The following is a 144179-nucleotide window of genomic DNA, read 5'->3' on the forward strand; positions in this document are numbered from 1 at the left end:
TGACATTGTACAGGAGACAGGGATCAAGACCATCCCCGTGGAAAAGAAATGCAAAAAAGCAAAATGGCTGTCTGAGGAGCGCTTACGAATAGCTGTGAAAAGAAGAGAAGCGAAAAACAAAGGACAAAAGGAAAGATATAAACATCTGAATGCACAGTTCCAAAGAATAGCAAGGACAGATAAGAAAACCTTCCTTGGCAATCAATGCAAAGAAATAGAGGAAAACAATGGAATGGGAAAGACTAGAGATCTCTTTAATAAAATGAGAGAAACCAAAGGAACATTTCATGCAAAGATGGGCTCCATAGAGGACAGAAATGATATGGACCTAACAGAATCAGAAGATATTAAGAAGAGGTGGCAAGAATACACAGAAGAACTGTACAAAAAAGATCTTCATGACCCAGATAATCACGATGCTGTGATCACTCATCTAGAGCCAGACATCCTGGAATGTGAAGGCAAGTGGGCCTTAGAAAGCATCACTACGAACAAAGCTAGTGGAGGTGATGGAATTCCAGTTGCACTATTTCAAATCCTGAAAGATGATGCTGTGAAAGAGCTGCACTCAATATGCCAGCAAATTTGGAAAACTCAGCAGTGGCCACAGGACTGGAAAAGTTCAGTTTTCATTCCAATCCCAAAGGAAGGCAATGCCAAAGAATGCTCAAACTACCGCACAATTGCACTCATCTCACATGCTAGTAAAGTAATACTCAAAATTCTCCAAGCCAGGCTTCAGCAGTACGTGAACTGTGAACTTCCAGATGTTAAAGCTGATTTTAGAAAAGGCAGAGGAACCAGAGATCAAATTGCCAACATCCGCTGGATCATGGAAAAAGCAAGAGAGTTCCAGAAAAACATCTATTTCTGCTTTATTGACTATGCCAAAGCCTTTGACTGTGTGGATCACAATCAACTGTGGAAAATTCTGAAAGAGATGGGAATACCAGACCCCCTGACCTGCCTCTTGAAGAAACCTATATGCAGGTCAGGAAGCAACAGTTAGAACTGGACATGGAACAACAGACTGGTTCCAAGTAGGAAAAGCAGTACGTCAAGGCTGTATATTGTCACCCTGCTTATTTAACTTATATGCAGATTACATCATGAGAAACTCTGGGGTGGAAGAAACAGAAGCTGGAATCAAGATTGCTGGGAGAAATATCAATAACCTCAGATATGCAGATGACACCACCCTTATGGCAGATAGTGAAGAGGAGCTCAAAAGCCTCTTGATGAAAGTGAAAGAGGAGAATGAAAAAGTTGGCTTAAAGCTCAACATTCAGAAAACGAATATCATGGCATCTGGTCCCATCACTTCATGGGAAATAGATGGGGAAACAATGGAAACAGTGGTTGACTTTATTTTTTGGGGCTCCAAAATCACTGCAGATGGTGATTACAGCCATGAAATTAAAAGATGCTTACCTCTTGGAATGAAAGTTATGAACCACCTAGATAGCATATTAAAAAGCAGAGATATACTTTGCCATCAAAGGTCTGTCTAGTCAAGGCTATGATTTTTCCAGTGGTCATGTATGTATGTGAGAGTTGGACTGTGAAGAAAGCTGAGTGCTGAAGAATTGATGCTTTGAACTGTGGTGTTGGAGAAGACTCTTGAGAGTCCCTTGGACTGCAAGGAGATCCAACCTGTCCATCCTAAAGGAGATCAGTCCTGGGTGTTCTTTGGAAGGACTGATGCTAAAGCTGAAACTCCAATACTCCACCTCATGCGAAGAGCTGACTCATTGGAAAAGACCCTGATGCTGTGAGGGATTGGGGGCAGGAGGAGAAGGGGATGACAGAGAATGAGATGGTTGGATGGCATCACCAACTCGATAGACATGAGCCTGGGTGAACTTTCGGAGTTGGTGATGGACAGGGAGGCCTGGCGTGCTGCAATTCATGGGGTCCCAAAGAGTCAGACATGACTGAGGGACTGAACTGAATTGAACTGAAGTGAATTGGGAGGTTGTTAGAAATGCGAGTGCTCAAGTTTAAACACAGATCTGAATTGTAACCTACATTTTAACAAGATTCTCTAGGTAGTATGTACTCACACTGAAGTTTAAGAAGTGCCAGTGTGCTGCAATATTCACAAACTTGAAAGTGTGTAAGAATTAACTGAGTGAGCTCAAGTATCCTGTGATTTGTATCCAACCCATCTTGCCTCAAAAACCTCCTGGATTTTCTTTGGGTTTACATATAGGTATTGAAGTCACTGTTAATATTATTCTTTTTCCTTATTCAAATTTACCAAACACTCTCCTTCCCAACATACATCATGGTCACATAGATTAACTTCTTTCCATGCCAATGGGCAAATTTATTCCCCACTTTATTAATAGAAAACTGAAAAGAGAAATTACATGATTTTCTCAGAGTTACCCAGTTAGCTAGTCACAAGTTTTAATAGAATGAAAACAAGTACTCAAAATCCTTAACCCTTGGCTTAAAATTTGTACCATTATCATGCTGTTGTTTGTTTAATGTACAATGTTATTAATGTTTTCCCCCATTTACCTCAATGTTTTTAATATAAAGATACAAATGTTAGATTATTGTTAAAGACACATTTGGAGAAATAATCATATCTGTAACATTCTGTTCAAGTATACCTGGAAAGAAAGTAATCAAATGTAATTGAAGCTTTAGAAATTATATGCAAGAAAAGATGCAGTATTCCCTTAGAAATGCACAGAGGTTGGTGGTCAAATTTCACAAGGAAAAATATATTAAGCTCATATGTCTTTTGGAGATTACTAGAACTGCTCTGTGGTACGTGCCATCCTTTTAAACTGTCCGCTCATCCAGTTTGTCTTGATACACTTCCTCAATCCCCATAACACATCCATTAGCTTGCTACCTTTATCTTCAAAACAGTTCAAATGTTACTATTTTGTCTCTTCTTTATGTATTGTAAATGTCTCTAATATTGATATTGGAAATGGAGGCACAATGAGGGACATTAAATCTTTTTGAACATTCACAAAAAATTATTAAGAACTACTATTTTCACAGTGAAAGTGGAATGAGAGTCTAATTTGAGAGTGTCAACAAGTCCATAAATAATTAGATATAATTTTATAATGTAGCAGCATGCAAAATAAATCTATTAGCTAGTAATTTTGGCAAGTAATTAGAAGATGAACATCTGTAGCTGAAATCAAAGTATGCTAATACTACATAATTTAAAATTCTGTTAAAATACCTCACTAGAATTTTTTCATTTCTCTATTGCTCTTGAAAACTTTAATTATTGACACCATATGATTTTCAGTGTGGAAATAAATATTATGGATGAGGTCCAAACAGCAGCATGTAAATGGATATGAAATTTGGGAATATGAAATTTGGGAGCATGTGAAGGACTGAATTTGAATTTTGTATCTACAACTTATTGTATGACCTTGAATAAATGACAGAGTGAACTACTCCTGATTTACTTGGGAGTTTCCTGGTTTTAAAATTGAAAGCCCAGTGTCCAAAGAATACTCTTTATCTTGAGTCAGTTAGGATGGATCTTCACACTAATAAGTGACTTAGGCTTCCTAAGTCTCGGGTCCTTTATCTGAAACGTAGACATGTGCTGTGTGTGCTCAGTTACATCTAAATCTTTGTGACCCCATGGACTGTAGCCCACCAGCTTCCTCTGTCCATGGCATTTTGCAGGCAAGAATCAGTTCAGTTTGGTTCAGTTGCTCAGTCGTGTCTGACTCTTTGTGACCCCATGAATCGCAGCACGCCAGGCCTCCCTGTCCATCACCAACTCCTGGAGTTCACTCAGACTCATGTCCATCGAGTCCGTGATGCCATCCAGCCATCTCATCCTATGTCGTCCCCTTCTCCTCCTGCCACCAATCCCTCCCAGCATCAGAGTCTTTTCCAATGAGTCAACTCTTCGCATGAGGTGTCCAACGTACTGGAGCTTCAGCTTTAGCATCATTCCTTCCAAAGAAATCCCAGGGCTGATCTCCTTCAGAATGGACTGGTTGGATCTCCTTGCAGTCCAAGGGACTCTCAGGAGTCTTCTCCAACACCACAGTTCAAAAGCATTAATTCTTCGGTGCTCAGCCTTCTTCACAGTCCAACTCTCACATCCATACATGACCACAGGAAAAACCATAGCCTTGACTAGACGGACCTTAGTCGGAAAAGTAATGTCTCTGCTTTTGAATATGCTATCTAGGTTGGTCATAACTTTCCTTCCAAGGAGTAAGTATCTGTTAATTTCATGGCCGCAGTCACCATCTGCAGTGATTTTGGAGCCCCCCAAAATAAAGTCTGACACTGTTTCCACTGTTTCCCCATCTATTTGCCATGAAGTGATGGGACCAGATGCCATGATCTTCATTTTATGAATGTTGAGCTTTAAGCCAACCTTTTCACTCTCCTCTTTCACTTTCATCAAGAGGCTTTTTAGTTCCTCTTCACTTTCTGTCATAAGGGTGGTGTCATCTGCATATCTGAGGTTATTGAAATTTCTCCCAGCAATCTTGATTACAGCTTGTGTTTCTTCCAGCCCAGCGTTTCTCATGATGTACTCTGCATATAAGTTAAATAAGCAGGGTGACAATATACAGCCTTGACGTACTGCTTTTCCTACTTGGAACCAGTCTGTTGTTCCATGTCCAGTTCTAACTGTTGCTTCCTGACCTGCATACAGATTTCTCAAGAGGCAGGTCAGGTGGTCTGGTATTCCCTAGAACTGATTGTCATTTCCTCCTCCAGGGGATCTTCCACACCCAGGGACTGAACCTGAGTCTTTGCATTTCCTGCATTGGCAGGCCAATTTTTTTTTACCACTAGTGCAATATCTATACATATGAGATTTAAATCTTTTTTCTCTTTTCAGATATACCTATATTCTACCACGGTGCCTAAAAAAATTCATTCTTTAGCAGGTTATATACTATGATTATGACAGCTAAATCATAGTTATGATGAAGGAGAAAAATATCACAAATTGATCAGCAGGATTTGCACTTTAAATACAAATTCACTAACATGAGTGGTTTCTCTAAGAACCTGCAGTAAAATCAAATGTTGAGTGGAAAACAAAATGCAGCCTTGATTTATTAATAGTGAAAGGAGACAAGGGTTTGAGACATTTTGCAGTCTGGAAACCAAATCTTCAGTTTTTAAGAGTAGATGTTTTAGTAATATTATTTAGTCCACAATTGAAATGATGGAAATTCATGTCATTTTCCACTGAATCTCAACAGAAGTTTATGGGAGGATGTTCTTTAAACAAAATAACAGAGACGTCTTCCTGATTCATTTCCTGATCTTAGTCAAGTTTTAACAAGAGTCTGTGGAATACTGAGACACCTGATTTCTGTGAAAGAACTCTGTTTATTCCATCATTCCTGTAATCCTCCAATAACCACACACTGGACGCCTTCCCCATATTAGGAACTGAACCCGATATTGTGGGTATAAGGTTATCATTCCTGCCCTTGAGGAGCTCATGATTTAAGGAGGGAGTCAGGTGAGGTATAGAGTCAGATGGTTAAAGTACAATTTGATATATACTAGAAGAGAATTCTGAATAGTACTATGGAGACAAAACTAAAGAACAGGTATTTGCCCAAAGGAGTTTGGAAGGCTTCAGGGCTTGTGACACTTGAGTAGAGTCTGTAAAGATGAATTAGACACCACCAAGTATAAGAGGGTCAGAAAAACACCCCATAAAGGAAAGAGCATATCCAAATGCAAGAAGGCTTGACAAAGCCTCTCATCTTTGACAGAAAGCAATGATGGCAGAATATATGCATCAAGAGCAGAAGGATGGGCAGAAATGAATTTTCAAAGAGACTTTAATAACATATTGAGGCCTTTCAGTCTTTTTCTTTTAGGTATTAGAGAAACATGGAAATTCTTTAGGGAGGGAGTCAAAAGTCTGGGTTCTTATCTTTGAAAAAAGTAACTTTGACAGACATATATTATAGGATTTAGTATGATAGGGAAGATTAGCAGTAAGAAGCTCAGGGAGAAGACTACTATATTGGTCAGGAGACACTTGAAAAAAAATCCAGGCAAGCTAGCGGTCATTGAACTGGGTCGGGTAGAGAGCAGGGTTTAGATTGGATATTTTCTATCAGACCCTTGGACCATTGAATGTTGAGGAGGAAGTGATATGAGGCAAATTTGTTTAGACAACAGGCTGGATTGAGCTTTCTAGATGGGATTTTACTGGGTTAAGCTATCTCTGTAGCATGTGGAGAGTCGTATGTAGCACGTGCAGAGTCATAAAAAGAGTCTGTTTTTGAGCATGAGGATGGTTGGGGCTGCTGTGACTTTGAAGACGTGGAATTAAAAAGAAGAATAAAGCTTATTTTAAACAATGAGGGAAAACCGAATAATCTTAGTCTATGAATTCCCAGAGGAAAGAAACTGATCCAGAAAGAATAGGATTCAGGTTGTCAAGGTGAGCCCAGGGTACAGAAATCTTATGGTGACAGCGTACACTGGCACAGAATGTGCATTTGAAACTACAAACAGGCTGCTTTTAACTTAGAGATAGGGCCACTCCTTCACAGAGTGTCTAATGCTTTCCAGGACCCCAAGCAATATTCAACATTTATCTTGGGTTAAATCTAAGAGTCTTTGAATTCAGTAAAAGGATTGTGTCTTAGAGAATCAAGCCAGCAAACAGTACTATGACAACTGGAATGCATGAAGAGAAAAGTGTGCCTTTGGGTGCTGGCAAAGCTTAAAGAACCTAGATGAAATCTTTAAGTAAACAAAAGTAGAGCAATGAACTACAGCAAATTAATAGATAAAAGTGTTGTAAGTGGAAGAGGTTTACCAGAATCCCCTTTTAAACCAGGCCACAGAGCCATCTTAACAAGCTATAAATACTTGTAAAATGTAAATAACTATTATAATAAAAGAGAAGCTGGCACAGTTAGACCAATTTCAAGGGAAGTAGATGAAAATGGGCAAGAAACAACTGGTACTGGGAGCTCTCGGTGGGTGAAGCTGAAAGGATGAGGTTACATGGAAAAGAAAGAAAAGCGCCATGTTGATCAGTGAGGGAAACATTTTTCTTTATAAAATCCTGATTTGAAAAAGTACAAATACATGTTCATTATCACAAATGAAACAATAAAAGAAGAATATAAGCAAGAAAAAAATATTTCCAGTTCACTACCCGCCACTACTTCCATACTTCTGGAACTAGAAGATTAACTATGTCTTTTACAAATCCTTATATGGATAAGTGGGTATGTGTGGCAATGTTTTTACAGAACCAAGATATGACCACATTTGTTTGCAACTGTCTTTTTTCATTTTGCAGTGGATTATGGCAGCTCTTTAGTTGAGTAGGCAAAGATTTATTCAGGCAAAGATTTATTCCATCCACGATGAGTACTCTAATTGTTTCCAGTGTTGCCATTATAAGCAGTGGTGCAAACAAACAAAAACACTGTAGGTAGTTTTACACATGGCGCTATCATTTTGGTAGAGCAAAACAAACGGCTTATAAAATTTTAATAATAACAGATATTGCCAAACTATTTTCAAGAAAAGTTTCAGCTAACACCCTCTTACTAGCAATATGACTAAGAAAGTTTGTTTTCTCACATTATTAGACTTGAAAATTATAGGTCTTTTATTATTGTTGCAACTTGCATTTTCCTGAGTTTTCCTTTGACCTCTCGTTGACACCTTTGAAATAAATTTTTTTAGTCTTTGAATTGTCTCTCCTGTGAATTACCTGTCCATCTCTTTTACCAATTGATGCTTTCCATTTTGATTGTTTTGTATCAATTTGTAGGAAGTTTTTATATATTCTGGAACGTAGGTCAGCTCCTAATTTATTCAGGTTTTCTTTTATAGTTTATTTCATATAGGCAACTTACCTATATTACTAATTTTGTCACTAGGTATTTATAGTTCTTTTGTATTTAGATCTTTTGTCTTTTTATTAAGAAGTAGAGCACATCTGTACAAAAGTGCAAGAAAATATAAATGTGCAATTCAGTGAATCAATACCAAGCATGCATCTAAGTAACCATTTTTAGTGCTTTTAAGTCAGAAAATAGGTTATCACAGCTACCCAAAATGCTCTCTGATATGCCGCCTCCAAATTGCTAACTCTTCCTTCTCCCAAAAGGTCACTTCTTTCTTAACTTTGAACACTATATACTTTTGCTTTTTGTGTATTATTTCAATTAAACTATATCCACAAGGAATAATATGACGTCTGTTCTTTTCTGTCTGACTATTTGGGGGCAGTATTACGTATTTCAGGCTTCCCTTGTGCTCAGCTGGTAAAGAATCCACCTGCAATGCGGGAGACCTGGGTTTTACCCTTGGGTTAGAAGGATCCCCTGGAGAAGGGAAAGGCTACCCACTCCAGTATTCCAGCCTGGAGAATTCCATGGACTACAGTTCATGGGGTAACAAAAACTCGGACATGACTGAGTGACTTTCACTTATGTATTTCAGATCCATAGTACGTGTACTTAGATACTTTATTTTCACTATTCTATATATCCACTCTGTTGTTAATGGGCATAAAGATTGTTGTCAGTTTTGGATTACTTTATATGCAATTGTTGATTTTTATCTGTGTTTACCTAATGATTAGTGGTGTTGAACATTTTTTGTGTGTGCTTATCGGCCATTCATGTCTTTGGATAAATATTAACTCAAGTCTTTTGCACATTTTTTAATAAGTTTATTTGTTTGTTGTTAAGTTTTAAGATGTCTCCAATATTGGATATCAACCTCTTATCAAATTATTTGCAAATATTTTTTCCCATTTCATGGATCACCTTTTTACTATGTTGATAGTATTCTTCGATGTACAAACATTTGTAAATTCTCCAGGCAAGAACACTGGAGTGGGCTGCCATTTCCTTCTCCAATGCATGAAAGTGAAAAGTGAAAGTGAAGTCGCTCAGTCGTGTCCGACTCTGTGCGACCCCATAGACGGCAGCCCAACAGGCTCTTCTGTTCATGGGATTTTCCAGGCAAGAGTACTGGAGTGGGGTGCCATTGCCTTCTCCAAACTTTTATTAAATTCAATTTGTTTAATTTTGCTTTTATTGTCTTGATATTTCTGTCATATCAAAAAAAAAATACTGCCAGATCCAATTTGTGAAGTTTGCCTTATGTTATCATCTAAGAGTTTTATTGTTTTGGATATTACAAATAAGTATTTGATCCATTTTAAGTCAACTTAAGCATATATGTTAGGTGAAGTCCACATTCATTCTTTTGCACTTGGATATCCAATTTCAAATGATCTTAGAAGCCTTGTTGAAAATAATTTGATTATTTATGTAAGGGTTTATTTCTGGGCTCTCTGTTCTAATCCATTTGTCTATATGTACTTACACCATTTTGATTATCTTTACAGTAAGTTTGTATCTTTCTAGTAAGTGTTGAAATCTGAAAGTACAGATCCTCCAATTTTGATCATTTTCAAAATTGTTTTGTCTTTTTGGGATCCCTTGAAATTGCATATGAATTTCAGATGGACTTTTCTATTTCTCAAAAAAATGTCATTTAAATTTTGATTGGGATTTCACTGACTCTGTAGATCATTTTGATAAATGTTGACATCTTAATATTAAATCTTCCAATCTATGAACATGGATTGTATTTCCATTACTTTTGATTTTCATTTCTTTCAGTGATGTTTTAGAGGGTTGCTATGTGCATGCCAAGTTGCTTCAGTTGTGTCCCACTTCTTGCAACCCCATTTTCTGTAGCCCACCAGGCTCCTCTGTCCATGGGGATTCTCCAGGCAAGAATACTGGAGTGGGTTGCCATGCTCTCCTCCAGGGGATCTTCCTGACCCAGAATCGAAGCTGCATCTCTTATGTCGCCTGCATTGACAGACAGGTTATTTACCACTAACACCACCTAGGAAGCCCATAGCATCCTTATATGCTATTGTAAATTGAATCATTTTCTTAATTTCCCTTTCAGAGTGTTCACTATTACTGTAGAGAAATGCAGCTGACTTTTGTGTGTTGACTTGGTGCTCCACAACTTAGCTAAATTTGTTTTACTAGTTCAAACAAAATTTTTTTAATATATATAAAAGATTGTATCATCTAACTGAGACCATTTTACTTTTTCCTTTTTAATTTGGATACCTTCTTATTTATTTTTTTCTTGCCCAATTGCTATTTAGGACATCCAGTACTATGTAAAATAGAAGTGGTGAGAGAAATCATCCTTGCCTTGTTCCTGATCTTAGAAGTAAAGCTTTCAGTATTTCACTGTTGAGTATAATGTTCACTGTGGATTTTTCATGCATTGATTTTATTATGTTGGGGTATTTTTCTTCTATTTCTGTTTTTGCTTTATGTCATGAAATGTTGAATTATGTCAAATGCTTCTTTCTGCATCAAATGAGGTGATCATGTGTTCGTGTTTTGTTTTTTTTTTCTCTTCATCCTGTTAAGTGATGTATTCCATTGATCAGCCTTCACACGTTGAATGTTCCTTGGATTCCAGGAATAAATTCCATAAGGTCATGGTTCATAATCCTTTACACTATTGAATTTAATTTGCAAGTATTTTTTTAAAGAATTTTTGCTATTTTTCTAGGTACCTTTGCTGTACAACAAATTGAATCAGTTATACATATACATACATGCACTCTTTTTCAGATTTTCTTTCCATTTAGTTTACTACAGAGCATTGAGTAGAGTTTCCTGTGCTGTACAGTAGGTTCTTATTAGTTATACATTTTATATATTGATAATAGTATACACATGTCAATCTCAGTCTCCCAATTCATCATGTGTATCAGCTTAGATCTTGTTATTAAGCATTATAGCAATAAGTAGATAAAAAACTAACAGTGCTCTTGGGGCACTGTGTCAGCTCATAAAAAAATAAATAGTATTATTGTTATGATTTTTTGTTTTTATATAATATTCAGAAACATGGGAATATGTTTTATTTTATCCTAGGCTTTATTACCAAGCTCTGATTTTAGAGTTGAATTTTAATAGCAACCATTGGCCAAAATATTATTAAATCCATTATATTAACCAAATTTTATTAGTTTTAAGCTACATCTAACTCATAACTAAAAGTATACGAGTAGTGTTTCTGTTGATTGAATTGATAAATTTGATGTTAAAATTAATTATAATTATTATGATTTTGTAATAGTGGCTAATAGTTGTTACACCAGGGATTAGCTGTTGGGAATTTGCAATGATTGACAAGTCCCAGAGTGACGAACATGTCTTACTACTCAGAAACGAGAAGGCACTAGTGCATTCCTTTGAAATCACGCAAATGCAGGAGGGAAGGGGTTACCTGGCAGTGATGGACTGATCAGAGAATGAATACTTAATCCCTGAATAACTAAAATTTTGTCCAATTTTTATTTGTTTTAGGTCTTGCCTTCTCAAGAAAATAAGGCTGATTGTCTCAGAAGAAAACCAAGCATGTGTCATGCAAGAGTACTGGAGTGGGGTGCCATTGCCTTCTCTACATTCTAAGAGTGTATCTCTTGTCAAAGTCAATAAAACAGGGCTTTGCTTTGATGGTGTCTCCTCAACTGGAGAAAAGCTTGGATGTTTTTCTTTTTCTCCAGTATATTTGATTATGTGGATCCGGGTGCTGAGCAGATAAGAAAGGGGACTTAACCAAGGTTATGGGTATAGCTACCCAGGTGAGGACAATGGGAATGAAAATATGTGTCAAGTAATGATTGTAATGCAGATAATGAAATCAAAAGTAAATGAGAAGTATGACTATGACTATAAAGAAAGTTGAGTGCTGAAGAATTGACGCTTTTGAACTGTGGTGTTGGAGAAGACTCTTAAAAGTCTCTTGGACTGCAAGGAGATCCAACCAGTCCATCCTAAAGGAAATCAGTCCTGAATATTTTATTGGAAGGACTGATGCTGAAGCTGAAACTCCAAAACTTTGGCCACCTGATGTGAAGAACTGACTCACTGGAAAAGACCCTGATGCTGGGAATGATTGAAGGCAGGAGGAGAAGGGGGTGACAGAGGATGAGATGGTTGGATGGCATCAGTGACTCGATATACATGAGTTTGAGCAAGCTCCAGAAGGTGGTGATGGACAAGGAAGCCTGGCGCGCTGCAGTCCATGGGTCTCTAAAAGTCAGACACGACTGAGTGAGTGAAATGAACTGAACCGAACCGACTGATGGACGTGACAGGAACAGTGAAAAGGTCACAGGGCAAGTAATTATAGGATTGCCAGAGATGGGATACTAGGGAAATACAGATCAAAAGTGGGCCAACTGGGACTTCTCTGCTGGTCCAGAGGCTTAGACTGTGCACTCCCAATGCAGAGGGCCTGGGTTTGATCCCTGATCAGAGAACTAAGTCCCACATGCCACAGCTAAAGATCCCCCAAGCTGCAATGAAGATAAAAGATTCTGGAGCTGCCAAATAAATAAATAATTACATATATTTTTTAAATGGGCTAACAAATTAAGAAAAAGGAGTGGAACTTGTTGATAATGACCAACTCTAAACTATGACTTGGGGCTTCCCTGATAGCTCTATTGGTAAAGAATCGGCATGCATTCTAGGAGACTCTGGTTCAATTTCTGGGTCAGGAAGATCTGCTGGAGAAGGGATAGGCTAACTATGAGAATAGCTGACTGGAATAGAGTGATGGAGAAAGACAAAGGGAAAAAATGGATGTGAGAGAACAAATAAGCCAGAAAATTGGAAAGATAATTTATGTGGCTATTCAAATCATCATTAATGATCAGATAAGAAATGTTGGAAAGAATGACTGAGGTAAGAAACTCTTTAAAAAATGAAGAGTAACCTAGGGCTTAATAGATGAGAACATTCAAAAACTGGTATAGTATTCAGATTACAAGACATTTGATGGAAGATGTTTTTATGGAGAGAGGGAGAGAGAGTGGTCTGGGAGGAGCAACTTCTGAAAGAGAAGAGAAGATATCTGGTTGGAGTCATTGGGAGAGGGGAAAAAAAAAAGCAGTCTAAGATTATGAAGGATGTGGGAGAAAACACAGTCACAACTTGTGAGGGCTGTCAAGTAAACAGTGACTTCAAGGGGAAGATGTAATTTAACTAAAGTTAAAAAAATAAAGGCAGAGGGTCAAAATTAAAGGTAGCAAATTTTGTTGATGACTGACAGTGAGTCAGTTACAAGATATCCAGTGATTTGTCAGCTGCACAAGAAATGGTTGTGGTTTGGCCTCTAAGGTTTTATTTTTAAAACTACACACACTAATCATTTTTCATATGTGTTCACAGATTTGGAGGTAGAGACACAGGGATGCCAAATTTTCATAACTGGTCTGAATGTAAAACACACAGAGCCTTGTCTTGGCTCCAATGGTAGACATCCCTATTGTAAACATCTTTTTGAATTTGATTTTACTTTTCAGAAGAGAGGTCATAAGCAGGCATAAAAGCAACAATTCAGCAAACTGCCTGAAGGGAAAGATGTGAAAAACAATGATGAAAAACAACCACTTGGACAGGTCAAGAAATGATAACTCAGAGGACATTGAAGAGCTTCTACCCAATTTCCCTAAGTTCCAGGAAGTTTTCTTAGGAGAAATGGTGATTCTTGAAAATCACATCATTCTTAGGATAGTAGAGACTTCTGGTCAGCATATGTGACTTTAGGGAGAAATAAATAATTCACAGTTTATTAAAAAAATAACTAAAGATGCATGTGTGCGTACTCAGTCATGTCTGACTCTTTGAAACCCTTTGGACTGTAGCCCATCAGGCTTCTCTGTCCATGGGATTTTTCAGGCAAGAAAACTGAAGTGGGTTGTCATTTCTTCCTCCAGGGGATTCTTTCTGACCCAGGAATCAAACCCATGTCTCTTGTGTCTCTTGCATTGCAGGCAGAGATTTTACCACTGAGTCATTGGGGAAGCCCAACTGAAAATGACTCTTTAATAAAAAAAAGTCATAAAGTTAGGAGGAAATCGGCATATGTCTTGTCTTCCCAAATTCTTTCAGGACTCAGTGAATAAAAAGTGGAGGTAACAGCATAATTTTAAGGGGCCTATTTTAGTTCTCTTGTCTTTCCAGACTTGCATTAGTGTCTGAAACAGTTATCTTATTTCATTGTATATGATGTGTGCCAATGTACTTGTATAAAATTTCCTTAGTAAAGTAAAAGGGAATGCTTCATTCTGGAAACAGAGTGGATATCCCTTATATTATAGAAACAGAGTGGATATTCAAACACTGAATTGATCTGAAAAACATCAATAGTTCTTATTTTCCAAATTTTACATTTTTTACAACATGAGTACTAATATCAGGAAAAGTTTCAGAGAGTAAAAAGAACTTTTAAAAAAGATTAAGTAAAATATTCAAAAATAATATCATTGAAAGTTGTTGAGAGTAGATATCAAATATCATCAGCGCCAAAAAAAATAAAAAACTAATAATTCTGTGAGGGGACTATAGTCATGGTTTCACAATATACATGTGTATCAAATCACCATATTGTATACCTTAAGCAATAATATCACAGTAAAACTGGAAAATAGAAAAAATAATCTGGAGAATTAAGTAAAAATAAACAAAAATGAATATAGACATGTTTGTCATTAGTGTTTGTAACTCGTCATTTTTTTCTTCTTAGCATTACTTGATGGTAGCTATGTGAAAAAATTTCATCTCTGGGGAGTAGACAGTTGACTTTCTTGGATGTATGATGAATGCACTGATGAATTTTCCACAAAGAAAGTGTCAGCCTTTAAATGTGTCTAAAAACAAGCTTTCTTATTGTCCTTTGCCAGCATCACTTTCAAACAAACAACAGCCTGTCAACAAGGAGTTCCAAGCATATTGCATTTTTATTGAATTCTCTCTCAGAATTACCAAAAATGGGGAAATGGAGAAAATATTCTTAACACTTAGAAAAAACTTCTCATATATGTCCTTTCATCACATCTCTTATTTTAAAGTATCTCCCAGCAAGAAGTGGCCCTCTCAAATGTCTCTTCTTCTTTCTGATCGTCCCTAAAACTTTCTGTTCACCTTTGCTTGTGTGAACCTTAGATGTCTTTTTTCCTCCATTGCCTTTATTCTACCCCCTCATCTGTTACAATCTTCATTTACATAAAAGTATCCAGAAACCTCTTAGTAAGACTGAATATTCTTTAGCTGAAGAGGGGAGGAAACTATGCTGTGAAAACTCAAGGTTTAATATCTTTACTCTTGGCCAATTAAATTGTAGAGAGGGCTTGAGTTGAAGGTGGTGAGAAAATTTTTTCACTTGATCTTTAAGATTTTCAACTAAAAAACTAATGAGACGTGTTTACATTAAGTCAGTGCTCATTCTTTGTTTAGTTTAAATTGGAATACAGATGAAAACTCAAGGCCTTCATTCCATATATGGATTAATTCCTTATCCAGACATTCTTTTGCTCCTGCTCACTAAGATCCCTGGATCTTAGGGATTTTCTCACTGTCATCCCCATGGAAGAGAAAAGAGTACTCAAGGAGACATTTACAACACAGAGCTCTGTAGAAAGTTGAGGGAAAAAGGAACTACTATTTTCCAGAAGGTCCTTAAAGTGAAACAGACCACAAATTCTCTAATTAGCAAGAGCAGACCCAAGGCAAGCAGGCAGCCTGCTGTTTATCTGAGGACTAGGAAGGAGACCAGCTGGCTTTCCCTCAAAGATAACAAATACTATTTATTGCTCTGTGAAAGAATCTTGCCAGATTAAGCGTATTTGCAAAAAAGAAGAAAAAATAAAGTTCACATTGGTATTTTTTAAACTTTTGAAGAAAATTAGATTGTTATAAGAAGTTGCTCTGGACGTCAAGCTAACTATGTACTGTTCCTTTCCTTCAGTGCAAAATGAAAATAGTAATACTGAACCTACCCAGCCTCTTGAGTTTGTTGTATCACATAAGATAATTATTCTGATGGCATTAGAATAAATAAGCTCTAGGTTTTTATCTATGTTCTACAAAGTATTGCTCTGTAGCTGATTATTGCCATTATTATTATCAGGCTAATCTATAAAGCTTGCTTTCCTGAAATAAAATTAATAGGAAGGTTTGAACACCAGGCCCTCATGGAGCATGTAGAGCATTTTAGAAAATATTTGAATATTAAATAATCATTTAAAAATCAGTTGGTTGCAATATTAGCTTTGAGGCTACTAGGTTATAGTGTACATTTAGTATGTATAATAAAGTTTTTTTGATGTTAGCATGTGTGTTAACAGAGACAAAATTCTGTGAAAAAAAATTAACTAATAAGATGCACATAATACCAAAAGAAAAAAAAAAGGAAAAGAAAAATAGAAACAACTGCTTCTATAGCAGAGGATCTTAATGTAAATAAAAGCAAAATGCAAGCTGAGAGATCACCAAAATAAGTAATAGATCTAGACTTATACATGACCTTTCTTATTGAATTAGAAAACAATGAAAACCATTTTAATGTAAATATACCATTTATGGACTTCCCTTGTAGCTCAGTCGGTAAAGAATCTACCTGCAATGCAGGAGACCCAGGTTTGATTTATGGGTAGGGAAGATTCCCCTGGAGAAAGAAATGACAACCCACTCTAGTATTCTTGCCTGGAGAATCCCATGGACAGGGGGCCTGGAGGGCTACAGTCCATGGGGCTGCGAGTCACAACTTAGTGACTGACTAAACCACCAACCCCACTGTCATACCATTTATGATATGTACAAAAATGCAAAAATGTTGTTTGTAAGTCAACAAGTATTGATGTTGCTTCATATCACCAATAACTGTTCTATGTCAGGTCAATTAGAAGAGACTCCAGTAATGTCCTAGGTTTTTTTTCCTGGGATCGAGGCTACTACTGAGATTCAGACTGACAGAATTCTTTGTGTTTGGAAATGTTTGGCATCCTTGTTCTCAGGGAAATAAACTTGAGGAGGTTCTCCTACTCATTTTGGGAAAATTGCCAAAATATATTTACCAACTCCCAGTACCCCATAGTATCAAAATATTTTGGCAATTTTCTCAAAATGACTGGGAGAGCCTCACCAAAGTCAACTTCCCAAGAGCCACTTTGTGTTCCGTGTCAGTAAACAGAGTCCCAAGAAGTTAATTGATTCTCCAAAAGCTACAGAGGGGCAGACCTGGGAAGTGACTTTTCCATTTTGGTGCTTTTCCACTGCCTCAAGTTGCCTCCCTTCCAAGTCCCCTGAAAGTGTAATTGGACCAGCTCTGGAAAACTACACAACAAACTTCTGACAGAGATAATGTTTCTACAGTGGGAATGAAGAGACAGCAGTGAACAGAATTTTGCCTTCTCTCCATCTTCCTGTGACTTTTTTTTTTAAGAATTCACAATAAGTATGCATTAGATTTGTGATTTTTAAAATAAAATAAATTCTATTTGGTGATTTTTTGTTGTTGTTATTCCTAAGACAGTTGGAGAGAATATTTTGTAACACGCTGTGGAGTATTTCTTTCCATTTTTATACATTGAAAGAAATGACACATAATACTCTTCTGGAGTATTATTTTTCTGTAGTATGATTTTTCTACATGCTTATCACTTCTACTCTCTCTGTTCATTTTAAATATAAAGAATTCTGAATAAGATTTTCCTTCCATTTGATTTTTTCATTTTTTTTCTCCTATTATCTTACTGTACAATATTGACGAAGTATTCTACATTTCATGTATTAGTGCCTGTGTACTGAAAAAGTAAGGCAAATTGTGGCAGAATAAAATAGGTTGGACTACTGAAAATGCAAAGGGCAAAATAAAAAGGGTTTCAATCACACATTTACAGATGTGTTTTTTCAATAAAGGCAGAGAAGGCAGACTAGATTGAGTCATTTTTAATTTAACAAGATACCCATTTGAGAATCAATAGCATTCCTTACTGATGTAAGGTCACTAGTTTATTTTACCAAATGAAGATCTCCCTCTTAAGTGGTGAACAGATCACAATCTTTGGGGCATTAATAATTTCTTCATATATTTTCTTCACCAAAGACTTTCATCCTGTATAAATTCAGAAGAGAATCGGCTGAACTAAAAAGAAACTCAGTGTACAATCAAGACCTGTCCTCCAGAACTGGGCCAACCTCTCTCTCCTCCCCACACATGCACACTTGCTGGGACTTAGCAGCGTCTCCTTTGAATTTATTGTTGTCATAGAAACATGTGTTCCTAGTTGACCTTTTGTTTTTCAAGGGGAAAGATAAACATACCACCCACTTCGGGGACCCAGCGAGAAGCTATTCCCAGAGAACTGCACCTTCCCAGCTGCAAAGCCTGCCTCGCACAGAGAAGCAGCCATTTCCCAGCCTTGGCAGCAACAGGCAGGGAATGGACACCAGCTGTACTGGGGCTGGAGCTTCGTGAACCCTTTCCTATTAGGACACATCCTGTCTGTCTTTAGAAGGGAAGGCATGCTTCAGGTCAAATAAAGAACAGCCTTATGCAATACAACCCCCTAGGATTCATCTTTTGAAAATAACAGCAGGCAGGCCATCAGAGGTAAAGGGTAAGAATAAAATATCTCCCATTGGACATAATGGAAATATACTGCATGTTATAGATCAGAATTTTTAAAGGGAGGACAATTCTAAGGTTTATAAGTCCTGCATACTGCAAATGGATTTTAGACTTGGAAGCTATGTTAGTTACTAAGGATTAGAATCCAGACCCAAATCAAGCCGTGATGTATCTACATATCCAGAGTTATTGTGTAGAGTTTTTTAAAAAGTGCCGCCCCTGGGGATGTGTCACTGGGTGCTTTTGTGTAATGTATCAGCTGTCTAAGCACCATATGAGAGAGCTCTGCTGGTAGATCTATCTGTATGCTTGGCATCTTACTTAGCTGTCTCAGAAACATCTTAGACTCAACACAGAACTCTTGGTTTCTTCCACAAACCTGATTATCCTCCATACCCGTCCCCATTGCAGTAAATGGAAGGCAAGTACATCCAGTTGTTTAAGCCAAACTTGTGACTGTTACAGAGCCTCCCCTTCCCCCTTGGGAGCCTCTGACCCGTTTGCCACATTTAAACTGTCAGAAAGCTCATCAGCCTCACCTCCAGTGTGCTTCTGGAATATGCCATCTTCCAATAGCCTCTAGTTAATCTCCTTTCTCCCATACATTCCACTGGCATATTTCATTTTCCCCGCAGCAACCACAGGGTTCTTTGACAGAGTGAATCAGGTTAGGTCATTTTTCCTACTAAAACCCTTAAATGTCTCCCAGATATTTTGGAGTTAATTTCAGCTCTTTATTGTGACCCAGTAGTCATGTATGGATGTGAGAGTTGGGCGGTAAAGAAAGCAAAGCACCAAAGGATTGATGCTTTCGAACTATGATATTGGAGAAGACTCTTGAGAGTCCCTTGGACTGCAAGGAGATCAAACCAGTCAATCCAAAAGGAAGTCAACCCTGAATATTCATTGGAAGGACTGATGCTGAAGCTGAAGCTCCAATACTTTGCCGACCTGATGCAAACAACTGACTTTCCTGATGTTAGGTAAGATTGAAGGCAGAAAGAGAAGAAGGCAACAGAGGATGAGATGGTTGGATGGAGTCACCAATTCGATCGCTATGAACTTGGGCAAACTCTGGGAGATGGTGATGGATAGGGAAACCTGGCATGCTGCAGTCCATGAGGTTGGCAGGAAAGAGTTTGACACGACTTGGCAACTGAACAACAATTGTGGCCTAAAAGGTCATGCACGGCCTGACCCCTGTTTAGCTCTCCACCCTCCTTTCACCATTATCTACCTTACTCTTTGCACTTCATGTTGTAATGTGCTCAGTTGTGCCTGACTCTTTGCAACACCATGGACTGTAGCCTGCCTGGCTCCTCTGTCCATGAGGTTTTCAGGCAAGAACACTGGAGTGGGTTGCCATTTCCTCCTCCAGGGGATCTTCCTGACCCAGGGATCGAACCCCCATCTCCTGAGTGTCCTCCATTGCAGGTGAACTCTTTACTGCTGAGCCATAGGGGAAGGCCTTGCACTTCATACCCTCCCCTCAAACATACCAAACAGTTTCCTTCTCAGAGATTTACATATGCTGACAGTCTGCCTAAACTGTTTTTTCCCCTAGAACTTTCACGCGATACCCAACCTCACTTCACTCAGCTCTGTGTACTAGGAGCACCTCTTCAGAAAGGCCTTCCCTCACAATACTCTTTATAATGAAGATTATTAAGAAAACGAAAACACTTAAAGAAATAAAACCCTTTCCTTGTTACTATTACATCACTCGGTGTATTTTCTCTATACCAGTCATTGCATTTTGATGTCATCTTTTTGTTTTCCTATTTATTGACCTTCTTACCCTACTAGAAGGTAGGTACTTTGTCCCTAAAATGGTGCTAGGCAACATTCTGAACCATACCTATGCACTTAACCATACCGATTTTCATAGGTGGAAATTATTCCCAACATTGTGGAAAATTTAATTTATCCTGCCTATCCTCCATGGCACTTTAGTTCCCTTTCTTTTTTACTCTTCCATTTTAGTCTTCTTACTTCTTGAAGAGAAGCACAACTGAGGCTTACTGCAAAAGAAAAAAAAAAATGGGTTAATCTGTAAGTGACTTGGTGTAACTCCTAAGTGGTAAACCAGGACCCTAGATCACCATTCCCCAAAGAATCCTTCTCAGGAAAGCACCTTGATTTATTGCTTTAAAGATTTAGAAACATCTTGCCATGCCTGCTTTGGCATAGAAAAGGGTACAAACATGCTTGAACTCACTACATGCTTCAGGGCAAATGTGTATAATTTAATATACCACATTCTGAAAACTTCTTTCTCCGGGAATACAGACACACAACCAACCAAACAAAACACACCCTTTATTGAGTCTAATTAGCTCCTGGGTGGTCTGGCACTAGAATCCTTGCATTGATAGCTTAAGTGTATTCTTCATACTGTCTTGAACCCAAAGAAATCAAAGATTGACTCATTATATTATTTTATACATTGTTAGCATTAAAAGGACAACTTCAAGCATAATCATCACAGATGATTTTATTATAAAACGATAAATACATATCTATGCCTATGTTTTTAATTCTTCTATAGCCATTGACAACAAGCTTTTCACAGTTGTACTGTGCTATGTTTTAAGTTGCTTCAGTCATATCCGGCTCTTTGCAACGCTATGGATTGTACCCCACCAGGCTCCTCTGTCCATGGGATTCTCCAGGCAAGAATACTGGAGTGGGTTGCCATGCCCTCCTCCAGGGGATCTTCCTGACCCAGGATCAAACCTGCGTCTCATGTCTCCTACATTGCCAAGCAGTATTTTTACCACTAGCACCACCTGGGAAGCCCTTTCGGAGTTGTATCTTGGTCTTTATTATCATTATCATTTATTTCTAAAAATGTCTTCATTTCCCAAAATATAAAATATTTTCTCTTTTTCTCATAATTTCACTGAGCTCCTATAAACTCTATACATGTAATTTATTTGTTCATTCTCTTTTCTATATCTCAATATAGATTAGGTGATTGCAGGAGTCTTTGAGACAGCCCATTTAGAAATTAAGCACATGTCAGTGTGATTTCCTCCATCATATCGCCTCCTAAGGCAGTCTCTGGCTTTTTCTATGGAATTCCATTTCTTCATAACCTGGTGGTTTAGAAACTTTAATTCTCCAAATTCTTTGAAGTTCCAAGGTGAAGTATCAAAGTATTATATGGTGAGGAGGGGGAGAGGGGCAGAGAGCAAGGCTGTGAGATTCTCCCATGTTTCTATCCACCAGAGAAGATATTTATTGCTTTTAAATGTTAGGCTTCTGAATAGTATTTCGAAGAAATTATTCCTACCCCCCAAAATTTGAAACCTGTCATTTGGCTCATGATTTGTGCAGCTCTGAATCACACAAGGTAAGCCTTGGGTTGAGGTGGGTTTAGTACCCCTGAAGCTACCCAAGGAACTTGGGTCTACAAGGCACTGAACCGTTTACACCTCCTGGAGGCCTGGAAACAGCACCTTTAGAACTCAGGCTTGTGACAGAACCTCAGGCCCTCCATGTGTGTGCCTGGGAATTCTCTTGCTTCTAAAGACAACTAGGCTACCTTGAAGTGGACTATACTTTGAACGTGGACTATGTTCCTCAGTACTTGATTATAGTTGGACTATAAACAGTAGCCTCCATTGTTGATCCATCACATTTTCTACCTCCTCTTCTCTGGTTTTGATTATAATGTCCCTTAAGCTTAGCATCCCTCAATAGGAAACCCTGCTTTCTTCACTCCAAGCATTTCCATATTGAAAATCCTACTCATTATTTTAGACTTTATTGAAGATCTACCTCTTCTGTGTTGCCCCCATGCTTCCATCAGCCAGCAATGATTATTACTTCTTCTGTACTGCACAGCCTGTACAGCCTAGGAGTAGTACATCCTGCCCCAATATGTGGTTATTTTATGCTTCTTGCCCCTGAGAGCTCACCTGTATCTTACATTTTTGGTGTTCACCTTTACCACACCCACTCAGCCCAGTTTCCTGTGTGTGCAGCAAATGTTCAATAGGAGATTACAGCTCTGGATTTGTTAGGTAGATGATCAGTCAAAGTTCTTCATTTTAGATACCATAAACCAAATAGAATATTGTAAAGCAATTAGCCTCCAATTAAAATAAACAAATTTATATTAAAAAAAGAAAGTTAATTTTGAAAGAATATTTAGAACTTGTGCTTACAGACCAGACTACCAGGAACGATCTCTAAAGTGATATCAGAGAATTGGGTCCTGTCACACAGAGTCGGACACGACTGAAGTGACTTAGCAGCAGCAGCAGCAGGGCTCCAAAATCACTGCAGATGGTGACGGCAGCCATGAAATTAAAAGATGCTTACTCCTTGGAAGGAAAGTTATGACCACCCTAGACAGCATATTTAAAAGCATAGACATCACTTTGTTAACAAAGGTCCATCTAGTCAAGGCTATGGTTTTTCCAATGGTCATGTATGGACGTGAGAGTTGGAGTATAAAGAAAACTGAGCACCGAAGAACTGATGCTTTAGAACTGTGGTGTTGGAGAAGACTCTTGAGAGTCCCTTGAACTACAAAGAGATCCAACCAGTCCATCCTAAAGGAGATCAGTCCTGAGTGTTCATTGGAAGGACTGATGTGGAAGCTGAAACTCCAATACTTTGGCCACCTGATGTGGAGAGCTTACTCATTGGAAAAGACCCTGATGCTGGGAAAGATTGAGGGCAGGAGAAGAGGACGACAGAGCATGAGATGATTGGATGGCATCACCCACTCAATGGACATGGGTTTGGGTGGACTCCAGGAGTTGGTGATGGACAGGGAGGCGTGTCATGCTGTGGTTCAGGGGGTCGCAAAGAGTCAGACATGGCTGAGTGACTGAACTGAACTGAACTGAGACTTCTATGCAGGCTTCCCAGATGGCACTAGTGGTAAAGAACCCACCTTCCTATTCAGGAGATGTAAAAGATGCTGGTTCAATCCCTGGGTTGGGAAGATCCCTGGAGAAGGAAATGGCACCCCACTCCAGTATTCTTGCCTGGAGAATCCCATGGACAGAGGACCCTGGCGGCTACAGTTCATGAGATCGCAAAGAGTCAGACACGACTGAAGTGACTACGCATGCACAGACCTCTATGCAATCGTGCACTGGCAGAGCTGTGGCACTATGGGAATCATGAATGCTAGAACTTGGGCAGGTTGACCAAATCACAACCACTGACTGCTCTGAAACTTTATGCATCTTTATTTGATGGCCTACTTTTGCCTACATGGATTTCTCACTAGCCTGCTTCTTTGAATTCAACACCTTTGAATTGAAAAGTTAGAATCTGGTGAGATTGCTGGGTGTGCTCTGAATGTGTACTTAGTTGTGTCCAACCTTTTGCAACCCCATGGACTGTAGCTGGCCAGGCTCCTCTGTCCGTGGGACTCTCCAGGCAAGAATACTGGAGTGGGTTGCCATTTCCTCCTCCAGGGGATCTTCCCTGCCCAGGGATCGAGCCTTTGTTTCTGCGTCTCCTGCACTGGCAGGCAGATTCTTTACCACTGCACTACCTGGGAAGCCTTGGTGAGACTGTCTCAGAAAATGAGTTTTCATTTCCACTGGAGGCCATCTGTGTCTTCACCAAGGCTTACCAGGTGGTGAAATGACCTAAGAGGAAAAGGCTTTAGAGACCAAATGTAGAAAATGAACTTGATGACATGTCATTTTTGTTTACAATTGTAATTTTATTTCACAGTTTATTGAGATGCCCACAACTTCACTTTCTCAACGCTGAAAGAAAATCTTTACATCCTATTTGCCTCTATGTATATGATTTATTTTCAGTGCTGTCAAAGTTCTACCAAGATTTAGTTAAAATTCACTCCCATATTCAATGCTTTTATTGTATAAAGTAAAAATGCCCCATGCTTGACCAGCAGAGGCAAACTATGTGTAGGATGGATAAACAACAAGGTCCTACTTGGGAACTATTGTGCTCAATATCCTGTGATAAATGGTAATGAAAAAGAATATGGAAACGAATAGATATGTATAAGTATAACTGAATCAGTTTGCTATATGCATAAATTAACATAACATTGTAAATAAATGATATGCTTCAATAAAATAAAAGTTACAGAATGACCCATGCTTAACTGATTTTTCATATACTTCTTCAGCCATTTCTATAGAGTATCTTTAGTTAGTTCCTTTTCCTACCAAAATCTCTCACTGTAAAAGGATTAAAATAATACCTGGCAGCTAGGCTGTATTCATTACCTTGCCCTTACAACAACTCTCTTACCTTCACTTATTCTGCAGCTAAAACTCTTAATCCATCTGTTTCTTTTCCTGAACCATTGATATACCTTGATATCCTGTTACGCAGACCCAGTTGCTCCTTTACAACTGGGAAAATGAGGAACAGAAGTTTTTATTCTTGATATGCTATGTGGAAGGAGCCCTAATCCTTTTGTAATTGTACAATCTCCAAAGTAAATCCATGTTCTCCCATCCTCTGAAGTTTACATAAAAGCTTCTTTGGAAGCTTACATAGAATATTCTTTGGACCTTAAATATGACAGAATAATTCAGGTTCCTAATGACCCATTAGTAGCAGTTCCTCTCATTCCTTTACTAACTTGAGTGTATTCATATAGCATATATTCTCTTTAAAAGTCTTGAATGGATTGAAGTGTAATTCATTTGAACCAGCCTTTGTGGAGATGAAATATGAATCAGACTGTTCTATGTTTCTGGGAATAGAAAATAGATAAGACAAAAACTCTATCTTCAAGAGGTTATGGACTAACAAGAGAGAAAGTGAATAAACATTGCAGTATTTTGTGAAAAGTACAAGAATAGAAGTTGAAGATACAATGATGATACAGTGCGGGGGCAGGTGGAATTGTCTAGAGACAGGGGTCAGTGGATGATGTTTAGCTAGGTTTCAAAAGATACATAAGAACATTTCAGAGTTGAAAAAAGAAAGAGATGGCCAGTCAGACCAGAGGGAATAGTGTGCTGAAGTTTCAAGAACTTGAAGCAGTAACAAATAGAGAATTTTAAGCAGTTACTTGGTAAGCTAGATGTGGCTGGACAAGTATATAGAAATCAAGACATGCAGGTTCTTGTATGCCTGTCAAAGACATTTAGCCATTATTTAGCTTTAATCTTGCAGGTGATGGGAAGCTGTTGGGAAATTTTGAACAAGAAAATTACATGATCAGACTTATATTTTGCTTGTATCACAGATATGCTTCTTGGCAGCCTGTAGAGGAAAGGATGGAAGAAGGTGAGACTGAAAGTAAGAAGGCTAGATTAACAGTACGTGAAAGTGAAAGTGAAGTCGCTCAGTCGTGTCCGACTCTTTGCGACCCCATGGACTGTAGCCTACCAGGCTCCTCTGTCCATGGGATTTTCCAGGCAATAGTACCGGAGTGGACTGCCATTTCCTTCTCCAGGGGATCTTCTCAACCCAGGGATCGAACCCTGATCTCCCGCATGTATATGATGGTAAAGTCATAGCAATTAAAGAAGGGTAACTGTTGACTTGATTCCCACATTTCTTGCTTGGGAGACTATCTGTCCCTAAGTAAGCCAGGGAATAAGATAAGATTTCAGTGATTATTGGAGAAGATATAACTTCTAGTTAGATATTTTAGCGCAAATACCTAGTAGGCAATATTTTCTCTGGGTCAGACACTTTGCATGAAAGTCTAGAGATGTTAATATAAAGATGAAAGGTACCATCGTGTAGGTTTGGGGAATTTAGGGTCCCTAGGGAAGAAGATAGAGACTGAGAAGACATATGTGGTCAAAAACATAGATATTTAAAGAGCAGGCAAAATGTTTCCAGCAAATGAATCATATACACAGGAAGAGAACCAAAAGCAAATGTCAGAGAAACAGAGGGCATAGGGTTTCTACATGGAAGGAGTAATTAAAAAATAAAGCATCATAGTAAGACTACACTTTGGATTTGGTCATCAGATCGTTATCTGACAATGTGGCTTTTATAATATTGTAGGAGTGGAAGAAGCAAGTGTAAAGTTTTATTTTTTCTAAAAAGTTAGCTAGAAAGTAATATAATGTATTGAAGAAATTTCTCAAAGATGGAGAGGTTAAACACATATCTGAGCTGAAAGGAAGGATCCTGCAGAAAATGAGAGAGTTTGAAGGGAAAACAGATAAACCAAGGTTTAGAAATCAGGTGAAGAGTACGAATGGGTTTTTTAGCCTCAATAATAGATATACAAGAGCTTTCTCGGTGGCTGAGATGGTAAAGAATCTGTCTGCAATGCAGGAGATGTGGGTTTGATCCCTGGGTCAGGAAGATCCCCTGGAGGAGGGCATGACAACCCACTCTAGTATTCTTGCCTGGAGAATCCCCACAGACAGAGGAACCCGTCAGGCTTGCAGTCCATGGGGTTGCAAAGAGTTGGACACAGCTGAGTGACTGAGCACAAAGATACACAAAGCCTTCTTTTTGGCGACTTGAGAGAAGAAAAGCTTCTTGTGTATGGAGATGTGTATTGTCATTAGAATGGCAGAATGCTGAGTCATTTCACCTCTGGTGGTCTCACATTTCTGTGGTAGGAGCAATAATTTAAATGAATAGAGTGGGAGATTCAGGGATTAGATGGGGCTTTTGGAGGGGGCGCAGATTTGGAATTCAGTTTTACTGGGGGAAAGAGGGAGTGTATCAAAGTGGAGCAGAGGAAGTATTCTTGCCCTATTCATCGTAAATTTGTCATGATAAATTTTTCTTATTTCTTATGTCATTTTCCACCTCAGAAGTATAACGGAGTAAGTAAGTAGTCTCTTGTCATTTTCTTTCTTAATTGTATTCTTTATTATTTTTCCCCTCTTCTCCTCCCACTGCATCAATTCCCAGGATTTCCTGTTTTCCCTGTTCAAAATTCCTACTTGCAGCTGACAGTTGACATTTACCCAAGTCCTAAGGGGGACCAAAGGAGAACATTCAGTCTTGAGAACAGCCAGTTTACAGATTCACGCTTGCTGTTTTGTTCTCACAACATTTTTCTTCTTCCACTACTACATCTGCATGACTTGTCTCTACATTGATCTTCCAGTAGTCTCCTTTTTCATTTTTTTTTTTTTCTGAAATTTTGAAACCCTGTTGTAAACCTGTCACAGTCCAATCTACTTCTTTCCTCATGCTTAGGAGCCTTGATGGATTTTCACTGGCTTACAAACACTTGAAAGCTTGGGACATGAAGATATGTGAGGCCTATGTCTTCTGTCTGGCTTTCTTCATGGAAGGGAAATGGCATACAGAAATTTCAACCTCATTTCTGCATATCATACCACCAAGAGAAAGACCTTCTTTCCCAGTCAAATAACACCTCTGAACTTCAATAAGTTTGGACCAATCTGAACAGATCACTTTGGTCTAGATCTTGGCTTCAGACTATTTGGCCTATACTCAGATAATTGCATGTTTTACTGAAGTGAAGGGGATAAGATTACAATGATTGGTTCATATCAATTAGGATCCACTTGGATCTGAGGGTGGCGTGAATTCCACCTTAACCAAATGGAAGGGGGAAAATGGAATGAATGTCAAGGAGTCAATAAAATGCTTAATACTATAGGTTCAGTAGTGTTTCAGAGAAGAATTCACTATGCAGGAACATATCACGGGTATGTGACCTATGTGACTGCACACAATTATCATTCATTATACAGAGTAAACAGCCCATGTACATTATATGCAGAATTGTTTTTGTTGTTGTGCTGTTTAATCTCTAAGTTGGGTCCAACTCAACTTTTTCATGACCCCATGGACTGTAGCTCGCCAGGCTCCTTTGTCCATAGAAATTTCCAAGCAAGAATACTGGAGTGGGTTGCCATTTCTGTTTCCAAGGATCTTCCTGATCCAGGGATCAAACCCACATCTCCAGCTTGGCAGGTGGATTCTTTACTGCTGAGCCACCTGGAAGCTCTATGCATAGAATATGTAGAAAGTATATAAAAATAATTACCATATTTTTGGTCTTTCTCAATAAGTCTAAATTTCAAGAGAAAGGAGATATAATCCTTTTTCTATCCCCCAACTGAGAGCAATAAATGTTTATGAAACAGAGGTTATTTTCCCAGGAGGACAAAGTGCTAGCACCTGCCTTGCCAGGTTAGGCAATTTTTGTTTTCTTTCCTTATCTCCTCATAGAGATGCATCACAACTTCAACTAACATTAAAGAAGCTACATTTGTAATTCAACACCTGGTCTTCTGCAATTCACTTCTTTTTTTTTTTTAAGATAGATGGAAATGGTAATGGTAATAATCTCTGTACCTTGCTGGCATGTACAAAAGCCTGGACCTTTCTGTTTCTGTTTGTTTATTGTTGCTTGCTCAATTGCTCTCTAATGCTGTTTGCTAAAGAACAAAGTAGCGATGTTTTAAAAATTCATTGTATATTTTAAATACTTACATTTACCAAATCAAAACTTTATAGAGCATAACATTATAATAATGGAATATATCACCTCATTCGGATTTACTCAAATGTTAAATTCCAGGGTTTCAAATGTGAGAATGAGGCAAAACATTCCTACTAATTCCTGCATGATAGGCGCTGGCTATGTCATGATTGCAAGTAACAGAACTATAGGGCCTTTCTATGCAATTTTATTGACTGTGTGCTGCACAACATACTGGGTATTAATCATGTCATCGTCCTTGTGATGCGGTGGTGCAGTGTTGCAGGTAATAACACAAGTCAATATCTACATTATTTTAATCCATTAACTTAAATATTTTTTCTCAGTCTTTTTATTCTTTTCATTTTATGTATTTATTTATTTTGGCTGCACTGTGCAGCATGTGGGATCTTAGTTCACTGACCAAGGATTGAACCTCTTCCCGTTGCACTGGAAACATGGCGTCTTAAACACTGGACTGTCAGGGAAGTCCCTGGTGCAATTTTTTTAAAGGGTCTAAAATTAGAGATACCAAGGGAACATTTCATGCAAAGATGGGCTCAATAAAGGACACAAATTGTATGGACCTAATAGAAGCAGAAGATAGTAAGAGGTGGCAAGAATACACAGAAGAACTGTACAAAAAAGACCTTCACAACCCAGATAATCACGATGGCATGATCACTCACACTCACCTACAGCCAGACATCCTGGAATGTGAAGGCAAGTGGGCCTTAGAAAGCATCACTATGAACAAAGCTAGTGGAGGTGACAGAATTCCAGTGGAGCTATTTCAAATCCTGAAAGATGATGCTGTGAAAGTGCTGCACTCAATATGCCAGCAAATTTGGAAAACTCAGCAGTGGCCACGGGACTGGAAAAGATCAGTTTGCATTCCAATCCCAAAAAAAGGAATACCCTAAGAATGCTCAAACTACTGCACAATTGCAGTCATCTCACATGCTAGTAAAGTAATACTCAAAATTCTCCAAGCCAGGCTTCAGCAATATGTGAACCGTGAACTTCCAGATGTTCAAGCTGGTTTTAGAAAAGACAGAGGAACCAGAGATCAAATTGCTAACATCCACTGGATCATGGAAAAAGCAAGAGAATTCCAGAAAAACACCGATTTCTGCTTTATTGACTATGCCAAATCCTTTGACTGTGTGGATCACAAGAAACTGTGGAAAATTCTGAAAGAGATGGGAATACCAGACCACCTGACCTGCCTCTTGAGAAACCTGTATGCAGGTCAGGAAGCAACAGTTAGAACTGGACATGGAACACAGACTGGTTCCAAATAGGAAAAGGAGTACATCAAAGCTGTACATTGTCACCTTGCTTATTTAACTTCTATGCAGAGTACATTATGAGAAATGCTGGGCTGAAAGAAGCAGAAACTGGAATCAAGATTGCCGGGAGAAATATCAATAACCTCAGATATGCAGATGACACCACCCTTATGGCAGAAAGTGAAGAGGAACTAAAGAGCCTCTTGATGAAAGTGAAAGAGGAGAGTGAAAAAGTTGGCTTAAAGTTCAGAAAAGTAAGATTATGGCATCTGATCCCATCACTTCATGGCAAATAGATGGGGAAACAGTGGCTGATTTTATTTTTCTGGGCTATGGTGATTGCAGCCATGAAATTAAAAGACACTTACTCCTTGGAAGAAAAGTTATGACCAACCTAGACAGCATATTAAAAAGCAGAGACATTATTTTGTTAACAAAGGTCCGTATAGTCAAGGCCATGGGTTTTTCCAATGATCATGTATGGATGCGAGAGTTGGACTATAAACAAAGCTGAGCACCGAAGAATTGATTGTTTTGAACTGTGGTGTTGGAGAAGATGCTTGAGTCCCTTGGACTGCAAGGAGATCCAACCAGTACATCCTAAAGGAGGTCAGTCCTGGGTGTTCATTGGAAGGACTGATGAAGCTAAAACTCCAGTACTCTCACCACCTGAAGTGAAAAACTGACTCGTTGGTAAAGACCCTGATGCTGCCAGATGATGAGATGGTTGGATGCCATCACCGACTCAATGGACATGGGTTTGTGTGGACTCCGGGAGTTGGTGATGGACAGGGAGGCCTGGCATGCTGGGGTTCATGGGGTCACAAAGAGCTGGACACGACTGAGTCACTGAACTGAACTGAGAGCCCTTTTAGAAAATGAATAATAAAATAATTGCGTAATTGAGAACTTAAAACTCCTTGAAAGAAGGTAAACTAATATCATAAATAAAATATGCTTCTATCCTTTTAAGTTAACAACAGCTATCTTTAAAAACTGTTTCTTAAATTTGATTGCCCTGCCAAGTGAGAAGTTTGGCAGATTTCAGATCTTGTTAGCCTTGTACCTGAATTCCTTGTACTAGAGCTCAAGCGTCTAGTACAGAGTCCCCAACAGGCCCTTGGTGTTTTTTGAATGCATGAATGAATCACTGAGGCAGATAGCAAGAGTAGCATGAGTTACGATTCCATTTATAGCCAGGATAGTAATTAGCTGTTTGTTATGTCTGCTTTCCCTAAGGGGCTTCCCTCATAGCTCAGTTGGTAAAGAATCTGCCTGCAATGCAGGAGACCTGGGTTCGATTCTTGGGCCAGGAAGATCCTCTGGAGAAGGAAGCACAATGCAGTATTCTTGCTTGGAGAATCCCATGTACAGAGGAGTCTGGCAGGCTACAGTCCATGGGGTTGCAAGAGATGGACACAACTTAGCGACTAAACCACCAGTTCTATGCCTGCTTTCCATTTTGTCTTTATCTGAAATGGGAACTCCAGCCATTTATTCAGATGTCTACATATTGGAGTAAATACACTGCTTAGATATTTCAAATACCCCTGGACATTTCATTTGAGCGCATATGATACCTGCAAACATGGATCTTTACTGTGACCTATTGGGCCTCAAGCCTGTGGAACAAAAACTACGATCTTTAAGGATGCCCTGGTGACGGTTCTCATCATATATTCATTTAGCTTGCTACTCTAGTCTCAATGCAAACTGGCCCAGCTTGAAGAATTGCTGTAGTCTATGAAAACCTGTGATCAGAGCACTGCGCTAAACATGGTATGCTTGCAAGAGACAACTAATAGAGTCTCAGGCATATGATATGTGACCATTCATTCGGCAAATGCATCTGTGGAGTTAACAAAGAACAACAGAGAATGCACACTTTCACAGGAGACAAATAGTAATATTCATTTACAATTCTGCCCCAGAAATAGGTTAACTTTGGTAGCCTCTGCCATGACGTAGTCCAAGGAGATGTATACCACATGAAAGAAAGAAGTACCCCATAGAATACCACACTGATTCATTAGATTGATGACATTCTGTGATTCAATCAGAATGAGTAAGATTTATTAAGATTCTGGAGGCTGGGGTAAGACACATGCACTTCAGAGGCAATAAGATAACTTCAGCAAAATTTTAAAAGGGTCTATAGTGAGGGCTGGGGCTTCCCTCGTGGCTCAGGTGATGAGGAATCTGCCTGTAATGCAAGAGACCTGGGGCTGATCCCTGGGTTGGGAAGATCCCCTGGAGAAGGGCGTGGCAACCCACTCCACTATTCTTGCCTGGAGAATTCCATGAACAGGAGAGCCTGGCAGGCTACAGTCCATGGGGTTGCAAAGATTTGAACATGACTAAGAGACTAACATACACACAAACACACACACACACACGGTGAGAGATATGCTGATATAACCCCTACAAAGTAAAAAATAAATTCCTACATGTTGATTTACAGAGAAGGAAGTACAATGCTTGAAAGGGTTGTTGGGTTTTAGAAGCAACAGGTTTTACATGTAGGTCTACTTCTCTGAGTGATATACCAGGGAACACAAAAGGCTGTCAGAACCGTAGAACCAAAATGTTCAGCAGAGAATTTAGGCTGCTGTCAAACAGCCCTGCCATTTGGGTCAGATGATCCATCCCAGCTGTTTGAAGAGTAAGTGGGTAAAAGAGTTTCAGCGTGGCTTTAGGACAAGCCCCAGAGGAAGGATCCTAACACAGCCTCCTAGGGTTCTAGACCAGGGCCATGCTAACAGCAGAGGAGAATTATACTCCTTTTGAGAGGCAGTCTCTTGTAAGTGACTGAGTCTTGGAAGATATAGAAGAATTTCCATAGAGTATCAGGTATCCAGGGCTTGCCAGGTGGGGTTATTAGAAAGAGTCCAGCTGTTAATGCAGAAGATGCAAGAGATGTGGGTTCGGTCCCGGGGTTCGGACGATCCCCTGAAGGAGGGCATAGTATACTCCAGTCCAGTATTCTTGCCTGGAGAATCCCCATGGACAGAGGATCCTGGCAGGCTGCAATGTCCACAGGGCTGCAAAGAGTCGAACAACACTGAGCGACTGAGCTTACATGCACACATGCCAAGTAACCATGTCTCTGAAGCTGCTCATCATAAGCTAGGTTCTATCAGACTTGCCAAGCGTAATGTCAGAAGGGCCTCGGATGGTCTATCATAAGAAGAAAATGTAACTGAATTTGAGAAGATCAGAAGGCCTGAATAAGATGCATGGCCCAGATTCCCATATCACCCACCAGCGCTGCTTCTGAGACCGTCCTTCAGTTTTCATTTTCCCATGGCCATATAAGGGCCTTGTACATCCAGATCAAAGAAGAATAAAAAGCCTAAATTTGGTTTATGGAGGGATCAGCATGATATTCAGGTACAAATCGCAAATGAACAGGGCCAGTGTTACAGGCATACTGGAAGGAAAGCTACTGGAGGATCAGGGACGAGGATGGCTGGAGTGGAGGTTTGTGAATGAACATAACGAAACAGGACTTGTGTGACGATTTGTGTTATTGCATATTAATATCCAGAAAACATTCACCCTGGAGAGGCACGGAATACCAAGTAGGTAAAGTGATGCCGCCAGTCTTTGTATTCAGCTATCCTACAACTGACACGATGGGCCCTTGGACAGGGTGGCCGTTTTGGCAAAATTGGAAGCTACGCAGTTGGCCCAATGGACATCCACTGAGTCAGACGACAGACATTTCTGTAAGTCCAAACCAGCAACCACAGAACCCATTGCTGAGATTGACCAAGACACTGTTCCTCAAGGAGACCAGCTGCGCACTGATGGAAGTCATCTGTTTGGGTCCCCTTCATTCTAGAAGGGCCAGTGTTTCCCTTCACAGAAAGGTATGCACATTGCAGATGCAGATTTGCTTTTTATCTCCATGGAGCCTCACACAGCGTGACTGTTCCGGGGCTAATACAGCGTAGATCTACAAACAGGAACTCTCACATAATAGCCTTTGACCGAGGCACCCACTTCACAGGAGTGACCGTGGGAGTCACAGGGTATGATCTGCATGACATATCAGACTGTGTAGAAGCAGCTGTCCTGACAGAGTGTTGGGGTGGATGACTAAAGGCACAGTCTGATCCTTGGAGCAAGAGGAAATGGTACTAATTTTGCTGATTTTTCAGAAGGGTTGAAAACCATCCATTAATTCAAGGAACATCAGAGATACTTATTCCAACCTCATGATTTTGCCTGGTTTCTTGATGTCTTCCAAAATACTGGGTAGAATATTAAGGTACCATCCCACAGGCATGAATATAAACCCCAATAAATAAATAAGTGGGCTTTTAGTTACACAAAAGATCCTTTAGTTTTCAGTTTTCCTGCAGAAAACAATGCCAGATGAGTTCTAATTGTGAAATTTTGTCCTGACCTTCTGTGGGGGAAAAAAAAAGAATAAAAGTCAGATTTAGGAAATTAAATTCTTGAGCTAAATCCTCCTTTTTAATTTCCCCTCAAATAAAACTCTTCATGCAGTTTTGGACAAAGCATAATTTTGAAGTTTATATTCGCTAAAACCAGCCTCAAAAGTTTAAAATTTTCAACCTCTTAAACAAGAAATATTTAGATCTCTGGACTTAGAATTTATTCAATTTTTTATCTTTTCTATTTATTTTATTCTATTTTATTTTATTAAAATGGATAGCAGGAGCCAGAAGACATGAATATCATTTCTGTTTATTTTGAGTTATTAATAAAAAGATTTTAGACCTGGCTTAGGAAATTCATGTTTCTTTTCAAATTATTTATCATTCTAACTTATTATGAGTTGAGATATTCAGAGTATATTTCTTCCGCAACATTAGAGAGTTAATCCTGATATTTAAAATTCAATTGAATATGCTTTTTTTTTCCCTTTACACTCAAGGTCTTTTGAATTTCAGTATTACACTAAATTTATAATTAGGGATCCTTTCTAGCCAAAAAGAATATACTTGGTTACCTTCTGAACCATAGACAGTTTGTTACTTCATTGTTGCTCTCATATTAGCTATGTCCTTTTTTACTTCTCAACTAGTTTTGCAAACTTCCTAGCTTTCAGGTGGTTTTCTCCCTCAGTTTGCTCAGTACATAACTGATTAAGTGAATGATTCTGTCACAGTTCATGCACTAACCAACGAATTCAGCCAAACTGAAATACTGTGCTTGTTGTACCGTTTACCTGGGCCCTGCTCCTGGGTGTGGGAAGGCCCTGTTATGAATTTCAATCTTTAGAAATCTTTCCCTTCCTTTAACATCTTGTTTCAAAGAAGTACACATTTAGAAAAGGAAAACTCAACTGCAGTCAAGGGCCTTGGATCTTAATCCCAATTTTGTCTCTAATAAAGTGAAAGTGAAAGCCGCTCAGTCGGGTCTGACTTTTAATGACTCCTGGACTATACAGTCCATGGAATTCTCCAGGCCAGAATATTTGAGTGGGTAGCCTTCCTCTTTTCCAGGGGATCTTCCCAAACTAGGAATCAAACCCAGGTCTCCCGCATTGCAGATGGATTCTTTTACCAACTGAGCCTCTAATAAGCTACTCACATTTTGACTAGTTTTCGCCTCTCTCAGGGACTTCCCTGGTGGCTCAGATGGTAAAGAATCTACCTGCAATGCTGGAGACCTGAGTTCAATTCCTGGGCTGGGAAGATCCCCTGGAGAAGGGCATGGCAGCCTACTCCAGTATTCTTCCCTGGAGAATCCCCATGGACAGAGGAGTCTGGCAGGGTTGCAAAGAGTCAGACACGACTGAACAACTTAGCACAGCACACAGTACACCTCTGTCAGACAGTTTTTTCCCCTCTGTAAATTAAGACTATATGAACTAGATCAGTGATCCTTAGAGTGTTGTTCCTGGACCAACAGCATGAGCATCGCCTGGAAATTTGTTAGAAACGCAAATTCTTAGTGCTGACCCCAGATTTAATGATTCAGGAGATGGGTCCAAGTGACCTGTGTTTTAACACAGATTCTAGGTAGTTCTAATTCCTGTTAAAGTTTGAGAACCACTAGACTAGATCATCTCCAATGTCCCTCCTATATCTAAAAAACCTTTATTCTATAATATCTTCCTCTTAGGTTCTTTCATAGCATTTTATATCTCTCATATTACAAACATCACATTATACAGTGTGTTAGAGTTTGTTTTTTTTTAATTTATCCTCCATCTCTTACTAGATGTCCTTTTGTAGATTAATTTCATCTTTTTTACCTTTATATACTGGACAATGTCTAGCTCAGGGTTTTAAACATGTTAGTTGTTTGCTAATCTTTACTAAATTAAATTCTTCATTAATTTTATCGGAAACCAAAACAAATTAGAAAATGACTATTTAATTAAAATTTAATTGAGCTAATTCCAGGCTATAGTAAGGAAATAAGGAGAGGATGCAGAGGCCAACCTTGGATAAGCAAGAGAAAGACATCACCAAAATGAGGTGATCGAACTTGCACTCACATAGTTGGCTAGTAAATGAACACAAAGGATTCAAAATAGCTTAACTATAGAGAACCCTTACCCTTCAGAGTCTTCAACTGAGAAAGATTAAGCTTGGAATCTATTTATGTCCTGAAAATGTGCAATACACAGAGACGTAGGAGTAAGCATGATTTGAAATTTCTTCATCTCTTTTAATGATGTTGGGAGGGATATATATTTTTTCTTTTAATAATTTTATGTATATATGTAGAGAGAGAGGGGGAGAATTAAAATTATCTTTCATCTTTTTGTCCAATATTATGTGTGTTGCTCTTTCAAACATCTTCACATCTAGTTTTTGAAGACTTGCAGAAGTGTTTTATCAACAGCTCTAGCTTCTTGTTCTGTCAGCCTCTGAAGGATTTTGTACTCTCTCTTCTCACTTAATTTAGATGGAAGCTGTTAGGAATTACTTTCAAGCCATGACATTTGACCTCCAGAGTAAAACAGTCTTCCCCTCCTGTTGTGTCCCATCCTATTAAGAGGCAATGACATTCTATGAACCTGATGTCCAACAAGAGTTTTTAGTAAAAGAGCTTTTGACAGTTTTGGTCATGCATCTATGCTTATCTTGCTCCAGGACATAAAATCCTTCAGAACACTAAAGAACCTATTAGATGACTGGGTGTTGATGAATCATTCTTAATCAATTGATATAGGACTTAATTTTTTATCTTAAATACACTTCCCTTCTGCGTTAAGTTGGCCTTAGAAATGTTTCAAATTCAGATACAATAGAGTGAAGAGGTGGAAGTGATAACTTTTTTTTTTTAATGATTTGACTCTTCTTTGTTATGCATTGGTTGATACTTTTACCAATTAACATTATTTATTAGTTCTTGGTTAAAGAGAATATCTATTGGAGGAAAGATATTTTTCATCACATTTACAATATATTACAGAAGCTTTTACATTAGCTTTTATAAAAAATAATAAAGTGATATAAATCTATACTTTTTCACTTTTTAAAAACTTATTTATAATTTATGAGTAATAGAATTTACCAACTTTAAATATACAATTCAATGTTTTGACAGTTATATTCATTCCTTTTACAAGCCTCCATAATCATGATATTGAATAACTGCATCTCTATGAAAAGTCCCTTTGTGCCTATTTGTAGTCAAAACCCTTCTTCAGGGGCTCAGCAGTAAAGAATCTTCCTGCCAATTCAGGGGACGCAGGTTCAATCCCTGGGTCAGGAAGATCCCCTGGAGCAGGAAATGGCGGCCCACTCCAGTATTCTTGTATGAAAAATCCCATGGACAGAGGAGGCTGGTGGACTACAGTCCCCTAGGGTTGCAAGAAGTCGGCTGGGACTCAGTACACACACACACTCACACACACACACACACACACACACACGCTCACATCCTAGGAACAATGATCTGCTTTCTGTTGAGTAGCTTTGTCTTTTGCAGGATTTCATAAAAATAGAATCAAATAGCATACAGCCCTTTCTGTTGGGCACTTTTCATTTTCATGCAATTGAGATTTATAAATGTTATGTGTATCTCAGTAGTTTATTTTTATTCCTAGGTAGTATTCCATTGTATGGATATGAAATATTTAGTCAATATATGTATGGGTTGTTTCAATTTGGGGCTATTATGAATAAAACTGCTGTAAAATTTAAGTAAAAATACATATATTTTCTAAACTTAGGTAAACATCTAAAGGTGAAATACTGAAAAACAACAAATTTGAATCCATAAAATTTAGAAATACTTTGCTCTTTAAATGATACTATTTAAAAAATGAAAAGACACATCATAGACTGGGAGAAAATGTTAGCAATGCTTACTCTTGATTAAAAAAAAAAAAAAAACAAAAAGAAAAAAACCTTGATCCAAAATATATGAGGAATTCTTACAGCCTAATAACAAAATTTTTAAGTCAAAAGAATTAAACAAATATATGACCAAACAAGACATATAAACAAAAATTAAACCATGAAAATATTCTGAGTAATAAATCATCAGGGAAATATAAAACACAATGATATAAAACACTATATGCTTACAAGAGTGGTAATTTTAAAAGCTAGTGATACCAAGTGTCGACAGAGATTTGGGAAAACTGACACTTTTATGCAGTAAGAATAAAAAATAATAAAATTCTTTGGGGAAAAAGACATATGTGGTGGCTTCTTATAAAGTTAAAGATACATTTAGTATATCTATTTTTTAAATTTAGGCAATTTTTCATATCTCCAAGATTCCTTGTAATAATATATACATTTGTTCATTATTCATTCCTATTAATTATTTATAGAATACTATGGAATCTACAAATACAATCAGTTCAGTTCAGTTGCTCAGTCGTGTCCTACTCTTTGCGACCCTATGAATCACGACCCCAGCACGCCAGGCCTCCCTGTCCATCATCAACTCCCGGGGTTCACACAGACTCACGTCCATCGAGTCCGTGATGCCATCCAGCCATCTCATCCTCTGTCGTCCCCTTCTCCTCCTGCCCCCAGTCTCTCCCAGCATCAGAGTCTTGTCCAATGAGTCAACTCTTCGCATGAGGTGGCCAAAGTATTGGAGTTTCAGCTTTAGCATCAGTCCTTCCAAAGAAATCCCACAGCTGATCTCCTTCAGAATGGACTGGTTGGATCTCCTTGCAGTCCAAGGGACTCTCAAGAGTCTTCTCCAACACCACACTTCAAAAGCATCAATTCTTCGGTGCTCAGCCTTCTTCACAGTCCAACTCTCACATCCATACATGACCACAGGAAAAACCATAGCCTTGACTAGACGGACCTTAGTCAGCAAAGTAATGTCTCTGCTTTTGAATATAATTTCTTCCAAGGAGTAAGCATCTTTTAATTTCCTGGCTGCAATCACCATCTGCAGTGATTTTGAAGCCCCCCAAAATAAAGTCAACCACTGTTTCCACTGTTCCCCTATTTTCCATGAAGTGATGGGACTGGATGCCATGATCTTCGTTTTCTGAATGTTGAGCTTTAAGCCAACTTTTTCACTTTCCTCTTTCACTTTCATCAAGAGGCTTTTTAGTTCCTCTTCACTTTCTGCCATAAGGGTGGTGTCATCTGCATATCTGAGGTTATTGAGAATTCTCCCAGCCATCTTGATTCCAGCTTGTGTTTCTTCCAGTCCAGCATTTCTCATGATGTACTCTGCAGAGAAGTTAAATAAGCAGGGTGACAATATACAGCCTTGACGGACTCCTTTTCCTATTTGGAACCAGTCTGTTGTTTCATGTCTAGTTCTAACTGTTGCTTCCTGACCTGCATACAGATTTCTCAAGAGGCAGGTTTGGTGGTCTGGTATTAATTTTGCCAAAGGCATGATTATGAATAGGATTTCTTTCAACTATAAAGAGAAATAACTAGTATAATTACCAAATGTTTTTCTGTCCATTTCTTATGCATTTTAAAGAGGGGGAAAATAATAAAATGTGAAATTTCCTATTTTATGAAATTTTGTTCTCAGTTTTAACTAACTTTGGCTTAATAAATATGTCTTGAAATGAAAAGGTACTAAGCAAAATAAAGGAATAATTTGATGAGATTTGATCAAGCCTTATACATATATCTTTCAGAAATAAAGCAAGTGTTTTTGATAACAAATTCATTTAATGCCAGATAGTTTTCATTTATTTGCCTTTGACAAAGTTAAGGAATACCTATTTGAGCTTTTGGCTCATTCAAAATATTTGATGATACATTATTATGTGATTCATGGCATATAAATAGAAAAATTTTTTTAATTGGTCTTTTTCTCCATGAACTTCTTTCTGTTCACAAATATGCATTTATGTAAACAGTGTTTATAAGTGTTAGCTTCTATAAACATAAATTTTTAAAATCAGAATTAAAATTCACATTGTAATATGCTTTATTCAAGCAATAATTAATATTCAAGAATGAATATATGAAATACTAAATGAAAACTATTCTTATCCATGTCATTAAATTAGTCACGTATTTATGTTATTTTATCAGTTGGCAGTAATAAACATTAAAATGAAATAAATAACTCTAGACAAAATGTTTTAGCCCTTACTGCTGTAAGATTCCAGGAAATTGAATATATATATAAATTAAAATTTTTATAATTTATTTATATTCAGTCACCATGGAAGCCCCATATTATTATATATATTATTTTATTTAAATATAATTATATTGCATATAATGTACCAAGTGTTCTAATATATAAAATTATACATTAGAATTTACTTAAAATTTATATGATCTATGAAATATTTTGGTTGTAGAAATGATATTAGGACAATCAAGAGGTATTTTTAGATGTAAGTCTGTATTTGAAAAACTTCAGTAGAAGAATTGAAAAGGAAATATGAATTCAAAAATTTTTTTTAAATGATGGAAAATTTCTGACTGTCAAAGAACAGCTTGTTCATGTATACATTAATGGGACGTGGTTGGTGACATACTGCTTTGCAATTTGAATTCCACTGGATATAATATACTTAAAAGGGAGACAGTTTTATTTCTAAAAATCAATATTTATAATATAAATGAAATCCTTTGTAACTATAATATTAGTGATGAAAAATTTCAGATATCAATTTAAAAGAGACAAGAAAGTACAGGATTTTATAATCTTTTTACAGGGTAAATGAGAAAAAATGCTGTAGGTCAGTGTTTTAACCACCCAATCTCGGTAAGATGTGCTATCTTGGAGTAGCCTGTTCTTTCTCCCATAGGATTTACTACTTTTTTAACAGTCTGTTCACTTATCTGCTTCTTCCATTGAGCAGGAAGCTCTTCGTTGTCTCAGGTGTCACGTCTTAATGTAAGCAGCCTTGCGACAGAGGTTGTCAATGAATGTTTTTTGACTGAATGCACAGATGAATGTATTTGTTTTGGAGGTAGATTTCTGTGTGTGTGTGTGTGTGTGTGTGTGTGACACTATTTATGCTTCGATCCCTACTTCTGATTAAGATCTTCATGATGAAATCATCACCATACCATAGCAGAAAGAATAATATATTAAGATTTTGGATATAGTCCAGTCCCTGGCAAAGTAACTAAGTAACTTAGGCAAGTCATAAATTCGTAGGTCCCAAATTTCCTTATTTGTAAAATTAGGGCCTTTAATTGGGTGCATTCTTAGGTCCTTTCCTGTCTTAAATTGATTTTGTTTTCCTCTGTAGTCAGAAGTTACTTATTTCCTAAGTTACTTATTTCCTATGTATTCACAAGTGAGAGTGAACGGGAATCACTGCAGCCTCATTGCCCTGGTCATGATTTTGCTGTCCTTGGTAGAAAAGAACTGTGCTGTGCTTAGTCACTCAGTCGTGTCAGACTTTTTGTGACTCCATGAACTGCAGCCTCCAGGTTCCTCTGTCCATGGGGATTCCAGGCAAGAATACTGGAATAGGTTGTCATGCCCTCCTCCAAGGGATCATCCCAACCCAGGAATAGAACCCAGATCTCCCGCGCTGTAGGTGGCTTCTTTATCATCTGAGCCACCAGAGAAAAGAAATAATAGTGACTAAAATTAACAACAACAATCTATGATCACTGAATAATTACATTTAACACTAAAAAGGACTTTATACATTAGCTAGTTCTACTTTTATTTTCAAAATCAGAAAGAGGTCAGCGAATTTTAAATCACTTGTCCAAGGTGACACAGAGCTATTATCAAAGCTTAGTATAAAATTTGGTCTCATTCTCAATCCAGTACTAGTTTCATCAATAATGATTCAAGAGTCAAGTTTTAGAGTCAAACATCTGAATTCAAATCTCAGCCGGAGAGCTTTAGGAAAGTTGTTTAAAATGTTCAGTTTTGAATTCTTTTCTTGTGAGTACGCGTGCTCAGTCTCTCAGTCACATCTGACGCTGTGACATCAAGCACTGTAGCCCGCCAGGCCTCTTTATCCATGGAAGTTGCCAGGCAAGAATACTGGAGTGGCTTGCCATGCCCTCCTCCAGGGCTCTTCCAGACCCAGGCATCACACCCTCATCTCTTGCATTTCCTGCACTGGCAGATGGGTTCTTTACCACTGAGCCACATAATGAAATAATAATACCATAACTCATAGCTCGTTTTGAGATTGCTAAATAATGGCTGTAAAATGCTAAGAACATAGAGTAAAATCCAAATAAGTGGTAGTTATGATGATTATTATACCACTCAGTATAAGGCTGTAATATATCAAGCTGATAATGCTAATTTTATCTTAATATCACATATAATAGACAAAAACAGATTCTAAAAATTATGCCTATAAGTTTAACTTTTGATGCTTTAAATTTTACTAAATATCTTTAGAATGATAATGAACTCACAATCTAAAAGATAATTTCTGAATCTATCTTCTTATCTATATATCAATTGTATATAAATTTGATTCAGGAAATAGTTATTGAATATTCTGTGCTGGTCTCTGGGTTAGGCCCTGGAAATTCACATAAGAATAAAGCAAAATACATTCTCTAACATTTTAATGAATTTCAAGATGACATTTTGAGTAAAAGATCCTAGTAAGTATACGAATCAATTCTTTCAGGAATTTCACCAGGTGCTATCATACTGAAATTAAGAAATTGGCTTTGCAACCTAAGATCCCTGTAGTACAGGACTTGTCCCTTTTTATATTAAATTGCCTCATCCTACATGACATCAACTGACATGTAATGATAATGTCAGATTTCCCTTAAGTGATGAGAAATTCTAACTCCGTGGAACCTAAGTTTACTTAACCCATTTAAAAGACATCTTGGACTTGGTGTCTATCTGAAAAGAGAGAAGAAAGGATGAGAACACAACAAGATTCAAAATTACAAAGAAAATCAGAATTACAAACTACTCTGTTGCTCAAAACAGTTTGGATTTTGTAATCAGAGCTCTCCCAGATGTTCTCAAAGAGTCCCAGGGCAATTATGAGAAAAATAAGGAGATGAGGCTACAATAGAAATGTATATCCTGGGGATTTGTTTTGTTATAACAAAACTTTTTTAAAGTCATTTGTCAAAGTCACTGGAGAACTGAGGACATTTAACATGGCTTATAAAACCTCAAACAGTGCTCCCTTTTTAAAAATTGAAAAAGCTGCAGGCTTTTTTGATTAGCCTTTTCCTTGTAATGTCAGATTACCACTTGCCATAAATAGGAGTAAGAGAGGATGAGAAAGAAAATTTGTCACAAGACAACAGTGAGATGGAAGTTGGAAGCAAAAGTTTATACTTGAAGACATATTTAAAAACATAACACATGTATACATGTAAATAAGGCATCGACTACAAGAGCAACCTCCCATTTCTGGTTTTGAACAAAGAGCACATTCTGTGGATTTTAAGTCTGTAAACATCAGGAACTAATCTCTTACATAAGCCATTTCTATTATCTTCTCCAAAGTTGAGGTCATACACTAGGGAGATAGGAGTGGGCTTTTTATTTCACACACACCCATTGCTGGTTGACTCTAATATATAAGTACATTTATTACTCCATCAATTACATGAGCTGAAAATGATTCTTATTTATATCAGTCAGAAGAATGCAAAACAGGCTTTATAATAAGTAAAGGTAGAAATTTAAAATATTTTGAAGACTTTTGTAAAAGCGCAGTTAGCGCAGTCTGCTGCCAGCTGTAGGACTGCTTTTAATTAAAACCTTGTTCAACATGCTTACGGCAGAGTTTTCTTATTTTCCTGTTATATAAAGATGTACTGAATCAGCAATTATTAAACTCTCGATACATTATAAAATTTTCTTCTGAGACAAAATCCAACAAAATCAGATGTGATTCATTAGATAATAGCACTAGCAGGAAGAATGTTCCTGTTTTCCCTCAGTTATAGGTCTTTCGTGACTATGGAAAACAAAGGCCCGAACCAGAAAAGTCTTCTCGTTTCAAATTTAATAGAAGTCTCTATAATGAGATGGTAAAATAGACTTACATGTGTAAGGCCATTGAGTCTAGTAAATAGAGTATAAATGTTAGATAAACTGGGTTACACTCACAACTTTGTTAGTGATTGCTTTGTTGTATGCCCTAGTGTAACTATTGTTACTCCGTATTTACTTATTACAAAAAGTCAAGCCAACTTTGCCTATTAAGAAATGCTGTGCAAATTTCACATATACGTGCATATTATACAGGACCAGAAGAGCTACAGAGAACTGACTTCTTCAGCATATGCTTGGACTTCTAGCCACCAACTGGTTAAAATTTGCTACTTTTTCCAACACCAAATTGCTGTGTTTGGTCCCTAGTTATGTGGAATATATCAACATTCTGTTATTTTGTTTCCTTCTACTGTCTGAGTAAGAAATTTGCAGTGGTTAAAGAACGTTCAAGATTACATTCTTCTGTAGATCTAAAACACCATATAGAGATTATGGTCAACAATGCGTACATGCGTGCATGCTCAGCTGCTTCAGTCATGCACCACTCTTTGCAACCCCATGGACTGTAGCCCACCAGGCTCCTCGGTCATGGTATTTTTCCTGGCAAGAATACTGGAGTGGGTTGCATGCCCTCCTCCAGAGGATCTTCCCAACTCAGGAACTGAACCTGCTTCTCCCTGCATCTCCTGCGTTGCAGGCAGATTCTTTACTGCTCAGCCACCATGGAAGCCCAAGGTCAACAATATTGTATTATACACTTCAAAGTTGCCAAGAGACTAGATCTTAAATGTTCTCACCACAGAAAAGAAATGATAATTATGTGACATGATAGAGGTGTTAGCTAACTCTAGGTGGTAATCATATTATAACATGTAAATGTATCAAATCAATATACTGTATACTTTCAACTTACACAATGTCATATGTCAATTATGCCTCAATTTTTGAAAAAATCACATTCCATCATAATTCTAAGAACTGTAAAGTGATTAAGCTTGTATATAAATGCTCTTCAAAAAGTGATAAAGCCATAATTATAGTTAGGGAATTCAATCAATCCCCCTCTCAGAAACAGGTAGACCTACTAAGGAGAAAGGGCTTCCCTGGTGGCTCAGATGTGGTAAAGAATCTGCCTACAATGTGGGAGACCTGGGTTTGATCCCTGGGTTGGGAAGATCCCCTGGAGGAGGGCATGACACCCCACTCTACTATTCTTGCCTGGAGAATCCCCATGGACAGAGGAGCCTGATGGGCTATGGTCCATGGGGTTTTAAAGAGTTGGACACGACTGAGTGACTAAGCACACACACACTAAGGAAAAAATTAACAAGGATATAGAAAATCTGAAGAACACAGTCAAACAACCAACACAACAGTATAATTGGCAATTATAGGACATAACACCTAGATACATACTTTTACTTAGGGACTCATGAAACCTTCTTTAAGAAAGATCAAATACTAGGTGATAAAACAAACCTCAACTTTAAAAGAACTGAAATCATAATTGTAAGGCTGGACCAGTCCCATGATGGGCCACCCCTTCTCTCCCCCGCTGGCAGGGGAAGTCCCTAATGGAAGGAGCCTCCCAGATCCCGGGGACCAATGACAGCACACTTTGCCAGCTAAAGCCGCCTCACCCCAGCCACATAGAAGGACCTATCAGCCCACGACTCCTCGGCCTGGCAACCTATCCGAACCCCCGATCATTAACCTGACCATCCCTTGCAACAAAGATATATAAGCCGCCTCCAACAAGGTCCCGGCTTGGACTTCCTCGACCTGCCTCCCTGGGGTCTGGGAACCCCCGCCCGGGAGAGCTTCGTCATTAAAAAGCCTGTTAGACACTCTTTTCGGTGTCCTGGTCGTCTTTACTTAACAATAATAAGCATAATGGAATTAAACAAAAACTAAAAATATAGAGACAAGATAATCTCCATGCACTTAGCGATTAAACAATGTACTTCTTAATAATCATTGTTTGAAGAGAAATTTTCAGAGGAAATAAAATGCACAGAACTGAACAAAAAGGAAACTACAAAATATCAAAATATGTGGGATGCAGGTAAAGTTATTCTGAGAGGAAAAGTTATAACACAAAATATTTATGTTGAAAAAAGAGCAAACCTAAATACTAACTCAAGAAATTAGAAAACCAAGAGTAAAATAAATGCAAAGCAGGAAAAGAGTAGAATTATAAAGACAAGAGCAGAAATCAATGATACCAAAAATCAGAAAATAATAATAGAGAAAAACAATGAAACAAAAGTTCTTTCTTTGAAAATAAAATGAAATTGATGGATTTCTAGCACAACTGACAAAAACGAGACAAGAAAAAATACAAATTACACGTGTATGGGCTCTAAGGACAGTTCCCGCAGTCATTGAAAGGGTAAGAAGGAAATACAATGAATAACTTGTGCTCACAATTCAATCTAGATTAATGAATGGGCCAGTTCATTGTAAGCCAAAAAATATAAAAAAAACTTAAAGTGATATCGATCCTTTGAATAGTCCTATAACCATTAAAGAAATTGAGTTAATAATTAAAACTTTCATGAAGAATAAATCTCTGTGACCAAAAAACTTTAATTCAACCCAATCAAGAATAAATCTCTGTGACCAAAAACTTCAGTGGTGAATTCTACCAATCATTTAAAGATGAATGAACACTAATTCTACCCAATCTGTTTCAGAAGAAGAAAGGGAGGAGAAATGTCTCTTCATGTTATGATGCCAGAATTACACTGAGAGCAAAACTAGACAAAAACAGTACAAATCAAAACAAAATAAAATTTAAAATTCAAACCAATATTATTCATGAATAAATGTGTAAAATATAAGGGAAAATTGAATCCAACAATGCATAAAAAGAATTATACACCATGGCTAACTGGTGTTTTCCAAGTAAGGGAGGTTGTTTCCAACTTCAAAAATCAATCAATGTAATAAATCATATTAATAAGTTTAAAAAGAAAGAAGTAAAGTGTTAGTCACTCAGTTGTGTTTGACTCTTTACAACCCCATGGGCTGTAGCCCATCAAGCTCCTCTGTCTATAGAATTTTCCAGGCAAGAACACTGGAGTGGGTTGCCATTTCCTGCTCCAGGGAATCTTCCAACCCAGGGATCAAACCCAAGTCTCTTGTGTCTCCTGCATTGACAGATAGGATTCTTTACCACTGCCCCAACCTGGGAAGCCCTCCTTGCAGTGATAATTTATAGTTATATTTAAAATAGTAAGGAGGAAATAAAGGTAAAAGGGAAATTCTCAAGAGCACTACTGAGGTAACTAGTTGAAGAAATAAAAAAATCAAACAAGATATCCTTTTAAACATCAACAGGATTTTGAATTTGTATAAAAACAACAAATATTACTATAATATAAATAGCAAAATGAAAGCTTAACAATATAAAGCATTAGATATGTAACTTAAATTTTCAGAAAATACCAACCAGCAATTCTTCTGGGAATGTTTCATGTGGTTAAGCAATGATTTTGAATAGGGTTTCATATTTAGTTAAAAAATTCAGTCTTTTCTTGATGTCAAAATTTCAGAGGATAATGAATCATCTCAGAGCATTTACAAGAATTTCAGAACATGAGGAAAGAATTGGAAGAAATATATCTCTAAGTTAAATCTGGAAGAATCAGCATTGGTTGAGGTAGGAAGGAGAATGACATGAAGAAGTTTCAAGTTTTGCAAAATACTATTTGCCAGTGATAGTAATTGGCTATTGTTTGTTTATACGGAGACTGAAGCAGGGTGATGCAGGTCTCCTCTGCTTGAAAAAGTTATAGCCCAATAATGAACCTACTCCAATGAGTATACAAGAAGAACTTTACTTAACCCTCATATTGCAAAATAGATGCTGTGCTTGTAAAAATGGATATATAGAGAGTTTTATTTTGTAATATACATGGTAGAATTTTCATTATATTCAAGACTAGCTACTTTCAAGACTAAGATTTCTAACCAATGCACCAAGTCAGGGATCAGCAAACTGCAACCCAGGGGCAAATCCAGCTTCAGCCTGGTTTCTTCATATGGTCCATGAGCTAAGAATAATTTTATATATTTAATCATTTAAAGGTTAAAAAAGTAAAAAATAATAATACTTTATGGAAAGTGAAAGTTCTTTGAAGTACAAATAGGTGACTATGCAGAAAGCTTAAAATATATGTGTTTTTTTTTTACAGAAAATGTTTACTGGCCACTGCACAAAGGCCGGCTTCCCAGGTGGCACTAATGCTAAAGAACTCACCTGCCAATTCAGGAGACGGAAGAGCCCCGGTTCGATCCCTGCATAAAGACCCCCTGGAGGAGGGCTTGGCAACCCACTCCAGTATTTTCGAGTGAAAAATCCCACATACAGAGGAGGCGGGTAGGCTATAGTCCTTAGGACTGCAAAGAGTTGGACATGACTGAAGTGACTTAGCAAGCATGCATGCACAAAGACTCTTCATGTAGTAAAGAGAATTTCTTCTCTGGTGTATTGTAATCCAAGGTATATGCTCTCATGACTTTAGAAAATTCTTGAAAATAGGAAAGCAAACTAAATAGCTTTTCAAAGAATTTCTAAAGTAATTGTTCTTTGTGCTTTTAAGCCCTGAAGCTATATAAGAAAATTGGAATGGAAACCTGGTGTTTCTCAAGTCACAACACAATAGAAACAGCAAGGAGCATGACGTTTAAACTGGGTAGGACATATGGTCTGGATCAGTGTGTGCCCAAATCATGTAGCTCACCTTTTATATTCTATAATATTAAGCTCTAAATTCACTTTTTTAAAAAGTCAAACAAAAATATAAACGTCCGGTTGATATTTCTGAAAAGAATTTAAATAAATTTATTACCAGTAATGCTATCAGTGCATTTTCTTAAAATGAAGTACTGAAGAAATGAGTGAAATAAAATAAAAATTCGTATACCTAAGGCTCTCTTTCACAACCTGTAATAATATCCTCAGCTGAGTACTTGTAATAGCAATCACTGAAAGTTACTCAACACCCCTTCAAGTAGTGAAGCAGACGATTTGGGGGAAGATGGATGGAAAGGTAATTTCTCTTTGCTTTCTTTTCTTGTTTCTGCATTTCAGAGACATTGTTGACTTCTCTTCAGCATATTTGTCTCTTCCTAGAGGGCTCCTACTTTTTAGTTTATATGTATGTAAATTCTTTTGCAATTAGACATTGTGCGGATTCCTACTTTTATTAATCACTGTATTAGAAGAAGCATTTAATATTTGAAAAACTCTTGGGACTCCAGCCAGTAGTGTAACATTTAAACAAATATTGCCTTCTGTTTTGATGTCAGTTTTCTTTTTTCATTCATAAAATAAAAAACAACCTCAAACTCCTTTCCATGACCACCCTCAAATAAGCAAATAACTCTGGAGGCTAATAGAAACAGACATGGTAATAGGCTCCGACCTTTTAGAAAAGAATTCACCCTACTCAGTCAATTAACCATGATTTCTATTTCATTAGTAATTTTGGCTTAAATAGCTTAGGAGGCAGAAAGGGAACATTTTTAAGAATATCGGCTATTTCATTCTGACAACAAAACTGATTTCCTGTCTCTGATCAAGCATTCTGTAAATCCACACCTTGGCATAATATTACTTATAATGTGATAAATAAATAAAGGAAAATGATTGTTGATTGAGTGGAGGCTGGGAGAAGCCGTTGTACGATTCATTAGTGGTTTCAGTAGTTGAAGTTAAAAAAGAACCAAAAAGTTCTGTTTTCCTATGACTAAGAGTGGATGTCTTGAGAGGTTCAGAAAAAGTTCACTTTGCCCTTGAACAAATATGTTTTCCACATTTCATTGCCAGAATGTGGAGGAACAGAAGGCCAGAAATTAGTGAAAAATTCTGACCTCATTTTGTTTCTGGACTATCCTAGAGTAGGAAGTACCAAATCACCCTGGAGAGACTAATGCTTTTTTCCTGTTGTTTTTGCCAGAAGTGAAAAGTATTTTGCATAACTCTATGCCTAAGCTAACCAGAGACTAAAATTTTAGATTTTTTTTTCAAACTTTCAAAGGCTGACACATTTTCATATATTCAGTTAAAAACTCAAATATTAGAAAAAGTAATACATGAAAATTATAAGCTAATTATAAGATATGTTACTTATATTGAAATCAACATTATTTTTCTCCCAAGGAAAATGGTACCCAAAAGGTATACTTTTATTTAGATTTTAAAATATAACACTTTCCTTGATCATTAAGCAATGCTTAATTTGCCCTGAAGCAGATTATGTTAAATTTAAAAATCTTTGCCTGAGTACAACATAAAATTATGTGAAAACTAGACAATCTATTTAAAACTAAGTTAGAAGGTGCTGAGATATTTTTAAATTTTCTAAATTTCTGGATTGACTTATGTGTGTGTGTGTGTGTATAATGTACGTATGTATGTATGTATGTATTCATTCATTGTCAGTCATTTATAGCAGCTCTTTTATTTCCCAGAAAATATTTTCAAACTGAATATATACTGGCAATTTTCAACCATGGAGTTCACATTTTACCTAGTTTGTTATTCCAATGCACTAAACATTTTAAAATATTTTCATGACAAATAGAAATTTGTACTATTGCTAAGATTTAAGATATAGGTGAATTTGATTGGGTTTCGAATTCTAGGTTTCCTATTAACTAACTAAATAGTTTTTAGCAAGTAACATATCTTCTCACCCTCAGCTTTCTCATCATGAATATGGAATAATAATATATTTTTTGGCTGTTATAGATCTTAAGTGAAGTAATCTATAAAATGCTCAGCATAGTATCAGACCTGAAGTATGTGATTCATAAATAGGGATTTCTCTATTTTTCTTTCTTTTCTACACCATCTTTATTCTTGATCTTCAAAATGAATGGTGAAAATAATATTTATCTCATAAGCCATTATGTCTATATTGCAGGGATGTCGTCTTTTTGTTTGCAATATCTAGCACATGGTCTATCAGGGTCTAATAAATTGTAGAATAAATGCTAAATGATCCTTATGCATGTAGATGCAGCTCAAAATTCCAGTTCCAAACAACCACAGATTATTTGGGACAGACTATTATCTCCTTTACTATTTCAGAGCTTGCTATTTCTAGTTAGACTTATAGTTAACAATTAAGTGTTCTTATATCGTTCCAAAAAAAGTATCTCACTATGGATAAATTGCCTCCTAGACTATAAACTCCACAAGGTCACTTCACTGCTTATTTTGTTCAGTAATTTATTACAAATATTCTGTCCTCAACCATTTTGGCACCAGGGACTAGTTTTAAGGAAGACACTTTTTCTACAAACTGGGGATAGAGGGGATGGTTTTCAGGATGATTCAATTACATTACATTTATTATGCACTTTATTTCTTATCTAATGCCACTTCTGACCCAACAGGAGGTACCAGTCCTCAGCCAGTAGGTTGGGGAGACTTACTTTAATAGAGACTCACTAAATAGATGTTTAATTAATGTATAAATAAACAGATTAATTAATGACTAAATGAAAAGCTAAGATATGCTATGGGCATTTGATTTTCACAGTCTATAACTGTGCAAGCTGCTGTGTTATTTTGGTAAAAGTTTTATTTCAAACTTTGCCTACAGTTTCCCTTACTCTATTGAAATACTATTCAGTTCTCCCCAGGAGATGTACAATCTGTTAGGTTTGTGCTAAAATACCCATCAGGACAAAATCTCAAGACTATTAGCCAACATTCAAGCTTGACATTTACCATCCTGTGAAACTCCAAAGCCATATTAATAGAAATTAACAATGGACTTAATATATTAACTATTTAAGGTCCAGAACCTAGTCCTATAAAGGATCAGACAGCTTTCTGCAATTATATCTAAGAGTTATGCAATGATTAGCTAACTACCTGCTGTGAGGCATCCACTTGCTATATGAATTCTTATATTAATATTATCTTATTTAATTTTCAACCCCTTTATTAGTATGTGTTTTATATAAATAGGGTAGGATTCTAACTACCCTTTAAATCATGATAAATCTGACAATAAGGCTCTGTCCCTTAGATGCAGCAAAAACTTGAATTTGAATCGTTAACCTTTTGCCTATTTCCCATTCAAATTATTTAAGCTCTAAGGGCCTTTTGTTCATACTGAGTTACTCCTTAGACATCCGTTGTCCAAGATCATAAATGACCTTGCCGAGCACCAATGCTCAGGTTATGTCTACGTATCTTGAGCAAGGCATAATGTGATGCCTCCAGTAATATGTTGTTCCTCCCACTTCTCTGGGTGCCTCAAGGCTTTTGGTCTGCACTGTTCACAAGGCAGTGAGCCTCTAGCCCTTGCGTTGGAATGAACAAAACTTTTCTTCCCTTTGACCATTTCTCCCTCTTTCCTCTCATCCCTATAATCTTATTTTTAAATAACTTCATTTTCTAAAAAAAAGAAAGGAATATTTGAGGCAGAGTACACTACACTACACAGACTCTTCTAGGGTGAAAGAGTACAAAGTGTCTGCCTGTCTTGTTCAAACAGAGGGAATTCAGAACAAGAACAAAACAGAAATTACTGTTTTAGCGAATTAACCTATGACTCTACCATGATACTCATTGCTAAGTCAGAGCTAAGCAGAGGGTCTCTCCAAATACTACATCTCTTTCTTAATCTACAAATGAAGCCCATGGCTACTCAATCTAAAAGTAAAAGCATTTGTGGCCTTTTGACCTTTCTCATACATGAGGAAAAGTGAGGAAAAGAAGGGAGAAAGGGCTTCTGAGGTGCAAAATAAAAAAGGAAACACACCAGTGACAACTGTAGCCCAGTCTCCTTGATGTGGAAAACATTGGCAATGGAAAGGCAAATTCTTCTTTTTTCTCCCACGTGTCTACAACCAAAGTAGTGTTTCAACATCATTTTCGAGTTTAAACCTCTACTTAACATAGTTGAGCATATGCTGTTTTGGATAAACCAAACCCCAATAATGTATACTTATCCTAGAGCCAATGACAACCTCATATTCAGAAAAAGAACAAAAGGAGAGACAGATAAAACGAACTGAATCTGTAGTTGGGGATTCCTGCTGACAAGTCAAGAGTTCCACTGACCTGTTGTTAGTGATAAAGTCTGGTTTGGGTACTAAATTTAATATTTATCCCCCATCCTACAGATATATATCAACCCCCTCAGAAATAAATGAGGGAGAGAAAAATAAAATAGCTTTTTTCTAATGAATATTATAATTAAAACTTTATGTAGCTCTTTAGTGCTGGTGATTCAGATGGTAAAGAATTTGCCTGCAATGCAGGAAACCTGGGTTCCATCCCTGGGTCAGGAAGATCCACTGGAGAAGGGCATGGCAACCCAAAGCAGTATTCTTGCCTAGATTTCTGTGAACAGAAGAGCCTTGATGGGCTATAGTCCATGGGGTCACAAAGAGTTGGACATGACTGAGTGACTAACACTTAGTGCTATAATCCATGCTCATTCACTCAATCCTTTCTGACTGTTTGCAATCCTGTGGACTGTCACCTGCCAAGCTCCTTTGTCCATGGCATTCTCCAGGCAAAAATACTGGAGTGGGTTGCCATTCCCTTCTCCAGGGGATCTTCCTGACCGAGGGATCGAACCCACGTCTCCTATGTCTTCTTCATTGGCAGGCAGGTTCTTTACCACTGAGCCACCTGGGAAGCCCCTTAGCACTATAATATATGTACTTAAATGTTTAATTTCTTGTTTTTAATCTCATTCATTGTGTATTCCTCAGATAGTCCCTTAAAATTATATTACTCCTAGAAAAAAAAAGGTGTAAGGGTATGAGGATAATTTTTTAATACTTAAAATTTCTTTGGGTATAAATTTTCCCTCTAAGCATATAATTCCATTTATTCATATTTGTACAAGAAGTTTGACAACATCTTAGCCAGTTCAATCACTCTGATAATTGGACACAGATCTTATAACAACACATAACATCATCATTATCCTATATTTAGTTCACACAATAAATGTGGATCTATATTAGTCCGGGAGTTGGTGATGGACAGGGAGGCCTGGCATGCTGTGATTCATGGGGTCGCAAAGAGTCGGACACAACTGAGCAACTGAACTGAACTGAACTGAACTGATATTAGTTCTACATTATTTTAATAGAATTAAGTTGGGTAGATCTCTGTCCTCAGACATTTAATAGTGTAATAGATAAACAAGACAAATGAGTACTATGTCAGAGGGATGTGTATGTGTGTGTGTAGCTTTGAATATATGATTAATCAATTAATACGTTTAGCCTAACTAGCAAACTCATTCAAGTTGAATGAATTCAGATGAAATGTTTTGGTGTGTAGTTTTGCATGATCATACAAAAATCAAGGAGAATCTATTTAACAGGATAAAATTCCACTAAGACTTAAATGACAAGGAAAATGATTTGGGACCCAAAGTATGGTATATTAAAAGTTATTAGAAAAGTTTGTAAATGATAAAGGGAAGTTAGTTTAAGAAAAATAAAACAAAGAAACAACAGGAACACATAAAAAGTCAAATGTTGAGTTCAGTCATTCAGTTGTGTCTCTTTGTAGCCCCATGGAATGCAGCACGCCAGGCTTCCCTGTCCATCACCAACTCTGGGAGCTTTCTCAAACTCATGTCCATCAAGTCAGTGATGCCATGCAACCATCTCATCCTCTGTTGTCCCCTTCTCCTCCCACCTTCAATCTTTCCCAGCATTAGGGTCTTTTCCAATGAGTCAGTTCTCATCAGGTGGCCAAAGTATTGGAGTCTCAGCATCAGCATCAGTCCCTCCAATGAATATTCAGGACTGATTTCCTTTAGAATTGACTGGTTGGACCTCCTCATAGCCCAAGGAACCCTCAAGAGCCTTCTCCAACACCACAGTTTAAAAGCATCAATAATAAAAAGAATGGTAAATTGAGTGAAGGGCTTCCCAGGTGGCTCAGTGGAAAAGAATCTGCCTACCAATGCAGATGTTGGCTCAATCCCTAGGTTCAATCCCTGGACAAGGGAATGGTAAACCACTCCAGTATTCTTGCCTGAAGAACTCCATGGACAGAGGAGCCTGATAGGCTATAGTTCATGGAGTCGCAAAGAGTCAGACACAACAGATCAACTGAGCATGTAAGTTGAGTGAAGTTAAGATGATAAAATAGTAAGAACTAAAAGGAGATGTTGAAAGTATTTGGGATTACTTGATTTCTCAAGTAAAATGATTGTCATAGGTTAATATAAGAGATTTATAAAATATTAAAACCAAAAGGGACATGGAGATATGTTTTCAAGTGAAGAAAGAAACCACAGAATTTGAGATGCCAGTGTTTTCGCAAAAAGGCATATGTAGAGGAGATTTCAGAATGCAGACTTCCCAACTCTCAATTACCTGCAAATACTTTCAGTAAGAAAGGATCTGGAAAAGCAAAGCAGAGCTTTCTGGAATGTTGAACAGAAGCTATGTGAATAGCTACTGTGAAGCTGTGAACCACTGTTTGTGGAACTTTACTTTTTAGTTATGATAACAGGTAAATTTCCCCAAAAGAAATTGTTACTTTACTCTGAATAAATGGTCCTCAGGCCATTTATTTACCTCGGGCCAACCAATTTCCCCTTTGACCAGATGGACACGGATTTGCCGACAGCCGTGGCCCATGTGGTGTGGCCCAGTGCCCTTCCTTCCTCCTGTGTCCCTGCTCCTCTCCAGCGGAATTTGGACTGAGATACAAGTAAAATCTTCCAAGTTTTGTGCTTTTCTTCTCTCAGGCAAGAAACCAGGAAAGAATTGTTGAATCAATTATTCAGCAAGTTTTTATTGATTTCCCTGCCTACTCCAATGTTTGTGGTATCCTCTACCACTTTATAGCCTCATTTTTAAACCAACCTTGGAAATTTTAGACTGCTAACTGTCCCATAATTCTTTTGCATTATGTCACAAGTAAAGCTGACCATCAAAACTGGCCATTGTGATCACATCTCTGACTAAAGATTTCCACTGGTTATAGCCTAAAGTTCAGACTACCTGGCCCTCATTGACCTGGACCTCTTGTTTTTCTTTAATCCAATATCTAGCTATGGTTTCTTTCTCCTATAATCTATAATCTCCTAAAATTTTCCCAACATTTTTTCAAATCCCTCAAAGCACATTTTACCTGTGTCTCTCCTTAATCTCAATATTTATTATATCAGTTATCCTACCTTTTTTGTTTCTCACTAAGGGCAGGAGATTTACCTTTTTTTTTTTTTTGGTGCTGCTTAGTTCTGGGGGCATGGCTACTGATGTACACTGATTATCGTATGTTTTTTTCTGAAAATGTTTTATTTGTCTCACTACATTTTGAATTCTTGCAAACAGACAGTATTGTTCTGTGTCATTTTTGTTTTCCAAGAAGTTAATCCAATATCAACTACGTGGTTTTAGTCACTAAATTGTGTCCAACTCTTATGACCCCATGGACTGTAGCCTGCCAGGCTCCTCTGTCCATGAGACTTCCCAGGCAAAAATATTGGAGTGGGTTTTCACGCCTTCCCTCAGGGGATCTTCCCAACCCAGGGATCAAATTCATGCCTCTTACATTGCAGGCAGTCTCTGGCATTGCAGGCGGATTCTTTACTGCTCAGCCACCAGGGAAGCCCATATAGAAATAGTATAACTGTTTGCTGAATGTATTAACAGATAATTGAACACTAGACTGACCCACTGCTATTGCTCAAACATTCTTGTAACTACTCAAACTACTTATTTGCTCATTGATTTTTATCCCTTTCTCTTCACCTAGTAAAATTTTCTTCAGCCCAGTGTTAGTCACAATGCAAAGTAATTTTAGCTGCTTGAAAAAATATGTGTTAAATGAATGAATGAAAACTTCTCTCATGTCAAATTCTATTTTCTCCACATAGATATCTTGATTCCCACCTAGAAGTAGTTTCTCCCTACCCTGAGTCCCCCAAAAACTATTTTTGAGGAGATCTGTTTTCACGAAGTATTAATGCAGTGAGTCAAGATGTTAGTCATCAAAACCCTTTCTTCTCTTGTGTAAGGAAAGACAGATCTCTGCCAAATAGCTTTGGTTTAGGGAATACCCATCCCAGTCCACATCTGCTTGAGTAGCTATTTATGTCAGATGGAAAATGGAAATTTAACAATCTCACTTAGTGACTATGTGCATGGACTGTTCGTACTCAGTGAAAGTTAAAAGCCATCAGAGTTGGAAAAAATTTAGGCTGGCAATGATAGACAAATGTGTATATTTAGTAATTCAATGAGGCCATGAAGAATGACAATTTGGAATCTGTAAAAGTCAATCAAGTCAATCAAGTCTCCCTGTGAGGCAGGGAGACATCATGTACCAGCTATTCTGTGACAATTCACTGAAACACTGACTTCTTCTTCAGCTCAAAAATAGCAGTCAGGAATTCTGTGCCATTACCCAGATGTGATGAAGTCCCTGGCAAAAAACATTGTGCAGAAATGCTTACTTAAGTAAAACATTAAGTAAAAAAATGTAATAATAAAAAATGAAATATCAAGAAAAATCTTCTTGATTATCCTAACTCTCAAAAATGGGAGTTAAAACCCAATAGCACATCCGTTTCACAAAATTTTGCTAAGTCAGGGAAAAAGAACTTTCAAACTTAAAGTAACTGGCTATAGAAAGGATGGCCAAAAATATACAAAGAATTTTCCTTTCACAAGACCATATTTTTTTCATATCGATGCAGTTCAGTTGCTCAGCTATGTCCAACTCTTTGCGACCCCATGGACTGTGGTATACTAGGCTTCCCTGTCCATCACCAACTCTCAGAGATTGCTCAAACTCATGTCTATTGAGTCAATGATGCCATCCAACCATCTCATCCTCTGTCGTCCCCTTCTCCTCGTGCATGCAATCTTTCCCAGCATAAGGGTATTTTTTAATGAGTCAGTTCTTCGCATCTGGTGGCCAAAGTATTGGAGTTTCGGCTTAGGCATCAGTCCTTCCAATGAATATTCAGGGCTGATTTACTGAATATTTTTTTCATATTGTATCTTAGTTATTCATACAATTAATTTTATATCCCCTACCATTTTGCCTATTACTATTTTTAACTCAGTTTATCATGTGCTTTATTTTCAAAGTAAAATAAAAAATACATAACAGATAAAGTATAGAACTCTGAATTCCTCTATCCTCTTCCTGGTCATAGTGTCTTTTCCTTCTTTCTGGGTATATTTACCATCATAAATATGATATATATGTTTTCTTTCCTTTTAAAATATTGCTGCATACATACCTATATGTAAATGAATTTTTATATTTTTCTCTATTTTTAATGCCACATTTTAAAATTCAATTATATTTTAAGGTCTATGGTTTTTAAAATCAAGTACTATGTACCTTTCAATAGCCGAGCAGCAAAGCGTCATACAAATATAATATATATTATTTATCCATTCCATTTTCCTCTGGGGAAATTTGGCTTGTTTCCATTTTTTCCAACATTAAAAGTAGCACTGCAGATATTCTAGCATATATCTTATGCAAATGAACCACATATTATTTTCCAAGAACTTTGTTGCCTAATCTAATTTAATCGTCTCACAAAGCCTAGGAGAAATGCTAACAATAACATCTTAAAAATTAATATATCAAAAAAAGTTAGGAAATTATCAAATTCACACAACTAGAAGAAAGCAGATGGGATACATTTTCATTTATTTCTATTGAAATCACCTTGCTTATTTGTTTACATACTATTGTTGGTCAGACCCAGCAGAGTGTGTCTCATATGGTAACAAAGGGTATTGATTTCTACAAATAAGTACTTGATAAATGAATGAATGATTGAACAGATGAATGAATAAATGAATGAATACAATATCTCTCCTGCAGTGGCAGAGATCGAAGAGTAAAAGAACTGTTACCTGCTCTGGGGTCCCTGAATGAGCTGGTCTTAATTTTAAGCAATTTCATGTGCAAAAAGGCCTAGGCATGCTCTCCTGGGTTTGACTCCTCATCAAATATCTATCCTTGCCCTATGCTTGCTCAGACTAGGAATTTGGGGATGTATACTGGGTGAGCAATCTTTGAATCATTTCAGATGAAATATAGAGAGCTGGCAGTTTGTGGTTGTAAAGAAGAAGTCTGGAAAGTTCAGTGGCTTACTATAATATTTTTGCTCATTTTGAAAACTCTGGAAAAAATAAATTTTCAAAGTTACAGCCACAAGTTTCATGACACACCAGGCTCTTAAGAATGAGTAATTAAAAAAATATGAATTGCGGTATCTTAAGCAACAAGAATAGTCCTGAATCTGGGAAAGAGTTTAGCAATCCACTATCTTTAGAGTCATTAGCAAAAATTTTCCGTTTCTTTATTCTCTGCCATAAACGTTAGATAAGCCATGAGGAAAATTTTGTGAGCATTCTCGACACTCAGGGATATTATCAGCACTGCGCTTGTTGGAGTCATGCACTTTATCCTATAGAATTAGTATCCTGAAGCTCACTGAATAACCCCAATTCATATAATACAATTAGTTCTCTTTGTAAAATTTTCTAGTTAGCAAAAATATACAAAGGAATCTTTTTCTCCCTTTTATCCTTGTTTTAGCAACTTTCTAAAATGTATTTAATATACTTTGTGACCTGAATTCATTTACTGTAACTTCACTCAGTCATGTCACTCTTTGTAACCTCATGGACTATATATAGCCTGTCAGGCTCCTCTGTTCATGAAATTCTCCAGGCAAGAATATTGAAGTAAGTAGCCATTCCCTTCTCAAGGGAATCGTCCTGACCCAGGATTGAACCAGGTCTCCTGCATTGCAGGAAGATTCTTTACTGTCTGAACCACCAGGGAAGCCCTTATTGTAACTACCAACACAATTTTCCTTTAGTAATGTTGTATCTTTATGATTCTTAGGACCATCTTACTTGCAATAAAATCTTGGTGTACCAAGAGGTGTACCAAGTCTGTAGAAATCATAAGACATGTCCTAGAATTTATTTTTCAATGAATATATCTTCTTTATCTATTTGTGATTGTTTTACTCTTGCACAGAAAATTGGACAAGATGTTAATGTAGAGTCCCAATTAGTTGAATCCTGTTGGATTAATGTTTTACTTGGTTGAGTATGAAATGAACCACTATGCTATATAAAATGCCACAAGTATTGACATTTTTGACATCACAGAAACAGCAAGGGCTTCCCTGGTAGCACAGCTACCAGAATCCGCCTGCAATGCAAGAGACCATGGTTCTATCCCTGGGTTGGGAAGATCTCCTAGAGGAGGGCATGGCAACCCACTCCAGTATTCTTGCCTGGAGAATTCCATGGACAGGGGAGACTGAGGGGACTACAGTCCATGGGGTCGCAAAGAGTTGGACTCGGCTGAACAGCTAAGCAGCAGCAGCAGAAACAGCAATTTATCAACAGTACTAAATTCAGTGGACATGAAAACACAAACAAGTTTCTACCATAGCAGAAAGGATGATTCTATAGCATGCCAATTTCCTAGAACAGCTTCTACTTTCTTCTTTTTTAAAACATTTGTCTACTTACTTATTTGGTTGTGCTGGACCTTAGGTGCAGCACTCAGGATCTTCAACACAGCATGTGGGATCTTTGGTTCTGGCATGCAGACTCTTAGTTGCAACATGTGAGATCTAGTTCTCTAACCAAGAATCGGACCCCGGCCGCCTGCACTGGGAGCGCACGTGGAGTCTTAGCCACTGGACCACCAGGGAGGTCCCTCTGCTTTCTTCTTTCTAGAATGATTTTGTTTGGATATGTGCCCAAAAGTGGCAAATATTTTCTAATCTGTACTTACTTTCCTCAAAAATTATGTAATACTCAGTAGCTTCTACATTATAAATTATGATATCATGCTAAATGAGAGATGATTGCTTTCTATTATACTTACTTTTAAATGTCTTATATAGAAAATTTCTAACAAATTTCAATATGGTTGAGATTACCATATTGAACAATGATCCAGAACTAGGACCCAGCCGATCTTGCTTCCTCTATGTCTGTCCTAGTATAAATATCCCTAGCATTCCTGGTATGAGCATGAAACACGGTGTACTAAATGGAAGACACACAATCTCGGTTCAGGTCTTTGCTTGATCCTGGGAATCCTCTCTTTTCTCCATAAATCATTTACAACATGAGGCATATATAACCAAATATCTTTAAGCTTTCTTCACCATCTAGTTTTACACACTAGGCTCTAGTAGTATATGTTGGGTCAGTGTCATCCACTGAATGCATCTTGCATTTTCAGTGATCTCTCTCTTTATCTTGCATTTTCAGTGATCTCTCTCTTTCTAAATAGACACTTGGATGTAATCTATCTATACCGCAAAGGCAAAATTATAACCAACTTAAAAAAGAAAATAGAACTTACAATGGAGTAGCTCTTTTAAACATGGCTATTTAACCATTATAATGATATCAACTCTTTTAAAAAGCTGATGTACCAAAGCAGAGGCACAGGCTAGATATATTTTGAATAGACACATGCAATCCATGAAAACCAAGACTGATATTGTAAATGTGCTGTAAAAATAAAACATTTTGAAATAGGCTGATGGCATTTCAAAAATGACCCCAAATTATAAACCAAGTAGTTTCATCTCAGCAGTAGAAGAAAATGTTCTGAAATTTATTTTCATGTGGTGAGGTGGCTATTAATCTGACAATTAAAACTGATTACACATGCAGAATTCATGTGACGGTTGTCAGTGAAATAGAGTCTACTCCATGTTGCCATTGTTTGCTTGTCATGAAATCTGTAAAACTGCAGACCTAGTCTGTCTGGTTCACTGCTGTATGTCCAGCACCCAACAAATAACACAGCACACACTAAAAAAATGAGTAAATAAATAAATTGCTCATCAGTGTATTATATGAAAGAAATATAAACATAATAATATGAATCACTCACACCTGGTTATTTTGTTTACACTTACTGAGATGATTTTTAGATATATTCAAATACATTTTGAAGCTGATCATATTCAGTCATTAATATTTCCTCATCTACATGTGGATAAAGGCATCCATGCATTTAGCTATAATTTTGGTAAAATTAACCAAATTGAAATTAATGGTGAGCTTGTGAGGAAGAGAACAAATATGTCTCTGGACAAGTGTGTCTATAAAAAGATGGTGATGGACTGAGGATATAGGAAGTGTTTCAAGGTGGAATTTATCAAAGGTAAATATGAGACTTCCATACATGTGCAGTCAACAGGATTCACTGGTACAAAATAAGGAAGACATGACTTGGCAACTTTACGGTTATCAGCACATTCAATATCAAATAAAGGGGTGTTTTTTCACCAAGAAGATAATAGCATCTCAAACTTTATTAAGGGAAGTGTACTGTAGTTAAAATTGGGGAAGCAACACTTCAGCTCTGTACTGATTAGTCAGTGCTCGGGCTATTTCAGTCAGTTCTGGGCACCTTCATTTAGAACCATTTAGAAGGATTAAAATGCATTTATAGATGAATGACTAAAATGGTATATCAGAAATATTTAAAGGAAGTAGAAAAATTTAGCCTAAAGATGTGAAAGCTTATTTAAAGGAACATAAAATTTTTTAAAATTAATGGATATCATCAAGAAGAATTTCTGTTCCTTTTAGTTTCTCATTGGGTCTTTTGATCCAACCCTCCCTGAGACACCATTATGCATTGTCTGGGCCCCAGAGGCAATTAATCACTTGTCTTCTCACATCAGTTCTTGATCTCCACTCCCTAATTTCACTATTAATTTAGCAGTTGAAGAATTTCTTCTAAAGGGACATGTGATGTGAGCAGAAATGACAACAGAACTTATATTAATGTTTGTCTTATCAGGCCCTCAAAGCATTCACAAGAAATAAATGTTACAGCCCAATTCTTCTAACATGCAGAAAGATACTCAAAACTGTCAAGGGACTTGTTCCAGAACACAAGAATAAGAAGTCATGAATTTGTAATCAGAGACCAGGTCTATCTTATTTCAGAATCCATGTTTTGTAAGCAACAAAGTTGTGGACCCTGGGATTATTAGAAATAGAGCTCCCCAATTAGTTATCTATTTCTCTGTAACAAATTACCAAAAACATAGTGGCTTAATGCTGCAAATATCTACTATCTTTCACAGTTTCTGTGAAATACATTAGTTTTATTCAATAGTTTACTGCACATGTCTAGTGCCTGATACTAACTTGGTACTCAGTTATTATTAAAATAGATATGAATAAATGAAGCAGTAAACCTATGTGTGAGTACATGCATATTTGTTGTTGTAGTTTTAGTCGATAGTTGTGTCTGACTCTTTTGTGACCCCATGGATTATTATAGCCTGCCCGGCTCCTCTGTCCATGGGATTTCCCAGGCAAGAATACCAGAGTGGTCTGCCATTTCCTTCTCCAGGGCATCTTCCAAAAGCAAGGATTAAAACTGTGTCTCCTGCATTGGCAGGCAGATCCTTTACCACTGAGCCACCTGGGAAGCCCATGTATATGCATATACATGTAGATCAATGCATAAATACATACAAGTGGATAATATTTTAAAACGTGGTTATTTCTTATATGTTTGCTGTTAAATGCATTTTTTCCTACAAATTTGTTAATAACAGCATTTGGGGTGGTGATATTTGGTGAGTTTGGACTTTTTTCCAATTAACCTTATCTGAAAATACCCTGTGCTTCGGTTATCTATTGCCAAATGACGATTGACCCTAACACTTAGTGCCTTAGAACACCAGTCCTTTTGTCTCACTTCAGCTCAGTCTCTCAGTCATGTCCAACTCTTTGCGACTCCATTACTGCAGCACACCAGGTCTCCCTGTCCATTGCCAACTCCCAGACTTTACTCAAACTCATGTCCATTGAGTCGGTGATGCCATCCAGCCATCCCATCCTCTGTCATCTCCTTCTCCTCCTGCCTTCAATCTTTCCCAGCATCAGGGTCTTTTCCAGTGAGTCAGCTCTTCCCATCAGGTGGCCAAAGTATTGGAGTTTCAGCTTCAACATCAGTCCTCCCAATGAATATTCAGAACTGATTTCCCTTAGGATGGACTGGTTGGATCTCCTTTAGGTCCAAAGGACTCTCAAGAGTCTTCTCCAACACCACAGTTCAAAAGCATCAGTTCTTCAGCACTCAGCTTTCTTTATAGTCCAGCTCTCACATCTATACATGACTACTGGAAAAACCATAGCCTTGACTAGACGGACCTTTGTTGGCAAAGTAATGTCTCTGCTTTTTAATATGCTGTCTAGGCTGGTCATAACTTTTCTTCCAAGGAGCAAGTGTCTTAATTTCAAGGCAGCAGTCACCATCTGCAGTGATTTTGGAGCCCAGAAAAATAAAGTCTATCACTATTTCTCCATCTATTTGCCATGAAGTGATGGGACCAAATGCCATGATCTCCGTTTTCTGAATGTTGAGTTTTAAGCCAAATTTTTCATTCTGTTTCACTTTCATCAAAAGGCTCTTTAGTTTTTCTTCACTTTCTGCCATAAGGGTGGTGTTATCTGAATATCTGAAGTTATTGATATTTCTCCCGGCAATCTTGATTCCAGCTTGTGCTTCAGCCAGCCCAGCATTTCTCAGGATGTATTCTGAATATAAGTTAAATAAGCAGGGTGCCAATATACAGCCTTGATGTACTCCTTCCCCTACTTGGAACCAGTCTGTTGTTCCACATCCATTTCTAACTATTGCTTCCTGACCTGCATACAGATTTCTCAAGAGGCAGATAAGGTGGTCTGGTACTCCCATTTCTTTAAGAATTTTCCAGAGTTTGTTGTGGTCCACACAGTCAAAGGCTTTGGCATAGTCAATAAAACAGTTGATGATTTGCTGGGACTCTCTGGCTTTTTTGATGATCCAGTGGATGTTGGAAATTTGATCTCTGGTTCCTCTGCCTTTTCTAAATCCAGCTTGAACGTCTGCAAGTTCACGGTTCAGGTATTATTGAAGCCAGGCTTGGAGAATTTTGAGCATTACTTTGCTAGAATGTGAGATGAGTGTGGTAGTTTGAGCATTTTTTGGCATTGCCTTTATTTAGGATTGGAATGAAAACTGACCTTTTCCAGTCCTGTGGCCACTGCTGAGTTTTCCAAATTTGCTGGCATATTGAGTGCAGCACTTTCACAGTATCATCTTTTAGGATTTGAAATAGCTCAACTGGAATTCCATCACCTGCACTAGCTTTGTTCATAGTGATGCTTCCTAAGGTCCACTTGACTTCGCATTCCAGGATATCTGGTTCTAGGTTGGTGATCATACCATTGTGATTATCTGGGTTGTGAAGATCTTTTTTTGGTATAGTTCTTCTGTTTTCTTGCCACCTCTTTTTAATATCTTCTGCTTCTATTAGGTCTATACCATTTCTGTCCTTTATTGTGCCCATCTTTGCGTGAAATGTTTTCTTGGTATCCGTAATTTTCTTGAAGAGATCTCTAGACTTTCCCATTCTATTGTTTTCCTCTATTTCTTTGCACTTATCACTGAGGATCAGTGATCCTTTTTTCTACTTGAACACAATTTGCCCATTTGGGCCAGGGTCAGTGGGGTTTGTTTCTATCAATGTGATTCCAGCTATAGGAGCTAATCTCAGGAACACCAAATAAGTATCCACTCCCATGATGACTCAAAATTAATATGCTAACATTCTAACCCCCAAAGAGATAATATTGGAAGGTGAGTCCTTTGGGAAGTGTTTGGTCATGAGGGTGCAGCCATGGTAAATCTGATTAGTGCCCTTATAAAAGAGGTCCAAGAGAGATTCTTCACTCTTTCCTACATGTGAGGTTAACAGTGAGAAAGCAGGCTCTCAGCAGACACTAAATATGTCATGATCTGGGATTTTCCGGTCTTTAAAATAAATGTTCATAAGCCACCCAGTTTATGGTATTTTTGTTTTGCTAGCCTGGATGAAATGAGAATCACATCCATAAAAATAGCTGACTATTTTCCAAGTAAAAAGATATCAGTAGTATGAATTAGTAAAGTTTAAAAGAAAGAATCCAATCAGGAAAAAAAATTCCAAGGAGAACTTATTTCTCTTACATACATGCTAGTTTATGTACAATTAATATTTCACTAATATAGAGATTAATTATTGGCTAGCTCTTTTTTAAAAAGTTTGAATGTAGGATCATAAAACTTGTTAGAAATTACTATTCTGTAGAAAAAAGTAAGTGTCATTCTGTGAAAAACATACAATCTTCATACTTAGCAGTGTCCTGCTGGAAAAACTCGTTTCAACCATTATGGGTCACACAATAAATCAATAAAGTATATATTTGAGTTTCTGTCAAAATTTTGTTAAATATTTGGACCTTGGGCAAATACTCAAAAATCCAAAATTGGCTGTGATATAGTTACTGTTATGCCTATCATATCATTGTTTGGTTTCACTGGACAGTTGGGTTTTATTAAAATGCAGAAAAAATTCAGAGTATTAATATGCTTAATATATATTTTGCTTGGCAAGTATATTTTCCAACATATTTTCTAGATAAATAATAGTCAACGTATTGAAAAATGAAAACAGACACTCAGTTTGCCTTATTGGGTTACTATTCTATATAGGATAACCATGAACTACTGACTAGAATATATGGTTAATACAGTATGGGCTTTCCCAATGGTCAGCAGGTAAAGAATCCACCTGCAATGTAGGAAGACACAGGAGGTACAGGTTTGATCCTCTGATTGGGAAGATACCCTGGAGGAGGAAAGTGGCAAGCCGCTCCAACATTCTTGCCTTAAAGCTCCCGTGGATAGAGAAGCCCGGTGGGCCACAGTCCAAAAGGTCACAAAGAGTTGGAAACAAGTGAGCAACTACACACACATAACTGCTCATTCAATACATAAGCTCATTCAACCATATGTATTGAGAATATTAGTATATTATGTTCCAAGTCTTATTCTATGCTTCAGAATCAATCAGTGGTCAAAATAATAACCACTGTACTCATGGAGTTTGCATTTAATGGGGGAGATGAAAAATGAATAATAATGATAAAAGTATGTTATGTTGTATGTGAGAACTTAAGACATGCTATGGAAATAATAATGGTAGAACACCATATGGAGGTCTAGTGTCAAGGGAGAAGGGAGGACTAGGATACACTGTTAAATACAACACCGTTAGGTATCACAGGGCTAACACTGAGCAGAGTCGTACAGTATAAGGGAAGAGATTTTCAGGCAAATGGAATTATTGGTGCCAAGGCTTTAATGCAAGACACTACCTGTATTATTTGAGCAATAGCAAGGTATTAACAATAGAGGGACGGGAGTGAATGAAGGAGAGAATTGTTGTTGTTGTTGTTCAGTTGCCAGGTCATGTCCGACTATTTGTGACCCCATGGACTACAACATGCCAGGCCTCCCTGTCCCTCACCACCTCCCGGAATTTGCCCAAGTTCACGTTCATTGCATCCGTGATGCAGTCCAGCCATCTCATCCTCTGACATCCTCTTCTCCTTCTGCCCTCAGTCTTTCCCAGCTTCAGGGGCTTTTTCAATGAGTCATCTGTTCACATCAGATGACCAAAATACTGGAGCTTCAGCTTCAGCATCAGTCCTTTCAGTGAATATTCAGGGTTGATCTCCCTTAAGATTGACTGGTTTGATCTCTTTAAACCAGGGAGAGAAAATCACAAGATAAATCTAAGAAGTTATAGTGGAAGTCGGGGGAGAGGGATTGTTTATAAAATTTCATAGGTCTTTTCAAATTTTGGGCTGACTTTTTAATAGAAATGCAGAGTCAGCGTAAGTGTTTTGTAAAGAGAAGTTGTATGTTGTGAATTAGACTTTTTTAATACCTCACTCAGACTGTTACACTGAGAATAGCCTTGAATGGGTTAACCCTGGTCTCCCCCAGCATGCAAGTCTAGAGTTCTTGCCTTATTGCCTCGAATTTGAATTTCTTCATCAGTCATCTTATGATGAAGCTGCTCACATGATTTGAGCAAGTTTTTTGGAGCACATGGTTTTTATTTGTTCTCTTTAGTCTGATGCCATGTAAATTAGTCATAATGAAGAGATTTGGACACTTGAATAATCTAGACAGAACAAATGTGATTTTTTTTTACTCCAACATCTGCATTTGTAGTCTTTACATTGGTAAACCTCTAACATTAGAAATATGAATTAATTAAAGAAATATTTATTGTATGTCTACTATGTGTCAAGCACTGTTCTATGACTTGGGGATTTAGTAGGAAACCAAGTAAATCAGGAACCTACTCTCATGAAGCTCATATCAAACAATATGTGCAATTCACAAAGTACATATGGGAGGTTAGCTCCTATACACTTAATCTGAATCTCATTTCAAAGAGGTAGACATGGGGAAAATTATACTTAGGCACACACTTTCTTTCATAGACGCCACAGCATTAATGATCACAAGATATTTTCTGATCCAGTTTTGTGTTTTTGAAAAGAGAGTGTGTAATTGTATTTATCACAGAAGTTCCTCCTTTTTCTTGGTAACAGTCTGTTAATTTTATCCTACTTTCTTCTCTCTCTGCACAGCTCATGTGACAGGGGGCAGTGCAGGCAAGTTGAAATAGCCCAAACCCAGCTGTAGGTATGACCCAACTGACCTAAGCCAAGAGGCACAACCCATGCTGTTGGACTTCAGGGTTAAGCACATGATCCATTTCAGGTCAGTGTGATGGGAGGAGAGGTTTTGAGGGCTTCTGAGAAAGAACCTTTCATGTTTTCCCAAGAGAGCTTCTTGGACCAACATTCTCTCTGTCTGCTCACAGTAAATGAGTCACTGGTAGTCACTAGCAGACCCTGGCTGGCATCTTGCAACCCCAAGAAAAAGCATCCTTGAAATAGCATGAGAAAAGTGCCAAGAAGGCATGGAAATGAAGAGTCTTTTTTGATATTATCAAGAACATTTGAACAAATCCTGCCTAAATTTGGACATACTTCTGGTGGTCACTTACTTAGCCCGTTAGATTCCTCTGTTTTTTAAGCCTGAGTCTGAGTCAAGTCTTCTGTTACTTCAACGAAAGGATTCCTAAGTACCTGGTACTGGTGATAACAAGGGGGTAACACAGAGTCTGTGATTGCAAGAGATTTACATGTTAATAACAAACAGAAAACAAACAAACTAGGTAGGGTGATGTTTTAGGATAAAGAGAAAGAGAAGGCCCCATCTAGCAAGGAGAACTCACTCAAGTTGTGGTGAGGGGCAATGAAAGATTGACAAAGAGGATTTCTTTGAGATGATCCCTGAATGCTTTTTATAAATAAGTGAGGCAGAGAAAAAGGAGAGTCAGTGGAAAGTAACAAGTCCAGCACTTAATGATAGTACTTGCTAACCTTTCTTGTCTGCTATCTCTCTGCTGTGCTCAAATATTTACAGATACTGTCTCATTTAATCCTTAGAACAACTCTATGAAGTAAATACTTTATATTAATGGAGACACTGAGGAAGATAAAGGTTATATGACAACCCATTTTCAAATAGCTAAGAAATTGCAGACTTGAGAACTGAACCAACACTTTGTAGGACCCACGTCTGAATCCACTATATGCTACCGGCTTCCAGAATTTGGGACTACAGCCAACATTTTCTTTTCTTTTAAAGATTTTTTTTAGATGCAAACCATTTTGAAAATCTTTACTGAATTTGTTACAATATTGTTTCTCTTTTGTGCTTTGTTTTGTTTTGTTTGGCCACAAGGCTTGTGGGATCCTAGCTTTGTAGCTCCCTGACCAGGAATCGAATCTGCACCCCTGTATGGGAAGGCAAAGTCCCAACCCCTGAACTGCCAGGACCCATAAAGCAAACATTTTCATGTTGAATAATATTTCTTTGGGCTTCCCTGGTGGTTCAGACGGTAAAGAGTCCACCCGCAATGTGGGAGACCTAGGTTCGATTCCTAGGTTGGGAAGATACCCTGGAGGAGGGCACGGCAAACCACTCCAGTATTCCTGCATGGAGAATCCACATGGACTGGTGGGCTCCAGTCCATGGGGTCACACAGAGTTGGACATGACTGAGAGACTAAGCACAACAAGCACAGCACAATATTTCTTTACATCTGAAATGTTGGACAAGAGCAGGAGTGGAAATAAATGAAAACAAAGAGGAAATCAGGAGCTATACTAAGGGTCTCATGCTCCAAAGCTTATATTTTAGGCCAAAAAATTTAATTTATTATACAATGGTATTCTAAATGTTATAATCTGGGATCTCACCAAGATGTGTCTGATCACCAGAAAACATCTGCATCAAGCAGAGGTCAAATATTGAGACTTAGTAAAACCAACATGACTTGTGATTATCTCAGAAGTGCTGTAGAAATTTCTGGGACTCATCAGTTGCATATCTAACTTATAGTAATATAAATATACATGAAATGTAATAAACATTATCACATGTAACTAAAGTGTTCTTAAAGGAGATTATGCAAAAACAGTTTTTTGTATACATGGGATAGTTTAATGGATAATAAAGTCTGTAAAACAACATTATTAAACATATATCAAACTCTTTTTATCTTGTGTAATCAAGAATTCCTATGATATGAAGTATAAGTTAATTGATATTTATTTACTAAACTATTCACACTCAGAAGCTATTTGTACCAGCTTTATTTATATTGTATTTCTTAAAATAAAAGCATTTGTATGTAGAAACTCTCGCTCTTTTTTGGTGGGAACACAAAATGAAACAACCACTTTGTAAGACAGTTTGGCACTCTCTTACACATTAAACGTAGTCTTAAAATACAGCCAGCAATCATGCTCCTAGATATTTACCAAGATGAGTTAAAATTTTATGTCCACACAAAAACCTGCCCACTAATGTTTATAGTTGTTTTATTCACAACTGCCAAAAATTGGGAGCAATGAACATGCCTTTCAATAGGACAATGAATAAACTAGTAATACAATTATGTGATGGAGTATTTTCAGTGATAAAAAATAAATAAGCTATCAGCCCATAAAAAGACATGGAGGAACTTTAAATGCATGCTGCTAAAAAAAAATAGCCAACCTGAAAAAGCTACACACTGTACGATCCTAACCATATGTTATTATGGGAAAGGCAAAACTATAGAGTTAGGGGAAAAAAAAAAATCAATGGTTTCCCAAGTTCAGGAGGAGGGAAACAGGAATGAACTGGTGGAGCACAGGGTACTTTAGGGTTTATGAAAGTATTCTGTGTGATACTATAACGAGGTCACAAACCATTATGCATTTGTCAAAACTACAACACAAGGGGATTCCCTCATAGCTCAGTCAGTAAAGAATCTGCCCACAATGCAGGAGACCTGGGTTCAATTCCTGGGTCAGGAAGATCCTCTGGAGAAGGAAATGCAACCCACTCCAGTATTCTTGCCTGGAGAATCGGAGTCTGTCAGGCTACAATCCATGGTGTTGCAAGAGTTGGACCCAACTTAGCAACTAAACCACCACCACAACATAAGAGATGAACTCTAATGCAAACTATGGAGTTCAGCTAATGTACTGAATATATTGGTTCATCAGTTGTAACAAATGCAGCAAACTAATGCAATATGTCAATAATAAGGGAAACCGTGAGAATGGAGCAGAGAGTTTATAGGCATTCCTTGTACTTTCTGAACATTTTTTCCTGAAAACCTAAAATTACTCTAAAAAAATTAAATATATTAAAATTTAAAGACAAAAAATTATTTAGAGGCCATTTTGGGGCAGCATATGCCATGAATAGTTGAATTCTAAAATTCGAAGCATAAGTTTCAATACATTTCAGAATTTAGAAAGAATCTAGAGATTCTATAGCAAAACATTTTCTCAGTTACTCAGTCATGTCTGACTATTTGTGGCCCCAAGGTCTGTAGCCTGCCAGGCTCCTCTGCTGATGGAATTTTCCAGGCAAGAATACTGGAGTAGGAGGCCATTTCCTACTTCGGGGGATCTTCCTAACCCAGGGATAGAATCTATGTCTCTTATATCTCCTGCATTGACAGGCAGATTCTTTACCACTAGCTCCACCTGGGAAGCCCAGGTTTAAGCATGACTGTGTTCACTTCAGAATCTAGCACTCAGGAACTCTAATGCCTGTCCCCATGGCTATAAAACATGCAAATGGGAGAACCTGGCTTTGGACTCAGTTTACTTGACATGTAGTTCATAACACTCTTCAGTACACCAACTGACTGTAGTTGTAAAAGGATCAATGATACAGATCAAAGTTTGAGGTCCTTTGAACAGCAGTGAAAACGTAAGTGTACATTACCCATGTGCTTTTTGGTTTTCCAGTAACGGTCCATATTTTGAAAACATGCTCACAGGCAAACTACAAACTCTCTCTGTCAGGGGCTTTTGATGTGTCTCCTATAAAGAAATATACTCAGAGCAAGGTAGAACCTGCTTATTTGATTGATTCACTGAAGACTATCCGAGTTGCTGTATTGCATTTTGAGGGGGATGAGAGAAGGAGTAGTTATGAAAAATTCCTAACTTGTACAGTCCCTTCTTTTTCAAAATTTAGCATCTGTGTAGACTTTTGTAATTTGGCAGATCCTGTATCTGGACAAGACAAATTTCAGCTGGAAAAATATGTTGTGAAAAATCTTTCAGATGTCACATCACAACTGGGGCCTCTGCTAAATCCAAAGTGCAGCTGGACCATATTATTACATAGTTATTTTATTTGCATTCCTGACCCCTAAGGAGTAAGTGGATTTCCATCTGGTATATTATATCATTCTTCTTCTGTGATGAGGGTAAGCATTTTTTAAAAGTTATACTAACAGCATAACTGAATTAAACACTATTAATCAATTATTTGAAATAATATTATTCTTTATTAACTTAGCAAGGAACTGGGAAACCAACTGTATCTCAAAAAAGAATTAATATTTGAATATGATCATTGTTAAATAACTTTGTACAGTTAAAGTTCAGAATTAAAGACAAAGTTAAATATATTTTATTCAAAGGGCTTTTTAAAATAATATATCTTTAAAGTATCTGTTATCTGTTTAGCATCATGTGACTTCTTCAAAGTCTCAAAGTTGGTCATTGTCTAACTCTTGAGCAAAACCTGAGGCTTTCCCTGAGTTAGAAGACAGCAGAGTTCATATTATCAGAAAAGAAAGAGAGAGAAGGGGACAGAGACAAAGAAAAGAAAAAAGAATGAATTTCTCACATAAATTATGACTTACATAAAGATCTTCATATCTGTTATGTAATTTCTACTCAAGGGCAGGGAAAATATTCATATCCTAATGTCATAGATGAAAGCATGGCCACCCAGTAAGCTTAAGGGAGCTCTCTGAGCTGGTGGAGTCAGAAACTAATCTCAATCTTCTGCTTTAAATTATATCTAGCTACTTTAGAGCAAGAGAGGAAAGACATTCTGAAAATATGCTTTCTGTTTAATCATATGCTATACCAGTACCTTATCCCCCTGAGATACTGTTATGGAAGAGTCTGAAATCACCAACTATTTCCCATGAAAGAAGTTCCTAAATTAAACGTACTGGTAGAACGGGCAACTACTGACAAGTATCTTATATTTGATAAATTTACCCTTTCCTATTTGGAAAAAGGTTAAAAACTACTTGTGTTCAAAAGTGTGTCTTTGGGAGAGGAAAACTTGGTGGTGGTCTGGGAGCTGATATTGGAAATGACTCAGTAGAACCACACAGCTATGCCTGCACCTTTTCACATCAGAGCACTCTTGGCAATGATTTTCCATTATGAGGCCAGGTTGAGAAGGCTTCCAGTTTAGGGAAGTTCTGTGGACTTCTAACCTCAAGACCCTGGATTTGAAAGAATTCCACATGGCTGAGAGAGAGAGAGAAACTGGCCTCCAGAGCAGTGGGGGCTCCAAGGAGGCCACAGCTGTATCCTGGATGGGACAGAGCAAGTGTTTGCTTGGCAAGCAGGCCCAAATTGTCACAATTCATGAGGAGACATGGGCCCTCAGGAGTTGGTTAAATTTAATATCATGCTGGCTATCCTCTTTTTGCTATCTTTACCCTGTCCTGACCCCCACTGGGCTGTCCTCTATGGACCTCCTTATGCTGTTTCTTTCATCTCTGGCTTTCACTGGGTCAGACAAATGAGAATAACTTGCCAGGCAGACGAGAATTGAATCCCTTCACCTTGCTCCCCACTAACTGTGGCTGGTTCAACGGCCGTGTGTCTCTGCTTCTACTGCCACACTTATTCATAGACCCTCCATCCCCAAGGCTACAGATTTCCCTGAATTCTGATGATACCAGTCCCTTCCCTTTTCCCTACAGTGTTGGTCATTCCTTGCAACTGTTGCTTGTTAGGGATAATCAATCATTCTCTCTACTTCATCTCCTGAACACACCTCTGTCCAGATCCTTCATTATAAAGTCTTTTTCAATTCAATACTTTGGGTGTGTTGTTGCTGCTCAAAACTTAATATAAGGTAATAATAATAGCTAGTAAGTATTACTATATACCAAATATTATATTAGGAGTAAAAATGTGATAAAATTTTATAGTAAATGTCTGAGGCTGATATACATTATTCACAAATAAATACTAGAAAAGTTGATTGGTTTCACCAAGGTCATGCATCTCAAACGGATGAACCAGGATTCAAGTTCTGATTTTCTGACTCCAGAGTTTAGTCTATTTATTATGTGATCTACACTGTAAATCATCATACCCTCTAGCAAATATCAAAAGAGCCTATGTGTAAAGCTTTAGAAAATTTCATAGTTGAAAAAAATCAAATGAAGTCTGGCTTTCTAAATTTTATTTCCAAAAGGTAAAATTTCCACATTCTGCTTAACTGATACACCATAAGATGATACAGCAAGTATTCATACTTGCTAAGCCAGCAGTGTATATTTTCACATGTGGAAATTCTGGTTTTAACATTAGCTACGTGGTAGTAAGATGCCTATATAAATCTGCCCAACAACAAAGTGAATGATACAAAATCTGTCACTGTTTTTCCTCAGAAACACCAATAGCTTTGCAGCCTAATCCCAAAGAGACAGACCGATCTCATCCTGCATTTGATGTCCTGAGAAGTATCTACTGATCTATAAAACTTTCGCCAGCTGCAACACAGAAAATCTGCCATTAGTTGCTTAGTAAGTGTTGTAGTTGGCTTTGCAATGGGAGCCTAATAATACTGGAGAGTATCCTGTCCACAATTTTTTTAAATCAAGCAAAATTTTGTCTTACTGACTTATTATTATAGGGGTTATGATATTCAGACAGTCAGAGTTATGCCAAAGTATGTTACTGTCAAAAGATACAAGGATGAATTCATATTGGGGTTGCAGAAGTTAAAGTTATGGCTATACACCTGAGTTGGTATTATTTATTATAAGTTTCAGGCAGTTCATCTTCTTTGGTTATGTTATTCTATATCAGGGAAAAATAGAAATATTAGCTTTGAGAGTTACAGAGACACAGCTGAACTCCATTCTTCTATGTTGCTGATTTAAAAACATGAATGTTCTTCTCAAAGCTAAATTTGGTCTTATTCATGTTACCTTATATTTATCTTGAAAAAGTAAAAGCTAATTGAATGTATAAATGAAGGGACCAATTAGTGAATGAAAAAATCAGGCACCTCTTAGACTGAAAATTATTTGCTGAGGGCTGGTTAATATAAAAAATACCTTATGCAATATTTTAAAATTTCTAGTTCATTTGATTCTCCTTTTACTCATAAAACAGGAGGAGAATATTTCACAATTATTGAACATCTTTTATGTGTGGGATATAGCTAATGAAATTATTTAAACTTTAAAATAATTATAGTGTGTTTAAGAATAAGGAAGGCCTTACCAAGTATCATATCTATGTTTGAGTCCCAGCTGGTGATATGAATAGATCCAGAACTTCTACATAGAAGTGATATTAAATGTTTATGAGAGTCACAAATAAAACTCATCTTACATATAGGAGATAAATTGATAGGATGGATATGCCAATTTTATTGCTAGTAAAAACTGTATTGGAAGATGTGGCTTAGGATTTTGGACAAATAGGTTTGGGAATGCCTTTTGTTCTTTATATACACCCTCAACCTCTCTTAAGACATTAGCATAGTCCATTGAAAGAAAATTTGAGGTCTACTGAGGCAAACCCCCGTATCAGTACTTGCTGCCACTTGCAGGTCTGGAATAAAAGTGGAAAGAAACAGAATGAATAGAGCAGCACTCTCCAGTGCCTCTGAACTGAGAGTCATTTAGTTCCATCTAGTTGAGCACAGGGACTTCCCTCCTGTCTCAGTGGTAGAGAACCTGCCTGTCAATGCAGGAGACATGGGTTCAATCCCTGGGTTGGGAAGATTCCCTGGAGAAGAAAAATGGCAACTCACTCCAGTATTCTAGCCTGGGAAATTCTATGGACAGAGGAGCCTGGTGGGCTATATAGTCCATGGTGGTCACAAAAGAGTCAAACCTGACTTAGCGACAACAACGTGCAATCGAGCACAATGCCAGGCACAGCCTGTGATGTTTAATAAGCCATAGCACTGCTAAAAGGCACAAATGTTCTGATTTTTCCATTCTAACCTAGGGTCTTCAGAAAGGAATACGGCCCCGCTGACATCTTCATTTTGGACCAGTGAGACCATTTCAGGTTTCTGACCTCCAGAATGGTAAAATAATAAATTTGTATTGTTTCAAGCCATTTGATTTGTGGTCATTTGTTACAGCAGCAATAGGGCACTAATAGAGAGGTGAAGGGCAAACCCTTCTTGCCCACAGAACACTCTTCCTGTACCTAAGTGAACAAGCACTGAATCAAAGGCTGATATCCAAGGGCTGGATTAGAAGGTGACATGGCATGAATTCCAGTTGTGCAGGAGTGGCAAGAAAGATATCTTGATGTAAATGGGTTGTTTGCCACTAATATACTTTGAGAAATATTATATAGTAGGTTTTGGTGAAAAGACAATGGAAGAGTCAACCCCTTTACCTCAGTGACGTGCCAGCTTTTGGAGACCCTGAATAAAATGACAAAGGCAGAGTATTTCTATAACATTTTTTTCATGAACACATTGTGCTTTGTAGGCAATTTGAAACCGCACTGCCATTCTGTGGCTCTGTCAGTAAAAACTGGTTACCAAAATACAGATTACTCCAATGCAAAAGAACTCCAAAGCAACGTATCATGTCCATTTAACTCTACCTTTTAATCTAGCACTAAACCAAAGCCTTTTGTGAAGAAATCCAACAGTAAGACTAACTTGTTTTCTTTTAGAAACTAGTAAAAATGACTATTAATAGTTTAGGCTAATTATGGTCTTTAGGACATAAGCTGACCTTCTGAAGCAGAGCTGCCTGTGTCCATTCCCCTGAGTTGAAATTGTACCTTTTATTTGGGTTCTACCTGGAAGGGAACCAGCACCAACCAGAAAACATAAAGTATCATGGGCTTCAGGTGGGATAGCATTAGGAAACTGTAAATTATATGAATCAAACTTGGTCTCTTCAAAGCAATTTACAGTGATTCATTAGAACTTTACAGAAGTTTATCTGTACACAATTCTTTTCGCTGCTTCTTTAAAACCAGTTTGTGGGAGATGTCTGGCTATGCATTGATCCAGAATTCTGGATCCTTATGTTTTCTTTTGCTCATTCACCTTTCTCTGGCCACCATTGCCTCTCCTTGCTGTCTGGAAGCTAAAATTTGGAAAGAATTTCAAAGGGCTTCTGCCCTCTAAGACCCCTACTTCTGTTCTCAGACAAAACATAGACTTCTGGGATGGCAATTTAATCTGAGTTTTCTGAGTTTTCTTTCTCTACTAATGTCTCTAGAAGAAGCAACTTATGAAACACATCTGGAACACACTCATCTATGAAATGGAAATTCCCTGAAGTGAGTGAGCGCATGTGATTAGTGATAAATATTTTCTTATGTATTCATTCACAGACTAACTTGCAAAATTTTGAGCAATCATCCAGGAAAAACACATACAGGGTAAATAAAGGTGGTATTAATAAATAGGAGACGTTATTTTCACAAATTTACAGCTATTTTTGAAGAACTGAAAGTTGAATATGGATGTTCCCCTGACTCCAGGAATATCTCACTCCAGATCACAACCCATGGGTATTTTTAGGTCCTTTAACATGAATTTCATGCTTTAAAAGGCTTACTTTACAAATTTTGTATGTGAAAAAAGATACAGCTGAGTAAACGTACTGTTATCTTCTGGGTTTAAATTTAACTTCAAGTGAAAACATGCATTAATGCATCTGTCCAAATACATAAGGGCTTCCCAGGTGGCTCAGTGGTAAAGAATCTGTTTGCCAGTGCAGGAGATGCAAGTTCAATCCCTGGGTCCAGAAGATCCCCTGGAGAAAGAAATGGCAACCAACTCCAGTATTCTTGCCTGAAGAATCCCATGAACAGAGGAGGCTGATGGGCTACAGGCCGTAGGGTTGCAAAAGAGTCAGACATGACTCGGTCACTGAGATACACACACACACACCCCAAATACGTAAACTATGTGTCTTCATGATTAATAGCCTCACACAAACATCATGTTCAGTTCACACAAACATCATGGGGAAATGGATTTCTTTTAGAGAACAAGCAGGTTTGGTCAATAATTACTTACAAAATTAAGCAATGAGGGAAAAAGACGACCAATTGGTAAGAAATATGGTACCTCAAGTTAATAATTTAAATAATACATAATGTTATGCTCAAAACAATATTATAAAAATCTTAACCCATCAATTTTTATGTTCCTCAATAAAACATAAAATTTCAAAAATAAAAATTTTACATATGCATGAATAAATATATTCCTTATCTTTATGCTTTCATATATAAAAAGCAAAACTCATTATGGGGATAAGATGTATGGTAAGACCATTTGGTTATAGATTTGACATTCACAACTTTTCAAATTTTGACTTTTTGTACTATTTCCAAATGTAGTCATAGTCACTGTCATAGAAATACAGTGATGAAATTTAAAGGAAATCATGGTCATATGTCTTTAAAAACATAGCTGATTTCAAATCCTATTTTCATGTATCTTACTTTTTAAAACAGGGGCTTCCCTGGTTGCTCAGCAGTAAAGACTCTGCCTGCGATGCAGGGGATACTGGAGACACAGATTTGATCCCTGGCTTGGGCAGATCACTCAGAGGAGGAAATGGTAACCCACTCCAGTAATCTTGCTGGGAAAATCCCATGGACAGAGAAGCCTGGTGGGCTATAGTAGATAGGGTCACAAAGAGTCAGACATGACTGAGCAACTGAACACACACACACGCGCACACACACTTTTTAAAATGTTATCCTATAAAATGAAAGGGATATTGGTCTCTATTTAACAAAATAAGATAGTAAAGAAACATTCTAGATGAAGGAACAAGACAAAACCAAAAAAAAAAAAAAACACCTAAGTGAACATAGGAAATCTTAGACTGTTTGTTAGTTGAGGAGAAAGTTTTGTCGTTTCTTGAGGTAGAAAATATACAGGGAACACTTAAGCAGGTAAATAACGATAAAATCAGTTTTCAGCATGCTGAGATTGAGGTACCTATGCACATCCCAGAAGGAATGTTCAGTAGAAAGAGGAATATAAAATTATAGAGTATATACCTGGGTCAAATATCTGGACTCTAATGTAGGGATAGCCAAGCCAGGGTACATGGCTCAAATCCAGTCCACTTCTTAATTTTTAAAATAAAGTTTTATTAGCATGCAATGATGTTATTCATTTACACATGGCTGTGACTGCTTTTGCTCTACAATACCAGAGCTGAACAGTTACAACAGGGATTTATGGCCCACAAATCAAAAATATTTAATACCTGGCCCTTTACCTAGAAGAAATTTGCTAACTTCTGTTCTAGAGCAAAAATCTATAATAAATACACATCCCTCAGTACAAGGTGTGAATGAATGCATTCATCTGATCAGTTAGAAAATATTATTAAATAATAGTTCTGAGGGAATATAATGGTAAAGTTGAAATAATTGGCTGGGAAATTGAACAAATGTATTAACCTCTATGTGCCAGACGTTAGAGTAACAAATGAGATATGGAAATTCTTCAGTAAAGGTAATAATTTAGCATTTTAAAAATATTTGCAAGTATAATTGTGATAAGAAAAAAGATAATATTAAAGACATTTTGCTTTCCTTTCAAGGTATTACAAGAAGAATATCTTATCAAGACAAATATTTGACTTCGGCCAGTTTTGACAGTTTTCAAACAATTTTGTTTAGGTTCATGAAAATTTTCTACTGGAATGTTACATGATATTGTTTTCTCTGTCATTTCTCCCATCATTCAACATGAACACATAACTCCAGAAACAAGAAAATGCTTTCAGACCGACACCTATGAAACTCCAAAGGAGCTTCCAGCACAAGCAGACCAATGATGAGGTGGTTTGAAGAGAAGACTCTTCTTGGCATACCTGTAACTGCAGTAAAGAAAGTAGCCATTCATTCATTCAGCCATTTAGTCATCTACCCATTCACTTAGAACAGATTTTTGAGGTACTTACTATTTACCAAGCACTGTCTTGGCCCTGAATATATAAAAGTGATCAAAGTAATGATTCTAGGAACTAATATACTTATTGACCTAATTGAGGAAACTATGTTTCATGGAGTTCTGATGGAATATAATGGTAAAGTTGAAATAATTGGGTGGGAAATTGAACAAATATATTAACCTCTACTTTTCACCAAATCCCATAAAAATGTTAACAAAATGAGTCAACATCAAAAAAGGACAATGAAAAGAAGAACTAAGACTACAGGAATAGAAATTTAGAAACTAGAAAGAAAGACAAATTCACTTACTCACCTAAAAGAACGAAGAGGTTTCCAGTTTTAGCAATAACATGTAAAGAGCTTGGAAATAACTGCTACTACAATTTTTAAAAAGAATATTAATGACTTTTCTTGAACCCATCAGAAAATGCAGGTTTCAGGGAAAAGACTATACTGGCTTTATTGTGATTGGTTAGTTTCTCAGTCATGTCTGACTCTTTGCAACCCTGTGGACTATACCCGCCAGGTTCCTCTGTCCATGGAATTTCACAAGCAAGAATACTGGAGTGGGTTGTCATTTCCTTAGACAGATGAATTCAGGGATTTGCAGTTGGAATCTGCTAACTAGATCAGAAGCAGAGGTAGCTATAAACTAACTGTTGTTGTTTGTTGTTCAGTCAGTAAGTCATGTCTGACTTTTTGTGATTCCATGGACTGCAGCTTCCCTGTCCTTCACTATCTCCCAGAGTTTGCTCATATGCATGTCCATTGAGTTGGTGATGCCATCCAATCATCCCATCTTCTGTCACTCCCTTCTTCTCCTGCCCTCAATCTTTCCCAGCATCTGGGCCAACATTTAAGTAGTGATTTAGCATGAAAATGAGAAAGTCTTAGGTTTTGAGGTCTTAGGGGACCTTTTGTGGGCTTTACCTCTAGAAACTCTACCAGATTTCAGTTGAAGATCTGGTGAAGATTCCCTCAAGGCTCTGGAATGGGAAGAGGATATGTAATCTTTGTTTAATATATGACAAAAAGCAAGAAAAAATAGACTAAAGAGATAAAGTAAGCTTCAGAACTAGACTCAAATGTGACGCAGATGTTAAAATTATCACAAGAGATTTTTAAAAACTCTTGACAAAACATAATGAGCTCTAATTGTAAAAGTTAGATAATGTGCAAGAACACTTGGGTAAAGTAAGCACAGAGCTACAAACTCTGAGGAAGAATTCAAAGAAAAGAAAATGCTAGAAATCCCCAACCCTATAATAGGCATTAAGAATGCCTATGATAAGTTCATCAATAAACTAGATAAATCTGAGGAAAAAGTCAGTGAGCTTGAAGACAGATCAATATAAACTTCCCAAAATGAAATTCAAAAAGAAGGGGAAAAAACCCAAACCCAGAACATCCAAAAACTGTGAAATAATGTCAAAAGATATAACATACATATAACTGGCATACCACAATAAGAAAGGAATATTTGAAGTAATAATGGCTGAGAAGCTCCCAAACTTTATGATAGACACGAAACCACACATCCAGGAAAGTCAAAACAAAAATAAGTACCAAAACACTACTTCCACACACGTAATATTTAGAAACCCTCATCCTCCAAATGGAGAAGGCAATGGCAACCCACCCCAGTACTCTTGCCCGGAAAATCCCATGGACGAATGAGCCTGGTAGGCTGCAGTCCATGGGGTCTCTAGGGGTCGGACAAGACCAAGCGACTTCACTTTCACTTTTCACTTTCAAGCATTGGAGAATGAAATGGCCACCCAACAGTGTTCTTGCCTGGAGAATCCCAGGGATGTGGGAACCTGGTGGGCATCCATCTATGGCGTCACACAGAGTCGGGCATGACTGAAGCGATTTAGCAGCAGCAGCATCCTCCAAAATAAAGAGAGAAAGACAGAAAAAAAAAAATCTTAAAAGAATCTAGAGAAGGGAAAATGCACCTCACCTACAAAGGAACAAAGATACAATGGACTTTTTGTCAGAAATTATGCAAGAAAGAAGGTAGGATAAATCTTCAGTGTTAAAAGAAAAATAAAAAGAACCAGCCAAGAATTCTGTATCCAGAAAGATTACTCTCTAAAGTGAAAGAGAAATATAAAAACTTCCTAAGACAAACAAAAACTGAAGGAATTCATCATTAGCATAGTGTGAGTCACTCAGTAATGTCTGACTCTTCTCAACCCCATGGACTATACAATCCATGGAATTCTTCAGGCCAGAATCCTGGAGTGGGTAGCCTTTCCCTTCTCCAGGGTATCTTTCCAATCCAGGAATCAAACCCAGGTCTCCCACATTGCAGGTGGATTCTTTACCAGCTAAGTCTCAAGGGAAGCCCAAGAATACTGGAGTGGGTAGCCTATCCCTTCTCCAGTGGATCTTCCTGACCTAGGGATTCAACCAGGGTCTCCTGCATTGGAGGCGGATTCTTTACCAACTGAGCTATAAGAGAAACCCCATTATTAGCATACCTGTATGCAAAAAAAAGTTAAAAGATTTCTTAATCAGAAGGAAGATGATATACACCACAAACCTGAATCTACTTAAAGGAAAAGAGCATGTCAGAGAAAATTAAAAAAAAAAAAGATTAAAAAATATTTTATTTTTCTTATTTTTATTTAATATAAAAGATAACTGTGTTTCAAGTAATAATAGTAACAATGTTCTCTGTGAGTATAGCCTATGGATAAATAATTAATGACAGCAGTGTCACAGGGAGAAGAAAGAGGGATTGGAAATATTCAGTTGCTACAAGTAAAGTGGTCTAGTATCATTTTAATAACAATTAGATTGATTAAAAATGCATATTGGGAGGCTTCCTTGATGGCTCAGTAGTAAAAAAAAAAAAAAAAAAGTCCACCTGCCAAGGCGGGAAACGTGGTAATCCTTGATCCAGGAAGACCATACGTACCATGGGGCAACTAAGCCCAAGCATCACAACAGTTGAGCCTATGCTCTACAGCCCAGGAGCTGCAACTACTGAGCCCATGTGCTGTAACTACTGAAGCCCACATGACCTGGAGCCTGTGCTCAGAAACAAGAGGAGCCACCATAAAGAGAAGCCCCATGAGTAGCCCCCGACCACCGAAGCCAGAGAAAAGCCCAAGCAGCAGCAACAAGCACAAAGAGCCATCACAGCCATAAGTAAATAAATTTTAAAGACTATAAGACAGGACAGTTAAAGAAAATGTATATTGGAAAATCTAAGGCAAATGCAACATTTTAAAAAACTAATTTTTGTGCTAAGATGTGAAGTAAAAGGGAATCATATTGGATGTTCATTTAGGAGCAGACAAGGCAGAAAAGGGGAGAAAAGAACAAAGTGAATGAATAGAACAAAGTTACAAACATGTTAGATATTAATCCAACTGTATTAAGAATAACTCTCAACGTGGATGGTCAGAGCACAAATTTAAATTCAAAGATTGTCAGAATAGGTATAAAAGCAAGACTCAATTTATGTTGTCTGATGGAAGTCAACTTTAAAAATAAAATCTCCAATTGGTTAAAAAGGATGGAGCAATAGACGTTGTGCTAACAATAATCAAAAGAAAACTAAAGTAACTGTGTTGATTCCAAATAAAGCATACTTCAGAAGAAGGAAAGTTATCATGGATAAATGGGCATTATACAATGATAAAGAAGTCAATTTTAATTTCTCTTAAATGTGTATACCTAATAAGAGTGTGTCCGAAAAAAAAAAATGAGGCAAAAACTGATAAGATGAAAGGGAAAAATAGACAAATTCATCACTGTAGCTGAAGACTTCAACACTGTTCTTTCAGCAACTGACTGACCATCAAGCAGAAAATCAGAATATATTTTCCCTGAAAAACACTATCAATTAATTTGAACCAATTGATATTTAGGGACTACTTCAGCCAACAACAGCAAGGTACACATCCTTCACAAAGAACATTCATCAAGACTGACCACACTCTGGGAGGACATAAAATATGTCAACAAATTTAAGAGAATAGAAAAACACAGTATGCTTTCAGATCCAAAGGGATTACAGTACAAATCAAACAGAAAGATACATGTCAAATCCCCAAATATTTGAAGTTAGACAACATACTTTTGAATAACTTTAAGGCTAAAGAAAACAAATGTTTGAGTCAAAGAAGATAATTGTTTAAAATTACTTGAAGAGAATGAAAATATAAAGACAACTTATGAAAATTTGTGGAATGCAGTAAAAAGCAGTGATGGCAAGAAATTTATAGCATTAAGTGCATGTATTTCATCTTAAGAAACTAGACACAATATTTTTAAAGCATTTGTGAAACTTGTAAGCAGCCATTTTTTGAAAAATGACATGAAAGTGTCTAATTTGTATATTCTTGTAATTGTTCTACTTTAGAGCTGTTTGTAAATATGAGAAATTATAATAAAGCCTGTTATAAGTTCAATGGTTGTAGCCCCTCAAAACTCATATATTGAAATCTAATTCCCAAGGTGATGGCATTAAGAGGTGGGACTTTTGAGAGCGATTAGATCATGAGGGTGATTCCCTCATGATGGGGATTAGTGCTCTCATAAATCAAGTGATAGAAAAGGTCCCTTGCCCCTTCTGCCATGTAGGTTATAGCAAAACTACAATCGTCCATGAACCAGGAAGCAAGTCCTCACCAAATACACGGTCTCTGGAGCCTTGATTTTGGACATCCCAGCCACCAGAAGAGTAAGAAGTAAATGTTTGTTGTTTATAAGCCATCCGGTCTCTGACATTTGTTAGAGCAGCCTTGACAGGTTAAAGCACTGTGTTTTTTTCAACAGTTATATGAAATAACTATTGAGAACCATTAGCTCTTTATGGACTTTTTTTCAGTGAAGGGGTGATGTGGACATAAAATTTCAGTATTGTTGCAGATGCAGGGGAGGATTAGGGGAGAATCAGCTACCTCTTTCCTCACCCCTTAAGTGTTAGCATGCTTGAAAATCCTTGGGTTAGATTACAGTTCATCACATTTGATAATAAAATGCTATAATATACAAACAGTCATGTATAAGTCTTTTAACTAAATTTGTGATTTTTATACACAGTTGTCCCTTGAATAGAGTGCCAGACATCCTTGAGTGTGAACTCAAGGATAACCATGAACAAAGATAGTGGAAGTGATGGAATTCAAGCTGAGCTCTTTCAAATCCTATAAGATGATGCTGTGAAAGTGCTGCACTCAGTATGCCAGCAAATTTGGAAAACTTAGCAGTGGCCACAGGACTGGAAATGATCAGTTTTCATTCCAATCCCAAAGAAAGGCAATGCCAAAGAATGCTCAAACTACCGCACAATTGCACTCATCTCACACGCTAGCAAAGTAATGCTCGATCAAAATTCTCCAAGCTAGGCTTCAACAGTACATGAACTGTGAACTTTCAGATATTCAAGCTGGATTTAGAAAAGGCAGAGGAACCAGAGATCAAGCTGCCAACATCCACTGAATCATCAAAAAAGCAAGAGAGTTCCAGAAAAACATCTACTTCTGCTTTATTGACTATGCCAAAGCCTTTGACTGTGTTGATCACAACAAACTGCGGAAAATTCTTAAAGATGTGGGAATACCAGACCACCTGACCTGCCTCTGGAGAAATCTGTATGCAGGTCAAGAAGCAACAGTTAGAAATGGACATGGAACAATGGTCTGGTTCCAAATTGGGAAATGAGTATGTTGAGACTCCATATGGTCAACCCTGTTTATTTCACTTATATGCAGAGTACATCATGCAAAATGCCAGGCTGGAGGAAGCACAAGCTGGAATCAAGATCACCAGGAGAAATTTCAATAACCTCAGATATGCAGATGACACCACATTTAAGGCAGAAAGAGAAGAGGAACTAAAGAGCCTCTTAATGAAAGTGAAAGAGGAGCGTGAAAAAGTTGGCTTAAAACCCAACATTCAAAAACCAAAGATCATGGCATCCAATCCCATCACTCATGGCAAATAGGTGGCGAAACAATGGAAACAGTGTAGACTTTATTTTCTTGGGCTCCCAAATCACTGCAGATGGTGACTGCAGCCATGAAATTCCCTGGTGGCTCAGATGGTAAAGCATCTGTCTACAATGCAGGAGACCCAGGTTCGATCCCTGGGTCAGGAAGATCCTCTGGAGAAGGAAATGACAACCCACTTCAGTATTCTTGCCTAGAAAATCCCATGGATGGAGGAGCCTGGTAGTCTACAGTCCACGGGGTCGCAAAGAACTGGACATGACTGAGCCACTTCACTTGCTTCTTGGAAGAAAAGCTATGACCGACCTAGACAGCATATTAAAAAGCAGAGACATTACTTTGCTGACCAAGATCCGTTTAGTCAAAGCTATGATTTCTCCAGTAGCCATGTATGGATGTGAGAGTTGGACCATAAACAAAGCTGAGCACCGAAGAATTGATGCTTTTGAACTGTGGTGCTGAGGAATACTCTTGAGAGTCCTTGGACTGCAAAGAGATCCAACCAGTCCATCCTAAAAGAAATCAGTCCTGAATATTCATTGGAAGGACTGATGCTGAAGCTGAAGTTCCAATACTTTGGCCACCTGATGCAAAGAACTGACTCATTTGAAAAGACCTTGATGCTGGGAAAGATTGAAAGCAGGAGGCAAAGAGGATGACAGAGGATAAGATGGTTGGATGGCATCACCAACTCCATGGACATGAGTTTGAGCAAGCTCCAGGACTTGGTGATGAACAGGGAAGCTTGGCCTGCTGCAGTCCATGGGGTTGCAAATAGTTGGACATGATTAAGTGACTGAACTGTGCTAAGCTGTCCTGTGAACAATAGAGGTTTGAACTTCAAGGGTCTACTTATACATTATTTTTTTCAATAAATACATATTACTTAACCACACTATCTGTGATTCATTGAATCTGCAGATGTAAAGGAAATTTGGGTACAGAGAACCCAAGTATATGGAGGGTCCAGTAACCCTAATGTTTGCTCAAAGTTCAATTGTATCATTAATCTTTTGTAATTTGCTTAATTATGGACTTGTGTCAAATGTCTAGTTTTTTAGTTTCAATATTTTAACAATTTTTGAACAGCTATATACATATTGTGCCAGATGTCAGAAATTAAAAGTGGAAAAGTCCTGTCTCTGACCTTCAATCAGTTCATGGTTTAGTGAGATACACAATTACAAAGACACTTTCAAAATAATGGAAAATGTGAGCTTGATTCATATAAAAATTCAGTTTGCATTTTCCTGTATTATAGGATAGGAAGCTGTTGTGGTGGATGTTGTGAGTCATTGCTCAGGTCTCCCCTTTAGTACAGAGGCACTGATTTCTGCGCTGCCAGAACTTTTGTCATCGGGTGATTCACAAAGTGGTCCTATGGTGAAGATAGTTGCCTTGCACAAGGTCAAGTCACTTCTCAAAGACAACTTACACACTATCTGGCTGCTATTGGGGTACAGGAGTTCAGCTGCTTTGCTGAATTGCAGTCAAGTCTAAAGTTCACTCAGCTCCAGAGCTTTCCATCAGATCTGCCAGTATTGCAGTCGTGACCTCAACACAGTTCAACTTTTTCTGTCTGCCCTCTCTCCCTTATAAGGGTGTCTTCCCTTTCTCCCTTATGACTCTGCTTCCCTCTCTGCTTTACAAGGGTTGTTTCTGAGATATGTTTCCAATCAAACTCATGCCAGAAAGATTTGTCTTAGGATCTACTTTCTCATGAAACCGACCTAAGAAATTTCTAAGTATATGTATAGGTAAGAGTCTTCACTGTTAAAGAAAATATTAAAGGGCAACCTTGTAAATAAGATAAAGCAATATTAAGGGAATCTATTAGGCAAGTCTAAAGTTGGATTTAAGGCTTTTCTGGAGGCTCAGTTGGTAAAGAATCCACCTGTACTGCAGATGATTCATGTTCGATCCCTGGGTCAGGAAGATACTCTGGAGTTGAAAATGGCAATTCATTCCAGTATTCTTGCCTAGGAAATCCCATGGACAGAGGAGCCTGGCAGACTACAGTCAAACATGACTTAGTGACTAACCAACCACCACCAATGCTGGATTTACAGGGTATTAGAATATAACATTCCAGGTAACTTTATCCAATAAGAGCATTGTAGGTAACTAGCCCAGGATCCATACAGAGTAGATTTAACACAGAGAAAGTAAGACTAGTCTAGTCTTTGCTGCTGCTGCTGCTAAGTCGCTTCAGTCGTGTCCAACTCTGTGCGACCCCATACACAGCAGCCCACCAGGCTCTGCTGTCCCTGAGATTCTCAAGGCAAGAACTCTGGAGTGGGTTGCCATTTCCTTTTCCAATGCATGAAAGTGAAGTCGCTCAGTCTTGTCCAACCCCTAGCGACCCCATGGACTGCAGCCCACCAGGCTCCTCCGTCCATGGGATTTTCCAGGCGAGAGTACTGGAGTGGGGTGCCATTAGATTGCTGTTATTGGGGATGTCTGTGACACTAAGAAAGAGATTTGAATGACTTCACAAACATGGAAAACTAGGGACATGTTTCTGACCCGGTCCCAACAAACTAATGGGGCCTCACATAGGAAAACCTCAAATATCTATATGCCCATTGTCTGTTATGGATTAACTATTACTAATATCAAATTAAGTATAAAGTATTGAAATTTGGTTTCAAAAGCACTGGGTAAGATTACTAAATATTTTCCAAAAGAGTAAAGCCTTTCTCATTGATAGTAAGCAACGTGAATTTAAGGAGTTAACTATACTAGTGATTTACTTAAACATATTGTTAAGTTGTGTCTGACTCTTTGTGACCCCATGGACTGCAGCACACTAGGTTTCCTGACCTTCACAATCTCCTGTAGTTTGCTCAAATTCATGTCCATTGAGTCAGTGGTACCATCCAAACATCTCATCCTTTGTCACACCCTTCTCTTCCTGCCCTAAATCTTTCCCAGCATCAGAATATTTTCCAAGGAGTCACTCTTCCCATCAGGTGGCCAAAGTATTGGAGCTTCAGCTTTAGCATCAGTCCTTCCAGTGAATATTCAAGGTTGATTTCCTTTAGGATTGACTAGCTTGATCTCCGTGCTGTCTAAGTGTCCCTCAAGAGTCTTATTCAGCATCACAGTTTGAAAGCATCAATTCTTTGGCCCTCAGCCTTCTTTACAGTCCAACTCTCACATCCATACATGACTACTGGGAAAACCATAGTTTTGACTATATGAACCTTTGTTGGCAAAATGATGTCTCTGTTTTTTAATATGCTAAGTTTCTTTAAATGTATTAAAAAAATAACTACCATGTGGTTTTTCAGACTTTATTATTATTTGGAATAATAGTTATTAAGTGAATAATTAATAATCAAGTAAAATTAATAATCATTGATTAAAACAGCAAAGATAGAAAGCTATGATGTCCATAATCAACTTCCTAAATTTTGAAAATCACTGAGTTATAGGGGAAATGACAGTCTTGAAAGAAAGAGGCAGGGTGAAAAAAAACTTTGGATAGAGAAATGGAAGTAAAGATGAACATAAGAAAGTGTAAACAGAAGAGGTTTTGCAATTCTCTGTATGGGTACCTGGGGATTATTTGTGGGGCTTTGGAGAGCAATTAGGGATGGTGGAAGTCTGAATCCTGGAACATGGCAGGGAAAGCTGAGAGGACTGAAATCTCCAAAATTATCAATCTGAAAGGAACAACTTGAACTTGATCCTGTGCCAGCTATGGGTCTTTACCAGTGAAGACAGATTCTTCTAGATATTTAAGGATGTAGCATGGAAGAATTGAATGTTGTATGCCCTGAAGCTGGGGAACATCAGACCCTACATGGCCAATATTCAACGACTGTTTACTTAGGTCTGCCATGGGCCATGCCTGTTTAAACATGAGAAATATCGCAGTGAGACAAAGGGCAAATATCCCCTCTTTGGTGGAATTTTCATTCTGGCACCCACAGCTAGGATGCCTTAGTATAAATTAAATTTGGAAGGAACTGAGCTATGAGTTTTAAACTGTGAATGAGAGTAACTTCACATTTCCCAAGGTAGATTTTGTCTGGTACTGAGAATTTTTCCTAAAAATCTTTGCACATGATTTCTGTTGTTTGGAATTAAATATTTAAGAGGTTTTGTTTAATTGTAACGTATAAAATGTTTTAAAAGCACTTTACCTAAATAGATGCTACTCTTTCAGGAAGATATTATCTTTAGTACTTTCATAAAAATAGCTAATTTGTGCAGAAAGTATTTCTAGTAAGACCAAGATTAAAGATTTTATTTGGCTATGCCATGTTAGTTTAAATGTATTTTATAGTCACAAAACATAACCTTTTGTTCCTCATTTCACAGAACTGCTGTGACAAGACACAGATATTTTGTAAAGCTCAGTTACCAGCACTGAGCAAAGAACTGAAAATAAATGCTTGCTAAGGAGTGCCAGTACCATCATTCCGAATGCATTAACTGGCCTGCAAATTACATTCTCAATGTTTATAAACAAAATTTGGTGATAAGAAAGCTTCCTTGGTGAACTTTTTCTACAGATAATTAATATACCTTAACTGTTATGTTCTTGTTTGGTGCTGATTTTAACTAAAGAATGTTAGATGCCTTCAAATTACATCAGTTCAGTTCAGTCGCTTGGTCGTGTCCGACTCTTTGCGACCCCATGAATAGCAGCACCTCAGGCCTCCCTGTCCATCACCAACTCCTGGAGTTTACACAAACTCACGTCTGTCGAGTCGGTGATGCCATCCAGCCATCTCATCTCCATTGTCCACTTCTCTTCCTGCCCCCAATCCCTCCCAGCATCAGAGTCTTTTCCAGTGAGTCAACTCTTCACATGAGGTGGCCAAAGTACTGGAGTTTCAGTTTCAACATCAGTCCTTCCAGTGAATACCCAGGACTGATCTCCTTAGGATGGACGGGTTGGATCTCCTTGCAGTCCAAGGGACTCTCAAGAGTCTTCTCCAACACCACAGTTCAAAAGCATCAATTCTTGGGCACTCAGCTTTCTTCACAGTCCAACTCTCACAACCATACATGACCACAGGAAAAACCATAGCCTTGACTAGATGGACCTTTGTTGGCAAAGGTCTCTGCTTTTGAATACGCTATCTAGGTTGGTCATAACTTTTCTTCTAAGGAGTAAGTGTCTTTTAATTTCGTGGCTGCAGTCACCATCTGCAGCGATTTTGGAGCCCCCCAAAATAAAGTCTGACAATATTTCAATTGTTTCCCTATCTATTTCCCATGAAGTGATGGGACCAGATGCCATGATCTTCATTTTCTGAACGTTGAGCTTTAAGCCAACTTTTTCACTCTCCTCTTTCACTTTCATCAAGAGGCTTTTTAGTTCCTCTTCACTTTCTGCCATAAGGGTGGTGTCATCTGCATATTTGAGATTCTTGATATTTCTCCCAGCAATCTTGATTCCAGCCTCTGCTTCTTCCAGCCCAGTGTTTCTCATGATGTACTCTGCATATAAGTTAAATAAGCACGGTGACAATATACAGCCTTGACGTACTCCTTTTCCTATTTGGAACCAGTCTGTTGTTCCATGTCCAGTTCTAACTGTTGCCTCCTGACCTGCATACAGGTTTCTCAAGAGGCAGGTCAGGTGGTCTGGTATTCCTATCTCTTTCAGAATTTTCCACAGTTTATTATGATCCACACAGTCAAAGGCTTTGGCATAGTCAATAAAGCAGAAATAGATGTTTTTCTGGAACTCTCTTGCTTTTTCCATGATCCAGGGAATGTTGGAAATTCGATCTCTGGTTCCTCTGCCTTTTCGAAAACCAGCTTGAACATCTGGAAATTCATGGTTCATGTACTGCTGAAGCCTGCCTTGGAGAATTTTGAGCATTACTTTACTAGCGTGTGAGATGAGTACAATTGTGCGGTAGTTTGAACATTCTTAGGCATTGCCTTTCTTTGGGATTGGAATGAAAACTGACCTTTTCCAGTCCTGTGGCCACTGCTGAGTTTTCCAAATTTGCTGGCATGTTGAGTGCAGCACTTTGACAGCATCATCTTTCAGGATTTGAAATAGCTCAACTGAAATGCCATCACCTCTACTAGTTTTGTTCGTAGTGATGTTTTCTAAGGCCCACTTGACTTCACATTCCAGGATGTCTGGCTCTAGGTGAGTGATCACACCATCGTGATTATCTTGGTCGTGAAGATCTTTTTTGTACAGTTCTTCCATGTATTCTTGCCATCTCTTCTTAATATCTTCTGCTTCTGTTAGGTCCATACCATTTCTGTCCTTTATGGAGCCCATCTTTCCATGAAATCTTCCCTTGGTATCTCTAATTTTCTTGAAGAGATCTCTAGTCTTTCCCATTCTGTTGTTTTCCTCTATTTCTTTGCATTGATTGCTGAGGAAGGCTGTTTTTTATCTCTCCTTGATATTCTTTGGAATTCTGCATTCAGGTGCTTATATCTTTCCTTTTCTCTTTTGTTTTTCACTTCTCTTATTTTCACAGCTATTTGTAAGGCCTCCTCAAACAGCCATTTTGCTTTTTTGCATTTCTATTCCATGGGGATGGTCTTGATCCCTATTTCCTGTACAATGTCAGAAACCTCCATCCATAGTTCATCAGGCACTCTGCCTATATCAGGTCTAGTCCCTTAAATCTAATCTCACTTCCACTGTATAATCATAAGGGATTTGATTTAGATCATACCTGAATGGTCTGGTGGTTTTCCCTACTTTCTTCAATTTAAGTCTGAATTTGGCAATAAGGAGTTCATGATCTGAGCCACACTCAGCTTCCGGTCTTGTTTTTGCTGACTGTATAGAGCTTCTCCATCTTTGGCTGCAAAGAATAGAATCAATCTGATTTCAGTGTTGACCATCTGGTGATGTCCATGTGTAGAGTCTTCTCTTGTGTTGTTGGAAGGTGTTTGCTATGACCAGTGCATTCTCTTGGCAAAACTCTATTAGCCTTTGCCCTGCTTCATTCCATACTCCAAGGCCAAATTTGCCTGTTACTCCAGGTGTTTCTTGACTTCCTACTTTTGTATTCCAGTCCCCTAGAATGAAAAGGACATCTTTTTTGGGTGTTAGTTCTAAAAAGTCTTGGAGGTCTTCATAGAACCATTCAGCTCTTCAGTATTACTGGTTGGGGCATAGGCTTGGATTATCGTGATATTGAATGGTTTGCCTTGGAAACAAACAGAGATCATTCTGTCGTTTTTGAGATTGCATCCAAGTAATGCATTTCGGACTCTCGTTGACCATTTCTTCTAAGGGATTCCTGCCCACAGTAGTAGATATAATGGTCATCTGAGTTAAATTCACCCATTCCAGTCCATTTTAGTTCGCTGATTCCTAGAATGTCGACATTCACTCTTGCCATCCCCTGTTTGACCACTTCCAATTTGCCTTGATTCATGGACCTAACATTTCAGGTTCCTATGCAATATTGCTGTTTACAGCATCGGAATTTGCTTCTTTCACCAGTCACATCCACAACTGGGTATTGTTTTTGCTTTGGCTCCATTGCTTCATTCTTTCTGGAGTTATTTCTCCACTGATCTCCCGTAGCATATTAGGCACCTACTGACCTGGGGAGTTCCTCTTTCAGTATCCTATCATTTTGCCTTTTCATACTGTTCATGGGGTTCTCAAGGCAAGAATACTGAAGTGGTTTGCCATTCCCTTCTCCAGCGGACCACATTCTGTCAGACCTCTCCACCATGACCCTCTCATCTTGGGTGGCCCCACACGGCATGGCTTAATTTCATTGAGTTAGACAAGGCTGTGGTCTGTGTGATCAAATGGCTAGTTTTCTGTGATTATGGTTTCAGGGTGTCTGCCCTCTGATGCCCTCTCACAACACCTACCGTCTTGGGTTTCTCTTACTTTGGACGTGGGGTATCTCTTCACAGCCGCTCCACCAAAGTGCAGCCACTGCTCCTTACCCTGGATGAGTTGCCCCTCCTGATCTTGAGTGTGGGATAGCTCCTCTTGGCCGCCGTCCCTGACCTCTAACATGGGGTAGTACCTCTCAGCCCCTGCCCCTGACTTTGGATGTAGGGTAGCTCCTATTTGACATAAACATAGCAAGCTCCCAGGCCCATTTATCAGGCTTAATGACTGAGGCCAGGGATTTCTTCCTAGAAGAAACCCATCCCTTGAAGCAACATAGTTCTGGCTGTTTCAGTGCCCCTGCTCGTTTCTTCCCATTCTACTCTCCCTCCATTTAAATACACTTAAAAAAAAAAAAAAAGGAAAAAAAATAAAAAAGCTTACTGTTTCCCCTAAATTACAAATTTGTTGTGATTCCACTTTATGTGAGGTATCTAGAATATGCAAATTCATGGAGACAGTAAAACAGAGATTACTGGGGACAGAAGGGTGAAGGAAATGTGGAGTTATTATTAAATGGATACAGAGTTTCTATTTGAGAAGATGAAAAAGTTCTGGAAATGGAAAGAAGTGATGGTTGCACAACATTGTAGGTGTACTTAATGACATTAAATTGAACACTTAAAATGTAAACATAATAAAATTTATGTTATGTATATTTTTACGACCGAAAAAAAAAAAAGCTGTTGACACCACAGATCTGCCATGGGATTGTTAAGTACTTGTTAATATAATGTTGATGCCATTAGGTTTCAATTGCCAGCTGGCAACCATCAACGTTTGCAACCACATAGATTAACAACAAACACACAAAAAACTTCCCAGTATCTCCTGTTCTCTCTCAGCAGCTTTCACTATGGTTTTACTCTTCTCAGACAGGCACATAATGTTCTTATCATTTAGTAGGTAGGAAACCGTATAGAAACCAATTTGTGTGAATTTTGGCCTATGGGAAGAATTAAGTACTCTGTTTCTATTTAAATTTTGTATTGTCTCAGACCACTGACTAGTGCCATAGAAGTTATCGAAACTGGCCTCCAGGAATGAAGATGTTTCATAAGAAGCCAACCTTTTGATACAGAGAGCTCCAAAGAGATTTAAACCTGAAGCACCAAATGTGATTATGCCTCCAATTTTCTGTTTTATCCCCATAGACTCATAATCATTTTAAAGTAAGCTCACACATTGGTGATTTATTGCTTTTATCAATAATATGCTCAGACATCATTTCTCTAAACAATAATATTTCTTCAAGAAGTTAAAGTGGACTTATCCAAAATAAAAAAGAATTGGTTCAAAAAAAAACCATAAAAGCACTCACGAGACTTAAATGGGAGAACATCGTTCGCTTTGTTTTCATGTTAATATCTATCTGCATCAAAGAATTCATCTCATGAATTACTTAAAAATAACCTAAATAAGACAAATTACAAGGGATGAATTATTGCTATTGAAAGGATAACTTGAATCAAGTCAAATAATTCTTAAGAGGCTATAATTATCCCAGAAAAAGTTCCTAAGCAAAGCCATTATTTTACAGTACAGACATTAGAATCGAACTTTTCATTCATTTGCCTACTTAAATTCTAGAGGACTGTATCCTGTGGTGGAGCGTTTATTTTTCCTAGGATACAAGGTAAACTCAAAATAGAATATTTACAGACCAAATAGGTCTGTACACTGCACAGACCTGACCGGCATTTGAATGCTCCAAACTAAACAGGACAGAACTTTCAGGCAAGAGCATGAATAAAAGGCAAGACGAAGGAGAACATTTCTTAAATTCTCACTTTGTTCTGAAATTTGCATTGCTCAACAAAAACTCACAAAGCTTATCCTACAGGACAGGTCCTGTTCTAAACCCTTTGCAAATAGAGACTCATTTTATCCTTCTGTGTAATAAAGTGCGACCATTACCCTTGTGTGATAACCTGTGGTCCTTAATGGGGAAATTGCATGAGGTCACACAGATGATCAATGAGATCACAGAGCCAAGAATCAAAACCCGAGCATTCTGGCCCCAGGGCCTGTGTGCTCAACTCACGATTCAGGCATTACACTTTATTGTTGTCTGTCTCATCTTCTACTTGGTTTACTTTTGTCTAGGCAGAATGTTTTTCTTTGCTTGAAAAGAAAGTACAGCATTGCCAAACTTTGGTGTGTTTGCAGTAGCAGGTCTTATTTCCAGCAGCACTAGTTAACTAGTAAGTACACAGGCAGGAGCATGGCAAGGGGGTGGTCTTTCTTTTATCTCTTCCTTTGGGGGTGGTCTTTCATCTCTTTCTTTGGTAGTTCCCACTCACTTTTGATAGGTACATCTCCAAACGTGCTCTCAACTGTAAAATGTCACCGTTTTGCCATCACTCTGTGGGAAGCAAGACTTTGTGCAACCCAAGGGCGTTTTCCATGTGAGAATTCACAGAGAAAGGTTAGATGTAAATGCTTTCTTTTTTTTTTTAAATTTCCATACTTCAGATTGCATGATTTCTCCGTAATTACTCACACTAACGTCTCTATCAAGACTACTGATTATCTTAATGCCTTAAAAGTTATACTCACATAAAATGGTTAATTCCTCATGACTTTTGCAGACATCAAGAGCTTTAGTTAATCATCTCTGCTGGTCTTTTCCATTTAAACAATGTTCTTCTTACAGATAAAGATGCAAGCAAGGAAGTTAACTATTTTCCTGGATTGCTTACATGACAAAGGCCACATACAGAGCTTCTTCAAGCCCTAGTTCCAGGCTTTTAAAACTGATTATGAAAATTAAAGGAGATCAGCCCTGGGTGTTCTTTGGAAAGAATGATGCTAAAGCTGAAACTCCAGTACTTTGGCTACCTCATGCGAAGAGTTGACTCATTGGAAAAGACTCTGAGGGAGGGATTGGGGGCAGGAGGAAAAGGGGACGACAGAGGGATTGGGGGCAGGAGGAAAAGGGGACGACAGATGGCTGGATGGCATCACCGACTCGATGGACATGAGTCTGAGTGAACTCCAGGAGTTGGTGATGGACAGGGAGGCCTGGTGTGCTGCGATTCATGGGGTCGCAAAGAGCTGGACACAACTGAGCGACTGGACTGAACTGAACTGAACTGAACTGATGAAAATTAACTGTGATAGTGCTTAACTGATAAGGTTATCAAGAATCTCAATTGAGTTAATGAATTTTGAGAACATACCCAGTGCTTGGCACAAAACAGATGGTCTAAACATTTATCTTAAATATATCATATCAGCTTTGTGACCAGTGGCCTAAGTTTTTGCCAGCTCATTTTCTTGTTGCTAAGGTATTATTCATAATACTTGAACACTAAAGCAATAACCGTCTAACTAGTTTCTTGATTCCAGTTTCATCACACTGCATACACTTGCTAGATTTGATTTGTTACAATAAAATTTTATCATCTTATATCTCATTCAAGTACCTTTGATGACATCCAGCTGCTAGCACAGAAAACTGTCACACAGTAATCATCAAATGAATATTTGCTGAACAAATGAATGAATAAATAAGTGCCCCAAGGGAGACTTTCAAGTTCTGTCACAGTCAGACTCTGCACTCATTTCTTTTCTTATCTGCCTTTAGTTATTACCATAAACACGGAACATTCATTTACTGTGTGACATCCACATGTCAGATACCAGAGTGGTTGTTGAATATTCAAGGATGAGAAAAGAGCTTAGAGCTTCTTTGAAAAGAGTCCTTTTAAGCCAAATTGACTGATTTATTGTCTCTTGCTTCCCCTTTGCCAAGGTTTTGATAGTGCTGTTCTGCCAGCCTAAAAAGCTGCCTCTCAACTTTCACACTCTTTATCCTTCAAGATTCAGCTCGAACTGTTCCTCATTCTGCATAAACACTTACCTAACCACCCACATGTAAAGTGATCTCTCCCCCATTCTTCTTCTGACTTGCTAAGACAATTATTTTTAATTACATCATACTTTACTTTCGCCAGGAGTTATAATTATATAGTACATTATACATTTTCTGATACTGCAATTCTAAAATGTTATTATGTATATATATATATATATATATACACACACACACACATAAATAACTCTAAAATGTTATATATATATGTGTTTGTGTTTAGTCTCTCAGTCGTGTCCAACTCTGTGACCCTATGGAATGTAGCTTGCCAGGCTCCTCTGTCTACAGGATTCTCTAGGCAAAAATATTAGAGCGGGTTGCCATGCCCTCTCCCAGGGGATCTTCCCAACCCAGGGATTGAACACATGTCTCTTGCATTGCAGGCAAGTTCTTTACCAGCTGAGCTACAAGGGAAGCCCATATATGTGTATATATAACTCTAAAATGATATCATATATACACAAACTGGAATCAAGATTGCCGGGAGAAATATCAATAACCTCAGATATGCAGATGACACCACCCTTATGGCAGAAAGTGAAGAGGAGCTCAAAAGCCTCTTGATGAAAGTGAAAGAGGAGAGTGAAAAAGTTGGCTTAAAGCTCAACATTCAGAAAACGAAGATCATGGCATCTGGTCCCATCACTTCATGGGAAATAGATGGGGAAACAGTGGAAACAGTGTCAGACTTTATTTTTTGGGGCTCCAAAATCACTGCAGATGGTGACTGTAGCTGTGAAATTAAAAGAAGCTTACTCCTTGGAAGAAAAGTTTGACCAACCTAGATAGCATATTCAAAAGCAGAGACATTACTTTGCTGACTAAGGTCCGTCTAGTCAAGGCTATGGTTTTTCCTGTGGTCATGTATGGATGTGAGAGTTGGACTGTGAAGAAGGCTGAGCCCTGAAGAATTGATGCTTTTGAACTGTGGTGTTGGAGAAGACTCCTGAGAGACCCTTGGACTGCAAGGAGATCCAACCAGTCCATTCTGAAGGAGATCAGCCCTGGGATTTCTTTGGAAGGAATGATGCTAAAGCTGAAACTCCAATACTTTGGCCACCTCATGCGAAGAGTTGACTCACTGGAAAAGACTCTGATGCTGGGAGGGATTGGGGGCAGGAGGAGAAGGGGACGACCAAGGATGAGATGGCTGGATGGCATCACTGACTCAATAGACGTGAGTCTGGGTGAACTCCGGGAGATGGTGATGGACAGGGAGGCCTGGCGTGCTGTGATTCATGGGGTCGCAAAGAGTCGGACATGACTGAGTGACTGAACTGAATTGAACTGAACTGAACTGATATATAGGTATATACAATATAATATAGCGTATACCCTACCTCTTTACTGCAGTCAAAGTCCTTTGAGGTCATGCCTTTCACTTTTTATTTTCTGTTTATTAATATACTCTACAGGTCTTAGGATCAACATTTTCTCCCACAGCTGTTCCTCAGTCAATATTTGCTGATTCATTGATTATTTAGTAGGTTACTAGATATTCAGATATTTAATATGTTGGCTTGGTGTCCCAGTACAACTTATTGATGAATACTATGAAAAAAATAATAAATCTCTTGACTGCAATTGATGAAAGAGATGCTCCTGAACATTCAGGCATCAGAAAATAAAGCAACTGAATGCTTCCTTGTCATGAAAGAGAGGCACGTATCTCCGTAGCTTTATTTTAATTCATCTCTTGCCCAGTCCTTGTCTCTATTGCCATTTTGCCTTTGTTGTTCAGAGTAGAGATTCTTTACCTGGAATCTCTGGATCCTTATACAGTCCTACAAATGGATTTTGTCAAGTTTTGGAAGCCAGCAAAATGTCATGCATTCTAGGATTAGAAGAAGAAAACTAGACAGTTTTTTTTATAAGTAGAGGTTTAAACCCAAGTTTATCTAGCTGAAAAGTCCCTGTTTTTCCAGCTATATCATTTATTATATCATATCGTTTATAGGATTTCTTGAGTTGCTAGGCAGATAACATCTGTGGGCTAGGACAAGGATGCTATCCAATCACCAAACTGGTATGTTCAAGGAAAGGTTTGTAACAACCACACCCCCAGGAGTGGCCACAGCAGAAGCAACGATGAACACTTATATACTATTTGAGATATGTCAGATCCAGCTCTAAATGCTTGATGTATTAGTGTTTTTTTGTTGTTGTTAAACCTCACAACAAACCTATAAGGTAGGTAGTAATAAAGTGAAGTGAAGTCAGTCAGTTGTGTCCAACTCTTTGCGACCCCATGGACTGTAGCCTATCAGGCTCCTCTGTCCACGGGATTTTCCAGGTAAGAGTGTTGGAGTGGATTGCCATTTCCTTCTCCAGGGGATCTTCCCAACCCAGGAATCAAACCCGGGTCTCCCGCATTGCAGGCAGACGCTTTACCGTCTGAGCCACCAGGCAAGGAAGGAAGGAGGCCCTTAAGTAGTACTAAGGTTAGGTATATTTTATAGATTAAAACTCTAAAACACAGAGAGGTAAAATTACTCGTATGCACAGCCCAGGGACACTAAACACAGTGTTGATAGGGTGGGGGAGTGGAGTAAAATGGGGAAGAAAGAAGAAATGTTCCAGTCCATCCTGCATGCTAGGCTGGCCTGAATTCCACCTTAGCTTTCTTTCTTGGCTAAAGAAGAAAAACTGTCTAGGGTGGCTAATAAAGAGCCAGACACCCATTCCAGCTGCTGACCTTACTTTGAAGAGTCAGTCTAAGAATAAACCAGTCACAGTTTTGTGAAGAGAATCACTTGCTTCCAGACCTCTTTGAAAATAAAGGGTGTCAGAAGAAGACCTTTCGAAGCTCTGGTATTCTTCACATCTTAGTGTGCAGGTACAGTTTAGACCAATTGTGTTTGATGTCAGTGGGAAAGAGTGACTAGCTTGAAATGAACATTGACAACATGCAGAATATAGTTACCCAGTTAACTAGTGAGTTGTCAGTAGAAATCACTGTTTAAGTAGTTTTTACAGCAGATGTGGTATCTGCTCTGAATCTGAATATTTCAAATATCTAGAACAGCAGCCAAGGTTTCAGTGAACCCTACCCCCGAACATTCCAAGCCAGGATAAGTTTCAGCCTTTTCCGCTCATGCATGGCTTCTTGCCTCAAAATTGTTTCATTTCCCATTTGATTGCAAGAGACCTAGATTTTGACAGTGGTCCCTATGGCATCTTTATGACTTGCTACGTGTGACTTTTTGTAACTTCATTTCTTCTATCGAAAAATAGGTATGACAACAGATGCAATTTAACATCTGATTAAAGGCACATATTTGAAATAAACTAACATTCAGTAAAGTCCTTAGGATTTTGGAGGTGAGGTTCTTACTAAAACTTAAAAGATAGAAATATTTGTTCCTCCACAAAGATAAAGTTTAAAAAAAATTGTAAAACTGGTCACAGTTTTTACACAAGTCTACAAAGACATGTTATTCAAAATTTTTTATTATTAATTTTCTATACCTTAAGAGTTTGAGCTTTCTTAAAATGAAGTATAGTTAACAGTAAAGTAGATTAGGTACTAGAATACTTGGATATTCACTCCTGTTGTGCTTCTTACTGGCTCTGTGAGCTTGGGCAGGTCATTGGACTTCAGTAAAATGATTTCCCTTGCCCAACTTAAATGATTGCTATGATATATATCGCAAAACAATAAAAGCTAACATTTACAGGAAGCTTAATTTCCTGGGATAACAGCTATGCTCTGAATTACATGCCTTAAACCTTTACCTCATTCCATCTTTATTTCAACATTATGAATTAGGTAATACTTTTAACCTGTTTTACAGATATGGGAACTCAGAGAGAGGTTGAGTGTGCTGAGTTCACATAGCTTACTATAAGAGGGAAGAAACTGGATGTGAAACTTAGCTAAAACAGTTCTGCTTTATAAAATTAAGATGGTCCGCATATCAAGATAACGTGTTTTCTCCTCCTGTTCTAATTGTTCTTTTTCTTTAATACCCTATTCCCGTTCTCTTTCTCCTTTCACGTCTTTCTCTGGTAACAACTGCTGCTGTTAGTCATCATCTACCAGGTAGTACTATAGTAGATTGTTTTTTTGTTCTTTGCTTTAATATTTATTTATTTATTTCTTTGGGGGCTGTGCTGGGTCTTCCTTGATGTGCATGGGCATCCTCCAGTTGCGGCGAGTGGCCAGGGGCTACTCTTTGTCCTGGTGTGTGGGCTTCTCACTGTGATAGCTTCTCTTGTTGCCCAGAACAGGCTCCAGGGTACACAGGCTTCAGCAGTTTCCGCGCAGGGGCTCAGAAGTTAAGGTTCAGGGATCCAGAGCACAGGCTCAGTAGTTGTAACGTGGACTTAGATGCTTCCCAGGATGTGGGATCATGCAATCCGTGCCTTCTACAGTGGCAAGAGGATTCTTTACCACTGAGCCACCAGGGAAGCCCAGATTGGGTTTTGATAAAGAGTGAACCAGACCTGGGCAAAACAATAATCATCCTCGGTCAATGATCTATCTTCATGTTATAGTCATTCATGAAGTGTTTCTTGAGAATTTACTTTGTGCTGGTAGTGGGGACACAAGTATGAAGAGGATGTGCTTTATTCCTTGAGATGAAAGATGTACATAAATAACCCTATTATGAACAAATGATTGCATGTTATAAGAATGAGATAAATGTAAGAGGAGGTCAAGAGGAAAAAATTAATTGATTCCGGACTTCCCTGGTGGCTCAGATGGTTAAGCGTCTGTCTACAATGTGGGAGACCCAGGTTCGACCCCTGGATAGGGAAGATCCCCTGGAGAAGGAAATGGCAATCCACTCCAGTACTCTTGCCTGGAAAATCCCATGGGCGAAGGAGCCTGGTAGGCTACAGTCCATGGGGTCGCAAAGGGTCAGACATGACTGAGTGACTTCACTTTCAAGAGGATCATAGGGCTTCCCTTGACATTCAGTTGGTAAAGAATCTGCCTGCAATGCAGCAGACCTGGGTTCGATTCCTGGGTCAGGAAGATCCCTTGGAGAAGAAAATGGCAACCCACTCCAGTCTTCTTGCTTGGAGAATCCCATGGACAGAAGAGCCTGGTGGGCTACAGTCTATGGGGTTGCAAGAGTCAGATACCACTTTAGCGACTAAACCACCACCAAGGGGATCAGGGATTTTGCACCAACGTCCAGGGAAAATAATTGCCTTCTTTTAAATCATCAGACTAACCAGGCATGGGGTTATTAAATGCCAAGGAGAAGAGTGGGGTAAGGTGTTAACATTATGGAGACTGGGCTTGGAAAATAAGGCAAAATATCATGTGATAACAGCCTTACCCCCTCTTCTTTAGGTAACACACATAAAAATTTAATCCTTTCAAGTTTCATCAAGGCAAAGTATATTTACTGTAGAATTGTGTACTTAGATGGCTAGAGAAGGGAAGAAGGGAGGGTGGAGAATGGAAGGGTTATCCTCTCATGTTTCACAGCTGTTGATTTCAAGTTTCCACCTGGTAACAGCCTAGGGGCCAGGGCATAAAGATACAAGTCAAAACAGAGACACCCAGAGAACTGACAGCATCCCGCAAGGGAATTACAAAAACTCAAAAAAGCTTTCACTGGCTGAATAAATATCTTTCCTTGTATTTGCACTTTCTTTTTTCTATTTTTCTTTTTCCTATTTACTGAATTTGGAAAGAGCCATAGACTTTATTGCCTTTTCAGAGTTCTGGATTACATAAAAATATAGCCTACGAAAATAAAATTTTTCATATACAGGCTAAATTAAATTGTGATCATCTTTTAGTATCTATGTGCTTTATTTAAAAAAACACACATAACTGGTAGACAACAAGGAAGGTTTTAAGCTATAAGTAAGGAAAGTAATAAATGGTGTGCTTTTCATATAAAATCATAGCTTTCCTCCAGGGAACTTTAGAAATATGTTCAAGATATATAGAAAACCTCCATATCATAGTACTTGAATTTTTGAATTTGCACAAATAGCCCAAGGCAAGTAAGAATCCGAATGAGTACTCATTTATTTTCATAGCCCACACTTAAAATAATTTCATTCCATTTGCCAGACTTACACATCCTGAAAGCAAAAAAAAAAAAAAAAAAAACCCAAAAACAAACAAACTGTCATTTCGGAAGTATGATAAATGTGACTCATAAAGAAGACTAGAAGAGTGGATAAAGGAGTAGGGTTGGGGGTAGGGAAATAAACCCTTTAGTTACAATTTCAGGGAAATGAGTCGACACAATGAAACAAATTCCAAGTCAAGTTGCTCCACTACTATATTACAGAAGCAGTTTAGAATTTTAAGCAGATGCAAAAGGAATAAAGCATTTAAATGGGGAGAAAAAAAGGCCGATAAAGTTTCTGGCTACAATACAAGAGACATATCATTACCATATGATCTAATGTGGGTGTCAGCCGGATTGTGTTCATTGAGGGAAACCTTATTTTTTAACTGTGCTATGGAGTAGAAGCAGGAGGTTTTCAACCTAGTGACAGTCACAGAGCAGCACCTTCCCCCTCCTCCTTTCCACACCTGCAAACTCTTTTGCTTGGGCTGAATATTTAGTGTAATTACATCTCAGCTTTGAGGGCTCCTGTGGCAAATCCCCGGATTAAAAGGTATGGTTTTCAATAATTGTCCTGAACTCTGCTACAGACTAATAAAACTTTGATCAAGTTAAGAAAAAAGGAATTATTTGGTAAGAGAGAAAGAGAAAAAAAAATGTGTACTGAACTTTTTGTAATGTTTCTGCAGTGTTTTAAACAAGTATTGCTTGAAAACAGAAACAAAGTATTTGGTAAAATGGTTGGGATGCATTGTTTTAGTTCTTTCTTTCTGTTCTTTGCAAAGATGTTTCTTAGAGAAACTATAACCTAACACGGTGACTCTCTTTATTGATGTGTTTTGTGTTTTTTACTAATTAAATGTTTAGGAAATGTTTATAGAAAAGTATTCTAGACTGGCATGCTATTCATAGTTGGATTGTATATTTAAGAATTTCTTCTCCTCCTGAATTCTTGTACATTTTAAGAACTTTTAAACTTCAGAGACGTGAACTTTGGTGATTAGTTATATAAGTCTAGTGTATATTTCTACAACTTAGAAAATAATAGAAACTGTCACCAGAGAGGTGAAAACAAACACTGACTATTTATGCTGATTATTAAGGACCTAACTAAGATGATCTCACAGTTTGCTACATAGTTACTAAAATGTAAAGAAGAGGCTGCCAGAATTTTTGCTGCAAATGAAATTTTATCATAAGATACATTCACTATAGAATGAAAGTGTGGGTTATTTTCCTTTCTAATTTCAAAACAGGGTAATATGACCACTGATTAAGTGGGCTCCCAGTGATATAAATACCTGTGGCTTTCTCTTCAAATTGCTATTTTGACCAGAGAAAGAATCAGATGCCCCCTATCGTACCCCTTATTGACAGATGGATACTGTTTTATGGTTTACTTTTAACTTATTTCTATTATTATTGAGGTTTTTAATTCACCCACTGCTGGGGGGTTTAATTTGCTCTGAATTTATAGCTTCACTTATCTCCTGAGGTTTAAATTTTGACTTTGAAGTTCACACCAAAGGCATAAATGACATCATACAAATGTTGATCTGAATGGTATAATTTAATGGGATGTCGTTTAAGAAACCTAAAATTATTATTTTTGATAGAACACATTAAATTATGGCAATGAACTTTACTGAAGTAGTGGCATTCTTAGCAATTAGTATTTAGGAAATAGGCATACATTTTGAGAATACTTAAAATGGTTGAAATGAAATTTTAATAGTATATCATCTCAGTAACAGTCTCCTTGATGTCTACATGGGCTACTGCTATAGGTTTGTTTGTTTTCCTGATTTATTAAGAGAGGAAGGAAATGATAAAGAGACTATCACTGTCAGTAGCCTAGATTAATTAAGATGCTGTGTTTTAAGTATTATGATACTGATCTAAAAGAAGTTATTTCATTGAGGAATTTGTGCAAAATACCTGGCCATATTATTTTTACCCAGGACATTCAGGGTTAAAATGGACACCCACCCACCTACCCACACACACACACACACACAAGAAAATGCTAAGTAATGGAAGCTAAAAACTGTCTGTCTGAGTTCAGATTCAACCAAAAAGAATATTGTGTAGAGAATTTGTACCATTTTAACAAGAGTAAACAAATGTAAATGATAATATTCCCCTGAGCTAATGTTTAATATTCTGTTTTTTGGATTAGTGAACCAGGCCTTTTTTTTTTTTTTTTTCTGGAGAAAAGATCAGAAAAGACATCTGCATTAATTTCTCATTGCTATTTATTAAATCTGCAATTAGTTTGCTTCATTTTTCTCAAAAATTGCAAGACATGAAATATGCAAGGCTAGCAAACTTGTGGTAAACCGTAAACATTGCATTTTAATGTGAAACAGACAGAAAACCACTCCCTGAGATCCAGTCCAAGGGAACCCTGCCAAAACAATAGGGTCTCCTTTAAAAGCCAATGCAGTAACTGAGTGGGAATGGGTTTCCAGAGAGAATCTGATACTGAATTTAAAGGGGCAGTGTGAATAATAATCTTCGTGGTATTATTTTAAAGTCACTAGCCTGTATTGCATATGTGCTGCCTTTGACGTGCTTCAGTAATAAATATAAACTAAGAATAAAAGTGTAAGAAATTTTAAAACATTTGTTTCCCCTTTAGTGGATCTAGGCAAGCATTTCCAGAATATATATTAAAATTAGCACATATGAAGACTTTATCTTTTCTGTATTGCTATCATTTGGATAGTGACTGGAAATAACATAATTAAAGATGATGAGACTGAAGATAATATTTACAATGTGTTTGGGGAATATTTTGAGCAGTTTTAATGGAATTTGAAAATATAACAACTCAAAATAGACTGTTCTTTCCATGATCAACTACTTTTCATTCTTCAGATTTATTAAGATTTTGTTATTCAGATTCATTTAGTTTACTTCAGCCATCTAAACAACCAACTCAATAACAGAGATGTATATATATCTAAAAGGGCTTGTTAAATGAATGGATAAAAATGGTATAGATGAGTTGAAATCATATTTTTGTTTGTCAATTTGTTCACAAAATAATCCTATTGGTAAAATTAGATAACATATGTCATATAAAATAAAATAAAATCAGATAGGATTTTCCATACATGTTTCCTGGTTTACACAGTCCTTAAAAAGGATTCATTTGAGAAACCATCCAAAAGATTTATGTTAAAAACTGAATCATGCTTATATCAAGCTCAGGTTTTCAATTTGATATCTTTCTTATGCTAGAAATTTAATATTTTAACAAAGACAACCATATTTTAAAAAAAATCAAATTTGGTTGCTTAGAACAAATTGAATAACTTGTATTATTAATAAATTGACGGTCAACTGAGTCATTTATGGGCAAAATATTGTGCAAGGCCCTGGTACAGAACAAAGGATAATAAGACACGCCCTGAAGGAGTACATCTTCAAGTGGGGGGGCAGACCAAGCACGCAAAACAAATTACAATATAATGTGATAAGTTCTTTAAAAGAGGTAAGCAACGTGCCTTGGGAGCACAGAAGAAGGAGGACGCAGCATCCTGCCTGGATGCATGAGAATACACAAGGGAAGCCCATTATCTCATTTAGCCTTTACAACACTCTCACAAGGTAGGTATTTTAAATGGTGATTAGCTTTGAGCGTCAGGGTTGAAGTGGGGACTGGGAGTAGAGAGAAAATGGAAAGAAATATGGCTTATTATCAGTTGGTGTCAAATCGTGCATGGTCTTATTTGCAACAAAGGGGACGGAAACTTTATTGGCAAGCTGTGAGAAGTCAGCAAAGGATTTGCAGTAGAAAATTAATACAATGAAATTGAATTTTTAGAAGATGACTTGGGCAGCAGAGTGGAAGATGGCCTGGAGTGGAAGAAATATTTGAGACTGAGACTAATTGAAAGCTCTTGTTCAGGGAGTGATGAGAAGGGTCTGGACGGGGATAAATAAAGTGGGATGGAGAAGTCAGATTGGCTTCCAGAGATATTTCTGAGCAGGAATTGGAGAACTCTCACGTGTACAGACAAAACTTGTTTAACTGTGGCATGGCTTGTGTTGAGTGAGCATTGAAAATTCCAGTGTGATTTATCATCGCAACAGTTTTGCAGGTTGACTATATAATCTGTGGTCTTAATTCAGACCCCAAATTCAACGAAGCGATTCAAATACTATTTAAATTTTTCTTCATAAGTAAACAGTGCAAGTTCATCTCTACTGAACCTTATTACCTTGCAGTATATTTCTAATGTTCTGCTCCTATCAGTATATAAAATATTACTTTTTAATGCTTTTTTCTATGTGCACTCCACTTACATAACACATACATTAGGCAAGGCTATTCTTCTAAACCTTCCGCTATTTCCCAGGTTCCTCGGTTGTGAAAATATACGAGAGGAATCATGAAGGCAACTATCATCTTCCTCTTGGTTGCACAAGTTTCCTGGGCTGGACCGTTTCAACAGAAAGGCTTGTTTGACTTTATGCTGGAAGATGAGGCTTCTGGGATAGGCCCGGAAGAGCGCTTTCACGAAGTTCCTGAATTAGAGCCTATGGGCCCAGTCTGCCCCTTCCGTTGTCAGTGCCATCTGCGAGTTGTCCAGTGCTCTGATCTGGGTGAGTGGCATGCCAGCTCTCTACCTACCTTGTCTGCTTTATTCATGGGAATGGCTTCCCTGGGAGTGCAGCATTTGCAGTTTTAATTTCTGCCGTTCCAAATGTGAGAGACAGCGCCACCTAATGAGGAGTTAGGGAAGCAGAGTAGGAGTGCAAGAAGTAACTTTGAAGTTAGGGGACTTGATTCTTTTCTTTAAGTCAGAGAAGCATCACTCTGCAATCTTGGACAAATCACTAAAAAAAAAATTTTCTAAGCTTCATGGCTCCCCTTATGTAAAATAAAATTTTGAACAAATAATATATTGTGTTCTGTGATTCCAAGGTGATAGATTATTTTAAGTCTGTGATTTGCTCCCATGAAATCTTAGATATTAAGAAAACCTGGGGGATCGCTCTACTCTTGGCTTAGCCCAGATAGCAGGGTTTGAACAAAACTGTAAAGTATGCAGTGTTATCAAAAGCAAAACCAGTAAACTTTTAGAACAAAAATTTATCTTTCAAGTACCAAAATACTCTCATAATCCCTGGGTCTTAGTTTTGTCTCTGCCTTTGGAATTTTGTAATCTAGCTGTTTATATTCTTTAGAAAGTTTCAAAGAAAATCTTTATAACTAAGTCATGGTATAAATATTCGATATGATCCTGAAGCCTATATCTTTAGCCTAACACTGCAAATGCATTTTGATTTATTATCTTTCAAGAAAAATTTGGCCTGGGAATTCCAAGAGCCATATACGCAGAAGATAAATCTCCAGAAAGCTTGGAGCCCCAGCAGATGAGCCAAAGGGGAGTGAATTTAGCTTACATGGCAGCTGATTCACATTCCTCTTTTCTTTTAGTTCATTTTCTTACTGGAAAGAAAAAAAGAAGGAAAAAACCTCACAGAATGATTCTGCCATGGAGCATTTTCTTATAGAATAAACCCCACAGCTTTGTAGAGTACTTATTTTAGAAATCCTATAGTTATTCAGAATATGCTTTCTAGCGGTATTTTGCAGGAAAATTTGCCACTAACTCCTAGAGCTGGAATAAACACATACAGGAACACAGGAAAACATGAAGCATGTTAAATAGTAACAGCTGCTGAAATGCAAACACTTTGAGCTAGATTCTTCGTTGCTAACATGTACTGTATAGCCCTTTAAACCCAAATAAAAAATGTAAAGGGAGATTTTTAAAAGGCTACAGGATAATACCATTAGATTAATTAATTATTCTTTCATTCAGCAGATATTTTGAGATCTTATAATGGGTCAGATCTGTTCTGGGCCCTGCGGAAAAAGCAATGAGGAAGACAGATATGGTCCCAGTTCTTGTGGGTCTGTTATTCTACTGGTGATGATTTTCCTTTTTTTGAATTGTATATTTGAGACAAAGGGGATTAGATTACTACCAAATTCTACAGAAACTTTTATAGCATCTAGAAATTATCTCCATAACTGGTTTAGACAAGATATCTAAAGAAGAGAATAAACGTGTGATGGATATACTAGTAGTAAAATTTTTCAAATGTTGCAAAAATGGCTGGGTTCCTGAAAAGTGTGACGAAAATGGAATCTCACTTTGCCTGAGGACAAGTTTAAAAGGATCCACAGCCCCCATGGACTGTAGCCTACCAGGCTCCTCTGTCCATGGGATTCTCCAGGTGATAGTGCTGGAGTGGATTGCCATTTCCTTCTCCAGGGCATCTTCCCTACCCAGGAATCGAACCTGGGTCTCCCGCATTGCAGGCAGACACTTTACCATCTGAGCCACCAGGGAAGTCCTACATATATTGTCAACCAAAGAGTTGATATTTGTAAGGAAGATGGGTCTAGTCACTTCACTGAAGTTTTTTTTCCATATAGTTTTACTTTGCTTTCTTGATAAATAACTTATAAAGCTTGACTCTGATGAAAGCATTGGGACAGTTTATTAATTGTCTATCATGAATATTTCCCAAGCCTATGGTTCAAAACTAAACAGAAAAATGTAACCTTGGGAAACATCAAGTCATTGATGTGGCTGTTTCGTGATACAGTTTCTTGGTTGTCCTTGAGATTGTTTCGTTTATTTTGTGTCATTTTCAAATGAGAAAGCTTTCTGAGTTATCTTTTTCTGTAAGATCTCAGAGAATACAGTATTCCTTGGGCTTAATGATCTTTTTACAGAAGTAGCTGAGATTGAAATAATGATTCATTTTGGGGAGCCATGTTTGAAGGGGAGCCCTGAGTTCCAGTGAGCAATGAATGGTCTCATACAAGTTACTTTTATTATTATTTTTTATTTCACAGATGAGTAGTTAAATACATATTCAAAAAATTGGTATTTCTAAAACAGAAAATACATGTTTTAAAAAAGAAACGCAATCCGCTTGCCTTTAAAGACAACATTGTATTCACATTTTCAACAACAACATAGCCTTTGCTCCCTTTATGATCATGGTAAGCTGTCCAGAGTCTTAACATTTTCATCTGCAAAGAAATCACAGTCCTAAAGATCCTATTATCTGTGTGAAGTACCTGGCCCATAGTAGAGGTTCAGTAGGTTTTTGCTGTGTGATGATTACATGGAGTAAAAATGAAAGAAGCATAGGAAAAAGCAGAGAAGTGGACAATCTCATTCATAGTAAAAGCAAGCATGCTAAGTCACTTCAGTAGTGTTCAACTCTTTGCAACCCTATGGACTGTAGCCCGCCAGGCTCCTCTGTCCATGGGATTCTCCAGGCAAGAGTACTGGAGTGGGTTGCCATTTCCTTCTCCAGGGGATCTTCCCAACCCAGGGACTGAACCCAGGTCTCCTGCATTGCAGGCAGATGCTTTAACCTCCGAGCCACCGGGGAAGACAGCGGGAAGCCTGAAATAAAGGCAATGCGGTTTATTTTTTAAATTCTCTAGTGAGCTGAACATGAAGCTTGAATTATTATCATTTGTTGTTCTTCAGTTGGTAAGCAAAGAAAAAATGCAGTGCACTTTGGGATAAGAAATGTGAATGCTTATCATATAAACAATTAATGTTTTCTTAAGGATTATTTTTACCAGAGCTTTTAATGAACAGGGAGGAGCTTCAGTGTTGAAGGATAATAGTGCTTTGTCATCTTATTATCCAAACAGTGTTTAATGTAAGCAAACATTTCTTATTAAAATGTCGGATTATTTTGCCGTGAGAAGTATTTCTGACAAAGTTAAACAACATGTCTTTAAACAGTTCTTTCAAAGCTGAGATGTAAAAACTGTGAAGTTAAAAATGAATAATCAGCCCATGGGAAGCTTGAAGTGTTCAAGAAGACCTGTTGACTATTTTAGTTCCTAGTTCCAACTTATCTGAATAGTATTATCATATGTTTTTCTAGGGCATGGGGAATTGAAAAAGCAAACATATATTTTAGCCTTAGAAAGTTATGAATTCTCTATTGATATTAACCAAATTATTTGGCTGAGCTTGTATTTAACTTGTAATTTGAACCATAATTTTATGAGACACATATATTCTTTTCATTATCTATCCTCTTAAGGCGTAAAAATACACTCATAATTATAGCATTTATAAAAATATCAATGTAAAAATAAATGTGGGGTTAGCAAATTCAGAAACCTATGGATTTCCTTAAAATAATCAACCCACAATGTAACTCATTCTTGTCAGATCTTTTGAAAAGATCCTTTATTTTACATGCCTAGTACCTTAAGGGAAGACGGTTCCCTTATTTATGTACTCTTTGGCCCAGCCATTCATCTTTGGATCAAGTGTTGCCAAGAAGCATTATTTGGTACTTTCATCTTATTTATTAAAGACAGATCAGCCCTAACTGGTGAAATAAGCATAAGTGTTGCTTTTTGACTATTCTTCCAAATTAAAGCAATGTTTATTAAAATTTTTATTATAAACAACTTTCAAAAGATTTGAAATACCCTTAAAAACACTTGATCATGGAAAGATCTTGGGTTATGAAGTTCAACATCTCTGGACTCGAGTTCAGCTTTACTATTTATGGTGGTTCAGACAGAAACGAATCTGCCTGCAGTATAGGAGACGTGTGTTCGATCCCTGGGTTGGGAAGATCCCCCGGAGAAGGAAATGGCAACCCACTCCAATATTCTTGCCTGGAGAATCCCATGGACAGAGGAGCCTGGTGAGCTACAGTCCATGGGGTCGCAAAGAGTTGGACATGATTGAGTGACTAACATGGAGACTGAGACCTATAACTCTGAAACTTTCAAAGCCTGTCTCCTCACTGGATAAATGGGAATATCTCTTACTTCATTAGGTAAGAATAGAAAATATTTATACAAACTATTTTTCATAGTAAATGTTATGTCCAGTTTACTACTTAAGTAAGCTAATAACATGAGGCTATTTCTCATCAGTTCAGTTCAGTCGCTCAGTCGTGTTCGACTCTTTGCTATCCCATGAATTGCAGCACGCCAGGCCTCCCTGTCCATCACCAACTCCCGGAGTTCACTCAAACTCACATCTTTCTAGTTGGTGATACCATCCAGCCATCTCATCCTCTGTTGTCCCCTTCTCCTCCTGCCCCAATCCCTCCCAGCATCAGAGTCTTTTCCAATGAGTCAACTCTTCGCATGAGGTGGCCAAAGTATTGGAGTTTCAGCTTTAGCATATTCCTTCCAAAGAACACCCAGGACTGATCTCCTTTAGGATGGACTGGTTGTATCTCCTTGAGTCTTCTCCAACACCACAGTTCAAAAGCATCAGTTCTTCGGCACTCAGCTTTCTTCACAGTCCAACTCTCACATCCATACATGACTACTGGAAAAACCATAGCCTTGACTAGATGGACCTTTGTTGGCAAAGTAATGTCTCTGATTTTGAGTATGCCCTCTTGGTTGGTCATAAGTTTCCTTCCAAGGAGTAAGCGTCTTTTAATTTCATGGCTGCATCGTTTTTATTTTTACATGAAATTAAAAAACACTAAGTATATGGCTTGCCAAGCTGGATACAAAATAGCACCTTTTCTTCCCTCCTCCCCCAAAGAAAGCCATATCACATCCAAATATAAATAGGCAAAAATTAGAAAATTGTATAATTATCAAAATAATATAATTATCAAAATAGTAGTCTCCAAAGACTCTTCCTTTGAACTAAATTGGTTTTGTTGAGTAGAGAACAGTAAAGTGTTTGGTTATTTTATAATCATAAATGATTCACAACCTATATAGTTAGCCCTCTAAAGAAGAGGCCAGAAGGTGGAACATTTTATTTTTCCAGGCAAAAACATTATGAATAACTAATGTTCTTAAAATTTACCTCTTGAGGCAAATAATATTTTACTTGTCTAAAATCTCAGGAAAATGTACAGCCCTTTAAATTGCATAGTTTTCTTCTTTTAAAAATCATTTTGCTTCAATTAAGAAAATTTTGTCAGAGGTCACCACTTGGGACTTAGATACCACAACATCTAAGGGAAGCTGTTTTTTGAGAAGCAAATCTTATGTATGAGGTAAATGAACCATTAGACTTCTTCCATGAAATCATCTTGGAAGAATAAATTAGTCCTCTTTGTCAAGGGTCAGAGAGAATGCTGGAAGCTTAGTTGCTTTCATAGTTTATATCTAGCTTCACATCAGCAGGGATGTGGGATGACCCTCATTCAGAGTTTCAGATGCATCGAAAGGGTATCTCTACACAGGAGGCTGTGCACAGAGCATGCCCATTGGTTCCCTAAAGTAGTTTGGATAGGAGTAGAGTATGACAGATCTCAGATGCAGCAAGAGGAATGCTCAGGCATGATCCAGATAACCAAAGCCTCTGACTCAAGGGGTTAAAGAGAAGGAGGAGGAAGAGAGGAGTCAGAGAAGGCCAAAGGAAGCATCTGTCTCCTTGATCTGACTGACAACTAACATATCCCTGGTTTCCTTCTTAGTCCCAGAGGGGAGAAGGAGGCAGCTGTGTGGGATCAAGGCATTTGGTTAGACTGCAGCTGCGATGCATTCTCCTCTGGAAGATCATTCCTGGCTCCAGAGGACAGGATGGGAATAGGTTAGCCAGAATATCAATTTCCTGGATGAAAGAGGGAATGCAGAAGACCCTCTAATCTTAATTTTCTCCTTCCAAAGAGTAGTGAGAAAGTTATGGATTTCTTTGAAAATAGGCACAAAGGAGAATTAACTCAGTTTGCAATCCAGTCTTAATAAAAGGAAGAAGCCCTCTAGCAGCTATACTGTAACACTCAAGATTCAATTAACCCTTGACTTAGTCTGGAGATGGTTTTCAGGCAATTTCTTCAGCTTGTCTGCTTCCATGATTTCACTGTAATCTATATTTGCCTTGATGATGACAATAATCAATTAATTACATTTAATAGATGATAATTATTCATTACCTTTAATCATCTATTTAAATATCTACTTTCTGGGACTTCCCTGGTGGTCCAGTGGTTAAGACTGTGCTTCCAAAGCAGGGGGCAAGAATCCAATCCCTGGTCTGGGAACTAAGATCTCACATGCTACACAGCATGGCACAAAAAATAAAAAAATAAAACCAAACAAACAAAAGGTAATTAGATTGTTATATAAAAATAAATCTCTATTTTCCCTACCAGAAGTAAAGCATGGTGATAATTTATCTTTTGGCCCTCCACTCCAAAAAGTGCCTTATACTTAGTAGGTTCTCAAACATCAGTAAATGCTTGATATGAATAAATTAACATATACATGACTTAGTGCCTGAATGAGTGCTTAATTTTATTTTCGTGACTTTATCAAACTGGAAACAGGATAGAACATGACTGACTAGAAATTAGGAGTCATGAAACTGTAGTGTATCTTTTCTTATTCTTTTTGAGGATGACTATTGAACCAGGAGTGGGCTTCCCAGGTGGCTCAGGGGTAAAGAATCTGCCCGCAATGTGGGAGACCTGGGTTCAGTCCCTGGGTCAGGAAGATTCTCTGGGAAAGGGACTGGCAACCCACTCCACTATTCTTTCTTGGAGAATTCCCTGGACAGAGGAGCCTGGCAAGCTACAGTGCAAGGAGTTGCAAAGAGTAGAACAGGACTGAGCGACTGACACACACATAGAACCAGGAGATTTCCCAGGTGGCTCCGGGGTGGAGTCTGCCTGCCAATGCAGGAGATGCGAGTTTGATCCTTGCGTCAGGAAGATCCCTGGAGAAGGAAATGGCAACCTGCTCCAGCATTCTTGCCTTGAAAAGTCTCATGGACAGACGAGCCTGGCAGGATACAGTCCACGGGGTCCCAAACAGTTGGATACAACTGAGTATGCACACGCACACACACACACACACACACACACACACACAGAATCGGGAAGCTCAACCTTTCCTTAAGTTATTTGGAAAGAGAATTAAATTAAGGGGAAGTTTTAGTATTTCTGAATCCAACTGCCATCAGTGTTAAATTGCCATTTTTAAGAGAAGAAGGAAACGTGCATGCCTTTAGCAGAAATGTTTTTTGATGGACCTGGGACTCCATTATATTATACTGGTCATGTGTCAAAACTAAGTGTATCACCATTGTCTTGATTATTACATTGGAGACAGAAATATTAAAAAAGTGTTGGAAGTCAACGAGAATAAATCTTGCAGTTTGGACCCCTGCCACAGGGCAGAGAACAACAAAAAAGGCACGGTATTTTAGGACATCCTGGCCTTTGTCCAACATGATGTTTACCAGATTGCTGAAATTTACTAGCACAACAATACCATTCATCACCGAGACAACTAGAAAAAAAAAATACACTTCTTAAAAATACACTTCTTATTTGCATTTATTTCAGAAATGATTTCCTGGTAATGTCTTAAATAGAGTTTTATTCATTTTAATTAATAACCCAATTTTAAAGAAGATAAAGTTTCCTTTACTGAATTTGGAAGAGCAACTAAATAATTCAGTCGAGCCTTGAAAACAATTGCATTTTAACAGAAGATTTAGAATTCTATTAAAGAATGCTCATTGAAAAATAATTGGATTTAGGAAACCACTTTGTTCCTGTTACTATTCTGAATAAATATTACCTCAAAACTTAGTGCCTTAAAAATAATTTTATTTGCTCATAATTTAAGCTACAGAAAATTTGAGTAGGTCTTGGAAGGGCTGCTCTCCCTTGCGGTCTCAGGCATTTGCAGTCAGGTGGCCGTGTTTTCCCAGATGGCACTAGTGGTAAAGAACCCACCTGCCAGTGTATGAGATATAAGAGATGTGGCTCCATTCCTGGGGTGAAGGCCCCCTGGAGGAGGGCATGGCCACCCACTCCAGTATTCTTGCCTGGAGAACCCCATGGACAGAGGAGCCTGGTGGGCTATGGTCCATAGGGTCTTGCAGTCACATGCATGTTGGCTGAGGCCATAACCACAGTGAGAGTGACCCGGTCTGGGTCAGCTCAAGACAGCTCACTCTAGTGACTGACAGTTGGTGCTGCTGTTGCCTGGGAGCTCAGCTCTTCTGTCATCTGGAGTGTCTTCCGGTGGCCTCACCAGCACAGTGGTCTCAATGTAGACAGACTCAACTTACATGACCCCACGCTGTCCCCAGAGCAAGCATGCTGGAAGAATTGGGTAGAAACAGCCTTTTCTGACCTAGTTCCAAAAGCCACACCATGTCACCTTCACCTTTAGTTCTGAGACATCATAAGGCCATGCCAAATTTGAAGGGAGAAGAATTTAACTCCATCTTTCAATGGGGTTGGACAAGTGTGTATTGAGTAAGAATATATAGGATCCTGAGTTTTACAACTAAGACCTGGAGCAGCCAAATAATTACCTTTTTTAAAAAGAAGGTCTATTTTAAATGGAGGCACAAGCAAGCCTCACAAAGGTGTGTGTGCACATATATATGTGTATCTGATAATTTACATTAAAACTAACCAAATTTCCCTATAGGTTTCTGATTTTGACACAGACTAATAAGATCATCATAGAGTCTACCTGATCAGCATTTAGGAATCAAAGTCTAGCTCATATTTAATGGTCCTTCCCTTTGTGACATTGTAAGAATATGTAGCTAGGATTATTCCCCCTTGGTATTCTTCCTGTAATTTCTGAGTGAGCTAAGTTAGCACTATGATGCCTTGTCTAGCCGTTTTCAGGATGTTATTGAGTCTGATGTCAGAACAGTTCTTGTTAGGGATACGAATAGGGATGACAGGAAAAAAATAATATCCTGTTGGAAACCAAGAAGTAGTCTTTTCATCTGCATTTTGTCACTCCAGTTACATGAGCTTGTTCATGTCACCTAACTTTTTCTAAAAATCATCTGAAAAAATGAAATTTTAATACTGCCTTACCTATTTCATTTGATTGCTGTGAGATTAATGAGGTAACATATTTTCATTTTTTATAAATTGTAACGCTAAGTAAATATAAAGTTTTAATAATAGAATATAAATCTGTTAAGTCTCTCAAGTGAATATGAATTTTCTAGTAATTCAGAGATTGTAGGGTTATGATTTTAATCATTAAGATGACTCCCTAACAACTAAGCTGCAAAAGCCACAAACCTGATTTTTTTTAATGGTAAATCATCAGGGGAACAATGTATATAATTCACCCCACATAGTTCTTGTTATTATAAAATTCTAGAATGACAACATAATCAAAATGATCAGCCATCCAGATATATGATTTTTTGTCCACATCTGAAATGAACCTGCACTTTGGCACTGAACTGTTAAGGCAACTTTGACACTGAACACTAGAATTCACATTTAACTATGTATAAAAGTAAGCAAAAGTGGGAATTAAGACTTGGACAAAGAAGCCCATGAAGTAATAATAAAATGTAGGCAGTAAGTTTTTTCCAAATGAAAGGAAATATGTCTTTTCTTCGTTAAAGAACATTAATTATCAAAGATTTGGCAGAAGTCTGACACTCCTTAATTGCATGAAATTAGCAAACTGACATTTCTGAAAATGGCAATGATCATGAGTGTATAATACAGTTAAATATCCTCCTACAAGGTAGCTGTTCTGTGGTTTGCTGTTTGTCACTGAAAACACTTCATTTCTGTTATTCCTCTGTGAATTATTTCTGTAGTTAGTTCTTAGAATATATTTATGCATGTGCAGAAGCACTTGCATTTTGATATTCAAATTTATAACCATAGCTGACCACTGAATGGGAAACTATAGACTTTTTTCCACTATCATTAGATCAGTAATAATGTGAAAAATTATTTGGAAAGAAATTAGAAGTTGGTGATTTAGATACATTTTCTGTATTTCCAAGGAAATATGAAGATAGAAATATGGTTACCTTGATAATCTACCTTCATATGCTTATATATAATAAAAATCAAAAAGATATCTTCCCAACCTAGTTATTATATACCCTGTTGTAATTTTCCTTTTAATTGAAAACTATAGATTGAATTCTTTTTTCCATGAGAATTTGGTCAATTTCTATCTTGTGCCTGCTATATCCTCAGGCAGGGCCTGCCTAATAAAGTAATGATGTCTAAAAATATTCAATAAGCCTTTATTGAATGAATGAAAGAATGATCTTCAGCACTTCAAGTTTCAGATATGATGAAGAGGTTAAAAAGCATTTCTGATTTGTTATACAGTCTTAAAATATTAATATGAAAATGTTCATATGAATTTGAGTTAATAAAATATCATCTTATATTAATATGGGACAAAGCCCATGGAACAAAGTAAGGCAAAAGGCCTCAGTTCAGTTCAGTTCAGTCGCTCAGTCGTGTCCGACTCTTTGTGACCCCATGAATTGCAGCACACCAGGCCTCCCAGTCCATCACCAACTCCCAGAGTTCATTCAAACTCACACCTATCGAGTCGGTGATGCCATCCAGCCATCTCATCCTCTGTAGTTTAATATTATCTCCATTAACCTTCATCATGATAATTTATTTTAAATGCCGTTCCTTTTGTATAAAAGCAATTTATCCTCATACATCTAGTGGAATGACTATGAAAATGTTTTTTTAATGCCATAGAACATTTAGTTTTTCAATGTATTTACATTTATAAACTAAAACCTCAGTTATTTAGATCCAAATTTAAGTCTGAAAGCAATGCTTTGTGTAATACATTTTAAAGAAGTTACAATCACAAATTTTATTCATTTTATTCTGATTAATACTCATAAAATTGATACTGTTTTGTGAATTAAAACTGAAAGAACCATTCTCTCAAAAGTTTGAATAAATTTTCAAGTTGTTGACACAACAGCATGGTTACATATTCATATAATTTAAATTTTATATGTAGATCTGTGACAGTGCTAAGTTTATCAAAAGAATATTTGATGATTTGGTTAAAGTTCTCTACTGAAAGCGTGTTTATATAGAAAGGTATAGATTTACAAGTCACTCCCACTTATCAAAGAAATGACTCTCTAAAATAAGAAAAATGAGGTGAAACAGACTGTGTACTGAGACATTTGAACCATAACTGGCAAAATATTAATTTTTATTTTATGTGAAAGAATAATCCATGGGTAAATAGTTTGCTCTGTTTATGATTTTTTTAAATAAATCCTTTGACTTTGTTAGAAAAGGTAAAGCAGATATTTTAAACAACAGTTGATATAATTCCTAGAAGAAGACAAATATGATAGTGGAAAACTATCACTGAAATACTAATGTGTTTGTAAACACATTCTTTGTGACTCTGTGGTCATGTGTCCCTTTTTAATGACTGCATGTTGCTTTTCCTCTCCTGCTAGGTCTGGAAAAAGTGCCCAAAGACCTTCCTCCTGATACCGCGCTGCTGGACCTGCAAAACAACAAAATAACTGAGATCAAAGATGGAGACTTTAAGAACCTGAAGAACCTTCATGTAAGAATTGCTATTTTCTTGAGCTATAACAAGATCTGACTCAAAGTATTTTTGAAAACAAAAATAAGGTCAAGAGTGCTCCATGGTAATAAATAAGCACATAAGTGTTTATTAAATTCTCTTTTTAGGGAGTGATGGAGTAAAGCAGGATATTAACCCCTAAAAATCAGAGCCAATTTTCTCACATATAGCCCTATATAGGCTTCCCAGGTGGCTCAGATGGTAAAGAATCTGCCTGCCAATGCAGGAGACTTGGGTTTGATCCCTGGGCCAGGAAGATCCCCTGGAGAAGGAAATGGCAACTCACTCCAGTATTCTTGCCTGGGAAATCCCATGGACAAAGGAGCCTGGCGAGCTACATTTCATGGGGTCACAAAAGAGTGAAACATGACTGAGAGACTAACCACCAGCAACAACTCCTATATAGCTTTAGTATCAGCTGTCTAAAAGATACATTATAAGATTGCTGGGAGAAATATCAATAACCTCAGATATGCAGATGACACCACCCTTATGGCAGAAAGTGAAGAGGAGCTAAAAAGCCTCGTGATGAAAGTGAAAGAGGAGAGTGAAAAAGTTGGCTTAAAGCTCAACATTCAGAAAACGAAGATCATGGCATCTGGTTCTATCAATTCATGGGAAATAGAAGGGAAACAGTAGAAACAGTGTCAGACTTTATTTTGGGGGGCTCCAAAATCACTGCAGATGGTGACTGCAGCCATGAAATCAAAAGACGCTTACTTCTTGGAAGAAAAGTTATGACCAACCTAGATAGTATATTCAAAAGCAGAGATATTACTTTGCCAACTAAGGTCCGTCTAGTCAAGGCTATGGTTTTTCCTGTGGTCATGCATGGATGTGAGAGTTGGACTGTGAAGAAGGCTGAGCACCGAAGAATTGATGCTTTTGAAGTGTGGTGTTGGAGAAGACTCTTGAGAGTCCCTTGGACTGCAAGGAGATCCAACCAGTCCATTCTGAAGGAGATCAGCCCTGGGATTTCTTTGGAAGGAATGCTAAAGCTGAAACTCCAGTACTTTGGCCACCTCATGCGAAGAGTTGACTCATTGGAAATGACCCTGATGCTGAGAGGGATTGGGGGCAGGAGGAGAAGGGGATGGCCGAGGATGAGATGGCTGGATGGCATCACGGACTCAATGGACGTGAGTCTGAGTGAACTCTGGGAGATAGTGATGGACAGGGAGGCCTGGCGTGCTGCGATTCATGGGGTTGCAAAGAGTCGGACCCGACTGAGCAACTGAACTGAACTGAACTGATCTTAATCTTCTCACATTTCATCGATAAAAATCATTCTCTTTCCAATATCTTTCCAGAACGTATTTCAACAGGGGAACAAAATGGACTGATCTTAGTTTATTTCATTGTTCTGTTTTCTTTAGGAGGCTCTAGAGACATGGGTTTGATCCCTAGGTTGGGAAAATCCCCTGGAGGAGGGCATGGCAACCCACTCCAGTATTCTTGCCTGGAGAATCCCATGGACAAAGAAGCCTGGCGGGCTGACTCTGTCCATGGGGTCACAAAGAATGGAACACAACTGAGCGACTGAGCATGCACATGCTGAATCCTTATCTGTATCTGTGTGTGTATTCTGAGTTTTCACTTCCCTCTAATCTATTATAAGGTAACACAGTCTACCAGTCAGGATTCCAACAGGAAAGGGATGTTATAATCAAGACAGTATCTACTTATCAACCTTCAGACAGCCAAGATAAGAAAAGCAATAAACATTTACCCAGTAGGAGAAAATTTACCAGACTTTAAAAAGGAAGCAAAGAATTTTTCCTTGACATTTTAAGATTGCTCATGAAACAGTTAATAAAAATAATAGCACATAATAAAATGACATCATCAAATTACTGAAGTAATGTAAGCATATTATGATATAAGTAGTGAATATTTATGGGCACTAATGATGAGAAAAAAAGAGACATGTTCCTACATCAGGTTACCCAGATAGTGTTTTGAGATAATAAGAGACAAAGGGGTCATGGAGGATTAGCAGAATTTTGAAAGGAGAAGAGAGTTTTCTGGGCAAGAGGAAGGAAAGGCAGAAGAAAATGAGTGAGCGATAAGAATAGAAGATGGCTAAAGTGAAAGATACAGGCTCCAAAACAGTGGAAGCTAAGGCCTGAGCTGGAGATGAACCCTGGACAAGTGGGATCCTTCTCCACTACCAGGACACAGGACATGGGACCCTACTCATCTTCCTCTGGTTTCCATGTTATGATTTCACTGGGAGTGAGCCGATGGAGATACCAACAAAGTTTGTTAGTGATTATTTAAACTAACTATTGAATAAGTTAAAAGAGGCAATAATAAAAAAGTGAATATATTAGCTTCAATAAACAAAAATATAAAATGCTTCACTTTATTTGCATAAATTTACCCTCAAGCTACTTTGTGAGAAAGGAAAAATCTCTTGATCTCAACTTCTTGTTTGTTTAAATATTATCTCAAAAGTTTGTTTAAACTCCTCATACCTTAAATAAGAGATACCTAGCTTCTGTGACCGTCTCACTAAATCTGATGTTTGTAATAATGTGTCCTTTCTTTGCTTGATCCCCTCCTAAGTATGTTTTTAGGCAACTTATCATCTTGGCAATCCCTTTCTTTCTAATTTAAAGTGTAAACTGGAAGAAGAGAGAGAGTTTATTAGAGCTTCTAAACATTTAGAGGATGTTAAACAGCTATTTTTCTCTTACTCTTTCATTCATGATCATTTCTATCCTTGTTATTATGCAAATAAACATAATTTTAGCAAAGAAAGCCACCCTTGAATGAGAAGGGAGAGAAATAAAAATTTACCAAGGATTAAAATGGAAAGGATTTAAGAGAAAAACGTTTACAACTGTACCTCCCTATGAGCGGTACGTACTGCTTGAGAGTAGTTGTATTCTTATAAATAGCATAAAAATAAATAATTATTCTATAAAATAATGGAAAGTTAAACATTATAATCTAACATTCTATGTGTTTCCTTGAGTTAAAGTTTAGCTGCATTCGTGCTCAGTTGTGTCTGACTCTCTGCAGTCGCATGGGCTGTAGCCCACCAGGCTCCTCTGGTCATGGGATTCTCCAGGCAAGAATAGTAGAGTGGGTTGCCATTTCCTCCTTCAGGGGATCTTCCCAACCCAGGGACTGAATCCATGTCTCCTGTGTCTTCTGTGCTGGCGGGTGGATTCTTTACCATTGGCTCACCTGGGAAATAAATCTAGTAAAAAACTTGTTTTAAGTTAAAATGAACAAACATCATCAAGGATTGAATAACAGCAAACATTTGTTTTTTTTTTTTTTGGATTTAATAGATAGGTGTTTTTTCTTTAATTGATTGAAAGTCTTTAAATTCTATAGTGCTTTAATTTTCAAAAAGCAAAGCACTGTTTAGTCATTACTATGGGGCTTGTCTGATGGGTAAGCTGGTAAAGAATCCACTTGCAATGCGGGAGTCCTGAGTTCAGGCCTTGGGTTTGGAAGATCCCCTGGAGAAGGGGATCCTGTGGCTACCCACTCCAGTATTCTGGCCTGGAGAAACTATGGACTGTAGAATAGTCCATGGGGTCCGCAAAGAGTCACTCACAATTGAGCGACTTTCATACATGTACTAAGCACTGTTGCTAATATCTTATATTCATTAACTTATTTAATTCTTATAATTATTCTTAGGAAGTAGACACTCTAGACAACACCTTAATACAGATGAGGGCACACAGACACGTGAAGTTATGCTACTTGCTTATTGTCACACAGCAAATGATAGCCAGAGCTTGAGGTCTAAGCTCAGGAGCAGTCTGGCTCAAGTCTGTGCATTTATCGTTGCCTGTAAATATGATAATAACAATAAAATTCCTTAAAACAACCCCTGGTATAGTATGAGCCCTACATTAGTGGCTTTGGGGAAAGTTGAACATACTATTAAGTTGGGTTTCAACATTTTTTCTTTCAATTTTATTGAACTATAATTAATATACAGCACTATATATCTTCACCAGGGATACCATGGCGACTCAGCCAGTAAAGAATCTGCCTGCAATGCAAGAGACCTCAGTTCGATCCCTGGGTTGGGAGGATCCCCTGGAGAAGGAAATAGCAACCCATTTCACTATTCTTGCCTAAGAAATCCGTGGACTGAGGAACCTGGCAGGCTGCAGTCCACAGGGCCGCAGAGTCAACTGAGCGACTAACACTTTCATTTTCATACAACTTCAAGGAGTACAGCATAATAACTTGGCATACATATATTGTGAAGTGATTACCATAGTGTGTTTAATATCTATCATCTCATACAGATATTAAAAAAGAAGAACAAATGTTTTCTTTGTGATAAGAACTTTCAGGATTTAGTCTCTTAGCAATGTTCAGGCATACCATACCACAGTGTTCATTACAGTCATCATTTTGAACATTGCATTCCCAGTACTTACTGGTCTTAAGACTGGAAGTATGGACCTTTTGACTACTTTCTTTGATGAAGGTGGAGAAAAGGCTTTTACTCCTCCTTCCACCCTATTTTTTTTTGCCATTTTTTCATCTATCCACTTTTTCATCTATTCACTTTTTCATCATCTCTCCCCTACCTACCAGGCTACATCACTTTTTCTTTAGTTACAAAGTAGGTAATTCTGATTTTTTAAGCCTGTGCTTCAGTTTTAGGTTAAATGGCTCTCAGGGCATTTTCTGATCCTCAAGCAACAGTGTCCCTCCTAATTCGGCTTCTCTCAGCCCGTTATCTAAATCATGATAGTCCATTTCTGCTTGTCTTTCTTCTTTTCATCAGTTGATCTCCTGAACAATATATGTGGTTTACCTTTGACTCTTCCTCTGGTTTATTTGGTCTTTGTCATTACTCAATGTAATTAGTCCACTTTTTTCCATATCAACATTTGCCATATAATTTTATAAACTATGCTTTCTTAAATACCTATCCCTGTGTATAGAACTAATGTTAGCCATTCTCAGCAGTACTATATATACATGAGTAACTTTTTTCACACATGGATCTGTTTTATATGAAACTCTAATTTATACAGGTCATGGAAAAGAATCTGCCTACAATGCAAGAAAAGTGAAAGTGAAAGTGAAGTTGCTCAGTGTCCAACTCTTTGCGACCCCATGGACTGGAGCCTACAATGTAAGAAACCTGGGTTCATTCCTGGGTCAGGAAGCTTCCCTGGGTAAGGGAATGGCAGCCCACTCCAGTCTTGCCTGAAGAATCCCATGGACAGAAGAGCCTGGAGGGCTATATAGTCCATGGGGTCACAAAGAATCAGACACAACTGAGCAACTAACACTTCACTTTATATCATGATGATCAAAATTTGTAGTTTATTTATTTTTCTCTTTTCTACAAACAATGCTATTTGAAAGTTGCTTTGCAAGAAAGCAGTCTATACACGTGATTGATTTTTTTAGTCCTCACAACAAGCCCCTGTAGGTGTTATTATTATTTCTGCTTTACTGAAGAAAAAACTGGGGACAAATGTCACACCACCTCCAAAATATAGCAGCAGTTATTACTATAGCATACTCACCAGTAGAGATATTGTCTAGTTATTATCTAGTAAAAGAAGTAATATTTTATTACCTGAAATGGCAGGTAACACATCAGCAGGCTGACTCTTCATAATAGGTTTAACATTCAACATAAAATAAGACAGATTTTTCAGACCAGGTTTAATGCATTTGATTACATCAGCCTTTCAGAATTTCCTCCCACGGATGGCAATTAAGGCCATCCTGTGTTTACATTTAAGCATCCACCATTTTGACTGTTTTTTAATGATGCAAGTCCTCTCTTCTCTCCTATAGCTCTGGCTTTTACTGATTTTTCTGATATTTTATTAATATCAATTTCCTAAGACTTTAACCTTCATGTTTTTTTTTTAACTTTCTGTAATAGTTACTGAAATTTCCTAGGATTTTATTTTAATCAAACAATTCACCTGTGAGGATTAGTTAAAAAGATTATTAACTTATTATTTGTAATAAGTTTTAATTAATCAAATAATGTAAACTACATGAGAATATACATGGTTATTAAACTAGCTATTACCTTCTAAAAATAGTCTTATATTTTTGAGATGGAAGGTTCCCACTGTTCTATTCCTTTTGTTCTTTTCTTGCCCCTTTGCATTTTCACATGTGCCTAAAAACACACCACAATTGAAAATAGAAGTTTCTTAGGTCTTGATAAAATTATCCTAAATTCCTCACGATAAGCCAACAAGTTGACATAATGCAGTGTGGTTCTGTATATACACAGATCATTGGAAGATAACTGAGGTAGTCCAAAAGTAGGTGTAGCAGTATCTATGGTATAACAATAATGGATTACAAATAATTTCTTATATTAGGAGAACTTAGAAACACACATTTTAAAATTACAAAAAATTAACATATTTGACTACATAAAACCATTATGTGCAAAATGAGCAGAAACAGAAGAAAAATATAATGTACCCATAAATCATTTATTAAAATACATTAAACATTAAGAAAAATGAGAAGTTTTGTGACCAAGCAATCCTTTTCCTCCAAAAAATAAAACTAATGGTAGCAAAATAAAAGGAAATTTCTTTTACCTCTCAAGAGACAAGGAAATGCAAAGTAAAGCAATGAACTACAACATAATGTGTTGATTTGCAAACTTTTGGAAAATGATTATATTAAATTCTGTGAGGCTGTGAGATAATTTTACTCTCTTGCCTTGTTGGTGATGGTATAAATTAGTGCCACCATTTTGTCGTGGCTTCCATGACAACAGCCAGTGAAGATAGACTTAGAGGTTGAAAAGCTGACTGGAGAATGGATGTCTGTGGCACTAGATTCTTTCCAGGTCACTCTAGTAATTTCAATATTTTGGAGCATTTATTGTTTAAAAATTAAATAGCTACATCTCTCTATGTATAATCTGCTTTTTATCAAATTTCTCTCCCCTTTTCTCCTGAAGTTCAGGTTCTCATGTGCTTTTCAAGTAATCATATCAGTTTAATTTTTTTCCAATTTCTTCCAGTTTAATTTTTTTCCAATTTCTTCTAAGTTTGCAGATTTCTCTGCTAGTCCCTTAAATGGAATGAAATTACACACTTGCTTGACATACATATTTTTTGAGTGGAAGGTTCTGGAATTAAGATGTTGCTTTTGTTCACTATCTACAGACACTGATTCTCATCAACAACAAAATTAGCAAAATCAGCCCTGGGGCATTTGCTCCTTTGGTGAAATTGGAACGACTTTATCTTTCCAAGAATCAGCTGAAGGAATTGCCAGAGAAAATGCCCAAAACTCTTCAGGAGCTGCGTGTCCATGAGAACGAGATCACCAAAGTGCGAAAGTCTGTGTTCAATGGATTGAACCAGATGATTGTCGTAGGTACAGATATTCTTATAGCTCTAAAACCAGGATTCCAGGGTCACCTTAAGAGATTACAAGTAAGCTTTAGCTACAGGAAGGTAAATTAGCTACAATTTACAGCTCTTAAAGCATGTAGAAATAACAGTAGCTGGGCCAGGAGAAATGGGTATTGAATCTGTGCCTTACAAAAATTTTATTCTTGAACTTGAGGATCTGAAAATGTAGGAAGAAGTCTCTAGGGCTGATGCTTCACTACCTACTGTGGGCCCAAGATGCAGGATTAATTAAGCTGTGCTTAATTAGAGATATTTGGAGAATACCTTTACATTGTGGGAATATAGTCTAGTCTGAACATCTATAAATCATTGCTTTAAATAATGTGTTCTAATGTTTTTCTCTATATGAGATAAAATATTTGTCATAGTATAATTGGCTTGCAAAATGCTAGATTCATATTATTTAACAATATTTTAATATATCTAAATAATTGTCCCATAACAAGTGTGATTTATAAACACTAACTTTTGTTGATTTCTAGGCAAACCTGTGTATGGACCTTAAATAATTTTGTTGTTATATTGTTTTTCATATTATTACTTTTTCCTAAATCATTTCTGTTGTTGTTATTGTTTTTGGTTATTTTAATAACGGAAACTTTTACCACATTTTGCCATCCCTTTGAGACACAAGCCCTTTAATTTCTCTTTTGTATTTTCAGTCAAGTTGTTATTGATTCAAATTTTTTCTTGTTGAGCAGACATTGCTCTGGCTTGCAATTTCCTCAGGTTGTCCTCTAAAAGTTTTGCACTTATTGCATTTATAGAACTTGGCACCAACCCACTGAAGAGCTCAGGCATTGAAAATGGAGCCTTTCAGGGAATGAAGAAGCTCTCCTACATCCGCATTGCTGACACTAATATAACTACCATCCCTCAAGGTGATGAAAATTCTTTTTTTAATATATATTTTGTTCATTCGATATTTTTTAATTAATTTATTTATTTTAATTGGAAGCTAATTACTTTACAATATTTTAGTGGTTTTTGCCACACATTGACTTGAATCAGCCACGGATCTTCAAAGCAATTTGAATATCTAAATCCAAAGGCTTTGACACTAAAAAAAGTATGTCTTTGAAAATTTGAAGGGTGACTCAAATGGCCAACATTATTTCTAGTAAATTCTCTATCCCTTAAAGTGTTCCAGCAAAACTAGCTGGCCACTGGGCCATCCAGGCTGACTGTAGAGATGGCTAGACTCTTTCAGCTATAAAGATACTTATATCTAATGTAAGATGCAAATTAACAGACAATGGTTTTATATTATAGAATTGTGATATCATAAAGAAAAAAATTATAGTTATTTAAAAAATAGACTGCTTTTGTAGTGCTTTGTTTTAAAAAATGATACCATGGAAGAACGTCTGAAATTGAGCCAATTTTTACTGAGTCTCTAATCCCTTAGTGAATTCCATTGCATTTTAGGACATTCTAGTCACTACTCTCTGAATAACAAGATCCACAATGGTCACACTGTAAGAGTGGTGGTTATATGTTGTAAAGAGTGTGGATTTTGGAGTCTGCTTGAGTTCAGACTGTCACTAATTGGCTATGATCTTGGACAAGTTATTCAACACCTATGACACATTTGTAAAATCATAAAGTGGTAATAATATTAGTATCCACTTCATTGGATTGTTTTAAAATTAAATAAATGGAAAAATATCTGGCCTGTAAATAAGTAGTCAGTTATTGTTACCTTCTATTATTCATTAAAAATATTTTAAACACTCATTTAGCTTAGGCAAAGTATAAGCATGGAGAAAGGGCAGTGAATAGGGTCTAGGCCTGCCTTCAAGAAGCTTATTGCCTAGAGCAAAGCCAGCAAGTAAACAGCAATCATCACAGTCACAGGGATAATCTCACCATTCTAAGGTTTAGTCAGGAGAGGCTTTTAAGCCAACAAATCAGCAAAAATAAGTTTCTCTAATTTTCACATTTTTCTGGTCCCAGGTATTCATTTCAGTCACACAAAACCTCCTCCGTATTCTCAAATTTTCTCCTCAATCTGGCCTTTCCTCAGTTTAGATGTCTTGTTCTTGAATTGATACAAAATATAGGTACTTGCCCACAGAAAAAAATTATCCTTTATTGTGCTTCTACTGAAATTTCAGTTCTAGAGAGTACTTAGTCCATAGGATGGTTCTTACTACCCCTTGCCCTCTCTATAGTATTTTTGCTACAAAGTGTTTTTGATACCCATTGATAGCAACTACTGGTATAGATAATAGATAGATGATAGATCAATAGACAGATGATAGACTGATAGATAGATGAAGGGAAATTGATTTATAGTTCACAAAGTACTTTCATATTGGGTCACTGACTTGTTACATGGTAATAGGTAATTTTTATATCACCAGTGCAGGGATTTTATATTTGTAAATATATTTTAATTTACATTTACAATAATACATTTTATTATATATATATATATACACACACACTCTCTAAAGCCTTAGAGCTGTAGGAGGTAAAGTAAAGTAGTTGGAATTTAAAGTCCAGGTATTTTTTATTACTTCATGCTACCAGATGACTTGCATTAAAGCACATTCTTTGATTTTGCTGTTCTTCTAATTACATCTCCTAAATATGTCTCAATAATACATTTCATCACTTAGTGATCAGTTTTCTTTGATTTCTTATATCTGTTTATTACTATGCTAGGGCTCTTTTCTCATCTTTTCTACTTGCTTTTATTTACTAAACTCTTAATAGTATTAAAATCATAATAACTCAGTTTTATTAAGCACTTATGCCAAATGCTTTTCATGAATTCTGTTATATTATGCCAAATGCTTTTCTTGGCTTCTGTTATATGAATCTCAAAATGACCCTTTTAAGTAATATTATCACACCTGTCTTATAATTGAGGAAAATAAATCTGAAAGATATAAAGTAAATTGTGATGGAAGCCTCCAAGCTAGGCAGTGGCACAGCTGGGTTGTGCTGGGCTGATGCCATAACTCATGTGTTTGACCATTTCATTCTGCTGCCATCTTAGGTCCTTCTTCCTGTGCATATCTATACCTGTGTCACGTAAGAGTCTATCTTTCCTAGACTGGTGCCCTTACGCCTGAACGTAGCCTCTTTCCAGGGGTCTTAACTTCCTCATGTTGTCTCCACTCAGAGTGACATCAAAAGGCAGTGGAGTAGATCAGAGAGAATTTAAGTTCACACTGTGAAGTCAGACCTTCCTGGGTAAGAGGACTGACTCATTCATTTAGTTATCCTATGACTTCAGGCTTATTATTCCACACTTCCAAAACCTCAGTTTTGCTACCTATAAAATGGTGGTATTAGTGACACTTCTCTTGCAGGATACTTGTGAGGATTAATAGATATAAATAAGACTTGTACATACACAGTATCTGGCCCAAAGTAAGCTCTCAGTGTATTTTATCTTAAAAATGGAAAAGGAAAAGAAAAAACAGTAACAGGTGTAGAATCTTTGGCTAAATGCTACTGTGGCAGAGGCTGATAATGTTTTTTATAAATTTGGATCTCTCTACCCTCCTATTGCAAACTGCTCTTTCACAGTGAAACTTACCATAACTTTCCTTTTGGGAAACTGATGTCCCCAAAGGGAAGACACTTAGGAATGAGGTAAGAATGAGGGATGTGGTGATGATTGTTGTTCCAGAGACACTACAGTTTTAAAAACACCTTTTCATAGTGACAGGGAAGAAAGGATGCACATTCATTGCTTTACTATATACTCACTTGCTTTATTTATGAGAGTGTTTTAAAAATCCGCATTTATATATTCTGAGACTAAAGTGATTGAAATCCCTTAGTCCTTTATTGACTGTGATTTCCTGACATTTATTTGCAAGAATCATGCCATTGTTATTTCATTTTCTTCAGTGAAGAGCATGTTATTCTCTTTGGCCATCTGGGAGCATACCACAGTCCCCACTTAGTAGCTAGATAACCTACAAAATGGGTAACTGTGAATCTCTGTTACTTCATCAATGAAACAGAATTAATGAAAAATAATTTATATATTGAAAAAACTTACATGAGCTAGGTTAGGAAAATGCTAATCTCAGTGTTCAGCACATAACAGACAGTAAAGCAGAAGTTCCTTTCTTTGGTATCTCCCACATAAATCATCCTACTGTTGAGAAATTAATAGTCATTTTCAAATAAAATATGGAATAAACTTTTACATTAAATGGAGTGTTTTGACTGAGTTCAGTGGGATGTAATGAAAATTTCAAGCCAAACAGAACCTGTGATTTTCCGATTTGATTCATTATAGACAAAGAACCAATCCTATCTGCTAAGCAGATGTTAGTTCTCCATGTAACCAATTTGCTATTTTCTTTGTAGTTGTTGCTGTTCTTGTAAATGGAACAATATGTAGTTTTTAAAAAACTGTATAAAAACATAATAGATCCTCAGATGGCAAGAGGGAATGAAAATATAGTATTTAAACTTTTATACTTACATTACTACATTTTTAGAGGTCATAGCCATTCACGAGGTACTATCCAGAGGTTTAGTTGATGCATTGGATTTCAAATTATTTCCCCAGGTGCCCTACGTATGGCAGGTCACTCGATTATAGGACTCTGTATTCCTCTTGGATAAAGAAATAGTCTTAATTCAAAAGGATCAAGTAAGCTCTTTCTACACATCATGTTACAGAAACATTCGATGTTTTTAGGGAAAAATTGATTAAAACTAAAGCCAGCACAGTATATAAGTGTTAGTTATTAATGAATCTCAGTAAGGAAACACGTGATTAAGGTTGTTTATAGGTTGAACTTATCCATAATTACTTATTTATACTTCAAATGCCAAAAGCTTCATTTTAGAGTCATTATCCCTTGTCAATGGCAGTGTGAACCCATTAACAAAGGTGTGAGAAGCTAATGAGATTCAAAGTTTGACTTCACGTCTACAACTGTATTGACAGTGTCTAGGACAAAAATCTACTTCGTGATAATCTACTACATAGCAAACATCGTTTGTTGAAATCAGTTTAGGAGAAAAGTAGAAATGGCTTGTAAAGTAAGTAAAGTCGCTCAGTCGTGTCCGAGAAATGGCTTGTACTACTTCCGAAAACGTGTATTATTGCAAAAGGGATGAAGGAAAAAGATGAAAAGCAAAACTGATGAATAAGATGCAAAGCAAATCCTTTGAAACTGAGCGTCATTTGGAAAATTGATGACATGTGTCTGCATTAAGTCTTCATACATTCTCTAATGATATTTCTCTGCTAATTTAACTTCCTGTATTTCCATATTGCAGGACTTCCTCCTTCCCTTACTGAATTACATCTCGATGGCAACAAAATCACCAAAGTTGATGCAGCTAGCCTGAAAGGACTGAATAATTTGGCTAAGTAATAATGTTATTTCATAACATTCTATCAGTGAAATGGATCAATATATTAGTGCCTATATGCTCGGAATTAGAAACATGATGATTGATTTTTTGCCTGTACCACAATTTTTGTTTTTGTAACTAATAACCACAAACTTCAGCTTTGCTGAATTATTTAAAAAAAAAAAAAAACTAATGAAATAGTGTACTTATCATAAGTCCACTAACATCAGCCTTATATTTTATGAATACCATACTGTTTTTAGATTAAGATATATCACATGTACCAAGTATTTGATTAAATCTGTATTCTCATTCAATATGTTCTAACTTGATTGTATCAAACTGAAGTCTAAGTAATTATAACATAGTATTCAGAATTTGAAAATGTATTAAAATAAAAGCTACCAGGGCATGAAAATATTGGGCATCTTACTGCATGTATTAGAATACATATCATGTGGTTTTCTAACTCCTGTTCTCTGAAGAATTTAAAATGTCTCTCTGGACATTAAATATACTCTCAATTTTTTTTTTTCTGACCCTTCTAAACTTTTTTTCCTCATAGATGATCATTAATGCCCATTCTGCTTTCTAACCTAATTTCAGTTTTTTTTTATATTTGTAATCTGGCGAAGCAGGAAAAAGAGTATTGGCAGACCCTTTCAACTGTCTTCACGAACAGTCTGCTCCTGATTCACATGTACTGCTGAATATCCTTGCTGAGAAGCATAGTGTTATGCCAAATAGGCTCACTCCTTTTTTTGCACATAAATTTCATCATGGATAAATAAATACAAAGCATATCATTTATCTTTGAGAAATATGTAAAAGCAGATGTATATATAATGCAGTTTTCCCCTGTTTCTGTGGGTATCCCCCAGTGACCCAGGGGAGCATGAGGGATGGAGGTGGTATATGCATGTGACTGTCCCTGGTATCTCAAATGATAAGAAATCCATTGTCTAAAGCAATTTTAATTAGTCTCTAATGGAGAAAATAATATTCAAAATAGTGTTACCTACCTTTATGTGTTAAGCCACTCTAGCTAGAGAGAAATGTAGGAAGATAAGTTGCATTTCTCACTGTGTGGAAGTGTCTTTGAAAGAAAGTGAAGTTGCTCAGTCCTGTCTGACTCTTTGCGACCCCATGGACTGTAGCCTACCAGGCTCCTCAGTCCATGGGATTTTTCAGGCAAGAATACTGGAGTGGGGTGCCATTTCCTTCTCCAGAAGATCTTTGCAACCCCTCTCCAGGGATTGAACCTGGGTCTCCTGCATTGTAGGCAGACGCTTTACCATCTGAGCTACCAGGGAAGCCTTAGGACAGCTATTATTATTGGATTATTATCAGTAGTATTAGGAGGAGTATAAGTAGTAGGGATTGCCAATAGTATAAAATTCTAAATGTGGTAAATCATTCATAATATTGTGCCATTTTAGAAAAGTAAGTTTATTTTGTACTGAAAGTGGTATGGAGACTTTAAGATTCCACACTTTAAAATTAACATCACATACTTTTTATCAAACAGAAGCATAAAGAGCTAATAAACTTTGAGAAGGTCAATAGAAATGAAGATTTTTGTTTAAAAAGATTTTGAATTCCAGTCATTAAATAAGAGAAAATTGCCTCACTGGCCAAGCAAACTTTCTCAATTCTTGAATTGATTAAATACATTTCTCTTTGGAATCAAGTTCAGAAAAATCTATCTCATAAAGCATCAAATCCTTATGTTGTTTGCTCCTCCCTGATTCTGGAACATGAGAGGTACATTGGTGCTGAAAATCACAACTGTGAAAAGGAGAAAAAAGCAGCCACTAATCTCAGAACATTGTTGCAGGGCAAATATTCCAATTACTTATTAGGAACAAGTAAAGAGAAAATCCTGTATGTCCCTCTGCAAGAATATGAAGTGGTTTTTCAGGCAAACTTCCCTTTTCTTATTAAGCATATATAACCATATTCTCTCCTAATAGGTGGAATTTTCTTTGATGGAAAGAATCATGGTTTTTGAGCCACGTCTCCTCTGCTCTCACAAGCCTAGAACAAAAGTCTTTAACATAATAGGTTCTAAAAAACATTTGATGAGTGAATATAAATTGATCATTGAAAATGTAGTTTCCTTCAATTAGATTATTAGGAATATTATATTCTAAGAAATGTATTAGTCCAAATTGGGTATGGGACTTGGATTGCTATAAGAACTAGGAGTCAAGGTTCTGAAATAGAAAAGGAAAGACCAGAAACAAATGAAAGTGTAAGACTAGGGAAAGACAAAATATTATGGGACAAGGTGCCAGGCTGATAATCAACAAGTAAGGCAAGCCACCTGTGTTATCAATAGCCTAAAGTCAGCACACTTTAATCTCAGTTACTTCAAATACCAAGTCATGATGAAAATTGGAAGACTTTGGTTACCTAAAGTGAAAGTCACTCAGTTGTGTCCGATTCTTTGCAGATCCTATGGACTATACAGTCCATGGAATTCTCCAGGCCAGAATAGTGGAATGGATAGCAGTTCCATTCTCCAGGGGATCTTCCCAACCCAAGGATAGAACCCAGGCCTCCTGCATTGCAGGCAGATTCTTTACCAGCTTAGCCATCAGGGAAGCCCTATGTCAACATCTAAATCCCAAAAGGGCTCAAAAATCTCAACTCACTGAAGGCAAGCAGGAATCATTCTTCAAAAAGGGCCAAGTCTTTTTCACTAAATTTGAAGGACTTCAAGAGATTCTTCTGCTTCCTCTCCCTTTGAGCTTTCTGGTTCTCTTCCACTGCTTTGTTGCCTCCTCTCTCTCTGCACTTTTGGATTGACAGCACCCTGGTGCTGACAGATACTAATGCTGAGAATGTTGGGTCCAGTGGTTCTGTCTTCAAGTCAGCTTCTTCTGAGTTTTGAGTCAGATTTACTGTGAGGGAGAGCTTCCATGGTGGCTCAGTGGTAAAGAATCTGCCTGCCAGGCAGGAGCCACAGGTTTGAACCCTGGGTCTTGAAGATCCCCTGGAGAAGGGCATGACAACCCACTCCAGTATTTTCGCCTGGAGAGTCCCATAGACAGAAGAGCCTGGTAGGCTCCAGTCTATAGGGTCGCAGAGAGTCGAATATGAATGAAGTGACCTAGCACGCCCTGTGAGGGAACATCAAAGCTGCAGACTCTCACTTGTTAAACATTTAATTAAAAAAATACAACCCAGAACCTTGAGTGACATTGTATGAGAAATGGAAGAGGGGGCAAGATAAGGGTCAGAGATCAGGGCTCTAGGGCTCATAGCTCAGAGATCAGTGTCAGAAGCCAGGAATATTGATACCAGGCATATTCTGACAGTAACAGATTGTCATTGATAGACTCTTTTAAACATATTTTCTGTTGAGCTTTCTGGCAGGTAGATTTGTTGACATTACAAACTTTCACTTTTTATTTACAACAAATATATTTGTACAATAAAAATACAACTGCTTGATTTACAAAGTGACCCAAATATTAATAGTGTCCCTTTCATTTTGCCTCAGTTGAGTTAACTGCATTCATTAAACAATCAACTCTTGATCACATCAAGCTCTGGGTTAGTACCAGATATACAAGACACTCACTTTTCTCAAAGCAAGACACACAAGTACACAGCCCCTTGAGTGTTACAAGAGGGTGACAACAGGGTGCTATATGAGCAGCATTCACTAGGGGCAGACTGTATCTGAGATGAAACCTTAAGAACAAATGGGCTCTATCCAAGCTCAGATAGTTTGGGGAAAATCACATTAGGCAGAGGTAATAGTACAAAAACAAAACAAAACAAAACAAAACAAAAATGCCTTTCCTATTGTAAGAAGGCATCCATGTGCAGTGGATCCATTCATTTCTGTTTTCTGTTGCAGGTTGGGACTGAGTTTCAACAGCATCTCTGCTGTTGACAATGGCTCTTTGGCCAACACTCCTCATTTGAGGGAACTTCATTTGAACAACAACAAGCTTGTCAAAGTGCCCGGTGGGCTGGCCGATCATAAGTACATCCAGGTAATATAAAGCCACTAACTATTGTGAGGAATATCTAGGGAGCAAATCATCCCTATGGGAATGCCTGGAGGCAGGAAGTTCTGCTTAGAAATGTTTTTGCAGAGAGATATTTTTAATGTTTCTACATGAATTTTCATTCTGGTTCTGTGAGATATATAAGTTTAAATTAGTATTAATTTTTAAAAAATTAGGACTACTACCTTGAACTTACTATATTACTTGCTTCCAGAATGTATTTTTCATGAAGCAGGGTAGTTTCAAGTCACAGATCAGTGTAACAAATACATAGTGTTTATATATCATCTGTAATCTATGGATATGAAATAAAATAGTAGTTTTAACTTTGAGTTTCAACAAACATCTTGTAGGTCAAAAGACAATGTTTACCTAGCTGTGTGACTGAATTAACTTCATATAAATTATCAGTTATCATGTATTCTTAAAGATAAGAAGATATGGTTCAGTGGTTCACTATGCTAATAGAGCTTTACAGTTCATAAATCTATAAATGTAGGTCATGCTTATTACTTTAAGTAGTCATAGTGATTTTATATATAACAATATAAGATTTCCATTGTTATCTTGAGGAAATTAAACAAACATGTTATTTAAATTGTGTATTTTTAAAAGATTATATATACAAAAAGCTCAATATATAGTGTGACTGTGGTCACAGAGAAAAAATTAACAAACATGCCGTTTTGAAATCTTTGTTGAATATCAGCAAATTTCATGGACATTTACACAGGGTCCCACATTCAAAAGGACCTTGCTCTTAGTTTCCCATTTCCAATTGGCATCTGTGTAGTCATATTACCTGCATTTCTCGAGGCTTTTAGCGGTTTCACCTACTCTACTTTTTTTTTCTATATCCATATAGTCCAAATATTTTTAGTAAAATTATATATATCCAACTATCACCACAATATAGTTTTAGAATATTTTGATTACCTCCCAAAAAGGCCTCTTATATATTTATTTCTATTTGTTCTCAATCTCGTTCTCAGGCATAGGGAATCATTAATCTGTTTTTTGTCTCTATATATTTATCTTTTCTAGACATTTCTAAATGTAATCATACAAGGTGTAGCTTTTGTGGTTGGCTTCTTTCACTTATCAGAGTAATTTAAGGTCATCCATATCACAGCATGTGTCAGTAATTCAATCATTTTTATTGATGAATTGTACATCATTGTATGGATATACCACATTTTATTTTGCTAGTACTATACCTTTTGATAACTGTAACTTCTGATTATGTTTAGAAATGAGAAATGAAGTTCCTCTAACCTTGTTCTTATTTTTCAAAATTTTGGCTGTTCTTGTTTCTTTGCATTCCATTCAAATTTTAGGGCCAGCTTGTTCATTTCTTCTCAAATAGATTGCTAGGGCTTCAATAGGAATTGTGTTGAATCTACAGATCATTCAGGAAAGAATTTTCCTTGCAATAACTTTGAGTCTTCAAATGCACAAACATGGAATATCTCTCTATTTTGTCTTTATTTTCTCACAGCAATATTTTGGCATTTTTAGTATGCAAGTTTTACAATTTATTAAGGTCATTTCTAAATTTTGTGTTATTTTTGGTGCTGTTATGGATGGTTTCCTTTAATTTTATTTTTGATTTTTTTTGTTAGTTTATAGAAATTCAGTTGATTTTTGTGCATCTATCTTCTGTCCTAGTGCTAGTGTCCTATGCTAAAATTATTTTCAGTTGTAGTACTTTTAATACATTCCTTTGGATAGTCTACACTCAGGATCTTATAATTTGTAAATAAAGAGATTTTAATTATTCTTTCTCATCTGAATTTTTAGAATTTCTTTTCTTGCTTCACTGCATTGGCTAGAATCTATGGTACAATGTTGGTAGAAGTGATAGAATTAGACATCTTTGAACACTGGGGTACATGTGACCTCCAATTAAAAAAAAAGAAATTAGACATCTTTGTTTGATCCCTATTTTACAAGGGCAATCAACCTTTTGTCATTAGGCATGATGCTAGCTATAGGTCTTTTGTAGATGCTCTTTATCAAGTTAAAAATGTTTCCTTTGATTTTTAGTTTACTGAAAATTTTTATCATAAATGTATGTTTTTTCCCAATGTTTTCTCTTTCTGTTGAGATGATTATGTGATTTTTGCTTTTATTCCTTTAATATGCTATATTAACTTAATTGATTTCCAGTTAAATAAATTTAAATCCTTGAGAAAAATCATGTTTGGTTTTGACCATGGTGAACAGTCTTTTTTTTATATATATTGTGATATATAATTTCCTAATATTTTGTTAATTTTCTGTCTATATTCATGTGTGATATTTTGACTAGAGCTTTCTTTTTTGTGATGATTTTTGTTTAGCTGTAAGAAAATATTGACCTCATATAATGAGCTGGAAATTTAATTTCCTTTTTACACAGACTAACACTTGCTTTATGTCTTGATATTTCCTTCTCTTATTTTAACTATTAGCCATAGACTCTCACCAAGCACCTCTCCTTTCTTTTTAATTATTGTTAAACAATGGAGACTCTCCAATGACAACAAGAAATTTTCAAAGTTTGAGAATCACATGCACACATACACACACACACAAACCTTACAGATATTGTTTTGATATTAATATCCCTTGTTTCTGTTTCTGTAAGACATCTATTGTTCTTTTCATAAAACTTTTCTTAATCAAGACTTTTCACCAGGATATGAATATAAATATTCTGGTGAGTGGAACAATATTTCAAGTCAGTTATTTTAAGGAAGGACCTCATAGATTTTATAGCTTGCTTAAGAAATTATTGCTTTACCATTATATTTTTGCCTTGGTTTATGGTCAATCACTTCTATTCTTCAGAATTCACATATAAATAATGGGAGTAAAAAAATTCATTTTCAAACTTCTTTTTAAGTCTGATATTTAGTTTTGCTAAAAAAAAAAATCTGAGCAAATGGCCATTGTCTTAAACATAATCATAAAATATATTTCAGAAAAAATTTCTAATGAACTATAATGTTATATTCATTGAATAGAACTTGTAACATAGAATACATTTTTGTTAAAAATTTCTAGGTCTGCTTATTCCAAATACAGTGACATTCATGTATTTCTTAGAGTTTGTGATTTTTAATTCTGATTCTAATACTCTATACCCTCTCATACTTTACTATATTACTTCCTTATTTTAGGTAATTCTTTAAATAGTCTATAATTTTATCTTTGCCCTGAAGATATAATATTCCATATGGACACAATTTATGAAATAACCATGAAATCATTCATTTATTCATTTAACACATATTTATTGAACATCTACTCTGTTCTAGCAGACACCAGAGATATAGTCACAAATAAAGCAGAACAGGTTTCCCGCCTCATAGAGCTTTTATTTTAGAGGAGCAAAACAGACAAAAAGCAAATATAGTGATCATTGCTCTGAATAAAAATAAATATAATTGGAATAGCAAATAGCAGAATGGGATAGTCAAGAAAGACTTCTTTGGTAAGGATAAATGAATTACATGAGTCAGCCTGGCAGACATCTTGGAGTTTATGGCAAAAGAAGGATATGGTGTGTGTCAACCTGAGGAGAGACAGTACTCTAGCTGAAGAGAAGCAAGTAGGTCAGGGAGGTTGGGCTGAACAGTGAAGAGAGATGAGCTCAGAGTAGAAGGATGGCCAGATCAAGTAGGATGTGTCATTGTGAGAACTTTAGCTTTTGCTCTGCATGAGATGGGAAGCTGCTGGGGTACTGAGGCAGGATGATATAACTTGCTTAGTTTTTAAAATAATAGTTGGAAGGAAGGAAAGTAAGAAGGTAGAAAAGAGAAAGAAAAAACAGACTTCAAGAAGGCAAAAGAGGAAACAGGAAGATCAGAGCAGCTTCAATAATTTAAAAGGAGATAATAGTGGCTTTGCATAAGGTTATAGGAGTAGATATGGGGAGAAGAACTGGATTACACTTTTTTTTTTTAAGGTTACACTAGCAGGATTTGTTGATGGTAGGGCAAAAAGTGTAAGACAGGGAGAGTCAAGGATAATGACAATGTTTTTAGCCTCAGTCATCTGGAAAGACTGAAATGCCATATACTGAGATGAGGAAGACTAAGGAAGGGAAAAACAAGATTAAAAAGGGGAGAGAAATCAAACATTTGGTTTGATAAGTATTAAGATATTTAAACTGAGGGATGAGCATGCTAAAAAAGAATTAAGTGTTTACATGTACGGTCTCCATATATTTAGAGAAAAATAACCATGTGCCATTATTTGGGTTGCAGGTTGTCTACCTTCACAACAACAATATCTCTGCAATCGGCTCTAACGACTTCTGCCCGCCCGGATACAACACCAAAAAGGCTTCTTATTCAGGAGTGAGCCTTTTCAGCAACCCAGTCCAGTACTGGGAGATCCAGCCATCCACCTTCCGATGTGTCTACGTGCGTGCTGCTGTTCAGCTTGGAAACTACAAGTAGCTCCCAAGAAAACCCTCATTTTTATAACCTGGCAAAATCCCATTAATGTCATTGCTCGGAAAAAAAAAAAAAAGAAAGAAAATTAGATACTGGAAATCTATCTGCAATGTGGATGTTTTTCCCACATGACTTATTATGCATAAAGCCAAATATGCAGTTTAAATAATTGCCTACAATAAAAAAATATTTTGCCTGCCATTTTCAGAATCCTTTTTTGAAGCTTATTATTGATGTTAACTGAGCTATTGCAGATATTCTTATTTTACTAATGTAAAATTTGGAGTAAACAATTTTAGTAGAGCATTTAATTTCCAGAAAGAATCAAATAAAGATGGTATCAATCTTCTGTAACTCACGGCGGGGGATTAGCTCCGTTGACATAGTCTAGCAATGTATTCATCCCCATTAGTATTGATAAAGCCTCATTTGAGTGTGTAAATTCAATCCAGGCTATGTAAAATTTTTGCTAATGTCATTGTTTTGAAAAAAATAAATTCACAAGTACATTTAAAATTACTATTGTATAAAGGCGTAATTTTAAATCTTCCCTAAACTCAATCTGCTGAAGAGAGTAGACATTGCTTTCTTGATAAAAACAGCACATCTTTTCAAGTTCTCAGATTTGTATTCTACCCCTGTCCTTTGATGTTTGTGTATTATAACTTACTTAATCTATATTCAGTGTTAAGCTGATAAGGCACAAAACTGACTTTTTCTTATTGGTCTAAAAAAATAATATTTTCAGTTACTGGATACTAAATCAGTTTTAAAACTTTATGTATAATCAATCTGCTCACATAAACATTTCTGTCCTTACTAGATGTATTAGAAATATTTCATGCATTTAGCTAAACCTTCAGTTTTATAAATTCTTTTGTGTAGAATTTAAAAATAGCTATCAAAGCAGATCATTCAACAAGCCTGGGGAATGGGCTGCTTTACCAAGAGTAAATATTTATCAAAAGTACGTGTATGATATCAATGTCTAATAAGCAAACACATGAGAACAATTTATGTCTTGTATAACCTTGTATGTTTTCTGATTGTAAATACCGCGACCCAAACTGGTTTAAACTATGAAGGGGAATACAAAACAGTCTTGCTAGTAGATGAGCCTTAATCAGTTTCTCATCAATTCTTTCAGCTTTGTCTTCCGGCACTACGTTTTCAGGCTGGCCTCTCTTATGGCTGTGAAATATGAACTTCCTCCATCCTTGACCCCCAGACAAGAGCATATTAACACAAAATTCCAGGAAAAGTCATGAGATTGTCCCTCACTATTACATACAAACTTCACAACCCTGTAAATATTATCGTTATCCTCATTTTGTAGAAAAGTCAACTAAAATTAGGAGAAATTTAATAACTTTCCCATAGTCAAATACCTGGGAAATACCTGGCAACAGAGCTTTCTCTTTTAATCTTTGTACAAGTCAGGGTCTGGTAGAAAACAGAATTCACCCGAGAATTTAAATGAAAGCAATTTAATGACAGGGCTGTTCTAGAGTGTGCTCAGAGTTAGCCACAGGAAACAAGGGATGGTGAGGCACCTAGGAATGGACAGTGGAGGAAAGGCATTCCCACCAATGTGGCTGATGGACAGGAGAAGAACTGAATTTCTGGAGCTAAGTGAGAGGATGCGTCCAGGGAGCCATGCTCCTGGTGGGATGTAGTACCCACCAGAGGTGAAGAACTGAAGTAGGGTAACTACCCTTCCTTCCCACTTCAGGTCCTCCCACTGATCAAACCTAAAGGGAAGACAACCCTTAAAGAAAACCAGAGAGATTAAGCCTCCTCCTGGGCCCAGTGGGGA

The 144179-nt window shown here is 37.3% G+C and overlaps 1 protein-coding gene, 1 long non-coding RNA gene and 1 other non-coding gene across 4 annotated transcripts; 2 read left to right on the forward strand and 1 right to left on the reverse strand.

The window, feature by feature from the left end:
• Positions 1–49513: 49513 nt before the first annotated feature.
• Positions 49514–81548, forward strand: LOC120858391. The gene is made up of 4 exons (XR_005719855.1): positions 49514–49592; positions 77065–77146; positions 78309–78369; positions 80664–81548. It is a non-coding gene; the product is annotated as an uncharacterized LOC120858391 (long non-coding RNA).
• Positions 81549–104851: 23303 nt separating this feature from the next.
• On the forward strand, positions 104852–142874 carry DCN (decorin). Of its 2 annotated transcripts, none has more exons than XM_040234424.1 (8): positions 104852–105316; positions 109131–109377; positions 121017–121129; positions 128302–128515; positions 129321–129434; positions 133816–133909; positions 137765–137903; positions 142172–142874. In XM_040234424.1, exons 2-8 carry the CDS (start codon positions 109164–109166, stop codon positions 142364–142366), a joined length of 1083 nt encoding a protein of 360 aa, XP_040090358.1. In that variant the 5' UTR covers positions 104852–105316; positions 109131–109163; the 3' UTR covers positions 142367–142874. The 2 variants fall into 2 exon arrangements, with proteins under 2 accessions (XP_040090358.1, XP_040090359.1); XM_040234425.1 differs by lacking the exon at positions 104852–105316 and adding an exon at positions 108160–108378.
• Positions 111066–111137, reverse strand: TRNAC-GCA. The gene has a single exon. It is a non-coding gene; the product is annotated as a tRNA-Cys (tRNA).
• Positions 142875–144179: the final 1305 nt, after the last annotated feature.

Source organism: Oryx dammah, unplaced genomic scaffold (assembly GCF_014754425.2).
Source record: "Oryx dammah isolate SB20612 unplaced genomic scaffold, SCBI_Odam_1.1 HiC_scaffold_29, whole genome shotgun sequence".
Lineage (NCBI taxonomy): Eukaryota > Metazoa > Chordata > Mammalia > Artiodactyla > Bovidae > Oryx > Oryx dammah.

Excerpts from the sequence above, each read along its gene's own strand:
- DCN (XM_040234424.1), top strand. The coding sequence starts at position 109,164 with ATGAAGGCAACTATCATCTTCCTCTTGGTTGCACAAGTTTCCTGGGCT. Across the intron at positions 121,130-128,301 it reads AGAACCTGAAGAACCTTCAT|ACACTGATTCTCATCAACAA; the intron begins GTAAGAATTGCT and ends CACTATCTACAG. Across the intron at positions 137,904-142,171 it reads CCGATCATAAGTACATCCAG|GTTGTCTACCTTCACAACAA; the intron begins GTAATATAAAGC and ends TTTGGGTTGCAG.